The sequence below is a fragment of the Ovis canadensis genome, chromosome 14, assembly GCF_042477335.2.
Source record: "Ovis canadensis isolate MfBH-ARS-UI-01 breed Bighorn chromosome 14, ARS-UI_OviCan_v2, whole genome shotgun sequence".
NCBI lineage: Eukaryota > Metazoa > Chordata > Mammalia > Artiodactyla > Bovidae > Ovis > Ovis canadensis.
In genome coordinates this window covers 63318022-63433057 of record NC_091258.1, presented here as the reverse complement: position 1 = coordinate 63433057, position 115036 = coordinate 63318022, and the positions used below count along the sequence as shown (strand labels likewise).

General features: G+C 49.8%; 3 protein-coding genes and 1 non-coding gene across 8 annotated transcripts; all 4 read right to left on the bottom strand.

Moving 5' to 3' along the window:
- Positions 1-2490: 2490 nt before the first annotated feature.
- On the bottom strand, positions 2491-36741 carry HNRNPUL1 (heterogeneous nuclear ribonucleoprotein U like 1). Of its 4 annotated transcripts, none has more exons than XM_069550814.1 (15): positions 36461-36741; positions 30706-30831; positions 28566-28719; positions 27519-27592; positions 25465-25604; positions 23750-23849; positions 21885-21997; positions 16549-16815; positions 15337-15459; positions 15112-15240; positions 7840-8008; positions 6966-7250; positions 5764-6053; positions 4226-4420; positions 2491-3691 (listed from the first exon to the last, which is right to left on the bottom strand). In XM_069550814.1, exons 2-15 carry the CDS (start codon positions 30824-30826, stop codon positions 3575-3577), a joined length of 2277 nt encoding a protein of 758 aa, XP_069406915.1. In that variant the 5' UTR covers positions 30827-30831; positions 36461-36741; the 3' UTR covers positions 2491-3574. The 4 variants fall into 4 exon arrangements, with proteins under 4 accessions (XP_069406915.1, XP_069406914.1, XP_069406912.1 ...); XM_069550813.1 differs by lacking the exon at positions 36461-36741 and adding an exon at positions 36323-36451; XM_069550811.1 differs by lacking the exon at positions 36461-36741 and adding an exon at positions 34434-35050.
- Positions 36742-37400: 659 nt separating this feature from the next.
- AXL (AXL receptor tyrosine kinase) lies at positions 37401-73641 on the bottom strand. 2 transcript variants are annotated; one of them, XM_069550815.1, is made up of 20 exons: positions 72939-73641; positions 71595-71817; positions 71160-71260; positions 70257-70433; positions 64649-64729; positions 64402-64517; positions 57539-57749; positions 57104-57243; positions 55653-55803; positions 55416-55442; positions 52801-52933; positions 52409-52500; positions 49091-49186; positions 48841-48918; positions 46935-47027; positions 46405-46526; positions 45346-45455; positions 42329-42488; positions 41681-41817; positions 37401-39259 (listed from the first exon to the last, which is right to left on the bottom strand). In XM_069550815.1, exons 1-20 carry the CDS (start codon positions 73000-73002, stop codon positions 38908-38910), a joined length of 2664 nt encoding a protein of 887 aa, XP_069406916.1. In that variant the 5' UTR covers positions 73003-73641; the 3' UTR covers positions 37401-38907. The 2 variants fall into 2 exon arrangements, with proteins under 2 accessions (XP_069406916.1, XP_069406917.1); XM_069550816.1 differs by lacking the exon at positions 55416-55442 and having other exon boundaries at positions 72939-73518.
- Positions 73642-75529: 1888 nt separating this feature from the next.
- Positions 75530-75602, bottom strand: TRNAG-UCC (transfer RNA glycine (anticodon UCC)). The gene has a single exon. It is a non-coding gene; the product is annotated as a tRNA-Gly (tRNA).
- Positions 75603-82694: 7092 nt separating this feature from the next.
- CYP2S1 (cytochrome P450 family 2 subfamily S member 1) lies at positions 82695-96463 on the bottom strand. Its single transcript, XM_069550809.1, has 9 exons — positions 96067-96463; positions 94661-94826; positions 92245-92394; positions 91334-91494; positions 91024-91203; positions 88570-88711; positions 86903-87090; positions 84098-84239; positions 82695-84004 (listed from the first exon to the last, which is right to left on the bottom strand). Exons 1-9 carry the CDS (start codon positions 96238-96240, stop codon positions 83823-83825), a joined length of 1485 nt encoding a protein of 494 aa, XP_069406910.1. The 5' UTR covers positions 96241-96463; the 3' UTR covers positions 82695-83822.
- Between the last annotated feature and the right edge of the window lie 18573 nt (positions 96464-115036).

Sequence of the window (115036 nt, the reverse complement as noted above, 5' to 3'; positions counted from 1 at the left end):
CTGGTTTAGACCTGTCTATTCTCTTCACCACCTCAAAGAATATTTGCTAAGTCTTGTAGCATGCCTGTCATCACACCTAGTCCCTGGTTAGCACGATTGGTGGTGAGATCAGAGACTGAACGTCCCACTTTGTTTCCAGGACCTGAAGAATCTGCAGGTGTGGAAAGAAGACCTTGGTCTTAATTTGCCCTAGGTGGTAGGTAAGGACTGGCATTCAAACCACTGACCAAATGGACAGGGCTGATGGACCCACAGGTTCAGCTAAGGGAGCTGTCCGTCCCAGCCTGGAGGGCCCAAGGAAGGTTTCTTTCTGGGAGTGAAGGATACCCTGAGACCTGAAAGATGAGCAGGAATTAGGGTAAGAGGGAGGCAGAGAAGGGTCTCATGTAGGAAGTGGGCAAGGCAAAGCCCTAGAAGGGAAGGCAGGTATCCATAGTTCTGTTTGCTGCAAGGACTTCAGTATGGTCAAGGAGTGAAATGAAAAGTAAAGTCGCTCAGTCATGTCTGACTTTTTGCGACCCCATGGACTGAGGAGCCTGGTAGGCAAGAGTGCTGGAGTGAGTTGCTATTTCCTTCTCCAGGGGATCTTCCCAACCCAGAGACTGAACCTGGGTCTCCCTCATTGCAGGCAGACGCTTCCATCTGAGCCACCAGAAGTAGGAAAGTTCAAACTTGGCCCTGACCAGACTGCAAGGATCGGAGACTCTCATGATCTATGCAAAGTTCCAAATACACATGCGTTTCCAAGGCAGAAGTTCATGGCATTTAGAGCCTAAAAGGGATCTGTGGCTCTCCCTGAACAGCTCAGTGATCTGAAGTTTGAAAGGGGAGTGGCAAAAGATAAAGCCAGTGAGGTCACCAGGCCCAAGTATGTGGGCCACGTAAGCCGAATTAAGTAGCTTGAGCTCCTTGATCCTGCGGAGAGCTAGAAGAGGGTGAGGGCATCAGGGTAATGGACTGGAGGACAGCGAGATCTGTGAGGAGGCTGATGCAGTAACCCTGATATTATGCCTGAACGCAGAGGAGTAACTTCCTATTTGCCCTCCCATGATAAGGGATCTGGAGCAGAGGCTCAGTTGCTGCTTGGAATAGGTGGGGACTGATCACACTTAGATGTTGCCAAGAGAGGCCAGCAGAGGGCACTCTTGCCCAACACATGGGCTTGCAGCAGGGGGACTTCCCAGGCTAGAGGGCCTCAGGCCCTGAGGCCCTCTCAGCAGGGAGGCCGCTCTAGGATCACTTGTGGCCTTTAGGCATCAACCTTGGCTCCGTCTCATGTCAGATACCTCACATTTGACCTCAAAGGTAGTCAACCTTCCTCCTCCCTTTTTTTGTAGCCCATGTCCCCTTCAGAAGGCTCTGAGATAGTTCTGTGAGGGAAGAGGTAGGGCTGAACTGGCTCCTCCTGCATTCCAGCCTTGTCCCTCACAAGGGGCCAGGAGCACAGCATGCCCAGAAGAAATGACTCAAGTTGCCAGGGAAGGAGGACAGCTGTGGGGATGTAATCCTTTACCCCAGATCATTCCCACTTGAAGAAAATTTTCCTTCTTCAGGAAGCCCTCACCACACCCCGCACCCAACCCATGCACTCACAGCTGATCTTGACGCTGTCACCATTCCATGAGAGGTCTGTGTCACTTCTGGACTGGGAGCCCCTTGAGAGCAGGGTCCAAGACCACCTTTGCTCATGCTGTGGTCTTAACACTGTCCAGAGTGGGTGGATAAGAACACAGCAAAAACTGACACTTACTAGCTGGATACATTAGATCCTGGAACCCCACTAGCCTGGATCCAGGAGCAGTCAGGAACCATCTTAAGTCTAGCACCCAGGCAAGACCTAATGTAGATGGGCAGTCACACCCAGGGGTGACCCCAACAGCCCAGCCCTAGTTCCCAAACACTGGCCCTACCTTGCTCTCTGCTGAGGGACCTGTTACATCCTTTCTATTCACAAATTCTGGGAGGGGCTTGGGTGGATGGACTGAAAGGGGCAGAAACCAGAGAACCACTTTAAAAGTGAACTAGTGGATTTTAAACTGAGGGCCCCAGGTTTAAGGGGGCACACCCAGCACCAAAAATGTGGAAAGGCACACAAATCCCACAGTCCATCCTAAAGGAGATCAGTCCTGGGTGTTCACTGGAGGGACTGATGTTGAAGCTGAAACTCTAATACTTTGGCCACCTGATGCAAAGAGCTGACTCATTTGAAAAGACTCTGATGCTGGGAAAGATTGAGGGCAGGATGAGATGGTTGGATGGCATCACCCACTCAGTGGACATGGGTTTGGGTAGACTCCAGGAGCTGGTGATGGACAGGGAGGCCTGGCATGCTGCGATTCATGGGGTCGCAAAGAGTCGGATACGACTGAGCGACTGAACTGGAACACAAATCCCACAGTAAGTATTTAATGAGTAAATAATGTCCCCTTGTAAAGGCCCCCACCCCAAGTAAAGGCCAACTGCAGTAACACTTCAGCGTTGAAACCCTGCTTCCTTCCTGCTAGGAGGTGCCATGTCATTTATTGAAAACAAAACAAAAACAAAAACAAAACAGGGCAAACACATTTCTTAATAAGTGCAGTTTGTTAAAAGTTCTGTTAAAACATATGGGTCAAGGGGGAGTAAAAATAATCAGAGGATCACTGTAGGAAAAACCTTTAGGTCTGGCACTGGGAGACCTCTGGAGAGGAGCAGTGGGAGAAACTTCATGTTCTGAAGGGTAGGAGCCCCCCAGCTCCCTTCTTCCCTCTTACCCCCTTAATCCCACGAGAAACTACCAAGACGCCCGGAATAAAAGGTTTCAAGTTCAATAGTCACACTCTCTCCAAATACAAAAAGCAGGTACAATTCAACTCAACACAGAAGCTTGTGTGCAAAGTTACGGGAAACTGAGACATTGTATAAAAAGTTAGGTTAAAGATGATTCTGTGGTTTTGTTTTGTGTGTGTTTTGAGGGTGTGGCTCTTCCTCTGTCACCTGAACTCAGCAAAGAAATGGTTATCCTGATGAAATATCAACAGCTGACCCACAGTAAAAACGGACAAGTTCTAAAAATTAAAAAAAAAAAAAAGCATAATTACCAAAAAAATATCTGTCACTGCTTCCTCCCTCTGCATTTTGCTTTTTAAAACTTGTGTTTTTTTAAGTTTTTGATTTTTTTTTTAAATCCTGAAAAGTAGACAGTAAAACAGCTCCTGGAAGAATTTACAACCAACTGCATGAGAGTCTGAGAAGCTGAGGGCCTAGAGCAGGGCTGGGAGGAGAGGACAGGAAGGGGCCCTCCCCTCAGCCCTGTAGCCTCACTGTATGACCAAGGCAAGGGACAGGGGGGTCTTTAGTCAAAAAGGAGGAATGGAGGAAGAGGAGGGTAGGGGGACGAACAGAAAATAAAAGGTCATTGTTGCCTGTTGGAATCCAGAGGAAATGCCCGGCCCTGTGTGGGGGAAGAGCCCCTCAGAGGGGAGGCAGCCTGGGAGGACCCATCCCCCAGCACCACGGGACCGGGAGGGATGGATGAGGAGGACTGAGGCGGGCGCTGGTGGAGGAAGCCGGCAGGGGCCTCCAGGGCACGTGGCTACTGTGCGCTTGTGCCCCCCTGTGTGTTCCCGGAGTAGCTCCCGTAGTCATAGTTCCCGTAGTACGGCGGCCACTGGCCCTGGTTCTGATAGTACTGGTTCCACTGCTGGGCGTACTGGGGAGAGAGAAACCAAGAACGCCACATGTTCATTCAGACCCACATCTGGCTCCTCCCGACCACCCCCCGACCATGGTACAGTGATGACAGTCAACACATAGGTCTCTTGACAGAGAAACCAAGGTACCTTGGGAGGACACGTGAATGACCCGAGATGGTATGGGTGGGCAGTTCGAGACTGAAGCCCAGGTCTCCTGGCTTGCCAACCTACTGCCCTTTCAAGTGTAGCTAGATGTGGGTGTTACACCACAACCAAAATACTCAAAAATAGGTACAGGGGCCTAGCAACAACCAATCAGAATGGACACTGGCCATGGTGCTGAAGCAGGGTTTGCGGCCCCCTCTGCTTGCTGCACTGGGGAGAGGAACTAGAATGGCAGTTCCTACACTCAGCAGCCAGTGTGCCAGTGGTCACCAAATGGAATGGCTATACTAGATGGATACCATCTTTTAGGGATAAGCAAGGACATGAGTCTGGGAATACACATCCGTGTGGGGCCCCATTTTACCTTCCCTGTTTCTGGCACTTACCTGTTGATACTGGTTATAGCTGGGCTGAGGGTAGGTCTGTGCTGCGGGGGGCGGTGGTGGGGTGTAAGGGGCTGGATTGTAGCCGCCGTAGCTCCCATAGTTGTAGGCAGGTGGTGGCGGAGGCGGAGGTGGTGGGGCTGTGTAGCCCTGGCTGTACCCTCCCTGGTTGTAGGGAGGTGGCTGGCTATAACTCGGCTGGAAAGTGGAAGGGAAAGAAAAACCAGGTCTCTGTGAAATAGCCAGCTCAGCTGGGATGGAGGAAGGGCCTTTGTAAGCAGTGGGCCCACAAAGGAATGTCACCAGGGGAGGTTGTTCGTGGGCTAAGAAGGGGGTGGGTCAGCTCTGTGACCTGGCAGGACAGGGGAGGATGCAGAGCTCTATCCTGGACTCTAATCCCAGGCCTGAGACCCTCGGGAACAAGGCACACAGCATCTCTTGAAAACCTAGGTGTTTCCCCACCCCCTGCCCCTGTAAAATGAGAATTACAACAGGACTACCCCTTTGGACTGCATTACGTATTCAGTAAGCTTATGTGCACACTCCATTGAGCACAATAAACAGGGGCATTTGTTACAGCAAGACCAGCTAAGGAAAACAGCAGTGGCAATTTCTAAATGCTCCCCATGTCCAGGCTGTATCCTTAACTCATCTGACCCCTGATCAACTCTCTGAGGTAGGTTCCACTGGCTTTGTTTTATAGAGAAAGAAGGGGAGGCCAGGGAGGTGAAATCAACAGGGCCAAAGTCACACGGGCAGAAAGTCGTGACTTGCCTCTAGGTCCGCCTATCTCCAGAGCCTTGCCTGCAAAGCTATAACGTTATCTTTCCCTCACAGCAAACCTTTGAAGTGAGTTCTACTAACAATTCTAGGCCTTTATGAGGAAAACAAGGTTCTGAGAGGTAAAGCTGTTTGTCCAAGGTCACAAAACCAGAAGGTTGTAAGGCTGGGGTTTGAATTTGCATCTGCCCAGCTCCTGTTCTAGGAAATATTCTGGTTAGACTGGGACTAGACCATGCACCTGTATCCCCTGGCAGCTGCCTCCAGGCCTGGCGAGTGGAAGGCTCACAGTAAACAGGGACCGCTGGTTACAGGGCCCGTGCACACCAGAGCTGAGAACTTGAGCTGAGCCTGGAAACTGCTTAGCAGTGAAGCTCTGAGGGCAGAGGTCCAATCCTCACCAACCTCAGGGTCTGTCTCCACATCCTAAAGACGAAGGGGTCACCCCTTCTAGTTTGGGCAAGAGGTAACTCCAATGCAGTGCTCTCTTGGGAATTCAGTGAGGCCAATGACAATACAGCCAAGAGAAATGCACTTGCTCATGACAACAGTCAGCCCTGAGGGTGACAGAACAGGTAGGTTCCCCATTTACTCTGAGTCTGGAAGGATCTGGGAGTATCTGGGGTCTGTTCCAGCTGAAAGCACGGGCGACAAAGGGAGAAAGGGCAGGGCTGGCGCCAAGAGTGAGGACCCGTGGCCCCACCTCCTCTCACCTGTATACACACACACACACACACACACACACACGCTCATCCTCTCACCTGTGGAGGGCTGTAGCTGCTGACAGGAGGGGTGCTGGTATTGGCGCTCGTGCCGGGGATGTTGCTGTTCTTGTTGTAGCCGCTGGCCCCTGGGGGGTTCCTAGCAGGGCTGTAGGTGGGTGGCGGTGGAGGCTGCTGTGGCGGCGGCTGTGGTGGCGGTGGCTGCTGTGGCGGAGGCTGTTGCTGGGGAGCCCGGTTGTAGCTGCCTCGGTTGTTGGAGTTGTTGTTGTCCCGGTTGTTGTTACCCCAGCGGTTCTGGTTGTAGCCACCACCTCCACTGCGGTTGAAACCTGCATTGGAGAAGCAGGTAAGAGGCCCCACTGTTCTGACTGGTTAAGACCCTCAGGCATCGGGCTGTCTTGGGGACTGCTGTGGCTCCAGCGTGACCATGCACAGAGCAGGTCCAGTGAACAAGTCAAGCACCCCCTCTGGCCTTCCCCAGAGCCCTGGGAGAGCCCAGTCATCAAGGCCTGCTGACAGGTTTGTCCTGCCCATTGGACTGTGGGCCTGGAACCAGAGCCGTCTTGGTTTCTACTGTGTCTCCAACATCTAAGTGCTTGGCCTAATGAGCCAGCCTCTCCCCAAGTCTCTGGCCCGGAATCCTTTCCCCAGCCCACTCCTGGTGGCTTCAGAACCTTAGCTTAGGCATTAGCACTTCTGGGGGTCTTTCCTGAGCCCTGCTCCTCTGCAGGCTGAATCACTGGAGCTCACTGTACCCCGGGGGTTTCCCATTCAACCCAGCATCCTTCTGGACTGACACTTGGGCTTTGGATCCGTCACTTAATACCAACCATGGATTCACCTGGGTGAATTGAGCAAATTAATCTGTCCAAGCCTGTTTCTCCATTTGTTTTAGAAGCAAAAACAGTCCTAATATTTGCCTTGTGCCAGGTCCTGAGGTGGGACCCAGGACTGGCCCTTCTTCTCAAGGAGCTCATGGTCAGATGAGGGGTAGGAAAGACTCACAAAAATAATAGCAATGTGGCACACAAATGGGCAAGGCCTTCAGGGGTAATGTTGGTGGGGGGTGGGGAGGGAAGAGATGACAGTGGGAGTTTCCCTGAGGCCCCAGACTTTATCTCAGTTCTCTACCAGGGCTCAGCCAACAGCTGGTGCCAAGGAAATGTCATCTGCTGACTGAGGAAACAGTCAACCCTGACCCCGGAACCACAAGCAGGAGAGTTCAGTGTGAGATGTCTCACCTCCTCGGTAGTTGCCTCCTCCACCGCTGCCTCCTCCTCGATTTTGGAAGCCTCCTCGGTTGCCCCCTGGGGGACCTCGGTTGTCATAGCGCTGGAAACCACCGCCACCCCCGCGGCCCCGGAAGCCACCCCCGCCGCGGTTGTCAAAGCGCTTTTCAGGTGGTGGTCCAGCCCTGCGGCCCTCCTCGTTGTACTGCCTCACCAGCTTGTCTGCTTCCTCTCGCTGCAGCTCAATGAACAGCACCTCGTCCAGGAAGTCCCCAACGTCAGGCAACGTGAAGTTGGCTAGGAGGAAGGGAGGGTGCCAGAGGGAGAGGAAAGGCGGTCAGCACCTTCCGAGGGTTAGTCTCCTTCACCCTCAGGACACTGGTCTGCCAGAAGGGAGGAGGAGTAGGGGACCGCAGTGTGAGCAACAGAGGAGAGAGGGTCCCAAGCTCTGCCTACAATCAACAATCAGGGGCTAACAATGACCCTCTTCTCCTTTTTCTGAAGAGGTGACTAAATTCTACCAAACTGATGTTTGATACCCCAGGAACAAGCCAGTCAAGGAGAATCACCATCCTTGTTTATTATGGAGATGCCTCACTGAGGCTTGCTCAGCCAGCCCACCCAGTGGGTGCCAGGGGCAGAAGGCCACGCAGGTCTCCCACACCCTGCCCCAGCCCCATCTAATCTGAAAAGCCTGCCCCACCGGGGTATGGGCGGCTCTTTCAGTCACAGCGGTACTACACAGGCAAGGAACAAAGCAGAAGCAAAGAAAGAACAAATTCAAAAAAAGAATACTCAAGCAGCTGGGTCGGGAAAAACGGGATAAGACACTTTTCCCCTTAAGGGCCTTGCCATGATGCCCCCCTGGGAATCGCTCATCTCCTACCTTTCATTTCTAAGACCGCGTGATCTGGGACATCCTTCCCTTCTTCGTCAGTTCGCTTTATTGTTCGGTCTTTCAGGTCCTCATCAGTGGGACAAATTACAATGGCTTTGCGCTGGAAGCCTTCAAATGGTCTCATTTTTCGTCTCTGGGCTGACCCATAAACATTTGTCTAGGGGTAGGTATCAGAAGAGGCAAGAGGTGGCACATTACAAGTCGGTTTTTCCTCTGCAGGGTATTATGTGGGCCAAGGAGTGAGAAAAGGATACCAGTTCTCCTAAGCAGAGAAACTCAGGAAACTGCTCCTTCTTCACTTCTAAGATTCTTGAATCTACCCTCAGAAAACGAAGTGACTTGGGAAAGTGGCTGCTGACAGTCACAGGACAGGAGATTCCTAATGTCTGAGCTTTGCTTTTTAATCCTATTTGTTCTTGGTATTGTACATTACAGCTCTCTTGGCCCCTATTCTAAAAGTAGCATATGCTTACTGTAAAAAAAATCCAGAGTACAAGGTGTAAAGTATAGAGTAGGAAGCCCTTCATCCACCTACTGCTGCTGTTCCTACTTCCCAGAGATAAAACCTGTATTGAATTTCTTATGTATTTTTAGAAATATCTGTGTGAGTCTTAAAACCAATGGAATCAAACAACACACACTCTTTGGAAGCCTTTTTTTCACTCAACATTTATCATTTTTCTGTGCTGGTGCTCTCCCTTTTTTTGGCCACGCTGTGCAGCTTGCATGATCTTAGTTCTCCAACCAGGGATTGAACCCTGGCCCTAGGAACCAAAAATGCCAAGTCCTAACCATCGACCGCCAGGGAATTCCCTGGTGTTCTCCTTTATTATTTGTAGAACAGATGCCATGATTAACCAGCCCCTTTGACAGCTGTGTAGATCATTTTCATCAACACTGTTTATTCTATCCCCTTAGTCCTGCTCTGAAACACCAGCTGCACCCACAGGCTTCTAAATTAGGGTGCTTGGCAAGCCAACAGCTTGTGCTGTTTGGAAGTGCAGTTTTGCTAGTAACTTCCTCTTTGCTTCTTCTAGATGGTTAGGTGCGTCCTGGCCTGGTGCTGGCAGAGTGTGATACTCTAGGACACACCTGACGGAGAGCACAACAGCTTCCATTCACTGCGTACCTCCCGCGTGCTGGGCCCTTTGGGACTGGGGCCCAGATCTATCAAACCCCAGTGGTCCAAGGACTCAGCCTATGCACCTGAATCACTTGGACACGACTGAAAAAGACAGCAGCTGGAACCCCCCTACAGGGGTCTTCCTCAACCCCCGTCTCTGAAGTGGGGCCCAGACACACATACGGGTGTCCTTTTCACATTCTGACACACAAAAGAACTGGAGTGATAAGGAATGCTGCATTTAAACAACTTTCAGTGGCCCTGAAAGGTAATCAGGGGAGAAGCCACAGCGGGGAACAAATCTGTAAAGAGGCCTGCATGTACCAACAGACAAACAAATATTATGTCTTGAAGATGCAGCCTAGTGGGGTGGAAAAAGCCCAGCATTGAGTTCCAGTGTGGCTACTCGCTCACCACAGCCAGTCCGTGTTGTTGCTTCATCCATGAAATGCGGGAGAAAAGCCTCTCTCCTGGACTTGGTGAAGACTGACCGGAAAAAGGACCACAAAGCAACTGACCATGTGTGAGGGATCCCTGGAGTAGGGGCTCTGTTGTGGCCTCCAGGATGGAAGCTGCCCAGAGAGAGACCAGTGGTGCAGGGCAGAGGCTTCGCACACCCCGGATCTAAGGTGACCTGGTTAAGTCACACCACAGGGCCCGGAGTGAGTGACTTCCTCTCAGAGCCTCAGTCTATCTACTAAGTCTCAAACCCTGAAAGGGGGAAATAAGAGGAAAATCATATGGTCACTACTAAGACTGAAGGAGCTCAGGCGAGTAAAGCTCTTGCTTAGTCCAGGGTCTGGCTCACAGCCGACACTCAGCAAACAGAGGTCATGGTTGGTGAGATGGCTGATGGCTGGTGGCCATCACTGGATGGCTGCACTGGCTCTTCTCATGGTATGGTTGAGTTCAAGCAACCTGGACCAGGTGAAAGTCCAGCTACGGTGATTCCCATCAGGAGGACAAAGTCAGCGTAGAAATCTAGACTCTGGGGAAGAGGCTCGAGGTTGAAATCGCAGCTGTGCCCTCTATTTGTGAGGATGTAGACAAGCCACCTAATTAGTCTGAGTCTCAAATTTCTGCATCTGAAAGACGGAGATCCTACCACCCTCCCCCTGGCTCTGGTGGGGATTTGCAGATGTGGAAATGTCTGGCAGGGAAAGAAGTCTGAAATTGGGGCCAGCAGGACTGACGGTGTCCTGGGAGAGGCTTCCCAGTAGGGAGCATCAGGGAAAGTTAAGTTTGAGGAGAAGATGAAACACAAGAGAGCCTATTCCAAAAACACGAGGAACAGAAGCTGGGATGTGGGTCAGCCAGAGGCCAGGGACCGCAGTGCACACCTGTTGGGAGATCTGGTCAGTGGGTATTCTCTAAACCAACTCGACCCCGTGGCTCTGACACACACAGCAGTTAGAGGGTCTTCCTTGTTTCCCAGGGAAAATGTCTCAACCTTCACTGGGGGTGGAGGTGAAGGCATACACATGCAGTTATCTGTGCCTTTAGCCACACAAACGGTGAAAAAGTACACTGGTTACAAAGGAAAAGTCAAGTCCTTCTCCTCGCTGCTCTTCCCAGGCTCCATTCCTAGAAGCGAATCAGGTGGCATCTGGTCATAGGAAGATAGAATTTGATTTCCAGCTAAATAATGAAGCTTCCTCCTGGCACACAACCCAGATGAGCCAGGAGTGAGTGTGGCCCCAGACATTCTGTGGACAACTGATGAACAGTGGACAACTCATTCCACTGTTTGCTTGCCCATAAGAAATGATCAGTGATCCTATCTGATTCCTCTGAACCTCAAGGACGTGGATAAATGCCTCTTGGGGGTTTTCTATGAAGCAGACCCGCCCTGTCCATGTCCTGATGAGGAGACAGAGAGGAGAAGCATTGCTGTCCAGAGGGACCAGTCCCCATAGCTTCTTGATGGGAAGTATGGGGAAGAGCAGACGGAACTCCTCAACAGCTGGCCTCTATCCTGGGAAGTGGCTAGACACTAAGGGATGGCTCCTCAGATACTTCAGAGCTGAGGTGCTGAGAACCCTCGTGGTGACGATTTAGAGACTGCACCTCCCTCCCCTCACTCCTTGGCTTGGGGAAAGGAAGAATAGCATCTAAGCCACACCAGCAAAAATGCAAATACTTGGCTTTCCTAGAGGGAAGGGAGTTAGCTGTTGGTGGCTGTTGCCACAGCAAACACAGTGAGGTCAGAGCCCCTGGGCTGGCCCAGCACTGCTGTGGTCACTGGGGGCTGCTGGTGGCTGTTGCTAGGAGACCAACACAACAGCTAGGTCAGCTTTTCCAGCTGTGTGGGCTCCTGCTGCCTCATTCCTGCTCCTCTCAGTCCCACCCTGCTTGAAGATGCTGACTCGAAGGAGGTCTGGGGCTGTCTGTGTTCCCTGCCTCCTGGCTACTCCCCTTCCTCTGTGATATGGGCCAAAGGACAGGGGTTGGGTTTCTCCGAGCAGCTGCCGCGGTAGTTGTGGTGTGTGGCAGTCTGGGGCAGGCAGGAGGGGACACAGCAAGCTGCTCACAGCCTGAAATCTCTAAGAGACACTGCTTCCTGTCAACTGTCCCTCTTCCATAACTCAACAAGGTCAGGCTGGCAGCAGGAGAAACATGCGTGAATCCCACAGAAGCAAGGTTAAAGCTATTGACCGAAGAGTTCACTCTGGGCTCAGCATGAGGTAAACCCAGTAGAATGAACCACATGTGCAGACACAGAACTGGCAAGAGTGTCAACAATGGAATGGGCTGAGGTTCTCGGGCTGGGGAGGACAGAAGAAACACCCTCTTCTCCAATGCCTGTCCACAAGAGGCAGTTTACTCTGGGTCCCCACAGTAGCCCTGGGTCTGTTTCAGGCAAAGGCATGGCACGTGCCCACATGGATGCCAAGCAGGAGTACAACCACCTCGAGCTGAGGCAAGGTTAATGATGCTGTCATATCGTAGCCTCTGGTCATTTGCCTGGCCTGGCTCTGGGCTGCTGGATTCCTAAGAAAACTCCTAGCCTCAGACCTCCACTCTGGGAGTGGCCTGGGCCCTCACTTATGGCCCTGAGGGGCCTTCTCAGAAGCCTCCAGGAGGGCAGGTCTGCTGCTTCACTGAGGCCAGCTCCTGCTCTGCATCTGGTAGGCCAGGGACAGTCCAGGCAGTCTCCCATTCCAGAGGATTCCCACTGGCACCTAAAAGAGCCATTTGAAGCAATGTGGCCTACCGCTGCTTTTTCTCCTCAGCTGTTCCACAGCTCTAACACTCACAGGATCTGAAGGGGACACTCAGGTCACCACGGAACGAAGGCAAAAGACACCCCCCACCTTGAAACCTGGCCTTTCCTGGCTTCTGCAGGCACACTCCCCTCTTAAGAAGGGGCATTTCTGGGGTCAAACTAGGTAACAGGAAACCCAGAAAAGCCAAATGTGGGGAGGTCAGACCACTCAGGAAAAACCAGAGAAGGAAAAAGACAGTGCTGGGCTGAGATCCAGGAGCTGCAGGGACTCTGCCTACAGCTCCAATCCTGGCTCTGGGAACCCCATCTAACTGAGGAGTCAGCTGCACACTGACCTACCCCTCACTGCCAAGGCTGGTGGGGGAGGAAATGCCAGGGTCTGGCCTAGGGCCTGCTCTGAATCTTCTACACACACATCTACCCACATAGGCTTTTCTGGTACACCCTTTTTGATGTTTAAGCCAAAACAGGTCAAACCACTGGCTTCAGACCTCTTTTCAGGCCTCAGTAACCTCTGGTTTGGGGCCCCAAGTCAATCCTCCAATCTGCGGTTAGCCAAAGAACCCTCCTCCCCATCCCACCCCACCTTCAGAGTTTGCGTTCCGTTGCCTTGCTGTTGGCCTGGAGCACTTGGCCTGACCTGCATGTTCCTTCACCAGGAAGCCAGCAGCCCTGGAGACCACAGGGGCACCTGGAAAAGCCCTGGACCCTGTCCTGAGCAAGTTGACACAAGCTGAGAGGGCCAACAGTGAGTCTTTACAGTGCTCAGCAGTTCTGTGCCTGGCTGAGGGGCTGGGGGCCTGACCTTCAGAGAAAGCCCATTTTGCAATGTTGGACGGAGATGTTAAGACAATTTACCCCTAGGATTATAAACATTCTCCACCAGGCCCTATATGTGAAATGGGTTTCACAGCTGATTTAACTAGCAAACTGAGAAAAAGGGAGGCGGGGAATACTTGTGGTATCCAAAAAAATAATTCTCAAGGTATGGACTACAATTCCAAAATGCCCTGACAAGAAATGGGGCAAGGTGAGGCCAGGGTTAATTTATACAAAGTCTTCAAAGGAGAAGAAGGCTGGCTGTACACATTATTGATGGGGCTGGGCTAGGACAGCAACCCTGAGTGGCTCTTGGACTACCCTGTGCCCAACCACCCCTCCCCCATAAATGCAGTCTAAATATCAGCCCCATTAGTTGTTGTATCAAAATTTAGTATTATGGGATCATATCTGTCTTCCCAAATGTCAGTCTTTAGGGCTTAATCCCAGGGTTGCAGCATCGGTCACTAGACAAAAGTACACCTTTCCAGGGAACTCCTTGGTGGTCCAATGGTTGAGACTCCACATTTCCACTGTGTGTGTGTGTTCCCCTGCTCGGGGAACTAAGACCCCCCGCCCCCGCCCATGATGCACAGTGTGGCCAAAAAAGAACTCAAGAAAAAAAAAAAACACACCCACCTTACAAGAAAATTAAAAAGTAGGCCTTTTACATGTCCACCTCCCAGAAAAGCAGAGCCCAGTATAAATCTTGTACCCCTCCCCACGACAGAAGAGTGGCAACAGTCCTGCAGGCCTGGCCGACTTTCAGTTTCCTAGCATAACTGTTTCATCAGCAACCCAGGTTCCACTCTCAGTATCTAACGGGCAAGACTGTTTATCTGTCATGAAGAACCATCACCAACTAGTAGTCTTTTATTTTTGTCTTCAGTTCTGTGTATTCCTTTCAAAGGTTGGATATTAAGGAATCAATGTTTCAACTTTGAACACTAGATTACCAGCGTATTATAAAAGGATATAATGCAGGAACAACATGATGGAAAAGACGCAAAGGGCAAGCTATGTGGAACGTGCCACCCTCCCCGAATCTCCACTATTCACCAACCCAGAAGCTCTGGCTTGTTTTCTGTAAGATGCTCTCTCCTGTGCAGAAGTACTTTGATCCCTTGAAGTTTCCAACCACCTTTCTTTCTTTTCTTTCTAAAAGGTTGTGAGTTAGTTGGGTGAATAATGGATCCATCTATCTATTGCTGCTCCACATGGCTTGTGGGATCTTAGTTCCTCTATCAGGAATTGAACCCAGGGGCCTCCTGCAGTGGGAGTGCAGAGTCCTAATCACTGGACCACTAGGAACTCTTTTCAACCACTTTCTGATCAGGGCTGGGACAGGGCCACACTCATGGAAGGCACTCTAGTTAAGGCTGCCGGATCAGCGCTGCTACTTAGTTTATATATCTGCACACGTATACAAAACCTGCTACTTGAGAAAGCCTTCAGGACAAACGACAAGGATGATGTCTCATGGGGTACTAACAAGGAACTTTAACCGTTTGGGTCGGTCATACTTTTAATGTGAAGAACCCTGGTCTTCACTGAAATGCAGGCAGAGAACACATGACATATACATGTACCTGACGGTCATAAAAACATGCTGAGAGAGGCTGGGACAGACCCATTCTGTAGATTAACAACCTCCAGCTACCACACACCGGTCTCCATGTTAGCTGTGTGGGCACCATTTTGAGCTGTTTTCCAGATCAGGAGACTTAATAGTCAAAGGATAAAGGCCGCTGCCCACAGGCATGCAGCTAGCGAGTGGCAGAGCTGGGACTCAAGCCCAGGTCTGTTTGGCTCAGAAATCTAAGCCTTTCCATTTCACACAATTGCTCTCACCTGACGATGTTCTTTTGGGCTGCTGTGGGCTTGAGCCAGGTCTGGATTGCTGCCCACTGACCCCCCGGCAGACTGGACTCAGAAAGTTAAGAGTCTGGGACTGTGCTATCATGTATAGCTGACCTCTGACCAATACTGTAGGCCAAGAGTATTAAGGGGAAAAAAAAGAACCAGAGAGGACTTTCCAGGTACCCAAAAGGCCCGTTCCCTCTCCTAGGGGACGATGGTCACCAGGAAGTACCTGATCTAGGATATAGTTGCGCTTCTTGCGGGCAGCAATCTGGATGAGACGGTTGAGGCACTGAGTGGCCTGCTGGATCAGGACGTCCCAGCGGCCGGCGTAGTTTCGCTGCCGGCGTAGGCCCATTACCTGCGGGCAGAGAGTGGAGAGGGGTGGGTGGGGGTCCTGTTTGCTAGGCAGCAGGCAGTTGGGGGGGGGGCGGGGGTAAAGAGGGGCTGCGCTTACCCGCATCTTATCCATGATGGCATTGGTACCCAGGATGTTGTACTTCTTGGAGGGGTTGGAGGCTGCGTGTTTGATGGCCCACGTGGTTTTGCCAGCAGCGGGCAGGCCCACCATCATTAGAATCTACGAGAATAGGACCAAGAGGGGCACTGTGAACAGTGTGTGCAGCCTGGCATCACCACTCGCTGAGGCCCATGAGGGTGACCCTAAACCTCAAAGCCACCTCTGGGAAATGGAAGCAGTAACAATGTCTACCTCACAGTATTGCTGTTGCGAGTGAAAGAAATGAGGGTTGTGAGACTTTCAGCAGAGGGCCTGCTGTTATCATGAATATTAACATTTCTGTTTACGCAAGATCCAGGGGCGTCTGACAGGGAAAGGCCCATGGAATAGGCACAAGTAATGGTACAACATTCCTGGAGTCTCAGATGGGGACAGATTGTATGTGCAAGGGCAAGCACCATTTCTAGTTAGTACCTTTAAAATTTGGCAAACATTGGATGCAAGTAAAATGCATAAGAGGAGGAAAATAATTTGAGGCTACTAACAACAAATTTCAAAGAGGTGTTCATGTGGTTAAGATAAAAGCTCACCAAAAACTGTTAAGGGTAGGGTATCAAAATGCTTACTTATACTGTAAGATCTCAACAATAAAATGTGTGTATAACTGGTACCTAATATAGAAAAAAAGCATAGGATAAACTTCAAAACTCTTAAAAGGAAACATTTGTAGATGGTGGAATTACAGGAAACTCTCCTTTATATTTCTTAATTTTCTAGAATAAACTCAAAATCACTTATGCACCAGAAAAACAAAAATTGAGAATCAAGACCAGAGTACAGCTTTTGCAGCCAAATCAGCTCCAAGCCCAGGTACCATTTTTGTTCTCAGACAGGCTTGGGCAGGAGCGTGGAGCCACACAACCTCCTCTAAGAACCTTGTCACCAAAGTGCCTTTGCACCTTTTTTCTGCTAGAAGGCCTCCTTTCTCAAGATTCTGACCTCACTCAAGAAACAGTGTGGCAACTTCTGGGATCTTTCTGGTATTTAGTTATGACAGTCCAGCCCTCTTTGGCCTAAGCCACGCCCATACCCCTCACTCTCCCCGAAACTAGGACGCTCCTCCACACTCAGCTGCAGGCAGGCCTCCTGTCTAGGCAGCAGTGTGGCTCTGCAGAGGTGGCCACCCAGGCAGGCTTCCAGGCCCCTCACCTCACACTCTGCCTTGCTCTTTGGTCCGACTGTACCCCGGATGCGCTCACTCAGGGGAAGGTGCTGGATGAAGGTGAAGCCTGGGAGGACAGAACAGTAGGGCTCTGCCCGCTGCCCGAAGTTGAACTCCACCGCACAGTTCTTCACCAGGACGTGAGGATAGAGGGCCTGACCCCCTAAGGCTTCCTTCTGGATTCGGAAGGCAATGCCCATCCACTTCCCATTTTTGGTGAAGGAAAGTTCCACGTCATTTCCACATTCAAAGTCCTACGGGAAAAAAGTCAAAGAAAGCTAAGTTCCAATGCTCTGTGTAAGGTACGAGGAACCAGAAGTCAGGGAGCAGATGTAAGGGATGGAAATAGCTTGCGCCCCAGATTCAAGTGCAGCCCTCCTCAACATATAGACGTGCTCGCCAGCCCCAAGGAATGGCTCAGACCATATACAGCCCAAGGCCCTCTTTGGCCATAACCCAGAAGTGGATGTGAAGTGTGTAATTTTAGGAAGTTCCAAGTATTTGAGTCTTGTGCCTAGCCTGAGATGGAGAGGAAGCTGTCCTGTCCATTCTCAACTCCCACAAGATAATGGATGGAAAGAAATTCACAGCAGGGCCTGTTAAGTCAAGCCTGGCTCCACAAGTGCATCCATTTATATGTTCAACACACGTTCCCTGAGTTCCTGCTCTTCTTGATGCATATTCTAGTCATCTGAGCCTGACAAGAGTTCAGAGCCTAGTGGGAAACCAGACAAGGACATTATTCTAATTCATTGAGAACACCCACGCAGAATCAAGATTCTCTGAGGAGGACCCTGTAAGCCAAGTCCTGAACAATAAATGGGAACAAGCCAAGTTTGGGGTGAGAGAAGACAGTCCTTAAGAGAAGTGCTTATGTACAAATCTGGCAGTGAGAGGACACAAGGTCAGACTGGCTGAAGCATAAAGAACTGGGAGGTGGTTAACTTCAGGTACAGCCGGCAGCTGGAAGGGAGCATATTCATTAATTCAACGATTCACTGAGTCCTTACTGATCAGCTGAGGTGTAGTGTCAAGATCCTGTTTTGGAAGGTAGATGGCTTCAGTTCTATCATTTACTACATCCTATTTCCTTATCAAAAAAGATTCCGCAATATAGCAGAGTTGTGCTAAGGACTAAACAGGTTAATGTATTTCCTACGGTGAGAGCACGAGTGGGTGGTCTCACTCCCAGATGCCAGACACTGCTCTGGACTGAAGCGTGGGGGCGGGGAAGGAGTTTAGATTCCTGCTGATGGCAGCAGAGCAGAGCCCCTGACTTGTTCCTAAGAGCAGAATTGCCTGGTCAAAACTGTGTTTCACAAAGATCACTTCAGCTGCAGGGCAAAGGTTAATAATTAAGGAAGACTCAAAATTTGTGGTCGTAAGTAGGCAGGAGCAAAGGCTGAGTGGTATTCCTTCCCCTCCTACATGCAGAGACCACCTTGGGACTTGCCTTTGAGCAGCTGTGAAAGCCCCCTTCCCCCAAGGAGCCTCCTCGCCACCCTCCTCAGTGGTCACAGGGCATAGTTCCACATGGTCCTTTGTGTCTCTAAGCGCCCATAAAGGTAGAGATCATGCAGGGCAGACACGCAGACATCTGCTGGACTAAATCCTGCCTCAACTCCTGCAGTATGATCCCTCCCGTATCTTCTCACCTGAGCAAGAATCGCCCAGGTCACTTTTGCTCTGTTGTGGAACTGAACATAGCAGGGGCTAACCTTTCTTATGTCCACCAGCTTCAACTACAGGAACTTACCTCCCTGTACGGAAACCAGTATCCTCAACTGACAAATCCGGCTCAACAGAGCCAACAGTCAACGAGGCAAGCGTAACGGTGTCACTTCTGCTGAAACGTCTCCAGGTGCCACTCTAGGGCCTAAGGACCCAAAGTCCTAGCTTGGCACTGTTCAAAGTCTGTGTTTTCACAGCCTCACCTCTCACACCTCTCTGTGCTGTCCCCGAGGCACCAAGTATTTCACTCCTTATGGTTTGCTGAAGTGAGCTATATTGTTCTTTCCACCTGGAAGGTCATCTTGTCCTGTTTTGTGAATACTGAGAACTCAAGCTCTGACACCAATGTCCTCCCTACTAGTTCCCCTACAGGTCACTGATTTTTCACACCCCTTCTTAACCCTTCGCTCTGAATCTTTTAAAGTGATGCCATCACTTCATGGGAAACAGATGAGGAAACAGTGACAAACTTTATTTTGGGGAGCTCCAAAATCACTGACTGCAGCCATGAAATTAAAAGACGCTTGCTCCTTGGAAGAAAAGTTATGACCAACCTAGACAGCATATTAAAAAGCAGAGACATTACTTTGCCAACAAAGGTCCATTTAGTCAAGGCTATGGTTTTTCCAGTAGTCATGTATGGATGTGAGAGTTGGACTATAAAGAAAGCTGAGGGCTGAACAACTGATGCTTTTAAACTGTGGTGTTGGAGAAGACTCTTGAGAGTCCCTTGGACTGCAACTGGAGATCCAACCAGTCCATCCTAAAGGAAATCAGTCCTGACTATTCATTTGAAGGACTAATGCTAAAGCTAAAACTCCAATACTTTGGCCACCTGATGTGAAGAACTGACTCATGTGAGTAAACTCTGGGAGTTGGTGATGGACAGGGAGGCCTGGCGTGCTACAATCCATGGGGTCGCAGAGTCAGACGTGACTGAGCAACTAAACTGAACTGAACTGATCCTTTAAACAAAGGAAACTGAACACGAAATCTTAAAAAACAGAAGTAAAGATGAACTGGTTGAAGCAGGAGTCAAAGCCCAAAGTTCCCAAGTGTCACACACTCAGAATGTCACACCCGGATGAGAGCGTGGGGAACACAGTCACAATGATGACACATTAAACTGCTACAACCTCTCTGGAGTTGGACTACAGTCTTGACAGTAGTCCAAATTAAATTAATTAAAACTATACCTCTGACTCAGAATTCATGCTTTCAGTAGCATATATCCTACAACTGTATGCCCACAATAACTCAAGAATGTGCAAACTGTTCACTCCAACACCGCTAAATGTCCTCCAACGGGGAAGTGGGAGACTAAATCACACAGGACGTCCATGAATGGGAACATGAAAAGCCCTCCAAGATACTCTGGTAAGTGGGAAATGATAAGCTATCACTGTAGCATCAACTGTTCCAAGAAATAACTTTCAGGTCCACCAGGGGAAACTGACACCTACATTAGAATACTAGGAAGCCACTAAGTAAAATGATGAGAAAATTAATCAAATGTCTACTAAGAGAGGACTGATTATATAAATACGGTAGATCAACACAATGACTGCAGATTATATAAAAAACAAAGAAGTCCTCTAGGTAATGATATTAAAAAAAACCTCTAAGATATACAGTTAAACAAAGACAGATACAGAATAACATGTGTAATATGCTACCTTTTGTGTAGAAAAGAAAAATAACAACCACCTTTCCTGTATTTTGATAAAGAAATGCTGAGTACCAGCGGGCTCATGTGTAGGGGAGGGCATATGTGAACCAGGGGAAGGGTCTGAAGAAGACTTTATACTGTATACCTTTCTGTATGTCCGGATATTTTTGAAATCCATAAGAATTTATTAACTATCCAACAGTGTTTTAAATTGAGCTAGATTTATACTTTCTGTGCAGACGGGAAAGATAGCTGAGATTTACTGTTAAATTGAAAAAAAATGCGAGGTTTGGAACAGTATGTAGAATATAGACATGGTTAATTTTTATTCAAGAAAACATGCTTTTTATTAAAAAGATAATGAGGTCATGACTGACAAAAGACTGAAAAATTGTTTTAGACTAAAAAGACATGACAAGAAAATGCAATCAGTGATCCTGAACTACAGACCAAATTGCTCTAAAGAATACTGTTGGGACAGCTGACAAAACTTAACCATGGACAGTGGAGTAGATAATAGCATTAAATCAACATTAAATTTGATTACTGTGGTAAGAGAATAGCTTTATTCTTAAGAAATGCATACTAAAATATTAAGGAATAAAGACAGAAAATAGGCATCTTACTCTCAAATAGGTCAGATAAAAATCATATACATACACATACATATTTGAGAAAAATGGTAAAGCAAACATTAGAATCTGGACAAGATTCTATGAGAATTCTATGGCTTTTCTGTAAGTTGGAAATTCTTTCAAAGAGGGGAGAAATAAAGATGGACAAAAAGAAAAAAGAGTACCGTGTATATAAATATGAGGGAGAGAAGGAAGAAGGGAGCGGGAACAAGGCCAAGAGGAAGCATCCACCTGGTTAACCACTCTCCCTGGGGCTTCATGGCATATTTTTACAAACATTTAACTTCCAATGATCATAGTGTTAAAGAGTATTTCCTGAGCATTCATTCTCTGCCAGACACTGTTGTAAGTGTTTCTCATGGTTTACTTTAATGACACAACATGAAATTCTGAGGTAGGTGTGAGAATTCCCACAGAAAGGAAACTGAAACACAGGAAAGGCAGGGCTGTGAGTTGAAAAGCAGGGACTGGGTCTGGGCCTAGGGATTCTGGCCCCAGAACCATCAGTCATACTCTATACCTCTGTGAGTGCTGGCTACTGCTCTTGGGAACTAAAGTTCAGCAGCAGTTCAGGTTTCTTCTACCTTGTTCTGTTTTGCATCCACCCCATCCTCCTAAAAGGCAATGCACTACTGGAAGCCTGGCTAAACCAATGAGATGAAGGGAGAAGTTCTGGGATGAGATGATGCTAAAGTGGGGGCAAGAGCCAACACCACTGCCCTTGAGAACAGACTGGCTATTTCATGGGCTTCCCAGGTGGTGCTGGTGGTGAAGAATCTGACTGTCAATGCAGGAGACACAAGAGACAAGGGTTTGATCCCTGGATCAGGAAGATCCCCTGGAGAAGGAAATGGCAACCCGCTCTAGTATTCTTGGAGAAAATTCCACGGATAGAGGAGCCTGGCAGGCTACAGTCCATGGGCTTGAAGAGATTTGGACAATTGAGCACCTGCGCATGCTGATTACTCCACAGCAAAGAGAAGAAATTCCTTAGTTTGCTTAGGAAATGTCACTCTGGTATCTAGAAGTTGTGCATGTCTGACATCCCCAAACATCTTCAGGATGCCATCTGAAAACTTTGCACAAAAGACCAGAGGGGGAAGAATGGCAGAATTTTGCACAAAATGACCACAAACATTTCAGTGTGTCACAGAGAAACAGAGGTATGGTGAGAGCAGCTGGACAAAGGGCAGACAATGGACAAAGGTATTCTGAAAAAGATGTTGCAGGTTGACCTCACAGGACCAACATTTGGCTCTGCCAACTCCCACGGGCTGCCAGCACTCACCGCAAAGCAGCCAATTACATCATTCTCTGCAAACTTGTCTCCATAGTTTTCAAAGCGGCTATTGGTGGACTTCTTCCCAGTGCCTCCGTAGCCATAGGAGAAAGGCTCTTCGCCTGAGGGAAGAAACAGGCAAAGGCAGGTTAGACCTGAGATGGTCACAATGGCCTTTACGGCAGTTACAAAGTTTTAAATTAAAACAAATAAAAGAAACATTTTCTTTGCCAGTTCTAGAATCAGGTGCTTTTGGGGGAGGAGGTAAGAAAGCTTCCATTGAAAGGAAGCCCTTCATCATGCAGAGATTCTGAGGGTTTGATGGCTTTAGGTGTTAAGTCTGAGAGTTGGAGCTGACCTGAACAGCTTTGAACAGAAAGGGAGAACTGGGGGAAAAAGGGAGGAGGGAAGAGAGAAGCTGGGATGGAGGAAGGCTGTACACTAAGGCACATTTTTTCCCTGTGACATTCAACATTCAGTTTAAGTCTCCTAACGGTGTCTGGTGTCTGTTTTTGGTGTCAATGAATTTTGGTCAGAAATCAGTAAAGAGGTTTTGCTTCTGCAGACCACAAGGTCTAACCCATAGGAAAGGTACCGATTTCCTCAGGCTACACAACTGGGTTCCGAAGAAAGATGACTGAGACCCCCTGGGCCCTGAGTTACAGAGATATTAGGCCAGAAACTAAGTTCTGGCAGTAAAGCAGGCACCAACAAGCATAAATTCCAGGCCCAGCTCTAGCCTGAATCAGCTGTGTAACCTGGACATCTGCTTGACTGTTCTGGGCTTTGTATCTTTATCTGCATCAACTATTCTCCATTTACATCTCAAAACTGAAACAAAGATAAAAGGAGATGACATATGAATCTTAAATAAAACTACTAATACATGTCAAAATGAAAACTGTACATTGCTTTTAACCTACCATTTCTACTCTTAAGGCTCAGACTAATTACATACAAGGAGAGCTCAAGTGTTTTACTATAAAAATTTGTAATCAATGTAAATGACCTACAAAACATTTATGAATAGGAAATATAATTATAAAATGAAAAATTATGCAGTGGTCAAGAAATCTATACTTATTTACAAAAATATAACCATCAACATTAAGTGGGGAAAAGCAGTCAGTCTACAACAAAGTTCTGTAACATATCCCATTTGAGATTCACAAAGGACAAAGAAACTGTCTCGAAGAATGCAGATGAAAACGCTAACACTAGTCGTTATCTCACAGGTTTAGAAGGATTTTCATTTCCCCTCTCTGTAACGGCCTGAATTTTCACACGGAGCAGACATTATTTTCACAGTCAGAATGTTTACATGATCAAGAAAGAAAGTCTCACCATCGGTCACTGAAATCAGTCACCTGGGGCCAGAAGGTCATTAGGGCCTCGGGAATCTGTGAAAATTCAAAACCTCTCAAGACAGCCCCTCCCTGCCTCTCTCCACCAGCCAGCCCTGGCCTCACTGGTCTTTCTCTTTCACTCTGGGTTAGGTTCTGGACAGAACATTCCAGACAGAACTCAGTGGAACTTGAGGACCTCATTACTCTCACCATGGTTTGAGAACAGGAGACAACCGGTCTTTTTTTTTTTTTTTAAGGGAACAGTTTTCTGAAGAGAACTTTGGACCCTGTTCTTAAAGATGAAGGATAAATTTTTTGTAGAAAAGTTGTTTTATGACTGTGGTCCTTCCAGTTAAATCCTATAAGTCTGAAGCTAGGCAGCACCACAAACCTAATCCCTGTGTCTATTCCACCCCAGGGTAGTTCTGTTCTGGGTCCAATGCGGGAGAGAGAAGCTGAGGAAGCTTGAGAATCCAGGCATCAAGGCACCCGCGCTACTCTCTGGATTGCTTGGCTGACCTCCCTCACCTAGCTGAGTGCTGCAAGAGTCCAGGGACCAACCAATGCGGACCACGTGGGGGTCGGGCTCTGTAGACGGAAGGTGCTTCACAGAGATTTCTTCATTGATCTGGGGACAGAGAAAAAGGCGGCTCAGAATTGATTCTCTGGAGGCTGACAATTTAGGAGGCAATACAGGTGGGAAGTGTTAAAAAACACTTTTTAACAGATGTTAAAAAAACAGGAATGGCTTCTGTGGCTGGGGAACACGTATCTGAGCTGTCTGAAGGGCCAGCTATACCGAAACCAGGGCCTCCAGAGGGCTCAGGAGAGTTCAGGGCCACAGAGATGGGAATTTAAAAATAGTTATTTTTTTAGCTTTAATACTTGGTACAAGGCAAACAGGGACTCTCACAACATTTGGTGTGGACACATAAATTGGTGTAATGTCTTTGGAGGGCAGCGTAACAGTCTTACTATTAACAGCAAATGCACATGCTCTGTAACCAAGCAGTTCAACTTTCAGTCTGTCCTAGAGACACACACACACACACAAAGTGCAGTGCGGCGGTCTTTACGTTGAAAAGGAAGGAAGGAAGAGAGGGGAAGAGGAAGGAAGAAAAAACCGCCTGTAAAGTACCAGTCACATTAAGGCACATCCATGCCACAGAATGATACAGCAGTTAAAATGAACGAAGCAGGGCTAATACACTGGTACGGAAAAACGTTCGAGATACATAGTATTAAGTAACAAGAGCAGAAAAAATAAAAGGCACCTTCTGACTTAACTTTTAATTAGCAGTTAATTATCTAATAATCAACATTTATCTTATTAGTTTGTGGCTTTTGGAAAGTTACTCTAGTAATTGACTTTTGGACACACAATTTTCACACTTTAACATCTCCAGAGTCAGTATATGTCTTACAACTGATGTCCGAAAGCACTGTTAGTTTAATTGGCAGTTTCTCTATGCACACAAAACAATGTGCAACTTGGAATCAAGAGTCTTAGTCAAATATGATAACCCTTGGTCTCAGTTTCCACCTCTGAAAAATGGGGGACAACAGTACATATTTTGTGAAGAGATGGTGAAGATTAATGGAGATATCCATGGAAAGAACTTGGCACTGTACCTAGCACATGCAAGGTATTCTATAGATATTAGTTATCACAAATAAGTTTGGATATACGAAGGATATACAAGAAACTGTTAACACATAAAGTATCTCTAGAGGGTAGGATGGGGCTGGGCGGATGAGTATAACTCTGGTTTTTACTCTTCTGTGCTCTCCGACCTTTTACTAAACATGACCAGGTATTATTTTCATAAATACACTTTGACGTGGAACTGTGGAGAGATAATGGTAGAGGATATCCGGATAGCAGAACCCTACTTTGCCCTACTCTCACCTGGCCTCCCTTTAACTGGCCAGGGCCAATTCTTTCCAGCTCACTGTTTTTCCAAATAACTCCTCTCCCCAGCTCTACAAACATATCACCCTCGAATGGCTGGCTATATAGCACCTAGGTCAAACTCCATCAAGGAAAAAATCCACTTGATGAAGCAACGTATGGTCGCCTTGCTTTCCCCATATATTTAGCAATGACCATTCTCACGAATTCATTTTACTCTTTCTTTGGCCTGAACATAAAATTCATGTTCAATCAAATTTCTTTTGCAATCATGGCTCTGACCAAGGATGGATCTGCTTTCTGTCCCCATCCCTCTGTTGCTCCCACTTACCTTCATCTCAAAGCACACACGGCCCCTTCTGACCCCGTAGCTGGCACGGGCTCCTGACCACAGGTATGCAAAGCCTTCGATCGTGAGCGGGTAGCCACTACTCCGGTCTCGGGCCACCTTGAAGTGGAGGTCACAGTTATCTGTGGAGGGAAAAGCCTGTAGTTGGCTGATGTTTTAATGCTCCCCAGAGGGACAGGCCAGAGAAGGCAATGGCACCCCATTCTAGTACTCTTGCCTGGAGAATCTCAGGGACGGGGAGAGCCTAGTGGGCTGCCGTCTATGGGGTCGCACAGAGTCGGACACGACTGAAGCAACTTAGCAGCAACAGCAGCAGAGGGACAGGCAGAGGTAAGTTTCCTAAGAGTGTTAACCAAAAGTACACAAGCTGACATGGTGTGGGGATAGGTTCACAAGAAACCAGCCACACCACCTAACCATTCTCTCTTTTAGCACAAAGGCCCTGCAATACTGCAAACTGTACTGCGCAGGATGAAAGCTGCCACTCCACAGAGGAACTAGGGTTCTTCACTGGGTTGGGGTCCAAGGATGGCTGTCAAGGGGGCTCCTGCAAATAATACACACATGCCTCTCTAATGGGGATAGTGGTGAAGAACCTGCCTGCCAGTGCAGGAGACATAAGAGAGGTGGGTTTGATCTCTGGGTCTAGAAGATCCCCTGGAAGAGGGCATGGCAGCCCACTGCAGTATTCTAGCTTGGAGAATCCTATGGACAGAGGAGCCTGGTGGGCTACAGTCCATAGGGTCACAAAGAACTGGACACAAGTGAAGTGACTCAGCATGCACACTTGCTAGGGAGAGGGTCAATATCCTTTCAAGTGATTCTAGAATTTAAAAGGTTAGAGTCTCAGGTGATTTTAGAATTTAGAAAAGATTAATTCCCAACACCATAAACTTCAACCATCTCCCATGCTAACTCTATCAGTGTGGAATATCAGTCATGCTCCCGCTGCCAAGAGCGGCACCAACAGCTGACCCTGATCCACACCCGCCACCCAGGACCACGGTCAGGTGCGCCACAGGTTCCCAGCTCCTTGCGTGGGCCCAGGACTCTGCTGCTCAGACTCCCCACTCTGCCAGGGGCCACCCACGTCTCTAGGAAAGTCTTTCCTGTCTGTCTCGTCCAGTAGGCTCTCTCCTTTCTCTAAAGGCTGAGTGCCATCGTCTGTACATTTGGCATTTAATCAGATGCTGCTTCATGAACCACTGCCACCCAATACTTAAAAAATTAACACTCCGTTTTACTCTGAATCCTTTAGCTCCTGTGATAAAAGGGACTGTATACGAGATGTCTTTACCTCTTTTAAAGCATGTAGCCATTGGTTTATAAACACGAGCTACATAAACAAGTACACGAATGAACTGCTATTAATTTTCTGCTCTGTTGAAAAGTGCAGTCCTCAGACTTGACTGGGCTTCTGGGTGTGTTCAACAATTCAGATTCACAGGCTCTACCACTTAAGAGTCTATCTGAGGAGGCCTGAGAAGGGACAGGACCTCTATATTCGTTCCCCCAAGTATTTAGATGCACGGTCAAGGGGGAAGTCACTTATCTAGAGGAAACAAAACGGAACTGGGGGACAGAGAGCAGGGCAGGCCAGGTTAATGCCTGAGGAGACAAGGCAGCATTGGTTTCACCAGGAACGTGAGCAGCGGATGGAAACTGGGGAAACGGCTGTCAATGAGTTAAGTTTCCCCAGCAGCACTCAGGTTCCCTTCTTGATTAGATGACAACTTTACAGGGTGTTCAGGGTTTTCCAACTTGCTCTCTGATGAATGTCACTGAAAGTCCCCTGAGGTATAAGAGCAGGATTCTTCCTCTCTGAAGAGAAGCTTGGAGAAGTAGAATAACTTGACCGAATCTCACAGATAGAGCTGAAGTAAATCTTCTATCTCCAAACCAACACCCTGACTCCAGGGCTCTGCTGGTTCTCACATCTGAACTAACACTGCTCTGGACGGTGGATTTTGTGAAGGTAAAGGCAGTCTCCTTGCACTGACTGAAGACAGTATCGAACAGGCACTCCAAGGACTCACATGTGTCAATGGCCACAAGGGTGTCGTCAAAGTCATCTTCATCCTCTTCAGCCGGAGGCTGAGGAGATCGCCCCCTGCGTCATAAAGAGGTATCAGTCACAGGAGAACAGACGGACAAGGGAAGAAGGGACCTCAAGTTTCTGCAGGAATTTATAAGTGGCCTACAAGCTGCTTCCTGGATTTCAAGTTCCTCCCAGATGTTAGCAAAAGAACTCTGGAACCCTACATTCTTGCAATGAGAGCAATGACTATTAACTACCAGGGCGGGGTCAGAGACTGGAGAGGGTGTGCTCTGCTGAAGACGGCCATGAGAATTATTTGGAGAACTTTTTGAAAAATACCACTCTCTCACACCCTCAGATTCTGATCCACCCCTCTACATGCTGAGCACCGCCTTCACACTGAACTCTGCTACTGATGGGAGGCTACAGTAGCCCAGAGGGTACTGGGCCAGGAACAGCAATCTGTGAAAATTTAGATAAATCTGTTATTATAATCTGTCCGTATTCCAGGCTTCCTAAAACTCCACATCTGAAAGGATTTGAAATGACCCATTTTTGTCTTCTTCTCTTTTAAAAGTGTCCTAAATTATGAACGAAATTTATTCCAACCAAAATACTAAAACGGACTATGTGAAAATACTGGTGGTTTCCAACATACGGGAATAAGGGGAAGGGGTAGAAGTGTGGAGTCTAATGCTAGGGTCCTCCCTGGGACAGTCTGGACGAGCTTAGTCTACCATATGCTCAGGTCAGGTCATATGCAGGGCAGTGGGGCAAAGGACAAAAAGGCAGGCTGGCATCTCACATGTGAACGGCAAGGTGTTTGAACTTCATCCTTCAAGTAATGGGAAAGGAGAAACTGAGGGAAGGATCAGAAGTTTAGCAGAGCTGAATCTGTAGTGGGTATAGGAAGAAATGGGGGAGAGTGAGAGGGCAGGGAGACCTCAGCTCTGCCCTCCTGGCTAGTAAAAAGACCCCAGTGGGCATTGGGCTACAGACATTGAGACCTATTGGAAAAAGGATGACCACTGCCTCAGAGACCCACCTCCTATCCTCTCGGTGCTCAAAGTACCCCCGTCCCCGGTTTTCTTCATAAGGCCTCTTGCGACTCTGGAATTGCTGTCTGTCTGGTTTGTGTTGAGATGCTTCGGGTGGGAGAAAGCTGGTGGGTGCTTCTTGCTTCATCTCTGTCTTCACTTCTACAGTCAGGACAAATCCAGACGGTTAAGACACTCAGAAACTCTTCAGTTATCACTTTTCTGGTCCCCTCTACTTCAGGAGATACTGGCAGGATCCTGACTATGGTGATGAGGTCTGGGCAAAGGCTCTTGCTAGGTTCAGTGGAAGCCTGCTCAGGGAACCCAAAAGGCTGTACTGGAGGACAGGGCTACAATAAAGTGAGGCTGGGGATGGCCATCCAGGCCCAGCAGCACCAGTAGTTGATAGGATGAGAGATGTCAGTCAGAAAATTCTCAGGCTTCGTGGGAAGGAGAGGGGAACTTTAGCACTAAACAAGGAGAAGCTCTCTAAGGGCCTACTCAAAGGCGAATGACTGCCTGGGCCACTTTGCCAAAGGCACGGGAAAGTTGGGAAAGCTGGGAGCTACCATCGCATGCACCAAGTAGGAGGGAGCCCTAAAGACTTCCACCATTTCACAATTCTGCATTCTATAATTTCTTCTCCCAGAGAATCTCTTCACTTCAATTCTTACCGAGCTTCTTCAGTCTAGCAATGGAGGGGAAAGTCAGTTCAGCAGTGCTGTGGTCCCCCACGTAACTCCATGGGCTTTAATCACTATTAGCCCAGAAGCACTCCAGAAGGGAGGGTATGCATGTAAGTCAGCCCACAGGTGGGATGGCCTTATTAAATCACCCCACAAATAGGAAGTCAGGATGGGATAACACACTGTGGACCACAAGAATGTCCCAGGCTCAGGCAGATCCCAAGAATCCATGCCTACTGAGAGCAAACTGTGGATTCAGACTCACCTCATCTATGGATGCTGTGGATCACTCACATCACATCTACACACTTCAGCATTCAACTCAACACCACCTTGGAGCACTCCCTGGCTCTGGCACACAGACAAAATCTCAGAGAAGGCTCCTCGTTCACTAGGGCAGAGATGGTGCTCACCCACACGGACAGAGCTTCCTTGGTTCCCATCACAGCACTGGGCTCATGGGAGGCCCTGATAAATGTCTGCACAGAAAACAGTCTCCTTGGGCCACATGATCCCACAAGTCTCACAGAGCCTGACACAAATCTACAGTTTGTAACCTACATTCATTAAAACCCTGAGCCAATCACAAGAAATGTCCGGGGATTTTACTTTGTGGGTGGACCAGAATGGAATCAGACAGAACCGACTAGACTGACCACGAAAAGGCACTGGGGCCACAGCACAGTGGAAGGAGCACAAGACCGGGAGTCAGCCCTGGCTCGGTCGGTATCCGACAGGAGGACCCGCTCCCCAAACACTAGGTAAGGAGTGCTGCTGATCAGCCAAGAGCAGTGGCCCAGAAGCCAGTTCAACGTCCTGGATCTAACCCTAGCCCTTGACCTCCCCCATCTGTAAAATGGGGAGAGGTCTACATTATAATTTTGCTTTCCAAGCTTGTACTGTAGAAAACTGTTCTACAAAGACACATTTACATATTTGGGAAACGCTGGGTTTAAACAATGTGACGCAGTTTTTCCCAATCCAGGACTTCTCAGCATCTTTCATGAACACAGTGACTCTCCCAGAGGTGGCAAGGTATATGCCGCATTTTTCAGATGCATTTGGCCAAGGAACTCTTCTCTGAGAAGTCCTTAGCAATATCTCCTGGAACAATATTCTTCAGAACATGGCAAATACTAGATTTCGAAGGTCCTTTCTAACTTCAGCATTCTAAGATTCTAAGCAGGACTCAGATGTTGGCCTCCAGGTCTAAGCTCGCCAAGATGTTGGTACTAACATCTGATGACAGATACTTTGAAGACTCCCCTATCCTAACACTTGCGAATGAGAGAGACTAAGTTCTTCCCTTCAAAAAGATCTTGCCAGAGTGACCAAGCCCAAAGTATTGCCTGAAAGGAAGATACAAAGTTTCTGGGAAGACAGGCAGTAGGCAGAAGGTAGAGGCCACCCACACATAGATTACATTTCCTTCAAAAGAGATGTATCACATGCGCTTTCCTACCTGGGCGATAGGCCTGCTGCTGCTGGTCCATTTCCAGTGGTCTCCTCTCGTAGCCTGACTCGTTCTCTTGCTTGATGACCTGCGTCTCATAGAATTGGTTCTGCATGGTAATATTGTCCATGACATCTTAAAACAAAAAATGGCCAGTTAGAAGGGTATTTCTTGGGACTAGAGGTAGCTTTTTAATACAAAACGATGCCATCCCCACAGTGGACAATCAGTCTTCCAGAGGCTAAAAGATGTGAAAACACCTTCAGATGGAAACCCACCTGGGCAGTCAGGGGCCCCAGCTGCCTGAAGACAGGCCCTCTTGCCCCTCAAAAGTTAAGAGATCTATCTGTGACTAGGTTCTACAGAATGCTAACACATAAAACCAACTGAAGCACAAATGCTTTGGTTGGAGCAAGGAGATGGGAAAGTTGGAGAAGGGGTCCAACTTGACCTCCCCTCTAAGTCCCCACTGGGGTGGGGGGCAACTCCATGAACACAGTTTAAAAATTACCAGCCCAGCTGTTCTCTGACACAGTATAAAGCTTAGGGAGTTGCCTTTAGGGTACAACCTTAAAAATTGTTCAGAACACAAACCAGTCCTCTGTCCAACCCAATACACTATTCCCACCTGCATAGCCAACTCTCTTTATGAATTTCTTCCACCCTGCAATAGCTGTAAAGATAAGGGAAAACCATCTCAGTTGAAGGGGAAATGGGGGAGGAAGGAAAGGAACTGTTAAGAAAACAGGAGTCATGATAATAGTGGCCTTCAGACTCATTAGGGATAAGCCCTAAAATATTTGGAGTTAGGCAGGAAGTGTTTCAGGAAGGTGTTTTTGTGGGTCCAGGAGGAACTCAACTGAAGGGTGGCAAGAATAATAACATCAGGGAATTTCCTGTGGTTACGATTTAGTGCTTTCACTGCTGGGGCCAGGGTTTAATCCCTGGTTGGGGAACTAAGATTCCGCAAGTTGTGCAATGCAGCCAAAAAAGAAGGAAAAACAATATCAACCATTCATGGAGTGGAGTACATACTATACACCACATGCTAGGATATAACTAAGAACAAGTTCCAGCTTAGTCAGACATACACACATTAAACAAATCTGAAAGTACAAAAATTGTATTGTGTTAAGGGCTATGAAGAAGTACCAGGGGCTGAGATCAGGGACCCAGAAAGTAACAGATAAGCCTGGACTCAAAGGATACATAAGTGACGATAACCCAGTGATGAGAATGGAGAAAACATTCCTGGGGTTGGGGTGACACATGAGAGAGCTCAGAGATAGGACTAAAACCTGAAACTTCTTCAAGGAGAACCCTGTAGCCAAACCCAGAGAGAACTTTGGAAACCTAGGTTGAGTAGCAAGCAGGTTCTCCACCCCAGGGGCAGGCTCTGCAAGGCGCCTCCAGGGCCCTACTAGTGGCTGTGCCAGGACCAGTGAGGCAGAACCATGGGGAAGGAGAGACTATTCTGCTGCTTGCTAACTGACTGGATCCTTTCTCAGAGGACAAATGTATCTGGGCACAAACCAGGTGCGGCCCAAAGGGAGGAAACTCACACAGATCACGTGGTTCGCTACAGGTCTGTTTACCAGGGCTGAAGGCAGGGTTGGAAGGGGGCATAAAAGGGGCTCAAAGGATTTTGCTGTAATGGGTAGGAGAGAAAGGAAGACACAGAATAACTCCTTAATTAGAACACAGGGGGCCCTTTCATACCATCCTGTTTCTTCCAGGTCCTAAGCACAGTGTTGTTCTTGCCACAAAAGACTCATATCTTTTTTTCCGAGAATCTCTCCTGTGTTCACAGAGGAAGCCTCGCCCAGAGCAGCTTATGATTCTGGGGCCCTTCTCTGTCCTCTAAAACATTTACCTCCTAATAACAGGCAGAACCAGTGCTAAGCCCCTTACACACGTAATCTCATTCATCCCCAAGTGGGGAGGGGGGCACTATTATTACATCCCAATTTTACACACAAGGAAGCCAGAGCTCAGAGGTGAAGTGACTTGCCCAAGACAAAAATCTGAGTCTAGAGCTGTGCCGTACAGCATATCACTTTTCTTTGGAGAAATTTCCAGCCATCAGCATTCCTGCCAGGGTCTTGCCTGCCCCAGGCAGGTACACTGGGCTACTGCTCCTTCCTTGACAGGTCTCTGCAATGGGAAGTACTCCTCCCAGCATCTGAATCCTAGACAACCACCCTCCACCCCAAATCTACCCTCAGATTGCCCTGCTCTAAGAAAGCACGTAAATACCCTGTGCCAACTCCAAATCTAGTCTCTTCCCTGATCCTCTGGCTTTCCTCATTTCTTTAGTCCCACAGCACAGGGTACCCTCTTTTTCAGGTAAATAATACAAACTCTGGATGCCAGAGTCCTTTCTACTTACTCAACTTTTCCAATCACCATGTCCTGTCCTGCTAGAAAGCCATCCGCTTTTAACTTGATTTACTTCCTCCCATACCAGGGTCTCTTCCCTTCAGAAAGTCACAGATCTACTCCATCTCCTCTCCTTCAGAGTGTCTGATGTAGAGGTTCTCAACCACCCCTTGAGGCCTCTCCAATCCCTAGGCACACACACACAAAAACTCTGCTTCTGGGGACCGAGGAGCCCTCTCATGGAGATGCTCAGCCCCAGAAACACCACCCCCTTCACCCTGCGGCACCCTGCCAAGTCAACAAGTTTGCTTTCACCCTCCACATCATACACTCTTCCCTTCTCTATATTTGACACACCAGCTACACACTCTTTTCTTGTGCATGATCCTCTACCCCCCAGATAATCCCTCAACTTCAAACTCCACTGTTATCTACCCCACCCACCCCCAGCTACTCTTTTTCTCCAAACACCCCATACTGTTAATCTAAGACCATTCAGCAGGAGCCACTGCGTTATCTGTCCCCAATGGTTTCCTAGCTCCAGACCTCCAGGTACTTCACCCAGTGAAGTAGCCTTCTCTCCCCCACCAGCTTCTGGACATCGATGTTCCATATACCGTCTCTAGAAGTCAGCCAAAAAGGGCCCCAGATGGCCAGCATCAAATGCCCAGGTTGCCCATGCCTCAAGGCTGGCCTTTCAGCCCTGGATCTGAGACACCCCCCCAATCCAGGCCGTCCTCAGACAGATAGGGGTTCCCCATGATAGTCTCTCGCATCCCCTAAAAGCTCCCCAGTCAACCACTAGAACGCACAGTCCGTCAGACCCTCCCTGGCCAGACACCGGAACTCCATCTTACCAACCCATCCCAATAACAAAACATGAGAATTCCCCGGTACCCCATCCAGCAGCAAACTCCAGGATACTCCATCCTCAAAACGGTCCCTGCCCTGAAAACACGGCTCCCAAGCCTACCCAGCTCCAAATCTTAAGATCACCATCTTTAAGATCTCAGTCTACTAAAAGAGATCTCCTTGTTCTTCCGACTGTCTTCGGTTCCAAAAACCACGGTTTCCGGTTTCTGAGCCGTAGGCTCGGGAATCCTCTACACCCCCACCCCGGACCTTCCTCATCTCCGAAAACGAGAGCCCCCACTCCAGTATCTTCCCTGCGCCGAATGCCAGGATCCACCCTCCGGTCGTCCCGCGGGCCTTGTCCCCTGATCCTTTTCAGCGGCGGGGAGAAGTATCCCCCGATCCTCAGACCGTCTCCCCGACCTCAGGCGCCGGACTCCCGCGTCCCACAGCCCTTCCTCGGCCCGGAGTCCGGGCTCCCCGGCCCCCGCCCCGCGCACTCTCACAATGTCCGTCCGGCCCCGAGTAGCCGCCGGGCTCCGGGTGCGGCTGCAGCCCGGGCGGCGGTGGCTGCGCGGTCCCCTCCAGCTCGGAGCCCCCCTCGGTCTCGACCTCCTCGTTGCTGCGCCCGGGTCGCCCCGGTTCGTCGTCGGCCTCGAGCTCCCGCTCGTCGTCGGGCTCCTCGGCCTCCAGCGCCGCCTGCAGCCGCTCAGCAAGCTCGGCCTTGAGGCCGCGAGTGTCCAGGCCGCGGCGCTGCAGCTCCTCGCGAAGTTCGTTCACCTTCAGACGGCGCACATCCATGGCCCGGGCCCCCGGGGCGGCCCCCGAGCCCGGCCCGGCCTCCCAGGGCTCTGTCCCCCTTAAACCTTTCCTGTCAGCAGGCGAAGGGGGAAAGGGGGGGGGCCCCCACTCCAATGGCGGCGGCGGCTCAAAATGGCCGCCGCCGCCACCTCCCCCCTCCTCCGTGGCCCAGGGCGATGTAACACAGTTGCCAATTGGCCACCTCATAGGGACAACGGGCGCGGGCCCAAGGGCTCAACCAATCAGAGCGCGTCTTTCAAAAGAACAGCAATGAAAGGGCTTAGGAGCTGCCGGGGAGGAAGCGTTGGACTACGTCGATGCCGGGATCGAAACGGGAGGGCGGGAAAAGGAGGGAGGAGGGGCGCGCGGTGATTGGGTAGTGCTAGCGCGCCCGCTCCCGTAGGGTCAAATGAGGGAACGAGAGTAAAGATTTGGGCCAATCAGTGATGTGGTCTCAGAATGAGCACCGCACGGCCTTCCCTGCGCGGTCCTTTCATCAAACTAGTGTCTCTGTAACACATATCTTGATTGGTCTAAATCTCCCGCCCCTAGAGGAGTCCAAGCGGGTAAAACCACCAGAACCAATCAAATGGAGAGTCGGCAGACCGCCCCGCCCCCCCTTCACGATTGCCTTTAAGAAACCGGAAAGAGATGAATTCACTAAGGACCTGCCCCTTGCCGTTAGGGCGGTTTCAAAACAATCTGTCCACCAATCTCAGTTACTGACTTATCTCACTAAAGCTAGTATAGTTGCATCGTTTTAGGAAAACCTAAACAGATTGGCCATTCTGGTTGCAGACGGCCTTACAAATTTCGCTGTCGAGGAAGTATGTGAAGTCGAGATTAAGTAGATAAATTATTCTTAATCTGGAAGAAACTCAGTTGCCTGTAAGAAAAGCAACCCTTTGACTTCAGAGTCCTGAAGATTTGAAAATAAAAGCTAGACTAACAGCGGGAGAAAAGTTATAACGGGGAATCGCACCCTCTCCCCTTTGATAGTACATTTCATCGAGCGCCTCCTTCCACAATCGTAGCTGAGCTGTCTTTATGGTTGGTATCTTAAGTGAATGGACGCTCAGCACGCGATCATAGAGCCTTTCCCTCCGGAAAGACCTCAAATTCAGGGGTCTCTACCCAAATCCTCTATAAATTACTGTTCAGTAGATCCGCCTGTTTGGCGTCAGTATGCTAAGCTCAAACACACAGGTCCGTAGTTAAGGCTGTTAAACGCCACAGTTTCACAATGTCTAGCCCTGTCGCCTAACTCAAAAGACACAAAACTGGAAGGTACACTATCGGGATACGCAATGCAAATGCCCGCTGCCCACGGAGCCGTATCTAAAACCCACGAAAGCCATACACAACCTCTACTTAGACAAAGGCGCACACACAACATGGATAAACAAATGGCGTGTGTAGGATCAGATGCATCCATTCAGGGGATAGTACACCAAACTGCGATGTAGATGTGCCCATTAAGGTTGGCACAAGCAGGCAGCATCAAATGATATAGACACAGGACAGTTACACTACAAGCTTACACCACGGCAACCTAGACACACAGCACCCACTCAGAAGCGGGACAGACACTCACGTGGGCCCGTAGGTTCCAGTCCAGACACCCCGCCCCTCGCCCACGTCCGACTTCCTCTCTCCTCCCAGCTTCCCACAATGATTTGTTCTAAAAAAGTTTGTGGCCCGGATTGAACTGTTTTTCATTCTCAGGACCTACCACTGGGGGGCGTCCGGGCGCTGCCAAGGGTTCCTCCGTCTGCTGCTAGACACACCCAGGAACTTATGCCTGCGATTCTTGTAAAACACAGTGGTCTTGTTTTGGCAGGAATCCCTTTGTGGGCCCGTGGTTATCGGAGGTACTCTGTGCTTGTGTTTCTATGTGACTCTGAATGTTTGGGTCTGTGAGTCCCCTTTAAGTACTGTGTGTGTGTGTGTGTGTGTGTGTGTGTGTGTGTGCGCGCGCGCGCGCGCTCGGTCATGTCCGACTCTTTGCCACCCCCGTGGACTGTAGCCTCCCACTCTCCCTCTGTAGATGGAACTCTTCAGGCAAGAATACTGGACTAGGTTGCGTTTCCTTATCCAAGAGATCTTTCTGACCGGGGGATCGAACTCACATCTCTTGCTCCTCCTGCATTGGCAGGCAATTCTTTACCACTGTGCCACCTGGGAAGCCCCCTAGGTACTCTATATGTCTGAGTATTTGTGTCTGTATCTGTTTTCCTCTAGTTACTCAAGTTTCTTCTTATTCTTGGTTGACCGCCTGCCAGTGCATATTTGTAAACATGTTTGTGTAATTTTGTGTTTCTCTGTCTGAATTTGTGTCTCTGTATTTGTGACCAAGAGTGCTTGAGTTTGTCCATTAATTAAGGAGTCTGTAAAAAATAAAAAAAAAGAGTCTGTTACTTTGGGAAATAGGGAGGATCTCTGTGTGACCTTGTGAGTATCTATGTGCTTATTTCTCACTAGGGGTTTCGTCGAGTCTGGCAAGTCCGCTTTTCTTTGTTTGCCTGTCCTTGTTGTCTTTGAATCTGTTCACATCTACCCTCTTTAGTGAGGGGAGAACTCCAAGACCCCACGAAACCCTCCTTTTTACACAAGCTGAGTTGCCTGGGAAAAGGGCCATATGACAGCCAAGTGGAGACAAGAGGAGACAGAAGCATGGTTACAAAGTTTTATGTGATCTGAGCCCCACTGGAGGTGCCAGGGTTCACACTCTGTTCAAGGGGCATAAAGGACTGGCTCGGGGATGGGGGGCAATATGGCCCCCAAAAGAGGGATATTGTCCTTTGGGGAAAGGAGGCATCTTTATTGCATTGCACAGGTTTGAGGGGGCACACCCCCACGTGAAAGGAAGAGGAAGCAGAGGTGGCTAAGAAGGGAAGGGTCACACAGGATAAAACTATAAGGTAAGAACCTCAGAATTTTACTTTAGAATTCTAGACCTTTAGAATCTTATAACATGCGAATCTTGGAACTCAGAATCGTAAGACTTAGAACCATGAATTCCTAGACCCTTAACTAAAATCCTAGAAAGAGAAGATGCAGCATAGAACTTAAAGGTGTCCAAAATTAAAAATGATTAGAACTTTGGCATCCAGTTTGTCACCACTAACTGTGGAATATCTATACCATAGATGCTGAGGATCCAGAATCTTGGACCAACAGGATCTAGAGTGCCTTGGAACACAGAACAGAACAACATTAGAATCTTAGAGTTTAATAATCTAGAATCTTGAAGCATATGATCTAGAATCTTAGACACAGAGACTCTAGGTTCTTAGACTAAGCCTTAGAACATCACATCTTAGAACATTAGACCTTAGAAGAACCTCCATCTTTAGACTATTAGAACTTTTGAATTGCAGATGCTAGCATTTTAGATCTTTAAGATCCACAGTCTCATAACAAGGGTTTCGAGGATCATAAAGCCTTAGACTCTGTCACTGACCATCATTAGAATCTTAGAACTTGAGAAGATCAAATCTTGTGGCTTATGATCTGGAGTCTTAAAACCAGAAAAGTTATACTCTAAGAGGCTCAGAACTTCAAATTTTAGAACATATGACCTTAGAACCTCCATGTCTAGAACTGTAGGATTTTTAGAATTGTAGGATCTAGTATCTTACACCCTCAGGACTTAGAACCCTAGAAAAATAAAATCTAAAATCACAGAGCCTTAGATTCTAGAAATAGAATCTTAGAGCTTTGTAACCTAAAATTTCATGGGCTTTATGAAGAATCTCAGAACCAGAAAAATCTAGGGCCACAGCATCTCAGAGCCTTAGAATGTAGGCCTTAGAACTTCTGTGTCTAGAACCTTAGCACTTTAGAATTAGAGACTGGAATTCCAAGTCTTTAGAATCAAAGACTCAGCTCTGAAACTCTGAAACCTCTGAATCTAGACTCTTTAAACCTTAGAATCTAGAATCTTGGAATGTTAGACCTGGGAGGGCCCTCAGGGATTTCAGTCCAATCCCCTTCTTTTACTCATGGGGACACTGAGGTGTGGAAAAGGAAGAGGATCTGTCTGGGATGGAAGTGGAACAGGTGGGAAGAGAGGGCTCTGATTGGGGTTAAGGTCTGGAGTGGGAAAGTAGGGGGCGGGTCCCCCAGTGGCAGTGCCTAGCTTGGGTCCTGAGAGGAAGTCCCAGGTGGAGGGTGGTATCAGGCGCCGTCCTCCTGCCCTGGGGCTGCTGGGGAGCTCCTTTCAGCAGGCAGGGTGGGGCCAGGGGCTGTAGAAGGGCAGAGGACATAGCGGCCAGCAGGATGGACTTCGGCGGCGGTGAGGCAGCTGCAGGAATCCTTAGGGTCAGGCTGAGTTGGGGGGTCCGCTCCTCCAGCAGCTCCAAGTGGTTCAGAATGACCTCCACCCTCATCCATGTTGACGTAGAGGATTTCCTCCGGCTCCTGAGCAGGGGGCAGGGCCTTCAGCGTATTCTCCAGGTCTTCCCGCAGCTCTGCAAAACTTGGCCGGTCCCGGGGGTTTAGCTCCCAGCACCGGGACATCAGGGCATACCTAGGGCAGCAGAATGAGGGGTGGGACACTGAGCAGGGGCTCAGACAGGGAGCCTCCTGGGAGCTTGGCATTTTAGGACACTCGGGACTGAGGGCATTTCATGGGAGTGGAGGGAACTGTAGCAGTTTCGAGGGGGGCACCTATGGGGATTTGGGAATTTGCACAAGTTTCTAAGGGGAGTCCTGGAACAGACACTCAGGAGCTGGAAGATGTCTTGGGAAATCTTTCTAGGTGTGGGGTGATGTTCTAGTGAGGTTTTGCTAGAGCAAAGCTTCCCAATATGGCTTCTCAGGACAGACTCTAGCATCAAAGCTTTGCAAGCTGTGTTGGTTTAAAATACGAACTCAGGACTTCCCTGGTGATCCAGTGGTTAAGAATCTGCCTGCCAATGGAGGAGACACAAGTTCTATCTCTAGCCCAGGAAGATTCCACATGCCGCGGGGCAACTAAGCCCACGTGCCACAACCACTGAAGCCCGCATGACCTAGAGCCCATGCTATGCAGCCGCAGCTAGAGAATAGCGCCTGCTCTCTGCAACTAGAGAAAGCCCTCACACAGCAGTAGAGACCCAGTGCAGCCAAGAAATAAATTATATATATATATATGTACTCAAATTCGTTGACATTCCTCCCTTCAAAAGATAGAGCACTGCTTTCTGACTTGGTACCAATGATAGTGTGTGTGAGACTTTTTTTTTGCCATACCACGTCGCATAGGAAACCACTGAACACATGCCTCCTGGAAGTGCAGAGTCGTAACCCCTGGACTGTTAGGGAAGTTCTATGGTGTGTGTGACTTCTGAGACTAGGTTGAAAAGGTATTGTGGATTCCTCCTTGTTCTTTTTCTTGGGATGCTCATCTGGGGGAAGCCAGCCACCATGTCACGAGGAAACTCAAGCAGCACTGTGGAGGGTTCCACGTGGCGAGGAACTGAGGCCTCCTGCCACAGCTGTGTCAGTGAGCCAGCTTCCAGTCCCAACCTTCAGACTGTAGCCCCCCTGATATCTTGACTGTAACCTCACTGAAACCCTGATTCAGAATCAGCCTGCCAAGCTGTTCCCAGACCCCAGACATTCAGAAACCATGTGAAGTAATAAAAGGCCTGTTGTTTTAAGCTACTGGATTTTGGGGATATAGATAACTAAAACACCAGCTGTGCAGCCTTTGGCAAATGATCTTCCCTTGATGTGGGTCTCTGTTACATCATTTACTCAGGGGAATACTAATGGTGCCTTGAGTGCCTGCGTGCTCAGTTGCTCAGCTGGGTCTGACTCTTCAACCTGATGCACTGTGGCTGGCCAGGCTCCTCTGTCCATGGAATTTTCCAGGCGAGAATACTGGAAAGGGCTGCTATTTCCTTCTCCAAGGGATCTTCCTGACCCAAGGATCGAACCCGTGTCTCCTGCATTGGCAGGAGTGGTATTCTTTACCACTGTGCTAACTGGGAAGCCCTACTAATGGTGACAACCCACCTCAAATGGCTGTAGTAAGGATCAAATGACTTAGTTTCATGCAAAGCACCTGAAACCGTGCCTTCTAGTAAGTTCTATGGAAATTTTCACTCTTCTTACTCCCTTCAGCTCTTGGAACACCCAAGGAGGACTTGGGGAGTCTGAAGCCCCAGGCTGTCCCCTCCTGACCCAAGCAACATCTTCTCTTTATCCCCCAAGTTCTCTTCTCTACGTATTTCATGGGATGGCAAAGTGTGATAAGCACCACCCTAAAAGATTCTGAGAACATCTCAGGGGAGCCCTGAGAGTTTGGAGAAGTTCATTATAAGGGTTTGGAAGAGGGTTCTGGGTGTTGAAGAGCACGTAGGGGAAGCATGGGTGCTCAGGAGTCTGGATGGAATTAGAATTCTTTGGGAATGGGCACTACAGCCCACAGATAACCTGGCAGGATACTGATCCAGCCTGAATCTGGCACAGAGCAAAGGAAGAAAGGGCACCTTTTGTTCATTCATACCTCTCGGGCTTCCCATGTGGCATGAGTGGTAAAGAACCCGCCTGCCAACACAAGATACAGTGAGAGATGCGGGTTTGATCCCTGGGTGGGTTGGAAAGATCCCCTGGAGGAAGACATGGCAACCCACTCATGCCTGGAGAGTCCCATGGACAGAGGAGCCTGGCAGGCTACAGTCCATGGGGTCGCCAAGCATCGGACACGACTGAAGCGACTTAGCACACCTCTCGAGCTAATAGTGGAGCCGTGCCAGGTGGCACATGGGATCCTAGTTCCCAGACCATGGGATCAAACCTGCGCCCGCTTCAGGGGGAAGCTTGGAGTCCCAACCACTGGACCACCAGGGAAGTCCCTGTGCAGGTTTTAGAGGGTCTTGGATATGTCAGGGCCAGGTGGGGAGCTCAGGGTTTGGGGATGGAATCCCATGAGGTAGGGGAGGGGAATCCTGAGGGTCCTCACAGTCCATCCAGACAGTCCACAGGCTGCTTCAGGCGGTTTCCCTGGCACAGGTAGTCATAAATCTCGCTGTTCTCCACTCCCGGATATGGGGTTTGCCCTCGCGTGGCAATCTCCCACATTGTCACCCCAAAGGACCACTGTCGGGGGACAGAAGGGAGAAAATTAGAGGGTCTCTCCTGCACAAAGACGCCCTCACCCAACACACAGATACACCCACACTTACATGTACACAGATGGCTTTGTGGGTGCATCAGAGCTAGTCACGAAACACTCTGGTGCAGGTACACACTTATGGAGGCAATTCGTGTGCACACCTAGACCTGCTCACCCGTGCACACACTTACACACTGCATGGACACATGGTCTAGGGTCACCCTCCACACCCTAGCTATACACGTGCATACACTTGCCACTGCCTCTCCCAACCTAAGCTGTCTGCACAGTCCATGAAGCAACCTGTCACCATGCACACATAGCCATGTGCACATACCCCCCAAGCATGTCCACACCACTGCTCACAGACACCCACCACACACGGTCCACGTGGACAGGCCCCTGCTCAGGGAAGCCCTCGTGTCCCCAGGAGCCTGGGTCGGTGTGGGATGATCAGGCCATGCCCTTCCCCTAGTCCTGCTGGGACACACGTACCACATCGCTCTTGCTGGTATAGACACGGTCCGCCAGGCTCTCGATGGCGATCCACTTGACCGGCATCTTGGCGATGCGTCCCTGACGGTAGTAGTCCCCGTTGTAGATCTTCTTGGAGAGCCCAAAGTCAGCCACACACACCGACATGTTCTCGTTCAGCCTGCCCAGATTGGGGGAGAGGAATGGGGTCACAGAATTGCCCCCTCCACCAGGAAGCCTGCCCTCACTCTCAGACGTGTCTCTGTCTCCTGCCCTGGCTGTCCTGCTTCGGGGTGGGGATCGGTCAGCCTCCAAACCTGGGAGGGAACTACGTTACTTCTTATACCCTCTGTGAAAGGTGGGTCTGAAAAGGGCTGCTAGGGGGCCTTCCCAGCTCTGGCTTTTTGCCAGATTCTAAGGTCCTTCCCAGGCTCCTTGGGTTGGATTCTCTGATATTTTAAAAAAAAATTTAAATAGTTATTTGACTGCACTGGGCCTTAGTTGCTGCACTCAAGATCTTCACTGCGGCATGCGGGATCTAGTTCCCTGACCAGGGATTAAACCCAGTGCCCCTGTGTTGGGAGAATGGAATCTTAGCTACTGCACCAGCAGGGGAGTCCATTTAAAAAATTTTTTTTGATGTACACAATACATATACAAAAACATGCACAAATCTTAAGTGGAAAGCTCACTGGATTTTCACAAACACACCTATGTAACTAGAACCCAGATTAAGAAAGAGGTTATCATGGGGCAGCTGTGCAATGGAATACCATACAGCAAAGAACAAGAACTACAGATACGTACAGGAACACGGACTGATCTCAAAAACTTCACGCTGAGCAAGAGATGCCAGACACAGAGGAGTCAAAATTGCAATTCCATTTACATGACGTTTAAGAACAGGTGACAGAAGTACAGAATAGTTGTTATCCCTTGAGGGCAGTGGCTGGGAAGGGCAGGACACAGCCTGCTAAGGGCCAAGTAATGTTCTTTATCTTGATTCAGTGGTGGTGGTTTCCGTGGGTCTATGTGCATGCTCACGCAGTTGTGTCCAACTCTTTGCAACCCCATGGACTGTAGCCGACCAGGCTCCTCTGTCCATGGGATTTCCCAGGCAAGAATCCTGGGTTGCTATTTCCTCCTCCAGGGGAACTTCCCAACCCGGGGATCAAACCTGAGTCTCCTGCATTGGCAGGTAGATTCTTTACCACTGGGTCACCTGAGAAGCCCTTCCATGTGTCTATAAATATGTAAACATTCATTGAACTACATGCATAAAATATGTATATTTTAGTGTATGTAGAATAAACATCAATTACTTTTTTTAACAAGAAAGAAAGATTACCAGACCTTCCTTCCTGGGGTATAATTACCCCTTGTAGGGTGACTGAGATCTTCACTTCTAACAGTGTGGATTACTTGTGTTTGTTTTTGCGCCTTATATATGTAAAATTTGAATATGGATTGGATATGAGACTGTTACGGAATTATTGTTAATCTTCTTAGGTCTGAAAACAGAATTGCGATTGTTTAGACTTAAGTCCTTATTCTAGGAGACACCTCTTGAAGAGTTAGGAGTGGAGTGTCACCATCTTGGCAACTTACTTTCAAATGGTTGAGGGGAGGGAGAGACGGAGAAGAGAGGAAAAACGTGGCAAAATCTCAACAAGGAGGAGATATGGGTGTTCACGGCACAATGTTTTCAACTTTTCTGTAGATTTGGAATTTTTTCAAAATAAAAATTGGGAGTGGGGTATTCCCTGGCCCAGTCGTTAAGACTGCATGTCTGCTTCAGGGGGCACTGGTGCAATCCCTGGTTGGGGAACCAGTATCCTGCATGCTGTGTAGTGGGGCAGGAAAAAAAGAAAACTATACAGTTTTGCTGAAAGAAGCTGGATAATACCTAAATAAATTGGAAAGCTATGCCATAATCATGGATGAGAAGACCCCAAATGTATAAAAGGCAATTCTCCTCAAACTGACATGTGCATTCCATGGAAGGTAATCAAAACCATTTGTGAACATTTGCACGTCTTATTGAAGATTCTCTGATTCTCCAATTCCAACTTCTTTTTTAATATTTTTAAAAATACTTATTCTTTGGTAGTTCTGGGTCTCAGTTGTGGCATGCAGGATCTTTTAGTTGGGGCATGTGAACTCTTAGTGGGTCAAGCCCAGGCCCCCTGTATTGGGAGTGTGAAGTCCTAGCCACTGGACCACCAGGAAAGTCCTCTCCAGCTCCAATTTCTGAGTCCATCATTATAATGAGACTAATATTCTAAGCTTATATGTCACACACACACACACATAGCCCTTAGACCAGGTTCTGGGTTATTTTTTGCTTGTCCCTTGGAAAGGAAATCAACCCTGAATATTCATTGGGAGGAATGATGCTAAAGCTGAAACTCCAATACTTTGGTCACCTGATGCGAAGAGCTGACTCATTGGAAGACTCTGATGCTGGGAAAGATTGAAAGCAAGAGGAGAAGGAGGCGACAGAGGATGAGATGGTTGGATGGTATCACTGACTCAAAGGACACGAGTTCAAACAAACTCTGGGAGATAGTGAAGGACAGGGAAGCCTGGAGTGCTGCAGTCGGGGTTTCAAAGAGTGGGACACGCCTGAGTGAGCGACTGAGCAGCAACAACTTAGCAGGGGGTGTGGTCTCTTTATCCAGTGTGGCCACTGCCCAAGTGTACCCCCAGGCAAGACACTCAGCTTGGAGGGGGACAAAGATGAAGCTTAAATGTCACCACCCTCTTGGGTTTCCTCTGCCCTTTTGCTCACATCCTGCTACCCACTGAGCATGCCCCATCTCCTTTTCTCTGCACATTCCAGCACGTGCGGGATCTCAGTTCAGAAAGCTGGCCCCAACCTCCCTGCTCATCTCTCTCTTCCACTGCTGAGTTCTGACTTGCCTGAAGGGTGTGTGTGTGTTGCGGGGGGGGGACACCTTCTTCCATCCTGGGAAGGAGGGTTGGGGGTACGGGTGGGTCCCTGAAGAAGGGGGATTCCTGGAAGGCTGGGCACTCACATGCAATTCCTGGCAGCCAGGTCCCGGTGTATGAATCTCTTGGTACTCAGATACTCCATGCCACTGGCAATATCTGCCATGAACTTCACCAGCATCTGGGTGGGCAGGAACTGGGGAGGGCGGGCAAGACAGGATGAGGTAGAGATCAGCGGAGTCCCAGAAATCCATCCCTCCACCCTACTAGCTCTGCCCTGTGATGCTTTCCCATGCCTCTGAGACTTAAACTCCACCCCTTTCCATATCAGCCCTTTGTTATCCCCTCCTACCTTCCTCTCCTGTCTTGAGCTCCCATTGTGCTTGTCCTTGACAAACGCTCCAGCAGGGAACCCCCTTTCTGGTCTTTCAACAAGCCATGCTTGTTCCCACCTCTGAGCTTTTGTACATTCTGTGCCCTCTGCCAGGACCACTTCCTCCCAGATCTCCCACTTCCCACCAGTTAGCTCCTCCTTCGATCTCCTCCATAAGACTGTCCCTGTTCACTCAAACGAACTGCCTGCCCTCCCTGTCACTCATCCTGCTCTGTTTCCTTCCTGGCACTTAAAAATTATCATGCTTATTCATTTGTTAACTTGTTTATTGTCTGGTCCCCCCACCTCTGGCAGACAGCTCCTCCACGAAAACAAGCTCTTGGTCTCCATCACCTTCCTAGTGGCTGAGCAGCACTAGGTACCTAATGCGTGCGTGGGTACTTAGTCACTCAGTCATGCCTGACTCTTTGCGACCCCATAGACTGTAGCCCACCAGGCTCCTCTGGCCATAGATTGCACAGGCAAGAATACTGGAGTTGGGTTGCCATTTTCTTCTCCAGGGAATCTTCCCAACCCAGGGATGGAACCCACGTCTCCTGCACTGGCAGGCGGATTCTCTACCACTGAACCACGTGGGCAGCCCTTCCATGGGTCTATACACAAGAAAACATTCACTGAGCTGCATGCAACAAATGTGCACATTTCAGTGTACGCAGAATAGACATCCATTTTTTCAAATAAGAGAGAGATTACCGGGTACCCAGTAGGTGCTCAGTTAACACTTGCGGTCCAGATAATAAAATGCCCTCACCACTGGCTGGTCCCCAAGCCGGGAATAGAGAAGGAAACTGTGAAGGTCTCCGTGTTTCATGAAAGGTAAGATGACCACGGGCGCCGGGAAGCCCTCTCGTTCAGAACCCTGGAAACAGACGCCTGAGTCCCGCCCCCCCCCCCCCAGGCAGTCTTGTCACTGGAGGTGGGCAGAAGGGGATGCCACCCCCACTCCCACCTCTGTTTCTCCCTGCTCCCTCTCAGATCTGGCCTCCAAACTGTTGGGGGGCGGGGGTGGTGGTGGCAGGGACCAAGCGTCAGAGAAGCCATGTCCAGCACTGGTTCCCAGGGATGTTTCTCCAGCCCTCCTGGGGACCTCAGCTATTTCTGGGAAAGGTCAGAGGTCACATTCCTCGCTGAGGGAGAGAGGAAGGGGGGAGCCTGCTCACTCTGGGGTGGTGGGGGGAGGAAGCCTGGAGGTTTGATCTTCCCAGTGCCTGAGGGAGGGTTCTTCCCTCTGGTGCAGCCTGCATGGGGCCTGCTGGCCCACTAAATCTGCCCCTCCCTCACCAATGAGCCTCATGACGTTGGGGTGGTCGAATTCCTTCATGCAGACAGCTTCACTCAGGAAATCCTCCAGCTCCGACCTTGTGCAGATGGCAACTGGGAGGAGAGAGGAAGGTGGAGGAGGCTGAGGGAGGACTCTTTTCCTCCTCCTCCTTATTACCATCATCATCTTCTCCTTCTTCATCAAGCATGACTACTAAGTACCAGGGGCTGTACTCAGTGCTTGACAATGAACCCATTTAACCCTCTGAGGCGCTTCTATTTCCCCATTTTAAAGATGGAGAAGGGGGCTACAGAAGGATGGGATGGTTGCATGGCATCACTGACTCGACATGAGTTTGAGCAAACTCAGAGAGAGAATGAAGGACAGGGAAGCCTGGCGTGCTGCAGTTCACGAGTTCACAAAGAGTCTGACACAATTTAGCGACTGAACAACAAGAAGGATGGAGAGACAAGGCACAGAATGTTTAAGAAACTTGCCACAGCTTGCAAGAGGAACAGGCAGAGTTCAAACCCAGGCAGTCTGGCTCAGGGGTCCATGTGTGGGCTCTGTGCTAGGCTGCTTCCTCGCACACTCCCAGCAGCCCTAGGATGCAGACGATTGTGCCTGTTTTACAAATCAGGACACTGGCTCAGAGAGGCAAAGTGACTTGCCCAGCGTCACACAGCTGGGATTCAAACCCAGGTCAGGAACATAACCCAGGATTCAGAAGGCAGTCAAGAATGAATGAATGAATGAATGGGTGATGACTCCATAACCCAAGTTTTTTACCCCTTGTGATTCTGAAACGATCGTTCCTCCCTCCAGCATGACCCTCTAAGCTTTATCCGTATGTGGAAAAGCTTGACCCTGACCTTTCTGTGCTGCATGAGCTTGGACGGGACTGGCTCTCACCCTCTCTGTTGATGTAGATAACATGGTTTTAGTCCACATTAACTGTGTGTACTATGTGCCAAACCCAGCATTAAGTGCTTTGACATAATACCCTAGGAGGTAGAAACACGATGATACTTTTTTCCGGGTGAGGAATGGTAGGCTCAGAGAGGGGTAGTCACTTACCTGAGATCATAGTGAAAGTGTTAGTCACTCAGTCGTATTCGACTCTTTGCGACCCCATGGACTATGGTCCACCACGCTCCTCTGTCCATGGGATTCTCGAGGCAAGAATACTGGAGTGGGTTGCCATTCCCTGCTCCAGGGGATTTTCTCAACCCAGGGATTGAACCTGGGTCTCCTGCATTGCAGGCGGATTCTTTATCATTTGAGTCACCAGGGAAGCATACAGCTAGTAAATGATGAAGCCAGGTGTGCCTCATTCTGGACCATCTCATGCTTGCTCTGTATCACATGCGGCTGGCCCCAGAAAACTACATTGCCCAGGTTCCCTTTCCTGCTGTTTCCTGTTGGAATCCGCCAATGGGAAGCGCTGATGGGAGACTGGCAGGTGGGCGAGAGGAGAAATCAGGGCATTTCACCCTCTCTCTTTCTGCTTCCAGTATTGCCTTGGTGGTGGCTGTGTCTCCTTTTGTGTTTCAAGCTCCCACAAGGAAGCCCCTAACTCTGTGATGCCTCAATCCCATCAGCGGGCCCTGGCTGTGGGCTCTGGTAACTCCGCCCCTTCCGGCCTGGGAGGCGGAAGTGACACACTTGGCTGCTGCTAACCTCTAGGTTGCTAACCCTGCTGTTCCTTCAGTTTTCCCTACACCTTTGTAGTGATCTCCCCGTATTGAGTTCCTTCTGTTGAAGGACCTGGCAGGGACTTAATCTCTCGTCTGGAACCACTGAAGTTCTAGGGTTGGGCTAAATTGCTGTCACCTTTCCTGTTCTACCTCCTTAGGGGCACAGGGGAGGGGCCAGAGGTTAAGGGATGGGGATCCCACATGTGTGCACATGTATGTACATACTCACTCTTCATGGTCTTCACAGCCACCTTGAGGACGGAGTCGTCCTGGTTGAGCTGGCCTTCCATCACAGCTCCGAACTCTCCTGTGGGGGACCAGAGAGAGACTTTGACATGCATGGGGGGGCACCCCCCATTGACTTCAGGGGGGGATGCTGTAGGAACTGCATTTCCTGTGGTTGGGTAGGGGTGGGGAGATGAAGGACTGCATGGCTCAGGGAGATATGTGTGTGTGTGCGTGAGGTGGGGGACACTCACCCTCTCCCAGGGTCTTCCCCAGAGCCACCTTATGCCGGTCCACCATCACGTCCCGCAGTTTCTCCTTCAGCTCTTCGCTGATGCCCAGGCTGTTCACTGCATGGGGGGTGGGAGCAGACAGAGCCGTGGAGCAGAGCTGACATCCAGGCAGCGCCTCCAATAAGGATACAGGCGTGCCTCATTTTACCGCACTTCGCAGATATTGTGTTCTTTACATATTGAAGGTCTGTGGCAATCTTGTGTCAAGCAAATCTATCTGGACTGCCAGGGAAGTCCTAAACATAACTTTTATATGCACTGAGAAACCCCAAAACGCATGTGACTCACTTTATTGCATTACACACTTTATCGTGTTGGTCTGGAATCAAATGTGCAGTGTCTCCCAGGTACACCTGTGTATTGTTGTTTATCATTGTTTAGTCACTAAAGTTGTGTCCAACTCTTTGCAGTCCAAAGGACTGTAGCCTGCCAGACTCCTCTGTCCATGGGATTCTCCAGGCAAGAATACTGGAGTGGGTTGTCACTTCCTTCTCTAGGGGATCTTCCCAACCCAGGGATCCAACCCACATCTCCTGCATTGGCAGGAGGGTTCTTTACTGTGAGCCGCCAGGGAAGCCCCATGCCTGTATACCCATTGTTAAAATACTGAAATAATTCTGCATTCATTCAGGATGAGCTGAGCACTCCCAACTCCCACTTTTCCTGTAGACTCCCCATATCTTCCCCCAGAGCAGTAACTAAAGGGTTAGAGCCTGGCACATAATCTTGCAGTAGTGGCACCTTGATTGGTTAACATCCTGCTGTACCAGTTGTTCAAAAATTTTCTTAACTTTTCATTAAAGGATAACCTGCAAAAATCATAAGTGAGCAGCTCAATGGATTTTCATGAACCAAACACAACAGTGTGTGTCACCAACACCCACGTCAAGAATAGACTATGACCTGTCCTTTCAGGGGTGGCCACTTTCCTGACTTTTCTTACCCCAGATTAGTCTTTTCTGTTTGGGGATGTTATAAACATGGAATCACATACTATGTTCTCTTTAGTGTCCGGTTCTTTCACTTAGCACGATATCTCTTAAATAATTGTAATGCAGCTGTGTATTGTTGTTGTTTAGTTGTTAAGTGGTGTCCAACTCTTTGCGACCCCTGGGCTGTAGGCTGCCAGGCTTCTCTGTCCATGGGATTTCCCAGGCAAGAATACTAGAGTGGGTTGCCATTTCCTCCTCCAGGGGATCTTTCTGACCCAGGGATGGAACTCATGTCTCCTGCATTGGCAGGCAGGTTCTTTACCACTGAGCCACCAGGGAAGCCCAGCTGCTGTGTGTAGTTGGGTTTATTCATTTTCACTGCTGTGTAGCAATTGTTCTCCAACTTATTGGCCCCAGGATCCTTTTACATTCTTAAAATTATTGAGACTTGAAAAAAGCTTTCTTTTACGTGGGTTGTCTACACAGCAATATTTACCGTGTTCATGATGAAAACTGATATGATTGCTTTTTTTCATTTTTGGCCATACCACGAAGGATCTTATTAATGATTCCCCAACCAGGAATTGAACCCGAGCCCCCTGCAGTGGAATCTCAGGGTCTTCACCACTGGATCACCAGGGAAGTTCCCCAGACAAATTTTCAAAACACAAGAATATACAAGCACATCAGTCAACAGAAGGATGATATCATCACATATTTGGAAGCCTTTGGAAAACTCTGCGGAGCACTTGCAAGAGAAGGAGGGTGTGAAAGGGCAAATGACGTTTTGGTATTATTTTGAAAATAGTTTTGACCTCATGGACCCCCTGCAAAGGTCTTGGGGATCCCCGGGGACTTGGATCACACTTGGAAAACTGCTGCTGCATGTTATTCCCATTAGATTGCTGTGACCTCCTCACTTCCTCTTCCTTCTCCTTTGCAATAAATGTCTTTCCCAGCTCTTCGGGTATCTCCCTGGGGCCCCCAGCAGTCTTCTCCCTGGGTGCTAACTCCAAAAGAGGCCTAACTCTGTCCCCCCACCTTTTTTTTCTGGATCTGTTTTCCCAACTGGAGAGAAGAAGAAATTTGACTAAGTGGCTGCTGAAGTCCCTTCTTAGCTGGGACCCTCCATAAATGCTACAATCCTCTAACACAGGGTCTATTATAGTGCTAAGATTCTATGATTTTTAAGATCCTAAGAGTCTATCAAGTGTTAGTTGCTCAATCATGTCTGACTCTTTGCGACCCTAAGGCCTGTAACCCTCCAGGCTCCTCTGCCCATGGGATTCTCCCGGCAAGAGTACTGGAGTGGGTTGCCATTCCTTCTCCAGGGGATCTTCCTGACCCAGGGATTGAACCCGGGTCTCCTGCATTGCAGGCAGATTCTTTACCATCTGGGCCACCAGGGGAGCCTTAAGAGTCTATAGCACTGGATTATAATTTTTTAGGCCAATTATAATTGGACATCCTCTCGCACATCCTCTACTTCCAAGAGGCAGTTCAGAGGATGAACTTGAGAGTGGAACCGCCTGGGTGTGAACCCCAGCTCTCCAGCTTACAAACTGTGTGGCCTCCAGTAAGTTACTTAGCCACTCTGTGCCACTGGTAGTGGGGAGGATAACGTGCCTACCTCACTGGGTTGTCATGGGGATTAAATTAAGTGACATGTGTTGAAGCTTAGAACAGCACCTGTGGGACTTCCCTGGTGGCCCAGTGGTTAAGAATTCACCTTCCACTTCAGGGGACGCAGGTTCGACCCCTGCTTCAGGAAGATCTCACATGCCTCAGGGCAGCTAAGGCCATGTGCCGCCACTACTGATGCCTGTGCTCCCTAGAGTCTGTGCTCTGCAACAAGAGAAGCCACTGCAACGAGAAGCCCTCAGACCACAACTAGAGAGTAGCCCGCACTCACCGCAACTAGAGAAAGCCCGTGAGCAGCAATGGAGACCCAGTATAGCCAATAAGTAAATAAATACTTAATTTTTAATAAGGAACAGTAGTAGTCACAGAGGAAGTGCTAAGCTGTTATCCTCAGCATTGTAAGCACCTCATCATGGGCATTTTCTTCATTGCCATGGTCATTGTGTTTATCGTCTTTATCATCATCATCACGTGGTTCTAAGAGCCTATGACTCAGAGTTTGGCCTTTCTAAAATTTATTGTGTCTAAGATTCAATTATTCTAAAGTCGTGTGTGGTCCCACAGTTCTGTTGTTCTTAGGGTCCGTGGTGCTAATATTCCAAGGCCTTCAGAAACTTTTGGTTCACGCATCTGCTGAAGCCCAGCATGCCCAACACTTGATACTTCTTATCCCAAATCCAGGCAGGGAGGCATGGGGCTCACTTACAGGTGGCTTCAGTGGTCCTCCGACTGTAGGACTTGCGAACACGGTACCTGACCACCAGCTCACCCCTCTCCATGGTTGGTTCAAACACCTCTCTAGGGAGGGAACAGAGAGGAGGTGAGGGCAGGGCAGAGTGACGTGGAACCCCCTCCACTTCCACCAGCAGTGGAAGCAAGCACCATCCCAACCCCCAGACCTGCCAGCCCTCTCCTCCAATGTCTGCTGAGAGCCTCTTGGGCTGCTGCCTTCTGCCTTCCATTCACTCCCCAGATGCTTGTTCTCGTTCTGATTCTTGGTACTCTCTCCTCCTGTGCCAGCCTCCTCACGGTCTCCCCACCTCCAGCCTCTCTACCCCAGTCCAGGCCAGCCTCCCGACCCGCATGGTCCCAACTTACCCATAACGGGTCTCCTTCTTCCGCCGATGGAAGAGGAACAGGGCCAGGATGAGGGCACAGGCAGCGGCCACCACTGCTCCCAGCAGTACGTACCACCAGGGCCACGAGAAGGCGGGGGCTGGGGGTTCACTCACTGTCAGGGGGCACGCGGGACAGGTCATGGTGGAGGTCTTGGTTCCTTGGGTCCCCAGGGGTGTGGTGTTGAAGGGAGGCAGGTTTAGGTACATTGGGTGATGGACAGGGCTGGACGGGGCATGCAATGGATACAAAAGGAGTGGATGTTGGAGGAGGAGTGTGAGGGGCCGTCCTTGGTGGTCCAGTGGTTAAGAATCCACCTTGCAATGCAGGGGATTTGGGTTTGATCCCTGATCGGGGAACTAAGGGGCTTTTCTGATAGCTCAGTGGTAAAAACAGTCCACCTGCAATGCAGGAGGTGCAGGAGACGTGGGTTGGATCTCTGGGGTCAGGAAGATTCCCTGGAGGAGGGCATGTCAACCCACTCCAGTATTCCTGCCGGAAGAATCCTCTGGACAGAGGGTTCTGGTGGGCTATGGTCCATAGTGTCGCGAAGAGTTGGACATGACTGACACGAGTGAGCACACACGCGGGCATAGGAAACTAAGATCCCACGTGCCTAGGAGCAACTAAGCCCCCGTGCCACAACTACTGAGCCTAGGTGCTCTGGAGCCCATGTGTTGCAACTAGAGAATCCACGAGCCACAAGGACAGATCCTGCATGATGCAACTAAGATGTGATGCAGCCAAATAAATTATTTTGTTTTTTCAATGAGGAGTGTGAAACTCCTAGGATGAGTGTGGAGAGTGCAAAGTGGGATGGATACTTGGGGCGTGTGCAATGAGTGTGGAAGGAGTGTGGGATGAGAGTGAGAGATTGTGTGGGATGGGCTGTGAGAATGGAAAGAGGGCTGGAGGAGCATGGGAGGGCTGTAAGTAAATCTCAAGTGGGGTACCTGTGTGTGATACATGTGATGATTATGCAAGGAGCGGGCATTTGGGTGTGGAAAACTGTTGAGCAGGGAGAGAATGTGTGTAGTGTGTACAAAGCATGTGCAATGGATATGCAAGGAGTTGGAGGCTCCAGGGACCAATGGCCAAGGGACATTTTGGGGGAGTATATGATGACTATGAAAGCGTGTTTGTTTTTTTTTTTTGGCCACTCCTTGAAGCTTGTGGAATTTTAGTTCCCTGACTAAGGGTCGAACACATGCCCTCAGCAGTGAAAGCGCTGACTCCTTACCACTGGACTTCCAGGGAATTCCCTAGAAGGGCTTTCATAAAGCAAGGGATGAGAGTGAAATAAATGTGCAAAGGGGCATGGTGTGCAAAGGAGTGTGTAAACAGTGCCAGATGAGTATTTGAGGAATTGCGAGTATGTGAGGATTCAAGGAGTATTCAAGGAGTTTTAGATACAAGGTAGGGGCAGTGATTTGTAAGGATGTAACTTTGGTGTGAGAGGAGTGTGCAATGAGTGTGCAAAGGACGTGGGAGGGGAAGATGAGCATGAGATGAATGAAAAGGATATGCAAAATAGTGGGAGTGACTGTGTAAGGAGTGGAGGATGAGTGTACCAAGAGTTTGGTGCGGTATGTGCAGAAAGTGGGCATGGGTTAGGCTTAGCTCAAGGTGAGGGAATATTGTGTAAGGAGTGTCAAGTGAGTGTGCAAGGAGAGTTGCAGAATGTGAGATCGTGTGGATTGAAAGTCTTTCAGTGCCTGCAATGTGGGATGCATGGTGAGTGTGCAAAAAGTATCAGTTTGTGAATGAGAAGTGTGCGTGTGTATTGGGTTTGGGAAGCCCGTGAGAAGAATGAGGGGTTATAATGGGATGGATGTGAAAGGAGGGTGGGGTTAGTGTGGAAAGGGTATGCAAAGAAATGCGAGAAAACACATAAGGAATATTTAAGGATAGTGGGTTGAGTTAGAAGAGGTGGGGTGTAATAGTGCCAGGAGGGTACAATGGGTGTAGGAGGAATATTTGAAGAAATATTTGAAGAAGATGAATATGAGGGGGATAACTCATCTCTCTGTCCCTCTACCTATCTATTCATCTACCCACCCACCTATTCATTCACCCACTCATCTACCCATTCAGTCATCCATCCATCACCCACCCATTCATTCATCCGTCCATCACCCACCCATTCATTCATCCGTCCGCCATCCACCCATTCATTCACCCGTCCACCATCCACCCATTCATTCACCCGTCCACCATCCACCCATTCATTCACCCGTCCACCATCCACCCATTCATTCATCCGTCCACCATCCACCCATTCATTCATCCGTCCACCATCCACCCATTCATTCATCTGTCCACCACTCAGCCACGCATTCATTCATTGGTCCATCGACACATCCATTCATTCGTCAGTCCATCCATCCACCTATCCATCCACCATTCACCAAGTACCCACAATGCTCTGGGCCACTCCAGGCACTTCCATCAAGGACCACACAAAACCAAGAAGCAGAGGGTTAGAGTGATGAGTTTGAAGAACAAGAAAGGGATGTGTAAAGAGAATGTGCAGCGATGGGGCCCTCACTGGGCCTTGGGGGAAGGGAGAGCAGGAGAGGGGGTGTGGAAGCCCTTACCCAGCTGGTGGATTGGCTGTCCTTGTCCTGCAAGGAGAAAGGATGGAGGGAGGATATGCTCAGAGAGAGTGGTAAGACATGGGAGAGAGGGAGTAAGGCTCTCAGGAAGCTTCCAGGTAGGAATGGAGCCTACACTGGGGTAACGCCAAAAGGTACAAGGAGCAAGTCACGGGCATCTGGAATAGACATGGCCCCTGTGGGTAGGCTGAGGGAGGCTGAGCATGGCTTTGCAGCTACCTGGGCGCCAGGGCTCCAGGGGCACAGGGAGGCTCCAGGGTCCATCCCCAGCGGCGGTGTAGGCTGCCACGCACACCGTCAGGTTGGGCACAGACCCCTCCCCTCGCAGTTCCAGGGTCACCTCTCGCTTTAGCCCTATGTCCATCAGCACCTAGGACATGCAAATAAGGCATCAGAGTAGAGCTCCAGCCCCAGCGCTTAAGCCCTCACCCTCAGCCTCAACTCCCCATCTTTCTCAAAGCCCACTCCTCATCTCCAGCCCCTCATCCCCTACCTCTTCCTATCCTTCATCTCTCATCCCCCATCCTGTCCTCTCCTTTCCATTCTCTATCCCTACACTCGTTAAAATATCAGCTTCACCGGGTCCAGGACTTTGTCTTCTTCACTGCCATATACATCCTCAGGTCCTAGCACAAGGAGGCGTGGAACACAGTACCGTTGTTGAAAGGACTGAATTCTCATCTTTGCCCCCTCATCCCTCCATCCCCTTCTAATTCCTCACTCTTTCTCCCATCTATCTCTCCATCCCAGGGTGCTGCTTGCTTAGATAGTACCTTCATGTTAATTAGAAAGAGACACCCCTTCCTTGATGTGCTATGCAACTCTCTGCTGTAAAATTGTCCTAGTAAATATGTCTACTGAAATGTTTTGTACATGATTCATAAATTGTTGTTGTTCAGTTGCTCAGTTGTGTCCAACTCTTTGTGATCCCATGGACTGCGGCACGCCAGGCTTCCATATCCTTCACTATCTCCTGTAGCTTGCTCAAACTCATGTCCATTGAGTTGGTGATGCCATCCAACCATCTCATCCTCTGTCATCCCCTTCTCCGCCTGCCTTTCATCTTTCCCAGCATCAGGGTCTTTTCTAATGAGTCGGCTGTTTGCATCAGGTGGCCAAAGTATTGGAGCTTCAGCTTCAGCATCAGTTCTTCCAATGAATATTCAGGGTTGATTTCCTTTAGGATTGACTGGTTTGATCTCCTTGCAGTCTAAGGAACTCTCAAGAGTCTTCAACACCACAGTTCACAGATTCATAAATAGCCATCCCCTAAACTCTCTCCTGGGGACTTCCCAGGTAGCTCAATGGTAAAGAATCGCCTACCAATGCAGGAGATGGAGGTTTGATCCCTGGGTTGGGAAGATCCCCTGGAGAAGGAAATGACACCCCACCCCAGTATTCTTGTCTGGAGAATCCCATGGACAGGGCGCCTGGCAGGTCCCTGGCTACCGTCCACAGGGTCTCAAAGAGTCAGACATGACTGAGAAACTGAGCATGCACACACGCAACCCTCTCGTGGTCCCCTTTAACCGCCCCAGAACGTGCTCTGCAGCACAGGGTGACTGCATTCTATGCAACCTGCCCAACTGTCCTTGTCTGCCTTGTCACCTTCTCCTCCCCAGTCGCCTCCTCCACAGCCACTCCGCCCCAGCCCAGCCAGCAGCACCCACCTCGGGCGTATCCTGACCTCGATAGGCCAGTCGGTACCCTAACAGGGTGCCCTGCAGCGGTGCCCTTGGCTCCTGCCAATGCACAAGGGCTTGGCTCCCATTCCGCATGGCGCTAACATTCTCAGGAGGGCCCAGGGGCACTGGAGGACAGGGAGAAGGGGAAGCTGGCATCCCCACCTCTTCCTGACCCCTCCCCTCTTCCCAAGGAGTAGGAGCAGGGTGCAAAGGACAAGCACGCGGGCAGCTGGCACAGGTCTCCCATGAGCAGGGGCACAGAGATGAGGTCCAGGAGAGATGCCAGTTGGGGATGGGACAGGAAGGAGAGTGAAGCCACGTAGGGTATACAGGTGAGAGGAGATGCTGGGGGTCATGCTGATGTATGCAAGGGTCAGCGGGGCAGTGAATGATGTCTCCCTGCCACCAGCCCCTTCTTACCTCCTTCTGGTGTCTCCACAGGAAGCCAGTGGGTCCAGGGTGAGGGGCCCTGGCTACTGACACAGGCCACCCGGAGGTGGTAAGGGGTGTGAGGATGGAGGTTGCCCAGCCGCAGTTGATGAGGGGGAACGGACGCTTGGAAGGTGAGGGGCTCCTCTGGGGGGTCTGGCTCTCCCAGCCAGGCGCCCACCCTGTCGTCTGACAGCACAGCCTGGGAAGAGGGAGGGGGTGTGAGGTCAGGGTGGCCACACTCAAGGTCAAACAATTCTCAGTGGTAGTGACCCTGGTGTGATGACACACCTTCTCCAGGATGTGTGTGTGTATGACGATTCCATGTTTGATTCCATGTTTGTGCAACATGGGAACCTGGGTTTGCAAAGCGAGGAGGCCACCCAGCTCCACAACGTGGCTCTGCCATCGATTGCAAAAGCCACTTCAAACAAGACTTTCTCTCTCTGAGCCTCAGTTTCCTCATCTGGAAAATGGCAGCTTAGAGGAGCAAATACATGGAAGAACTGTACAAAAAAGATCTTCACGACCCAGATAGTCATGATGATGTGATCACTAATCTAGAACCAGACATCTTGGAATGTGAAGTCAAGTGGGCCTTAGAAAGCATCACTACGAACAAAGCTAGTGGAGGTGATGGCATTCCAGTGGAGCTGTTTCAAATCCTGAAAAATGATGCTGTGAAAGTGCTGCACTCAATATGCCAGCAAATTTGGAAAACTCAGCAGTGGCCACAGGACTGGAAAAGGTCAGTTTTCATTCCAATCCCAAAGAAAGGCAATGCCAAAGAATGCTCAAACTACCACACAATTGCACTCATCCCACATGCTAGTAAAGTAATGCTCAAAATTCTCCAAGCCAGACTTCAGCAATACGTGAACCGTGAACTCCCTGACGTTCAAGCTGGTTTTAGAAAAGGCAGAGGAACCAGAGATCAAATTGCCAACATCCGCTGGATCATGGAAAAAGCAAGAGTTCCAGAAAAACATCTATTTCTGCTTTATTGACTACGCCATAGCCTTTGACTGTGTGGATCACAACAAACTGTGGAAATTCTTCAAGAGATGGGAATACTAGACCACCTGACCTGCCTCTTGAGAAATCTGTATGCAGGTCAGGAAGGAACAGTTAGAACTGGACATGGAACAACAGACTGGCTCCAAATAGGAAAAGGAGTACGTCAAGGCTGTATATTGTCACCCTGCTTATTTAACTTCTGTGCAGAGTTCATCATGAGAAATGCTGGACTGGAAGAAACACAAGCTGGAATCAAGATTGCCGGAAGAAGTATCAATAACCTCAGATATGCAGATGACACCACCCTTATGGCAGAAAGTGAAGAGGAGCTAAAAACCCTCTTGATGAAAGTGAAAGAGGAGAGTGAAAAAGTTGGCCTAAAGCTCAACATTCAGAAAACGAAGATCATGGCATCCGGTCCCATCACTTCATGGGAAATAGATGGGGAAACAGTGGAAACGGTGTCAGACTTTATTTTTTTGGGCTCCAGAATCACTGCAGATGGTGACTGCAGCCATGAAATTAAAAGATGCTTACTCCTTGGAAGAAAAGTTATGACCAACCTAGATAGTATATTCAAAAGCAGAGACATTACTTTGCTGACTAAGGTCCATCTAGTCAAGGCTATGGTTTTTCCTGTGGTCATGTATGGATGTGAGAGTTGAACTGTGAAGAAGGCTGAGCGCTGAAGAATTGATGCTTTTGAACTGTGGTGTTGGAGAAGACTCTTGAGAGTCCCTTGGACTGCAAGGAGATCCAACCAGTCCATTCTGAAGGAAATCAACCCTGGGATTTCTTCGGAAGGAATGATGCTAAAGCTGAAACTCCAGTACTTTGGCCACCTTATGGGAAGAGTTGACTCATTGGAAAAGACTCTGATGCTTGGAGGGACTGGGGGCAGGAGGAGAAGGGGACGACCGAGGATGTGATGGCTGGATGGCATCACGGACTCGATGGACGTGAGTCTGAGTGAACTCCAGGAGATGGTGATGAACAGGGAGGCCTGGCATGCTGTGATTCATGGGGTCGCAAAGAGTCGGACAACACGACTGAGCGACTGAACTGAGAGGAGCAAATGCCTTCCAGGGCTGCTTAAAGGTTCAATGTAAGGGACTTCCTGGCAGTCCAGTGGTTATGACTTTATGCTTCCACTGCAGGCACAGGTTTGATCCCTGGTCAGGGAGCTAAGATCTCGAATGCCATGTGGCATGGCCATACAAAAAAGTTAAGTGTAGGATGGCTGGACGGTGCATGGCAGGTGGTCAGCATCAATAATAATGACATTCAACCTCAGGCAAAAGCAATTGCCCACAATAGAAGTCAGAGGAGGGAATTCCCTGGTGGCCCAGTGGTTAGGACTCCATGCTTTCACTGCTGAGGGCCCAGGTTCAATCCCTGGCTGGGGAACTAAGATCTCGCAAGCCTCTCTTAGCTAAAAAATAAGTCAGAAAAGTGGGCATCTCTGGGGAGTGAGGGAACCTTCAACAGCTGGGAAGAGTCTGTATCATGATTTAGAGAGTGGTCACACTGGTTAAACAATCTAGGTGTACACCAAAGATTATGAACATTATATATTTTAATTTAAAAAAATAAAAAAGGACTTCCAAGGTGCTCCAGTGGCTAAGACTCTGTGCCCCCAATGCAGGGGGCCCAGGTTCGATCCCTGGTCAGGGAACTAGATCCCACACGCTGCAACTAAGACCCAATGCAGCCAGAGAAATAATTTTTTTTTAAAAGCAAAATTTTTTACAAACCTAAACTCATTTGACCCTCACTTTAGCTGTGCATTGTAAGTATGTGCTATGTTTCTGCCCATATACAGATGAAGGCACTGAGGCTTGGAGAGATGGAATCACTGATCCGAGGACACTAGCTTGTCACTGATGAAGCTGGGACCTGAACCCATCCTATCTTCAAAACCTTTGCCCTACTGACAATAAGAATGTCCTTTTAAGAACATCAGTAATGGTAATAATACTCTTCTGTACAGAGATGCAATGCATCTTAGTGCTGAAGAGCACAGATACTGGATCTGGGATTCAAATCCAGCCTCTCCTACTCCCTAGTCCTGTGCCTCAGTTTCTTCATCTGAAAAACGGGATGACAACAGTGTTTCCCTTCTTCACAGGATTAACTGAAGTGATACCCTGTAAGCATGTAGAAAAGTGTCTGTGCAGGGCTTCTCTGGTAGTCCAGTGGCTAGTGGCTAGAATCCACCTTGTGATGATGGGGACATGGGTTCAATCCTGGGTCTGGGAATATCCCACATGCCACGGGGATGTGCGCCACAACTGTCGCGCCTGCACTATGCAGCCCCCAAGTTGTGACTACTGAAACTCGCGTGCCCTAGAGCCCATGCTCCACGGCAAGAGAAGCCACCACGATGAGAAGCCCGCACACTGCAACTCGAGTGGAGCCCCCAAGTAAGGCTGTGCACAGCAACAAGGACCCAGCGCAGCCGAAAATAAATATTTAAAAAAGCAAAAAGAAACAAAAAAAGAGTGTCTGTGCAGATTGAGCGTTTGTCATTATTTTGTGTGTGTGAGATTGTCTGGCCACCAGTGTCAAACCCAGCACATCCTGCACAGCGGTAAAGGCTTCTCCACCCACTTGGTCCCCAGGACTGGCAAGATCAGGATGGGAGGGACCACAGCTGGGGAGGACGTCCGTACAGCTCTTCCCCACAGAACCACAAACCCGTCACAGCCGCAGGGGTGCTGCCTTCACCCTGGGGAGCATCCAGGCAATATAACCACGACACACACTGTGCTGGGAAAGAGTTACTGCTTACAACCAGACTCCATCGGGTCCAAATCTTGGCTTGGATATTATTTGCTGTCTTTTTTTTTTTGGTCATGCCACGTGGTGGCTTACGGGATCTTAGTTCCCCGACTAGGGATCAAACCCTTGCCCCCTGCAGTGAAAGCGTAAAATCTTAACCACTGAACCACCAGGGACGTCCCTGCTATGTGATTTAGAGTGAGTGTTTCTACCTCCCCGGGCCTCAGTTCCTGCCTCTGGAAAATGGGCCTCCGAGAGTCTCTACCTGTCAAGGTGAGAGGTTTACTGACATAATGCCCATGAACTGGCTTGCCTAGCCTGTCAACAGCTAACTTATTTTGAGTGCCAGCTGTGTCCCAAACACCCTGCCAAGCACATTAGTCTGGAATGAGCACCCATGGGGGTCAATTCCTTTTTTTATTCCCATTTTACAGATGCGGAAACAGAGGCCCAGAGAGATCCAGCAGCTTGCCCATACAGTCCCTGAGTGGGGAAACCACAGCAAGGCCTGGGGAGGAGATAGCAGGAGTGGGGGAGGTGGTCTCCTTGCCTGCTCTCTGACCCACACTAACTGACCAGAAGGGGAACCTCGGCCGGGACAAAGGGGACATGGGCGCAGACTGTCAGCCTTCCCCTGCCCACCCCCACTTCTCTTTTCCCTCGCATGGCTGTGACCCTCCAACTTGAACCCTGAGCTCATGCACAGCAGGAAGTGAGACCTGGAGAGGGAAGAGGGCACACTTCTGCTTTTCTTGGGGGACACTGGATGGATGTGGGTTGGGGGTACAGCTGGTGTCTGACCTGGCATTTGAGGTCTTCCCAAATCAGCCCAGCTTCTGGGACTGAATCAGTTTTAACCTTTTTAGCCACTGGAGAAGGCAGGTCACTTCCCCTCTCTGGGTCTCAATTTCTTATCTTGAAAATGGGAAGATGAACAGTCATTACTGTCTGGGGTTAAAATATCAACTGAATGTGAGGTTGTCCCCAGGCCCAGGGTCTTATAAGAAAGGTAGCTCCTGTTTAATCAAGCACTGGCTCTAAATGGCTTTTCAGAAGTGCCCTTTGGGTTTGGCAAGACAAGGGTTTGGATCCCACCTCTGCCACTTCCTGGCTTTGTCCTTGGGCAAGTTGCTTAATTACTCTGAAACTTGGTTTCTTTTTGAACTTTTTGGCCGCACCATATGGCATGTGGGATCTTAGTTCCCTGCTGCTGCTGCTGCTAAGTCGCTTCAGTCTTGTCCGACGCTGTGCAATGCCATAGACGGCAGCCCACCAGGCTCCCCCGTCCCTGGGATTTTCCAGCAAGAACACTGGAGTGGGTTGCCATTTCCTTCTCCAATGCATGAAAATGAAAAGTGAAAGTGAGATCAAATCCATCCCCCATGTGGTGGAAGAGCAAGTCTTAACCACTGGACCACCAAGGAAGTCCCTGAGCCTTAGTTTCTTCATCTGGAAAATGAGTGTATCCATAGACTCTACTTCACAAAACACTCAAACAAGAATGTGTTAAGCTGTAACACAAGGCCCAGCATATAGTGGTTGTGTTATTGTTTTTGTTCTTTAGTTGCGTCTGACTCTTTGTGACCCCATGGACTGTAGCCCGCCAGGCTCCTCTGTCCATGGGATTTCCCAGGCAAGAATACCAGAGTGGGTTGCCATTTCCTTCTCCAGGGGATCTTCCTGGCCCAGGGATCGAACCTGTGTCTCCTGCATTGGCAGGCCGATTCTTTACCACTGAGCCACCAGGGAAACCTAAGCACATAACGGACATGCAATAAAAACTGGTCATTGGGAGTTTCCTGGTGGCCTAATAGTTAGGATTCTGGGCTTTCAATGCCGTGGCCCAGGTTCAGTCCCTGGTCAGGGAACTGAGATCCTAAAAGCCATGTGACATGACTGAAAAAAAAAAAAAATAGCTGGTCACTATTCAATATTGTCATTTCCCATCATGGGCATTGTCTCATCCCCACTTAAACTCTCAAATCTCAGACAACTTCAGGCCAGAACTGGATCTCGTATTTGGTTTGTTGGTTGTTTTTCTTATTCTAGAGCAGGAGCAACTTCAGTGCAGAAGGCTGGGTCCAGTTCACCTCAATTATCAGGTAATTTTCCACTAAACATTTCCTACTCAGTGTCTGGCCCTGCACTGGGCAGTAATGGGAACCCAGAGATTTCCCTGGTGGTCCACTGGTTAAGACTCCATGCTTCCACTGCAGGAAGGGGAACTAAGGTTCCATCCCGGGTCAGGGAACTAAGCTCCCACATGCTGCGCAGCAGCCAAAAAATAAAAATAATTATAATTTTTAAACATAAAGAAATAAAATTATGAGGACCCAGTGGTGGTTGAGCCAGCTCAGCCCTGGCCATCCCAGAGCTCACAGTCCAGTGGAGAGATAGACCCACCCCCAGACAGTGAAAAGCCAGAGTGGTCAGAGATGGGATAGGAGAAGCCCAAGGGTTGTGAGCACCCAATGGTGAATGATGGCTCTGGTCCCTGTTGTTTCAGGGTTTCTATTCTGGCTAGAATCAATATCACCAACACTAAAAAAATGAAAACGGCCAATAGCTTTTTGTTTGTTTGTCTTTTGCCACGCTGCTCGACTTGCAGGATCTTAGTTCCCCAAACAGGGATTGAACCCATGCCCCCGGCAGCAAAAGCATGGAGTCCTAACCACTGGATGGCTAGGGAATTTCCAAAAGCAGTCAACAGTTTATTGCATGCTTTCCAAGTTCCAGATACTATTTTAAGTTTGTTAAATGCAGTCACTCACTGAATTCCTACAGCCAGTCTACCAGGTTTGGACTATCGTTATGCCCATTTTACAGATGAGAGAACTGAGACCCAGGGACGTTGAGTCACCCACCCAAGCTCATGCAGCCAGCAGCTTGTTGGAGCTAGGATTTAAACCCAGGACATCTGGCTTATCCCAAGGTTCTACTGCCTCTCAAACGAATGGCTGGGAAAGGCTGGTTTCCCAGGGAGAGGATGAGGGCTTGCAGCTCTGGGTGGAAGGAGGGCTGAGATGGAGGCGAGGAAAGGCTGAAGTCTCACCTACCTGCAGAATGCAGTGGGTGAGGGGGTAGATGCCGCTCAGGCCTGGGGTCCAAGCCACCTCCAGTTCCGTCGGCTGAGTTGAAACCAAGCGGAGGTCATGGGGCCGCTGGGGGAGCACTGTGGACAGATGAGGGGAGGGACTGATCCTGTGCCTGAAGCTCCTTGCCCGGCCCTCTACTCCAGCTCTGACCTCTGACCCCAAGCCCATACCCTCTGACACCTAGCTCCCCGGCTCCCTCTCCTGTCACCTGTGATGGTGGCCGTGCGGGATGTGGTGATCCCCTTGGCGTTGTGGGCTTCACAGGAGAAAGAAGCAGTCTTGTTCAGGCCTGAGGAGTCATGTGAGGGGGGGCCCGGTCAGAGAGGGGAAGGAGGGTGTTGGGGCCAGGCTGAGCATGCCCCACCACACTCCATCCCCAGGATCAGTCCAGCCCCCAGTGGTGCCTGCTTGAAGGGAGTGTCAAAAAGGGAGGTGATGTATGGGGAATGCAGACCTCCACCCCCAAAGACAGGCCAGCTAACACCACCCCTACACAGACCCAACCCCCACCCAGATAGACACATGTACAAGTACACACACACAGACACACACTCACACACAGACACCACAAACATATGCACCAGCATACAGTTATACACACAAATGTACACACTTACATATAGAAATACACATACTCATACCTAGACACAGGCAAACACACAGACATATACACACAAGCACAGACACAATCACACTGAGCCACGCAGACACCCGTAGAGGTGTACACACCTATTAGACACACACTTAAGAAGCAGGCCTTCATGGGGTTGTGTAAACATACGAGTGTTTGTTCATTTACATGCTCAGTTGCAACCAACTGCTCTCCCCCAAACCCAGTTGCTCTAGCCCCACCGGCCTCCTGGTGTTTCTAGAAGGTACCAAACATATTTCCACCTCGGGAATTTTGCACTTCCATTCCCTCCGCTTGGAAAAGCATCCCCACAGACATCCACCCTCCTTCACACTCTTTACTCAGATCCCACCTTCCAGCCACTCTGTCCCTCCCCAAGCACCTTGTCGAAAACTGACATTCCCTGGTGGCTCAGCTGGTAAGTAATCTGCCTGCTATGCGGGAAAACTGGATTCGATCCCTGCGTTGGGAAGATCCCCTGGAGAAGGAAAAGGCTCCTCACTCCAATATTCGGGCCTGGAGAATCCCATGGACTATCCATGGGGTCATAAAGAGTCAGACATGACTGAGTGACTTTCACCTCCACAGCCAGCCTTCTCCTTGCTTTACTTTCTCTCTTTGGTTCTCATCACAGTATCCTTCACACGGTCCTGTGTCTCCTGTTCACTGAGTGTTGACTCAGGGGTTCGGGGTTTCAGCCCTGCTGTATTCCCACCCCGTCCCCCTCCCCGGGGCCCAATATGGCCTGGTACACAGTAGGTGCTCCATAAATGTTTGTTGAATGAGTGGCTGGATTGGTGTGGATACATTTGTGTACTTATGAGCATTTTAGGGTGTGTACGTAGCAATGTGAGCTTGTGTAAATCCATGGGTGAGTTCGTGGAGGAGTCTTGAGTAACTGTTTTTGGGTGTCAGCGGGATTGCCTTCCCTTCCCCAGTGTGGTGGTGGTGGGAACACAGGCAGACACACACATACACACATACGCACACACACAAAGGCACATACAAGTACACAGGCAAACCCAAGAGACGCAGACACACAAACACAGAGAGACACAACACAGAGCTATACAACGTCCACAGATTCACACACACACACAAAGGCATATAGAAGTAAACAAGCAAACACAAGAGACACAGACACACAAACGCAAAGACACACAACACACAGAGCTATCGAAAGTCCAGATTCACACTCACAAAGGCACATACAAGCACACAGGCAAACACAAGAGACGCAGACACACACAGAGACACACAACACACAGAGCTATACAACGTCCACAGATTCACACACACACACAGCGTCTGGGTGACAGCATGTAAGGAGGACCACGTCTTAAATCTGTGCGTGACTGCAGGTCTGAATCCATCTGTGTTTGTGTCTGAGTGTCTGTTGGCCTCGCGGCGTCTCCCGCCTTCGCTCTGCGCCGTGCTTGTTCCCACCACCATCAGCAGCTACCCGCAGACACAAAGTTTCCTTTCCTCAGGCGGCAGAGGGAGTGGACGCAGGCAAAGGCGGCGAGGCCGGAAGGGGGTGGGCAGGGAAGCTCCGCGGCTCCGCTGCCCGGGCCGCGGTTCCCAGCCAAGGTCAGGTGCCCGCAGCCCCCGCGGGCCCAGCCGAGGGACAGGACGGCCCCGGGCGGGCTGCCCGGGGAGGTGGGGGTGGGGCGCGGCGGGAAGCCTGGGTGCCCTCCAGGCACCTGGCACGTGGGGGCCCCCCGCCAGGGTCACGGCGCGCGAGCCCGCGCGGCCCGCCGCCCGTAAAGGAGCCCGCGGGCGGGAGGGGGTCTGGAGCCGGGTCCCGTTCTGACCGCAGCATTCCTGCCCCCGCGTGAGTCACCCCAGCGGCCCCCCCGCACTTCCGGCCGGCCGAGATCCCCCTAGCCAGGCCCCAGCGGCCCGCACCTTGAGGGAGGGAGGGAGCCGGGGCGAAGGGGCCTGGGACCCCCTCCCTCGCGGCGCGCTCTCGGGCCAGATGTGCTTTCCAGATGTCCCGGCCCTCCCCCACCCCGGAGCGCAGTCCGCTTTTTCCGAGGGAACGGGAGAGATGGAAGCAGAGAGAGAGGGGGCACGCCCTGAGTCAGATCCAGGGACAGACACGCACAAACGGACGGAATTCCTAACGCGGCACCACCGCGAATTCCTGCATACACGCACAGTGAATCACACTTAACATACAGGGGCAGTTGCTGGTCCTAAAACGGAAAACAGCAACACTGGTCAACTGCCGCGGAGGGTACTGTCACAAACAAGCAGTGACTCAAAAACATACTGGTTGACCTGTATGTAGACACAGGGGGCTGACATTGACATGTACGCAGACACACACATGCCCACATTCGCATCAGCTCGCAGTCAAACAAGCCCACGCGGATGCAGACAGCTGTGTGTGTTTAGTCTCTCAGTCCTCTCCAACTCTGCGACCCCGTGAACTGTATGTAGCTCCCCAGGCTCTTCTGTCCCTGGAATTCTCCAGGCAAGAATACAGGAGTGAGTTGCCATTCCCATCTCCAGAGGATCTGCCCCACTTGGGGACTGAACCTGGGTCTCCCTCGTTGTGCTGTGCTTAGTCACTCAGTCGTGTCCGACTCTTTGTGACCCCATGGACTGTAGTCTGCCAGGCTCCTCTGTCCATGGGGATTCTCCGGCCAAGAATACTGGAATGGGTTGCCATGCCCTTCTCCAGGAGATCTTCCCAACCCAGGGATAGAACCCAGGTCTCCTGCATTGCAGGCAGATTATTTACCATCTGAGCCACCAAAGAAGCCCTACAAACACTCAGTAACGCAACATACACCTAGGCTGAAGCTGACAAACACACCAGCCTCCCTGCAGATTGCGACCGACAAATGCACACTGAGGTTGAAGTGGACAAACACACACAACAGGGCGCAGACCAGGCTGATGTGGATGCGCTCGCACACAAACACAGCCAAGCCTTCCAAACACAGCTGGACACACTCAGCTCGCTTCAGACGCATTCATCAAGATGCAGAGTGACACAGAAACACACAGGGCTGCTGCAGGCACGCAAGCGTGGAGGCGCTGCCCAGTGCATGGAGGTGACGCAGACACATATACACATGGGCTGGTGAGGACCTCAGGTTCATGCACCGGGAGGTAGTCAGGGCTGGGACTGACACACCCGAACAAATAGAAGCTGAAGGGTATTGTTATTGCCTGCTGTGAATCACACACAGACACGTACACTTCTATAGGGATCCATGGGACAAAGCTGTACACCAACATTCTCACCCTGCGACATACATACAGATATCACAGAGATATCCATACACAGACAGCCACACCAAGTTGTCCAATGACCCATCCTGACTCCGCAAAGAAACAAAATCCCCACCAAGACACACTCACACCTAGAGGAACACACCTGTAAGCTGACATGGTCACCTCTATACAGTGAGGTGTACAAAACAGCCTTCAGACACACTGTGGCTGTGGTCCAGCACTCTGCCATCTCTCCTCACACACACACACACACACTAATCCACCCTCACACAGTGAGTCACAGCTATGGACATACAAAGAGGCCAACACTGAGATTCTTAGTCACACACACAGACACACACTTCCACTGACAGCCCCTGAGAAACTTACAGAAATATGCCATAAAGACCCAAACACGGGCTTCCCTGGTGGGGCAGTGGATGGGGATCCCCCTGCCAATAAAGGGGACATGGGTTCCATCCCTGGTCTGGGAAGGTCCCACATGCCACGGGGTAACTAAGCCTGTGGACCGCAACTACTGAGCCCTCAAGCTGCAGAGTCCCATACTCCTCAACAAGAGAAGCCACCGCAACGAGAAGCCCGTGCACCGCAACGAAGAGTCGCCCCTGCTCGCCGCAACTAGAGAAAGCCAAAGCAATGAAGACTCAGCACAGGCAAAAAAAAAAAAAAAAGAGAGAGACCCATACAGTGGGACAGATGGCTAAACTGACAAAACATACCTAGTAGTGCGCGCACACACACACACTCACACACACCCCCGAGACATTCTCTGCAGCTGGCCCTCACTAAGGCACACCCTCATCCAGAGAGGTTGATGCTGACAGAAGCACTGAGACACAGATCCAGAGGGCCAGAGACACACCCAGAGCCTCCCACCACGCCCTCCACACTGGGACACACACAGAGACCCCGCCTAGCAGCTCCCATACTGATAAGCACATAGATCCTCTCACACCTTCGCCCTCCCGTTTCTCCCTCTTCCTGGGATGGGCTCCAGGATCCATACCCCCCCTCCCCCTGTCCGGGGTCCTGCCAGGCTGACTCAGGCCTGGAGTGAGCCCTGGGCCTGAGTCACTCCTCTGGAGCCCAGCATGCTCACCGCTGCTTCCTCGAACACTCAGGGCCCCCGGAATGCTGGAATGTGAGCCCCTCCTTCCACCCTAAGAGACCCTCCATCCGGAGCACCCTCCCAGTGCCAGCAGATGAAGGTAGCGGGTTGGGGCTGCTGGAAGCCGATGCCTTCCAAGGTCCAGCCACCTCCCTCTGACTGACTCAGCCTCCCCCATCTGTGTTCCTTTGTCTCTCTTTCCTCAGTGAGGGGAACTCCCTGGGCCCAGGGTCCCCTAACTCTGCCTGACCACTGCGTGACCCCCCAAGCTAGATTCTGCCCCGTGTGTGAGGTGTGGAAAGAGTTGGTCACCCTGAGACGGGGAGGGTGTCATCTGTCACTCAGCCCTGTCCCGTCTCTCTCCTTCTTGGCTTACATCTGCAAGGAGGAGGAGAAGAGGAGGACTCAGTTGATTCCGGTGCCCTGCTTGGGGTCAGGGGCTGACAAAGGGGCATCGGGCCCACACACACTTGGCCATGGAACAGCTCAGAGGAAACCCAGGACAAAGGACGCTATTCAGAGAGGCTGGCGCGAATGGAGGGAGAAAGAGCAGAGAGACGACAGAGAGACAGGGAGACAGACACAGAGAGAGATGGAGAACAGAGAGACGGAAAGAAAGTACGCAGAGAGAAATGAGATTGATGGGGACAGAAATGCAGAGACAGAGATACTCAGAGACAAAGAGGAAAAACTAGAGACAAACTCAAAGACAGAGAGAGACAGACAAGGACAGAAGGATGAGGAGAGCCTCAGATGGAGGCATGAAGGGCCCCCCACTTCCATCCCACCTGGCCCTCTGTCCTGAGCTGATCACATCCCTGGACTCACCTGGAACGCGGAGTATGTGCTGGGGGCTGTGGTCCATGGCTGAAGCCAGGGAGACAACATCCTGGAACCACAGGAGGTCCACAGGCTCTGGGGGTCCCTGCGCCCAGCAGCTCAGGTTGAAGGGAGTGTTGGCAGCCACAGTCCTGTCCTCAGGCTCCTCCAGGAAGTAAGGCAGGCCTGGGGGAGCAGTGGTAAAGGCTGGGGTCCCTCTGATCCCCCTAGGGGTCTGACTTGCCGCAAGGATGATGTAGGCTGCTGGGTCTTTGACGCCTATGTCTGAGCCCTCAGGATACCTCTATTCCTAGGACACAAGGTCCCATATATCCAACTCCTCTCATCAATGTCTGACCCCCTTTCATGTTTCTTTTCCAGAATGTCGTTAAGTCATATCTGACTCTTTTGTGATCCCAGGGACTGTAGCCTGCCAGGCTCCTCTGTCTACCAGATTTCCCAGGCAAGAATACTGGAATGGGATGCCATTTCCTTCCTTCTCCAGGAGATCTTCCCGACCCAGGGAGCGAACCCACATCTCCTGCATTGCAGGCAGCCTCTTTGACCACCGAGCCACCTCATCCCACTTTATCTATGAGGAAAGTGAGCCATCCCCCAATCCCCAGCAATGGGGGATGATAGGGTTAAGTCTCCCGGGGTGGGGGAGAGTGGTAAGTTGCCTTGAATCTCTTATCTGACAACCCCCAAGATAGCTTTTTCCCAAAAAGGACATAATCTGCCCCCCCAGGCTTGTCCTCAATAATTTATAGACCCCCTTGCCTGACCCTCCCAAGATGTCTGATGTTCCTAGGCCGCATGTTCCTAGGCCTAAGACACCCTGAATCCACCAGCACTCTCTGACCCCTCCCTTAGGATTCTTGCCCTCCCAGGACCTCGGAGCCCAGGGCTCACCCTCCAGCCCCACGTAGCCAGGCTGGGACACAAAGGTCTTTCCTCCCAGGACCACGGCGCACTGGTACCATCCCGTATCTGAGAGCTGCAGAGACAAGATTCTGACAGGGCAAGAAGAGGGACAGAGAGATTCAGGGTCAGAGCTGGACCTGACGAGGGGGGTCCTCAGAACTGAAAGCGGGGAAGGGGGTCTGGCCCAGAAACTTGTAAGAGCTAGGAAGTGGGTGCTATTATTAACTCATTTTACAGAAGAGGAAAGCGAAAGCCAGAGTGAGTTACATCACTTGGTCAGAGCCACACAGCTCGAGAGTGACCACATTGCCATCCAGCCCAGGTGGGGCTCCTGCGAGTGAGTGCCCGCTTGGCCTCAGGTGGTGGAGGTGTGGGGACAGGAGGGACGTGGGTCACGGCTGGTCGGAAGGGGAGGCTGGGCACCTGAGTTGGCTGACTACTTTCCAGTCATCCTGCCCGTCTTCGCCCAGGGGCACCTGGGTCTGGGTGCTGTCTGCCAGCTCTAGGGCCTGTCCATCCCGAAGCCAGGTCACCTCGGGGGGCTCCCCCTGAACCTGGAGCTCACACCGAAGGGTGCCCATGAGTCCTCGGGTACCGGTGATGTTCCCCGGACTCCCCACGAAGGGGGACACTTCAGTCTGTGGGCCTGCAGGGAGATGGAAGAACGTTAGCTCGGGAACCCCTGCTTCCCTGGACTCCTCGGTTCCACCCCTGCCGGCCTGCCTACGGCTGCCAGGACCCCGCCAGGCCCTTAGGCCCACATAGTTGTTGAGTGACCTCAGCTGGGGGGGCAGAGGGTGGAGGCTTCGTGGGGAGGATGGGAGCCTTCCCAGGGGACTGGGGTCCGGCCTCCATCCCGTTGGGAAGTAGGCCCAGCATCTGGCAGCCTCCCACGCCCTGACTGCCCGGCTGGCCTGCCCCTGCTTAGGGTCTCTAGAGACTTCACAGACTGGGCTGGTGGATGGTGGGGAAGAAAACGGGATGGGAGAGAGCTGGGAGAGAGAGAGAGAGAGAAATGGGGAAAGAGAGACAGAGAGTGGAACCAGAGACAGTCAGGCAGACAGAGAGGAGCAGAGACTCAAGAGGGACCGAGGATGAGAAACGGAGAGACCCACCTAGAGGGGAAAAAGTTGGGGGAGAGACACGAAGAGGGAGAGAGAAAGACGCAGACAGAGACGTTGATAAGAGACACTTAGGGAACAGGGAGAGGGAAAGACAGAGACATGGAGACGCACAGAGATGGCGGGCGAAGGCAGAGCCCCCGGCCCGGAGGTGGGGCACACGGACAAGCAGCCCTGGGGTGAGGAGAAGTGGGGTGGCAGGGGTGAGGGTCTTCCCCTAGGGCTCCGGAGCCTCCTCACCCTGCGGCCTGACTTCGGGTCCCTTCTGGAAGGCTCCTTTCCGGGCAGCACTTGCTCAGCCCCTCTCTGCGAGGCCCCCAGGTCCAGCCCAGCCCCTACCCCTCCCGTCTCCTGTCTGTCTGTCCCATTGTGCTGTGTCCATCTCTTCCCCATCTCTGGGGCTCCCAGTTTCTGTTTCTTGTCGTCTGTTCCTCTCTCAAGGGTCCCCTTTTTTTTCTTTCCCGGCCTCTCTTGGTTTGTCTCTGTGTCCCCCCTTGTCCCCCTCTCTGTCGTCCCAAGGAAACTCCCCGAGCGGGCTCAGGACTCAGCGCCATCCCCCTCAAACACCTGCCATCCGTCCCCCTCCTCTCCCCCCACAGCCCCTCTACGAGAGGTCCCTCCCCATAGGCCCCCCATCATCACTCACCCTTGGGAGCCACGCGCCCCCAGCAGCACAACGCCCAGCACCAAGCCAACAGGACCTTGCCCATCCTCGGGGCACCAGGCAGTCAGTGCCAAACTTTCCTCAGAAGTTGCTGGGCACCCCGCGAGGGAGGGGGCAGGGCCGGGCTGTCCCCGACCCTCCCCCCAGCTCCCGGCTCCCGCCGCCCTGATTTGGCACTGCCTGCCTGGCACAGCGTGGTGGTTGGGGGGTGTCCCTCGCGGGCTCGGCTCAGCGGGCCGCCTTCCCAGCTCCTCTGCCTCCTTCTCTCCCTCCCAGACTTCGGGCAACACTTTCTCCGCCCCTGGCTCCCCGTCGCTTCTGCCTCCGCCCACCAGCTTGGAGCCCAAGAGGCCACCTAGACTTTGAGGGGTTAACACGGAGAGAAGAGGACCAGTTCGGTCTTAAAGGGGCCCTGGAGGGAGGCTGAGGAGGGGGCAGGGGCCCCTGGCGGCTGCGTCCCCGCTCCCGCTCCGGGCCGGCAGGGCAGGGAAGCTGAGCGGCTCTGTACCCCGGCTCTGGGCGCTGTCCCTCTGGGCTCTCTCTCCGTGCTCGTCTGGTAAACATTCCTCCAGAACTCCACTCCCCTCTGTGACGCCCCCCTCCCCTGCCTCCACCCCCAGCCCAGCCCAGCCAGGCACTCCCCCTTTGCACTCGCAGCTCCTCAGACCAGGACACACACACACACACACTCAGATGTCATCCACACACACAGACACACACGAGAGGCTGGGACAGGAGGAGACACGCAGGGACACGCCGCCCGCCCACACTCAGACAAGCCGGGTCAGGAGCGCCTCCATTCCTGGAAAAAAGTCTCAGAAACCAGAAAAGGGAGGACACTGCTGTATGGGCATCCCCGGGGTGCACTGATTGGGGGGGGGTGCGGGGAGGGGAACATCGCCCCTAGTACCAAATAAAGACCAACGTGGGCACAGAAACAGGATGCCAGTGGATGGGCACTCACGGGGGTGGGGGTGGGAGTAGCCTGAAGACCTGGATGGGAATCCTGCCTCTGCCACTAACCCCATGACCTTACAAGGGACTGGCCTCCCTAAGCCTCAGTTTTTCCATCTGTAAGCTGGGAATAAGAACAGAACCTGCTTGGCAGGCTCTGGGGACAGGGCACATGCAGTTCCCGTTGCACGTGGTAACGACAGCTGACTAGGTGTCCTCGGTTTTTCTGCATCTCCTGGGTCTGTCTCTGGGCGCTTGCATTGCTGTCTCCCTCTGGTGGTTTGGTATCCTGATCCTGCAGATCCGGTGCAGGTGTGCTGGTTTCTCCTGCTTGTCCATTTCCCTCCCCCATGTGTTTTGCACGTGTGTGTGTGTGTGTGTGTGTGTGTGTGTGGTCTCTCTGAGCCTGTGTGTTTGTGCAGAACAGACTGAACTCCCAACTCTCTGCTCTTGGCTGTTCTGCTTCTGTACTGGTATCCCCACAGCTCTTCCCAAATTCCTTTCAGCCTCTCAAGGTCTCAGCCACCCGCCCCCTTTCCTCAGTCCTTTCCCACCAGGACCTTGCCTTGGCCTCCTCCCGGGCCTCCATACCTCCTCCAACCCATCTCCCATTTGTAACCAGAGGGATGTTTCTGAAACTCAAATCTGACCCCGTTCCCTCCCTGCTTAACCCTGGCTCCTCACTGCCCTCAGGATGAGCCCTGGCCTCCTCAACTTGGCATCCAGGGCTGAGGCTTGGCCCCCTCCTTGAGCTGTCTTCCATTTCAATGGAGACCTCAGCATCTATCCTGCCTCCTGAGCCTGACCCTCAGGGTCTTCTCAAATACCTCCTACCCTCAGTAAGTTTCCAGCTGCCATGGAGGATTAGACTCAGCTAATTAACCTCTCTCCTGCCTGGCCCTGCTCTCTTCTCCATGACCTCACCCTGGTCCAGACCTGTCTTCTCTGACCTGGACTCCTGCTCTGGCCTCCTCCCTGGTCTCCTGGCCTCCACTCACCCTCCCTCTAACCAGTCAAGAGCAAGAAGAATGTCTTTTGGGATTTCCCTGGCAGTTCAGTGGCTGAGACTCTGAGCTCCCACTGCAGAGAGCCCGGATTCCATCCCTGCCCAGGGAACTAGATCCCACATGCCTCAACTAAGACTCGGAGCAGCCAAATAAATAGATATTGAAAAAAACAAAGAGAGATAAAAAGACTGTCTCTCAATCCCAAATCAAACCATTTCCTCCTTTGTCCCAAATCTTCCATGAAAAACCCCTAAACTGCTTGCCTCGTGCCCTCTGATGTCCACCACTTGGCTCCTTTCTCTTGCTCATAGGTCTCCGGCCTCCTCCTGTAGCCCTTTGTCCCCAACCCCTCAGCCCCATCTCAATTGCCCCCTTTCCATGGCATCACTGCCTGGTACTTCCCAGTCAACTCTAGGTCCCCATGTTATTCACTCCCAACACTTTGTCCTTTTCTTTTCTTTTTTTTTTTCTCTCTCTCTCTCTATATATACTTATTTAATATTTTTCTTTTTTTAACAAATATATTTATTTGCTTATTTGGCTGCACCAGATCTTTATGTGGTATCTTTAGTTGTGGCATGAGAACTCTCAGCTGTGGCACGTGGGATCTAGTTCCCAGAGCAGGGATCGAACCTGGGCCCCCTGCATTGGAAGAGCAGAGTCTTGGCCACTGGACCACCAGGGAAGCCCTTGTCCTTTTCTCTGGTGATGCTGCTTGAGTTTTCAGGCCTATTTATTGCAGCAACTGTGTGTCTTGTATCTTCCTTCTCCTGCTGGTCTGTGGGCTCTAAGGGAGCAGGCATTGGGTATGTCTTAGTCATCACTCTGTCCCCACCACCCTGTAAAAAACCTTTCATAAAGGGGTCAATTAATTATTGTGGCATTGTGGGGGGGATGCAAATATTTGCAACGATCTGCCCGCTTGCTTGAACATGTTGGGGGTCCGTACGCACCTAATGGGCCTGCTGTGTGCATGGCCAAGTCGAATCTGTATTCGTTCTCTCAAAAACTATTTGCTCGGGATTTCCCTCGTGGTCCCGAGTGGTTAAGAATCTGCCTTTCAATGCGGGGGATCAATGGGTTTGATCCCTGGTAGAGAAACGAAGGTTCCCACGTGCTGTGGGGCAACTAAGCCTGAGTGCTACAACTACTGAGCCTCCCAGAGAGACATTTATCAGGATGCGTCATGGGCAGTGACGACAAATACATCAAGGGGAGGGAGATCAAGGGGGTGGAGAGTGCTGTTTTAGGGAAGGTGGTCAGGGAAGGCCTCTCTGACGTTGCCATCAAGGTCGAAGTAAATTAGCAAGTGAGTGAGTCATGTAAGGAAGGGCATTCTAGGCAGAGGGAACAGCCCCTGCACAGGCCTGGAGGCCGGCTTGTGGAGAACTCCAAGGAGGAGACCTGTGTGGCAGGAATGGATGGGGGTCATGGAGGCGGTGAGGTCATTGTCAGCCTGGCAAGGAAGACTTTGGGCTTTTGTTCTAAATATGATAGACTGCACTAGGGGGCTATTTTCTCTACCCAGCTTTATCAATGTATAATGGACAAATGTATAAAAGACTTCCCTGTAGCTCAAGTGGTAAAGAATCTGCCTGCGATACAGGAGACCAGGGTTCAATCCCTGGGTCGGGAAGCTCCTCTGGAGAAGGGAATGGCAATCCACTCCAGTATTGTAGCCTGGAGAATTCCATGGACAGAGAAGCCTCGCGGGCTACAGTTCATGGGGTCGCAAAGAGTCGGACACGACTAAGTGACTAACACACACAATGGACAAAAGTGTGTAAACTAGTTAAGGGGTACGACATGGTTCACTACATGTATATATTGTGGAGTGGTTACCACAATATATTTAGTTAACCCATCCATTGCCTCACATAGTTACCATTTTTTTTTGGTGTGGATGGTGAGGATATTTACGATCTACTTTCTTCGTAAATTTCAAGTATACAATACAGGGGCTTCCTTGGTGGAGCAGTGGTTAGGTATCTGCCTTGCAATGCACGGGACACTGGTTCGATCCCTGGTCCTAGAAGATTCCACATGCCTCGGAGCTAGTAGTCTTTGCACCACAACTACTGAGCCCATGTGCCCTAGAGTCCGCGCTCGGCAACCAAAGAAGCCACAACAATGAGAAGTCAGAGCTTCTAGGGAGTAGCTCCCGATATATGCAACTAGAGAAAGCCCAGGTGCAGCAACAGAAACCCAGCACAGCCAATCAATCAATAAACATGCAACACAGTATTAGCTATGTTCCCCAGGTTGTACATTAGATCCCAGAGTTTATTTATTTTGTAAATGGAACTCTGTACCCTTGACCAAAATCTCCCCATTTCTCACCCAGTCCCTGGCAACCACCATTCTTTTACTTTTTCATTTAATTAATTAATTATAGGTGGTGGTTCAGTCTCTAAATTGTTCCAATTCTCGTGACCCCATGGACTGTAGCCCACCAGGCTCCTCTGTTTCTAGGATTTTCCAGGCAAGAATCCTGGAGTGGGTTGCTATTTCCTTCACCAGGGGATCTTCCTGACCCAGGGATCAAACCTGGGTCTTCTGCACTGCAGGCAGTGTCTTTACTGATTGAGCTACCAGGGAAGCCCCCATTAATTATTAATTGAGAGATAATTGATATACAACATTACGTTAGTTTCTGATGTACACAGACATTCAGTATTTGTATATATTGTGAAATGATCACCATCGTAAGTCTCGTTTAACCTCCATCACTACACAGTGACAGTTTTTTGTTGGTGTTGTTAACAGAATGTTTAGGATCTACTTTCAGGGGTCTTTCCTGGTGGTCCAGTGGTTAAGACTCTGCTTCCACCGCAGGGGGACTAGGTTCAATTCCTGGTCAGGGAACTAAGATCTTGCACGCTGAGTTGCATGGCAGATTAAAAAAAAAAAAAAAGAAATCTCTTTTTGGAACTTCCCTGGTGGTTCAGTAGCTAGGACTCCATGTTGCCAATTATGGGGGGAGGGGGCGGGCAGGGGAGGGGGTTTCAGTCCCTGGTCAGGGAACTAGATCCCATATGCTGTATCTAAAGATCCCACATGCCCCAGTTTAAATAAATACATAATTTTAAAATAATCTACTCTCTTAGCAACCTTCATATGTATAGTACAGTATCATTAACCATGATTACCAGGCACCTACTACGTTATATCCCTCTCTGTTTCGTGATTTTTCAGTTTTTTTTAGCTTCCCCATATAAGCGATCATACTACAGTTTGTCTGACTTAATTGCACTCAGATAATGTCTACAAGGTCCATCCATGTTTGTCAGAAATGGCAGAATTTCCGTCTTTCTTACAGCTGAACAGTATTCTGCTACTTATCTATGTCACTTTCCCTTTCCCTTTCTTTTCTTTTTTTTTTTTTTGGCTGCATCACCGTGTGTGAAACTTCCTTGACTAGGGATTGAACCCTTGCTCCCTGCAGTGGAAGCGCAGAGTTGTAACCACTGGACCACAAGGGATGTTCCTATGTTTCTTTATCCACTCATCTGCTGACACAGATTTGTTTCTGCGCCTTGGCTATGGTGAATAATGCTGCCGTGGACACAGGGGTGCAGGTATCTCTTGAGACGCTGATTTTGTTTCCTTTAGATATATACCAAGAAGTGGGATGGGGCTGTAACAATTTCATTTTTAAGTTTTTGAGGAGCCTCCAAGCTGTTCTCCATGGTGGCTGCACTAATTTACATTCCCACCAACAGCGCACAAGTGTTTGATTAGGGGAGTGAGCTGATTTGATTTGGTTTTCAAAGATCTCAGGCTTCCCGGGGGCTCAGTGGTAAAGAATCCGCCTGCCAGTGCAGGGGACACAGGTGTGACCTCTGGTCTGGGAAGATCCCACACGCTGCAGAGCTACTCAGCCTGTGGGCACCACAACTATCAAGCCCATGTTCTAGAGCCCAGCAACCACAGTAAGAGAAGCCACTCCGATGAGAGGCCCATGCACAGCGACTGGAAAGTAGCCTTTGCAGGAGTGAAGACCCAGGACGGCTGTAAGTACATAAATATGGCTCTACTGAGACCAGTAAGTGAAAGGGTGATGGGAGACTTTCTAACAGGGGCATCAAGACCTGGACACACTACATGGGACAGTTTATTATTGATGCTGGCAAGGGACCCAGCACTCCCTAGCGAGGAGCTCTTGCCAGAACAAGCCCGCATCTGGTCTAACTCCCAGTTTACAGGGAATTCCTGGCAATGGAAAGACATCTTCTTGAGTAGACATCTTCACCCCCAAGAAGCCATCAGCCAAATGAGGGATGTGACCCAGTTTCTTCAAGAAATTAGTGGCATTACCAGAGGAGAAAAGGGGGAGGGATAAATTAACAGTCTGGGATTAAAATATATAGCTGGCTATATATAAAATAGATAACAAGCATCTACCATATAGCACAGGGAACTATACTCAATACATTATAATAACCTATAATAGAAGGGAATATAAGAAAGAATTATATAATTATGTAGATGTATAAGTGAATCACTGTGTTGTACATCTGAAATTAATACAACATTGTAAATCAACTATATTTCAATAAGAATTTAAAAAAATAGGTAGGATTCAAAAGATTGGGGAACGATTACAGCTTAGAAGATTTCCCTGCTGGAGCAGAGGTAAAGAATCCACCTGCCAATGCAGGAGATGTGGGTTCAATCCCTGGGTTGGGAAGATCCCCTGGAGAAGGAAATGGTAACTCACTCCAGTGTTCTTGCCTGGGAAATCCCATGGACAGAGGAGCCTGGTGGACTACTGTCCACGGGGTTGCAGAGTTAGACATGACTGAGTGACTGAGTACAGCATCCCAGTGAAGGCACTGTGTGGTGAGCCTTTGAGTGCTGATTTGAGTAAATACGATCACAAAGTACATTTCTGGAAACTTGGGGGAAAGATGAACACTAACTGCGAAAGAGCTAACTGTGATAGGTGTGAAGATGTGGATGTGGTTGTGACTTTTTAAAAATCATTTTGTTTGTTTTTGGCTGTGCTGGGTCTTTGTTGCTATGCAGCCTTTTCTCTAGTTTCAGTGAGCAGAGGCTATACTCTCGAGTTGCAGGCCGTGGGCTTCTGATGGCAGCGGCCTCTCCTGTTGTGGAGCACAGGCTCTGGGGCACTCAGGTCCGGGAGTTGTGGCTCCCGAGCTCTAGAGCACAGGCTCAGCAGTTGTGGGGCACGGCTCAGCTCCTCTGTGGCATGTGGGATCCTCCTGGATCAGGGATCCAACCCGTGCTTCTTACTTTGGCAGGCGGATTCTTTACCACTGAGCCACCAGGGAAACCCCAGAGTTGTGACTTCTAAAAAGTGGCTTTTAGGGAATTCCCTGACAGTCGAGTTGTTAGGACTCCAAGCTTTCAGTGCTGAGGGCATGGGTTCAGCTGGGGAACTAAGATCCCGAGAGACACATGGCAAAAAAAAAAAAAAAAAAGAATAGATTTTAAAGGTGGAGTTGTTTTAATAAGTTAGGAGCCTTTGCTGGGGATAATGAAAGTTTTGTGTATAGATAGTGTGATGGTTATACATTGTGAAAGTATTTAATACACTTACAAGTGGTGAAAATGATAAATGGATATATTTTACCCACTCCCCCCAAAAAAAACTGAAGACCACACTAATTGTAAATACTTTTACTTTGGGATCCGATAATTACTGTTGAGCCATTCTGAGTTTATGTTCTTCTTTGCTTGCTACTGCAATCATTCTAATATGTCAACTTTCATATTAATGTAGAACAAGGTCCATCCTTCCATAAATAAATGACTTTGCAGGTATTTCTGATTCCAAATTTTCCTGAATGTGAACTAGCAAAGGAAAGCTAGTTGGTGCCTTAATTAATTAATTAGGTGGCACCTTACGGCATGTGGGAACTTAGTCCCCTGAGTAGAGACCGAACCCAGGCCCCTTGCATTGGGAGCACGGAGTCTTAGTCACTAGACCACCAAGGACATCCCCACTGCCTTAATTTAAATAAAAAGAGCAAACCTCAAACCTCATTCATTCCTTTTCGTATCCTCCTGACATAAAAATCGAGTATTCAGTCGATAAGTCGTGTCTAAATGTTGGGACTCTGTGGACTGTGGCCCACCAGGCTCTTCTGTCCAGGACATAAAAAGTAGCAATAATAATAAATCCAAGAATGTAACATATATTCTGGTGCCTGTGAAGTTCCAGAATTTTTCACATCCCTTCTCTTAAATTAAGTAAATATTTTATTGTTTTCTTTTTAAATTATTTCTTTGGCCATGCCATGCGCCATGTGAGATCTTAGCTCCCTGGCCGGGGATCAAACTGACGCCCCCTACTCTGGGAGCATGTTAAATTGCGTGTCTTTTAGATGCTCAACCCTCAGTGAAGGCATCATTAACTAGAAAGTGGCAAAGTTAAGATGTGACCCAGTCTTGTCTTTCTATTTTGTATCATATCACTGTTCTGTGCTACCTTTGTAGAACTTAAGCCAAAAGATAGTGACGACATCATGGAAAATTAAAAAAAAACAAAAACCAAACACCTTCAGCCAACAATCTGTGCACTGCTGAAGCTTTCAGAGGCCAATATCTGCAATCTTTTGTTTGTTTTGGCTGTGCCGAATGGCATGTGGAATCTTAGTATCCTAACCAGGGACTGAACCTGTTCCCTCCACCTCACCGTCAGCAGTGGAAAGGTGGAGTCCTAACCACTGGACTGCCAGGGAAGTCTTTGAAATTTGTTTTAAAATGCCTTAACAAAAAATAAAGAGTTGGATGGGCAGGTGGATAGAAATGTACTGATGAAGCAGAGCAACCAAGGTGGGAGAATGTAGGTGGTGTCCCATGGATGTTCCCGAATAATCCCTTCAACTTTGCTGCATTTTTGAAAATTGTCATAACAAAATGTTGCAGGAGAAGGGGGACTTCCCTGGTGGGCCCAGTGGTTAAGAATTTGACTTGCAATACAGGGCACTCGGGTTCGATCCCTGGTCGGGGAAATAAGATCCTACATGCCACAGGGCAACTAGGCTCAACTACTGAGCCTGTGAGCCACAACTACAGAGAAGCCCGCATGCTGCAGTGAAGATCTGGAGGGCCGGAATTAAGACCCAACACAGCCATAAATATATAAATAAACGAATATTTTAAAAGAAAAAAAATCGTCAGGTCCAACATATTGACTTTATAAAAGAAAATAAGAAAGGGAAAAAAAATGTTGGCGGGGGGAATGTCTGTTCCTATTAGGAATGTGTATTCAATTATTTTCTGAGACTGGCTTTAAAATCATCGCAAGAGAACGACTGATGAAATAAAATCAGCAGAAAGCTGATGGCTTATCGAATGAGGCCGGGTCATGGGCCCACTGCCCTATTCTCTCTACTACCGTATATTTGAAAACTTCCTTACTAGATAGTTGACAAATAAAAAGGTGCTTCTGGCTTCCTTGTGAAGAGAAGGGAGGGAAAGTGTGGCAGGAGAGGCCAGAGTGAAGGTTTGTGTTTCAGCATCTGCTTTCAGTTTGGGAGGGTGCCCAGGGTGCTGGGCGGTCACCTTCAGGCTGTCCCAAACTGAGGTCCCCCCACCGCCCCAAGCCCCCGCCCCCTAGTCCTGCCCCTCCCCCAACCAGCCTCACCGGAAGTGAGGCCTAGGACAGCTCCCCTCCCCCCCACACATCTGCTACTGATGTCAACAGCCAGGGTAGGCGGGGGCCATGTTTTTCAGTTCCCGCCTAGCCTCGAGGGAGGGGTGGACCACCGTCCCCACCCCTTACTCACAATGATGGACACTGTCACACTCAGAGTAGGCCCAGCCTCGGGGCCAGAAACAAACTTTTATTGCAAAATGGGGACCTTCCAAGTGGCAAGGACGTCAGAACTGGCCTCTTCCCTGACACAGTGAACTGGAATCTGGCTCCTTCCATGGGGTCTAGCTGGGGCTGTGACACAGTCAGGGCGGTGGGTCAGTGCATGTGCTGGGGGGCGGCGAGGGGCGAGCCTGAGAGGCTAGGGCTTCCCTGGAGGCTCAGTGGCAAAGAACCTACCTGCCCATGCAAGAGACGTAAGAGACATGGGTTCAATCCCTGATATAAGCTGGTGTGTGTGTGTGTGTGTGTGTGTGTGTGCGGGCGCACGCTACCCTGGCCTGGGGGTCCACGTGTGTCCAACTTTACCTGGTTCCCAGGCTTGTGTGCACAATTGTCCACTGGGGTGTGTCTGTATTTGGGGGCATCTGAGGATCAGGGTACCTGCAAAGGGAATGCCCTTGGCTGAAGGTGGCCCTCGAGGCTGTGTTGTGTCTTAGCAGGGAGATATCCAGCAGTCAGGTGGTGCCACACACACGTGGGCTGGCTGTGTCCTTTGACAGCTGGGGGCCTGTGGATGGCAACAGTCTTATACCTGGATCGCAGTAGGGTCACCAAGGGACATACCTCTCTGAGGACATGTGTGTGGTGATATGACCCAGCCTGGGGTCTCTGCTCCAGGTTCCCAGAGACGGTGGCACCAGTAAATTTGATGCACTCAGAGGGCATGTGGGCCATAAACACTGTGGCCATCTCCGTGAATTGTAACAGCAGCAGCTGAATGCCCATGTGTGGGCTGGGAGTCCAGGGTGGTTGTGCTGTGTGTTGAGTTGGTGGGTTATCTGGGTATGTGGTTGTGATTTCAGATGGGCTGAATTTCTGTCTTTAGAAAGCAGTGTGGCGCAGTTACCTTATGGTTCTCGTGGGTGTGTCCGGGTGCTGATAACCCTGCGGATGTGGAGGCTGAACACACATGTGTGAATATTCACCTACACAGGTGTGAATGAGGCTGCCCTAGACGCATGGCTCTGGAGACACAGCCATGTCCATGCCCACCGTTGAGGCTGCCACCCTTCCAAGGCTGTCATCCAGTCCACACAGCAGGTGGCGGTGGGATGGAGGTCAGCGGGGCCGGAATCGCAGCTGGAAGGCTCGGGGGATGTTGAAAAGGCCACTGATGGCCGGCTGGAGGCTCAGGGCGCCTGGCGGGCATGGGCCCTCCAGCGAGAAGGCCTGCAGGATGGCGGTGAACAGGAGGAAGAGTTCGGTCCGAGCCAGGCCCTCCCCGAGGCAGACGCGCTTACCTGGAGGGAAGAGAGAGGTGGCACTGGGTCAGCCGCCCTCCCCGCCAGGCACAGGGGGACCGGTGAGTGGGCAGGGGCGGCCCCAGAAGATACCTAAGGAGAAGGGCAGGAATGCCTCGTGCTTCTTGAACTTCCCATCCGCATCCAGGAATCGGCCTGGGTTGAACTCCTCGGGTTCTTTGAAGACCGCGGGGTCATGCAGGATGGAGCCGAGAAGGGGGAAGACCTCTGTGCCCTGTGGTGGTGGTAGTCACTCAGCCACGTCCGACTCTTTGCGAACCCATAGACTGTAGCCCGCCAGGTTCTGCCGTCCATGGCATTCTCCAGGCAAGAATACTGGAGTGGGTTGCCGTTTCCTACTCCAAGGGAATCTTCCTGACCCAGGGATTTCCCGCACTGCAGGCAGATTCTTTACCATCTGAGCCACCAGGGGAGGTCATAACAAAGCTACAAATATCCAGACTCCCCTGGTGGCCCAGTGGCTAAGAATCTGCTTTCCAACTCAGGGAACACTTGGGGAATGAAGACCCTGCATGCCGAGGGGCAACTAGAGAAGTCTATACGCGGTAACGAAGACCCAGCACAGCGCCCCCCAACCCCGCCCTCCCTCCAAAATTCTGGCCCCTAAGCTCTTGGAAAACAGTGGGGACATAAAAAAATATAAAAAACACCCCAAACTACAAATATCCCTCACCCCCAAGGTTTTCAGTTCCTGAGGGCAGAGCACAGCAGTCTGGAGTCTGGGGAAACTGACTCACAAAACATAGCGGCATCATGTTTACTGAGTACTTTTACGGATCAGGCATCTTATTAAGTATTACATATATTACCTCATATATACTATATACACATATTATACTTACAAAGACACACAAACTCACTAAATCTTTTTAACAAGTCTGCAGGTATGTATGAGTGCTCAGGCGTATCTGACTCTTTGCGACCCCATGGACTATAGCCGGCCAGGCTCCTCTGTCCATGGGATTTTCCCAGCAAGAGTACTGGAGTGGGTTGCCGTTTCCTTCTTCATTTAACAAGTCCAGGGAACAGTTACTAATATGATCCCTATTTTAGAGATGGGGGACTTCCCTGGCAGTCCAATGGCTAAGACTCTGTGCTTCAACTGCAGGGGACATGGGTTCCATCCTTGGTCAGGGAACTATTAATAGTTGCAAGTTGCGTAACCAAAAAAAAAAAGATGGGAAAACAAAGGCTCAGAGATCTTAAGCAACTTGCTTGAGGCAACATCTGGACATGGCTAGGCAGAGCTTATTATTTTTACATTTGTTATTATACCTTGAGGGTATGCTGTGATTAAGCTGTGGCTATCCTAAGCCTCTTAGCTCAGAGTCCAGCTTTCTGCCACTATGGTCTTCTGAAGGTGAAGGGTGGGTGGGTGAGGGCTGTCCGTGAAGGCATCCCCCTGCTCGGGTTTGGGGAGAGGGGCAGCCCCTTCAGCTGAGATCATAGTCTCCATGTTCCCAAGACTATGGTGGAGGGTGAACGAAGGTCGGGAATCTGAGGAGGAAGTGAGGGACCTCCTTTACTGAAGACACTGGCTACTGGGGCTCTGAATTGGGAAGGTTGAGTGAGCACTGAGGAGAAGGTCATACTGTCGCTGTTCAGAAAAGAGATTAAAAAAAAGAGAAAGACAGATAGCAATGGTTAAAGCATAGGCTCTGGGCTTAAATCCTACCCCTATTGCTCGCAGGCTGGGTGAGCTTGGCAAATCTAACCTCTCAAGGCTCAGTTTCCTCATCTGTAAAGTGGGCATGATAAAGCTATAGTGTTGCTCTGAAGGTTAAATAAGGTAATACGTGCAAAGCATTTAGAATAATATCTGGCACAGAGCAGGCCCTTGATCACTGATGCCTGTAACTGCTGTTGCCATTATCGTATGGTTATTGTAGCTGCAATGGTCGTTGCTTTACCAATAGTTGCTGCTGTGGGGTACTTAGGAGCCCCACTTCCTGCACAGCTCATTTGGTGTTCTGGGGTTTTTCTTTTTGGCCATGCCGCATGGCATGTGGGACCTTACTTCCCCGACCAGGGATTGAGCCTGTGCCCCCTGCATTGGAAGTTTGGGGGTCTTAACCACTGAACCACTGGGGAAGTCTCTCATTTGGTATTTCACAAGCCTCATTTCACAGATTCCTTACAATCTCAAATTGATAATATTATTGTTTCCGATTTAGTAGAGAAGTAGATGGAGGGCGAAGTGATTAGCTCCAGGTCTCAGCTAGAAAACAGCAGGACTGGATTCTAACTGCTTTGAGTTGGATTCTACAACAAACTCAAGGAGCAGCTTGCCGGAAAGGCACTTGCGGTTTCCAGGGAGATGTCGCCCCCTGGTGGTGCTAGCTGTGAGTTGCTCTCGAATGAAGGGGCAGGAACTGAGTGTGTAGGTGTGGAGGGAAGGAGAGCCTGATAGCCTTTGCAGCGAGGAGGGGAATGGGGAGAGTGGAGGGGAGAGGTCTCCGTTGGCCCTCAGTTCTCAACTTGCTTCCCTGCCTGTCACCTTATCTGATTGTCTCAGCCACAACTGGAAGGAGGCAGAATAGTGGGGCACAGAGGAGCCTTGTGGGCTGCAGTTTGTGGGGTCGCAAAGAGTCAGACTCCACTTAGCGGCTCAACAACAAAGAATTAGGATCCGTTGGACACACGGGCAAACAGGCTCAGAGACAGCGTCAAAATGCAAGAGAAAATGTACACAGAAGGAAACAGAGGTGCAGAGACAAGGACAGAAAGAGAGGGAGATGTCATCCAGAGACGAGAGAGAGAAGAGGAAGACGAAGACACAGAAAACAGACCAAGAACCAGAAACAAAGACAGCAAGGGACTCGGAGACAAGGCTCGGGGGAGAGAGAGCCACTGGATCTGGCTGACCGGAAAACCTACCTGAGGCAGGGTGTACCCCCGGAAGCGGGTGGTCTTGGTGAGGGCACGGGGTATTCCCATGGGTACCAGTGCCAGCAGCCGCTGCGCCTCGTGCAAAACTGCATCCGTGTAGGGGAGGCGGGCTCGGTCCTCCAGGCTTGGCCCCTGGCCAGCCCCCAGCTCTCGCATCAGCTCCTCCTGCACACGCTCTGCATGCAAGAAGAGGAGAATTGGAGGTCAAAGTCTGGGCGGGGTCCTTTGATCTCCCCTTGGACATCTCACCTTCTTCTTCTTCTTAAAACATTTATTTATTTATTTAGCTGTGCTGCCCAAATCTTAGTTTCCTGACCAGGGATTGAACCCAAGCCCCTGGCAGTGAAAGTGTGGCATCCTAACCACTGGACCACCAGGGAACTCCCATCTTCTTGATCGGCTATGGTTAGGGGTGAGGCTGGCAGGCAGGAAGGGAGAGTCCTCTGGCCTTCCACAGCCCGGACATCCTGTGTGCTGGGCATCACGTCTCTCTTCTTCCAATTCCCGCAACAATCCTGCGGTGGCGGGGGAGTAGCCATTATGTAGCCCCATTTCCCAGATAAGGACACTGAGGCCTGGTGAGCTGAAATCGCAGCTGACTCCATTCCACCAAGGCCACCAGGTCCCAGCTTCCCTGTCATCCCATCCCACTGGCTCGATGGCATTTGATGGAGTGGCCTGCCCCTGAAATGCTGCAGTGCCTTGGGGCACATTCCCAGCCTTCCCTCACCAACACAGCTTCAGGTCTTGCCTGTGCTCTGATAACCCCAGTTTGTTTTTTATCTTCAGTTCTGACCCGGGTTGGATGCCTCCCCCTGGTGGTCCCAGGCTCCTCACACTCAAACTGTCTCCAAATGGGGCTTCCCCAGTGGCTCGGTGGCAAAGAACCCGCCTGTCAATGTAGGAGGCTCAAGTTCGACCCCTGTGTTGGGAAGATCCCCTGGAAGAAGAAATGGCAACCTGTTCCAGTATTCTTGCCTGGAAAATTCCATGGACAGAGGAGCCTGGCGGGCTACAGTCTGCAAAGAGTTGGGCACGACTGAGCAATTGAGCATGAACTCACGGCCTCAGTGTCTCCCCTGAAATAGCTCCTCATCCCTCTGCCCCCATCTCAGAGTGGCCTCATGGCTCGCCCATCCCCTGGCCAGAGTCCTGGGCCTGTCCCTGGACGCCTCCCTCCCTTGTCATCCTCTACCACCTGCCTACCAGGCCCCCTCTTCCCTCCTCACAGCCTGGCGCAGCCCTGTTCTCTCCCACCCAGGTCCCTGCCCTGGCTCCACCCTGACTTCCTGGCGTCCTCTTTCACACTCTACAACCTACTTCTTCATGACAGACCAAAACATTTTTCTAAAATGCTAATTTGACCTTGCCCTCCCCTGCTCAACAGCTCTCCATGGCTCCCCACTGCTCAGGGTGAGGCGTACAATGTACCACCAAGGCAGCAAGGCCGGAGACATCTCCTGCCTCCTTTCTCATTTCACTGTGCCTCAAGCTGCAGCCGGCAGTCCCCAAACTTCCCGCTCCTCAGACACCCTGGATGTCTGGGCCCATTCTCATCTCCATGCTCTGGCTCAGACTGCCCACTCTCCTGAACATTCTTCTTCTCGAGCCCTCCCTCCTGTTCCCAGGGCCCGGCTGGTGGAGAAGGCTCCTACCTTGGACCTGAGGGTATTTCAGCAGGAGCAGCAGGGTGTAGCGGATCGTGGTGCTGACGGTCACCGTCCCGGCGAACAGCAGATACACGACCGTCATCAGCAGGTTCTTGGCGGTGAATTCTGTGTTTGGGTCTTGCTTCTCCTGGGAGAAACCAAGCAGAGGGACTCAGACAACGCAGCCTGTGGGCATTAGAGATCCAGCACAGCCACGTTTAGGGTATAGGGCAGCAAGTGAAAAGCTTTGTCAGGGAGTTTAAATAAAATGCATGGGCAAGTCGGGTCTTGACATTACTTCTGTTGGCTTGAAATGGTTTAAAAATGAAAGAGTGGCTGCGATTAAGAAAACGCAAACAGAAAATGACAAGTGTTGATGAGGATGTGGAGAAACCGGAACCCCTATCACCAAGGGGACACAGAAAGGGTGCAGCAGGGACTTCCCTGGTGGCCCGGTGGTTAAGAATCTGACTGCCAACTCGGTAAACATGGGTTTGATCCCCGGTCCGGGAAGATTCCACATGCTGCAGGGCAACGAAGTCTGTGCGCCACAACCACTGAGCCCACACTCCTAAAGCCCGTGCTCCACAACAAGAGAAGCCACCGCAGTGAGAAGCCCGTGTTCCACAAAGAAAAGTAGCCCCTGCTCACCGCAACTAGAGAAAGCTCAAGCGCAGCAATGAAGGCCCAGTGCAGCCACACACAAAAAGGGCAGGGTGCAGCTATTATGGTAAATGGTATAGACTGCTGTACCTCCAAAACTACAAACAGGATTACCATGTGATCCAGCAATTCCACTTCTGGGGATTTATTCAAAAGAGTAGAAAGCAAGAAAAATAATAGAAAGCAGGATGTTCATGTTCATCGCAGCATTATTCACACACTGGCCAAAAGGTGGAAGTAATCCAAGTGTCCACTGATGGATGAATGGATAAAGAAAATGTGCTATATTTATACAATTCAGCCTTAATAAGGAGGGAAATCTTGTCACGAGGTAGAGCGATAATGAATCCTGAGGACGTTATGCTAAATGAGATAAGCCACAAAAGGACAAACACTGGTGGCTCAGACGGTAAATCATCCGCCTGCAATGTAGGAGACCTGGGTCTGATCCCTGGGTCAGGAAGCTCCCCTGGAGAAGGGAATGGCTACCCACTCCAGTATTTTTGTCTGGAGAACTGCATGGACAAAGGAGCCCTGCAGGCTATAGTCCATGGGGTCACAAAGATTCGGACACAATTTAGCTACTAACACACACACATGAGGTGCCTAGAGTAGTCAAATTCATAGAGACAAAATGTAGAAGGGGGTGGCTGGGGGCTGGAGGAGGGAAGAAGGGGGAGCTGTCTTTTAACGAGTACAGAATTTCAGTTTTGCGGTTGAAAAGAGTGATGGGTGGTGATGATGTAATTAATATCTAACACTACTAAACTGTATATTTCTTTTTTTTTTTTGACCATGCCACAGTTTGTGGGCTCCTAGTTCCCTGACCAGGAATCGAACTCAGTCCCTTGGCAGCAAAAGCGTGGAGTCCCAACAACTGGACCATCAGAGAACTTCCGAATTTTTTACATTTTAATTTTTTACGGAAGTCTGGTTGATTTATGATGTTTCCAAGATACAGCAGAGTTATACAGATGGTATACAGAATGTATAGAGATTCAGTTATACACACATAACTGAATTATACTACATATATTCTTTTTCAAACTCTTCCATTATGGGTTATTATAAGACATTAAATATACTTCCCTGTACTATACAGTAGGTCCTTGTTTATCTATTTTATATACAGTAATATCTGTTCATCTCAAATATAATTAAATCTTTTTAATTCAAAAAATGAAAGGAAATGGGAATTCCCTGGCAGTTCAGTGGTTAGGGCTCCATACTTTCACTGCTGAGGGCCTGGGTTCAATTCCCAGTCAGAGAACTAAGATCCCACAAACTGAGTGGCATGGCCAAAAAATAAAAAAGTAGGGCCACAGAGTTAAGAAAAAAATTCCTCTCTCTCCATGAACAGGGTGGCTGCATGTATTCAAAGACTGTGGCCCTGAATATCTCCCTTAATTGCAAAGTGTGTACAATTAAAAACTAGTTATTTCCACAGGGGTCATCATAATGTGAAATTTCCCATATGCTGGTTGTTCTCACTTAATTAATAAAAAGGACTTTCTTAGTGTGATTTGCAATCGCAAGGTTTCGTAAGTAAACCATTGTAATTAATAGGAACTGTGCTGTGTGGGCGGGGGGAAGTGACAGTGAGGGTTGACAGCAGCGAGTCAAGGGGCTTGAGGCCTGGGCAGGGGGCTGAGGTTGGAGGGAGGACAAGATGCAAGGGACTCAGCCCTGCATTCACAGAGGGACGTGCAGAGAGAAAGAGGGAGGCTGACAGAGCGTCCCAGCTACACCACCCGGGTGGGGGCCGGCCAGGAGGCCCCCAACCCCAACCTTACCCACCTTTGCCATCTTCAGCAGGAAGGCGTCCATGAGGTCGCGTGCAGGGCCTGCGGCGCCCAGGCTGCCCTCGTGCTGCCCCACCTGCTGGGCAGCGAAGGCGGCCACGGTGCCCAAGTGGCCAAGGAGCTGCGTGTGGGGGCCTGGGAGGCACTGTAGGAACCGGGAGAACATCTCGTAGGTCTGCAGGGAGAACGACAGCTGTTTTCCCGGGGGCCCTGCACCAGGGCAGAGGGGCAGGTGGACAGGGCGCTCTGGGGTTACCTGGAAGACCTTTGGGGAAGGTGGCCGGAGAGGGGTCCCAGCCACTCACCTGGCCCCACGGGGAGCTGACAGCCACAGCAATGCCGCCAGCCGCCCGGACCACGGCCTGGAACTCCTCACTGTCGTAGGGGAGGCGGAGGTCGAAGACGAGGGAGCAGATGATGTTGCAGGTGGCCTGGGCCAGCAGCAGGGAGGGGTCAAACAGCTGTCCTGGGGAGGGGGCACAGTGGGGAGGCCGTGATGGAGACAGGCAGAGTGGAACTGGCTTGGGCAGAGCTGGTCCGCAGATGGAAGAGGGGCCCGACACCACCAGAAATAGGCACAGAGGGAGACAGAGACAGCCGACTGAGACAGAGAGAGATAGGGAGGCAGAGTCAGCGAAAGAGAGATGCTGAGAGTCAGACTGGGGAAGAGAGTCAGACATGGGACTTCCCTGGGGGGCCAGGGGCTAAGAGTCTGCACTCTCACTGCAGGGGGCGAGGGTTCAACCCCTAATCAGAGAACTAGATCCCACGTGCCACTTGGCTTGGCTTGGCCAAGGGGAAAAAGAGAGAGAGAGTTAGAGAGAGAGAGACTTACAGGAGAGAATAACAGAAAAATAGAGAAAGGTGGCCCAGTGGTAAAGAATCCACCTTCCAGGTCGGGAGATGAAGGAGATGTGGGTTTGATCCCTGGGTCCGGAAGATCTATTAGAGGAGGCTGTGGCAACCTGCTCCAGTATTCTTGCCTGGAGGATCCCATGGACGGAGGAGTCTGGCGGGCTACAGTCCATGGGGTCGCAAAGAGTCTGACACGACTGAGCAACTGAGCACACAGAGAAAAAGAAGAGGCAGAAAGAGTGAAGTGACAGCTCTCAGGGAGATAGCAGGGTGGACGGAGGCGGAGGAAGACAGAGGTGGAGTAAACAGAGCCCCCAGCCTGGCCCCGAAGTTCCTGCCATAGTCTGGTGGCCCTGCTGACCTTTTGTCCCCTGGAGAGCCTCCACCAGACATCGGGCCTCCGCCTGGATCAGCTCCTCGCCTTCTCGCTTCCCCATGCCCAGGTCCCGCAGGGCCAGTGTGGTGAACTTCCTCAGCTGCCTCCATCGCTCCCCGTTGGAGAAGAACACCCCTGCAGAGACAGCTAGGCTCAAGGAGGGACCGGCCCTCCCCCTGATCCCCAGGACTCCTCCCTTCCTCCCAGGGAGGTGCCCTGTCCTGGGTCCATATGAGCCTAGTCCAGGGAGGAGGACTCAGGAGGTGCTCCATCAGTGCCAAACCCTGCGTCAGAGGCTGACCTCCTGGAGAGTCATTAACGGGAATTATCCAGACTCGTGTCTGGATAGTTCACCGAGGTGAATGAAGATGACTTCCTTTCTTCTCTCTATCCACCTTTTTATTCCTCTATTCACCCACCCATCCATTTATCCTTCCTTCCTCTTCCTCTTTCTCCCTCCCTCCCACCCTTCTATCCATCTATCTTAACATTTATACAGGTCTTCTCAGCTGGCCCTAGCGGTAAAGAACCTGTCTGCCAATCCAGGACATAAAAGAGAGGCGGGTTGGGGTTGGGAAGATCCCCTGGAGAAGGAAATGGCAATCCACTCCAGTATTCTTTCCTGGAGAATCCCATGGCCAGAGGACAGAGGAGCCTGGCGGGCTACAGTCTATAGGGTTCCAAAGAGTCGGACATGACTGAAGCGACTTAGCACGCATGCGCGGGCACTGGGTCCAGGGAGGCAGGAGGGAGGAATTGCACTGTTTTCCTCTTTATCCAGGAGACTTGCTCTGGACACACACTTCCCTGCTCTGAGCTGTTTCCACTTGTAGAATGTCAGCCCACAGTGGCCTCCTGGATGCCTCCTTCTGGATGTCCCCTGCCCACCCATCCCTCCACTGGGCCCCACACTGACCTCAGCATCTCTCCTTGGCTCAGCCACGGAGCATCCCATTCCCTGCCCAGAGTCCTGTGTTCCTCTCCCGACCACCTCCCCTCCCCACTCCACGGCCCCAGCTCTGGTCCAGCCCTGGTCCAGGCCAAGCCCCTCTCTGGACTCCCACACAGGAACCAGAGGACCTTTTTAACTCTGACTCTGTTCTTTTCCAGGAAAACCCAAAGTCTGGCTTGACTCAGGCTCTGCATGATCAGGCTCCGCAGACGTCTCCAGCTTTGTTCCGCATGCACTCACACTGGCCTTTTCTCACTTCCTCAAAGGTGTCAGCATGTCCCCTCTGCCTCTGCCCCTGCTGTTCCCTCTGTCTGGACCACTCACCTCTTCCTCCTCACTGAACTAACTCCACTCAGCCTGGAGGTCTCAGCTTAAATGTCACCCTCTCTAGGAAGCCTTCCCTGACTCCTTCTATTCTCCCCTCAACTCTCTCTGCTCCTGTGGCCAGTAAAGGTCCCCTCTGTCCTGCTTTCAGGACAGTGCATGCATGATCAGTCATGTTTGACCCTTTGCAACCCCATGGACTGTAGCCCTTCAGGCTCTTCTGTCCAGGAAATTATTTTCCAGGCAAGAATACTGGGTTGCCATTTCCTCCGCCAGGGGATCTTCCCAACCCAGGAATCGAACCCGAGTCTCTGGCAGCTCCTGTATTGGCAGGGGGGTTCTTTACCACTAGCGCCACCTGGCTTTGGAAGTCTAGTCTCTCCCTCCATCTCACACAGCTCATCACTTCCACAGTAAAACATGTCATTACATTTGCTACTGCTGTGTTCCCAGTACCCAGCCAGGTGTAATGAAAAGGTGTCAGTCGATGAACGCATGCTTACCTCACCTCCGTGCTTTTGTAGGTGCTGGGCTCTCTGCCTGGAGCACTGTTCCCCTAATCCTATGAGTCTCAGCTCAGACTCTCCCCATCTTTCGGGAAGGCCTCCTGGACAGGCTGGGCCAGGCGCCTCCTCCGATTCCATCAGTCCCAGGGCTTCCCGCAGGCCAGCCCTGACCTCTCTGGCCTGTCACTATCAGGCGACAGGTCTGTCTGCTCCTGACCTGTGCGGTCCGGGAGAGCAGGGCTGAGGCTGTTTACTCACGGCTGTGTTCCCTGGAGCACCCAGCACTGGCCTCCTGCTTTCAATCTTAACACAGAGGCTCGTTTGTACATTTGAGAGTTTGCCCACTAATTCCCAGTGTCTCAAATGCTCTCCGTTTTCCTCCCAACCCTGTGGCTTCCCCTGGAGCAGTAATAACTACTACAACCAGATAACTAATGAGTGCTGACTTTGAGCAAACTTCAGTACCATTAGGTAATAGGCACTGTTATCATCCCATTTTACAAATGAGGAATCAGAGGCCCAGAGACCCTGAACCACGCACAGATGACCACAGGCCAATAAATGGTGGCAGGCTCTGAGTGAAGGGACCCAGCAGCCTCCAGCTCCCCTGGTGACTCACCGTGGCTATCGAAGGTCCTGTCCAGCGTTGCCACCATCCCCCGCCCGCTGAACTCCTCGGCCTGACCTCCCAGGGCCTCCTGCACAGCCTCATGCCCAACCAGGACCACCACGCGCCGCCAGGGTCCCAGGTACACGGTGAACACCGGTCCGTACTTCTTACTCAGCTGGGAGCAGGGAGGAGAAGCGTGAGTGATGTGGGGCAGGCTGCTGCCTCTCAAAGTCTATGTGTCTCCATTGCGACCCCTTGTCTCTGGATGAACCACCTAAGAGGAACCCCTTCTGCTTCTGCCTCACCCCAAACGGAAATAGTCCCTTTGGGAGATTCAGTTCTTGTTTTGTACCAGGCTCCCAGCCTCCCGCCCCCAAAAGCTCTCCTTCCCCAAACTCCATCACCCAACACACTCTCTTGTCCCCATCCCCTTACTCTGCAGAGCCCTAACTTCTGACGCCAGGAAGACCCAAGACCCACCATTACTTCCACAACTCAGACACATAGCGGCAAAAATGGGCACGGATGATAACAGTGGGCTTTCTTAATCCCCGCACCCCCAAAAAACTAACCACTCCTTTGAGTCACTGCTAAATCCTCAAATTCTGGGAGCAGATATCACCAAGCACCAGCACTCTCTCTCTCCAAACAAGACGGATACTGGCCTTGCAGGTATGGAGGACCCCAGAATGGGGAACCTCTGGCCTTTCCTCACTTCCCCCCCACCCTGAAAAGGTTGGGGCCACCCCAGCCTTCTTTCTCTCCCCCCCTTTCTCCTTCCCAGGAGCTTCTGGCTCCCTCCTAGCTGAGTTCCATGTATTCCCCTCCCCTCCCCCCCACCCGTCTCCAGCCCGTATCCCCATCAGTCCCGGCAGACAGATTCCTGGAATCCTCCAGCCTCCAACTCCCCCGCGTGAGGGGCGGGGGGTGGGGTGGGGTGGAACACCTTCTTTTCACTCTCTGCTCCCTCCTCAGGAGACTCACCTGTGATTCCCCGCTACCTCTCCCAGTGGGACAAGCCACCACGGTCTCTTCTGCTTGAGATCTCTTGTCTCAGCTCCGGTTCCCTGCACCCCGCTGCAACCTTCCTAGGATTCTCCCAGTCTCTCTAACCCGGGACCCCTGCCACTCTGGATCTTGCTTCCGACCCCTCACACCCTCTCCAGGATTCTCTGCCTCTCCTAGCGCCATCCCCACCCTAGCCTCCTTTCTCACCGTCACTCCCCCAACTATCTCAGCCCGGGACCCTTACTCCCACCCCATCCCGGGGAATCCGTAGCCCCTTCGCCTGCATCCTCTAGGATACTCAAGGGCCTCTCTGCGTGGTCTCCCGGTTTGGGGTCCCCTCGCGTCTCTTGGCTCTGGCACCCCTCTCACCCCCTCTCCTCTAGCCGGGACGTCACGCGGCCGCTCACCCGCAGGAGCCCCAGGTAGAGCGCCCCCGGCCGGAGTTGCAGCAGGTTGCCCAGCAGCGGCAGAGGCGTGGGCCCCGGGGGCAGGTGGCCTCGGGCCCAGGTCGCAGGCAGCACCAGCGTCACCACCAGGAGGAGAAGCAGCAGCAGCAGCGCCCAGGTGCCTGCCGCCTCCATCTCTGCAGGTCTGCGGCTTCTCCGGTTCTCAGAAGCCCCACGCGGCCCGGCCCGTCGGGGGCGGGTGCGGGGCGGCTCCCTCCCTCCCCGCCGGAATCCGCCCGAGGGAGGCGGGGCCGGAGCCTCTCCCGTTGCGTGCGGGCGGGATTCTCTCCCCGCCGCCGGATTTCTTTCTCCCAGACGCCTGCCTCCGCCTGGTGTCGGGGAGACACTCCTCAACGGTCCTAGGTCCCCCAGGTTCGAGGGGGCGGAGACCGCTCCCCGCCCCCCAGGTAGGGCGTGGACCCACGGGAGGAACCTGCAAGCCGGAGACTTTGGCCGCCTCCTGGAGGCCACACCCCAGTGCCTGGCGGCGACCCCGGGCCGACCTCCCCAGCTCCTGCCTCCTTCCTCACTGTTATCTGAGTGTCTGTGCTCGCGTGCTGGCTTGTGTGGTGGGTCTGAGCCGGTTTCCTCCAGCATCTTACATCTTCACCATGAACTAAGACGGGGAACGGGACCTTTAACAATATATAAAATACATAATCAACAAGGACCCACTGTATAGCACAGGGAACTATGCTCAGTATCTTTTAATAACCTGTAATGGATGGCAGCACCCACTCGATGGACGTGAGTTTGAGTGAACTCCGGGAGTTGGTGATGGACAGGGAGGCCTGGCGCGCTGCAGTTCATGGGGTAGCAGAGTCGGACATGACTGAGCGACTGAACTAAACTGAACTGAACTGAATGGAAAGGAAGCTGAAAAAGGAAAAAAAAAGTATATATATATATATATATATATATATATATATATACACACACACACACACACACATGTACATATATATTTGGGCTTCCCTGGTGGCTCAGACAGTAAATAATCCGACTGCAAGGAGAGCTCAGGGAGACCTGGGTTCGATCCCTGGGTCGGGAAGATCCCCTGGAGGAGGGTATGGCAACCCGCTCCAGTATTCTTGCCTGAGAAATCCCATGGACAGAGGAGCCTGACGGGCTACAGTCCACGGGGTTGCAAAGAGTCAGACACAACTGAGCGACTAAGACAGCACAGCGCAAGTGCGCGCGTGTGCGCACACACACACACAATATACTTATATATATGTTGCTGTTCAGTCGCTAAGTCGGGTCCAACTCTTTGTGACCTCAAGGACTGCAGCACGCCTGGAGTTTGCTCAAACCCATGTCCATTGAGTTGCTGATACTATCTAACCATCTCATCCCCTGCCCCAGCTTCTCTTCCTGCCTTCAATCTTTACCAGCATCAGGGTCTTTTCTAATGAATTGGCTCTCTGCATCAGATGGCCAAAGTTTTGGAGCTTCAGCTTCAGCATCAGTCCTTCCAATGAATATTCAGGGTTGGTTTCCTTTAGGATTGACTGGTTCGATCTCCTTGCTGTTCAAGGGACTCGAAGGAGTCTTCTCCAACACCACAGTTTGAAGGCATCAATTCTTCGGCTCTCTGCCTTCTTTACAGTCCAGCTCTCACAACCACACGTGACCACTGGGAAGATCATAGCCTTGACTACATGGACCTTTGTTGGCAGAGTAAAGTCTCTGATTTTCAACACACTGTCTAGGTTTGTCGTAGCTTTCCTACCAAGAAGCAAGTCACATACACACACATATATATAAAATATGTAACCAACAGGGACCTACTGTATATCACCTAGAACTGTGCTCAATATCTTGTAATAAACTGTAATGGAGAAGAATCTGAAAAAGAAAATACATATACATGTGTACCTATATATATATTATATATTTATACATACATATGTAATGTATGTATAAATATGTATGTGTATATATAGACACATGTATATCTACATATATTAATTATACACATATATATGTATGTAAATGGGCATGTGTAACTGAATCTCTGCTGTATACCTGAAATTAACATGACACTGTAAATCAACCATACTTCTATAAAAATTAATTAGTTAACAAAACAAACAAAAAAATAAATAATCTAGGTTCAGAGAGCCTTAGGCCACACAGCTAACAAAGGGGCTCAACTAGAATTTGAACTCAGGCCAGTCTGAATGATTGACTAAACCATTCATTCACTTCGCAGTATAGCACAGTGGTTAGAACCATGGTGTCTAAAGCCATACTACTTGAGTTCACAGCCTAATTTCTCTGTGACTCTGTTAACTCATCTGTAAAATGGGGATCTGTTTTAGAATTAAATAGGTAAGTGTGGGAATTCCCTGGTGGTCCAGTGGTGAGGACTCTGGGCTCTCACTCCTAAGGGCCCCCTGTTCAATCCCTATTCGGGGAAATAAAATCTCACAAATAAGAGGCCAAACATAAAAGAATATAAAAAGATAGGTATGTGTGTGAGAAAGTGAAAGTGAAGTCGCTCAGTTGTGTCCAACTCTTTTTGACCCCATGGACTGTAGCCTGCAAGGCTCCTCTGTTCATGGGATTTTCCAGGCAAGAATACTGGAGTGGGTTGCCATTTCCTTCTCCAGGGGATCCTCCTAACCCAGGGATGGAACCCAGTGTCCCGCACTCTTTACCATCTGAGCCACCAGTAATGTGTGCACATAGTTTAAAACAGGGCCAGGTGCCTATATAACGAACATTAAACAAGTGCTGACTAATTGTTACTGCAGTCTGATTGTAAATAAGACTTTGCCAGTGCAGCTATGAGTAATAGAGAGAACCTTGCCCTCTCAGAGCACCTACGCCTGTGTAAAGAAACTTGCAAATTAAGACAATTTAAGGAATCTCAGAGGCCGGCCAAGGGAAAGGGCTCCTCCAGGCAGAACACAGTTACAGCGTCAGATTCATGATGTACCCCAGCACCTGGGGCAGCGCCTGGCGTACAGTAGATGCTCAATACATGTCTGTTGCATTACAGATTGAATGTAGGGGATGAGGATGTTGAGGTTGACAGGGACGTCACAGAAAAGATTTTGTGTTTTATTTCTAATGAAAGGGGAAGCAATGGAAGGGTTTCTAGCAGGAAGTTACCCTGTTTGCTTTGCATTTTCATCTAGCATTTTATTAGGAAAACTTTAAAACATACAGTAGACACCAGTATATTCACCACCTAGCTTCCACTGATAACATTTCAACTGTCTTTCCTTTGTTATGGATCTATTCATCATGTCTCATCAATTCATCTTTTTTAATGCATTTCAAAGACAGTTGCAGACACCAGTATCCTTCACTTCTAAACACATCCGCATGCATATCATAACTAGCATGCATCTAGCATGCTAGAGTTAATATTGGTTTACAGGTCATTCCTTGCCACTTCCCAGGTAAATCTACACACAATGAAATGCACACATTTCCACACATGAGTACATCCTCCGTGTGACCCCAAAATCCTATGGGGATACAGAGAGTTACCATCATCCTAGAAACTACCAGGCCTCTTCCCATCACCCCTTCAAACATTCATTTTCTCTTTGCATTTTTTTCTTATTTCTTAAAAAAAGATTTATGTATTTGTTTTACTTTTTGGCTGTGGCGGGTCTTTGTTATTGTTCTCTAGCTTCCCCCTAGTTGCAGGGAAGCGGTGCTACTCTCTAGTGGTGGTGTGTGGGCTTCTTATGGCTTCTTTTATTGCAGAGCAAGGGCTCCAGGGTGCACGGGACTCAGTAGTTGCAGCACAAGTGTTCGGTATTTGAGGCTCGTGGGCTCTAGGGTGCTGGCTCTGTAGTTTGGCACACGGGCTTAGTTGCTCTGCGGTAAGTGGGCTCTTCCCTGATCAGGGATCAAATCGGTGTCCCTTGCATTGCAAGGCCACTCGCAGTGAAAAGTGCAGAATAGTAACCACCAAGGAATTCCCCTCTTTTTGCATTTCAAAAGATCTTTCTGTCTGCCTTTAGAAGAAGGGACTGTTGGGGAGTGGGGAGCAGGGGAAGAAAAAGCTGGGAGTCCAGTGCAATCAAGGTCCAGGCAAGCGATGCTAATGGCAGGGAGCAGAGTGGCTACCAGTGAGAAGAGAAAGAAATGGATTTATTTTGAATGTATTAATACTTGGAGGTAGAGTCTGCAGGGTTTCCTGACACAGTTGGTTTGAAGGCAAAGGAATTCAGGTTGATTCTGTCATGTACTAACAATTCTAGAGAGTAAGGAGAGACTTTTTATTCCAAAAGACTGTTGCAGTAGAGGGGACAGAGTCTATTGCAAAGACAGTGAGCAACCTCAGAATGTGACAACCCAGAAAAATGTATTTTCTAGTGAAACCAATGTGTTCCCTAATGCTTTGTTTTTGTCCTCAGCAAGTGGAAACATGATGCTTTCCTTTTATAGAGGTGAGGAAGGAGACAAATAGAAGGGACAAAGAGGTGGAAAACTGGTGAAGCAAGTTTTACTGGAGGGAGGGGAAATCAGGAATTCTCTTTTGTTCCCGAGAAGTTTAAGATAGCTGTTAGCTATCCCAGAAGACGAGCCAAGTGGACAGGCAGGTCAGACGTTGGACTTGGGACCTCCCAGGACCCTCTGGAACAGGGCAAAGGAAAAACTTAAGGACTCACACCCGCTTCATTGTAACGAAGTGTAGGCCAGCCTCTTTCCATCTCTCTCTGATTTCAGGAGACACCTTTGGGTGTCAGAGGCTAGAATCGAGACTGTAGAGAACATTTTGGCCTTTTTTTTTTTTTTTTTTGCTGCACCTTGGCATGTGGAACTTTCCCAGAACCAGGGACCAAACCCAGAGTGGAAGCGTGGGTTCTTAACAATTGGACCACCAGGGAAGTCCTAGCCATGTTTTGAGAGAAAGGGCTCTGGCCTAGAATAGAAATTTCAAGATTGCAGAGGCCTAAGAGTCTAATCACGTTTTAAGATGAACTTGACTGCAAATTCCTATAGTTCATAAGATTCTAAAGATTCTCAAGATTTCAAGACAAGACTTTCCACCACCGTGGTAGTTAAATTCAAGTCCCTCGTGATGGCCAATGGGGCCCTTTTGGGGGATCTGTCCACTGGCTGCTGTTTGACATCATCTGGGCCCACTCTGTTCTATGCTCAGAATGGTCCACTCATCCTGAGCACTGGCCTTCTTTCAGTGTTTTAAACAGCAAGCTGGCCTCAGGGTCTTTGCACTAGCTCTCTGCCTGAAATGCTTGGCCTAGAGATTGAGACTGGCTCATCTTCTGTTCTCAGCTTAAATGCCAGCCCCCTCTGGAAGAGACTGTCATAGATGACACAAGCAGAATTCCCTTCATCTCCAACCCACCCCAGACCTTGCTATAATTTATAAAGTAAGGTAATTAATAAATATGAAATGAATTAATGTTTTCTAAGCCTCTACAATGGGCTTTCCTGGTGGCTCAGACAATAAAGAATCCACTAGGAGTAGGGGAGACCGGGGTTCGATCTCTGGGTCAGAAGATCCCCTGGAGGAGGGCATGGCAACCCACTCCAGTATTCTTGCCTGGAGAATTCCCGCATGGACAGAGGAGCCTGGCGGGCTGTAGTCCACAGGGTCACAAAGAGTCAGACACGACTGAGAGATTAAGCACCTACAATAACAATGTCTGGCATAGAGGCAGTTTTGAATGTGTTTATTAAATATACACAAAATTGTCTTCATAGCTTTTTATCACTACCTGGAAGCATCTTTTGTTTCAAAAAAATAGTATTTATTTATTTGGCTGTACCAGGTCTCCTGACCACCTGACCTGCCTCTTGAGAAATCTGTATGCAGGTCAGGAAGCAACAGTTAGAACTGGACATGGAACAACAGACTGATTCCAAACAGGAAAAGGAGTACCTCAAGGCTGCATATTGTCACCCTGCTTATTTAACTTCTATGCAGAGTACATCACGAGAAAGGCTGGGCTGGAAGAAGCACAAGCTGGAATCAAGATTGCTGGGAGAAATATCAATAACCTCAGATATGCAGATAACACCACCCTTATGGCAGAAAATGAAGAACTAAACAGCCTCTTGATGCAAGTGAAAGAGGAGAGTGAAAAAGTTGGCTTAAAGCTCAACATTCAGAAAACAAAGATCATGGCATGGGATCTCAGTGCAGCTCCAGAGTATGAAGTCTTAGCCGCTGGACGACCAGGGAAGTCTCCTGAAGTATCTTATATGTTGATTCACATTTTCATTCTGCCTTCCCTCTCCAGAATATGCTCTCCATGAAGGCAGGAACTTCTGTCTGGTTCACTGATGTGTCCCCAGTGTCTGGCACACAGTAGGTACTCAATAATTATTTTGTTGAATGAGTGATTTGAATGAGAGATTTGCTAGTCTCTCAAATTCCTCTAAAGAGCAATCAAGTTTTCCAAAATCTCAGTCTACAGAGCAAAGATTCCGAGGTTCCCAGGGTAGATTCTTCAGTAACTGAGTAATCTCTGGTAGATCCTATCTCTCTTTCCCTGGACCAGGAGATGCTCACGTATCTTATTCAGTGACTGACAGCTGACCCTGTGCTCCCCCATATCAGCTACTTCCCACCAGACACCCTACGGGTGACTTAATTTTGTATTTTTATTTTTTGGCAGTGCTGCGTGGCTTGCAAGATCTTAGTTCCTTGACCAGGGATCAAATCCAGGAGCCCTGGGCAGTGAAAGCATCAAGGTGTAATCACTAGACCACCAGAGAATTTCTCACTGGGTGACTTTTAATTTAGTCTACTATGATGGATTTTAAGAGACTGCTCTAGGGGTTGTCAACCCCAGGGTTCCAGCAGGCTGTGTGGTGGGTGCGTTCTATAAGTTGCTGGGGCTTTATTTTGCTTGGATCCTCCAAGCCTTACAGTTGTAGAACCTGATTTGCTATCTGGTGGTGAGCCATGGCCCATCTGCTCTCTGGCTTATTCCTTGTCCCAAATATTCTTTCCCCAGCTCTGCTTAGTTTCTTTGCCTTCCCTTCTGCAAAGCTACCCCACCCAGCACCCAGAACTAGGCAAAGGGGAAGTTTAAGATGAGTCTTGCTTCCTTCCTACTATACTGGGCCTAGGGTTTCCCTGGATTCTAAGAGCATCCTTGGCTGTGAGTAATTGAGGAAAGGAAGGAAAGTGAAGTCGCTCAGTCGTGTCCAACTCTTTGCAACCCCATGGACTGTAGCCCACCAGGCTCCTCTGTCCATGGGATTTTCCAGGCAAGAATACTGGAGTGGGTTGCCATTTCCTTCTCCAGGAGATCTTCCCAACCCAGGGATCGGACCCGGATCTCCTGCATTGCAGGCAGATGCTTTACTGTCTGAGCCACCAGGGAAGCCCGAGTAACATGAGGGACTTGGCTATGTCACAGTCCACAGGCAGCAATGTTCTTTGGCTTTCTATTGCTGTCTCCTGTCTCATCCCTCATCCATCCGCTCATTTACTCTCTCATCCACCACTTCATCCCATGCTCTTGAAACCAAGTCCCCCTAAAACCACATTCCTCTGCTGAGTTTATGATTATTCAAAACTGTACTCCGTTTGTTGTCTGGCTCCTGTTCCTGTCAGGATTGAGGAATATAGAAGAAAGGGGGACTTGAAACTGAGCAGCACACTGTAGGGCTGTCCTAGGCACAAAAAACCTTCTATGTCCCCCATTTCTTGTTTGTTAGAAAAAAGCTTTAGTCTCTTAGGCCTTCTTGGCGTTCCAAAGAACAGACTTCAGCAGTTGCTAATTAGGGAAGTGAGGGGATGCAGAGACAAGGGAGGAGCGGCTAAGCAGGAAAAGCAATGATGTCTTAAACAATGGTTTGTTGGTTCTGTGCATAAAACAGAGCCCTGGTTCCTCCTCAGTGGATACACACAACGATCTGTGCACATCTTTGAGTTTTCGGCAGACACTAAGAACCCCCGACCCCTACTTCATAGGTGGAGGATGGTGACTACCTGGACCACAAACAAAGTAGACACTAGACTGCCTGGTACCAGAAGGTTGATGATTAAGATTCCAGAAACATCACCCTGTTACCTGACCATCAGCCAATCAGAAGAAAGTCCATACACTGCAACCCTCACCCCAAATGTTGCCTTTAAAAATCCTCCCCTGAAAGCCATCCGGGAGTCTGGGTCTTTTGAGCACGAGCTGCCCAGTTTCCTTGATTGGATCCCAGCAATTGGCTACCTGCTGTACTTTTTCTTCAAACAGCCTGGTATCAGTAGATTGGTTTTGCTTCATGGTAGGTGAGTGGACCCAAGTTGGCTTCAGTAATGCTCTTACCCCATCCTCTCTCTTCCTGAGACCCTCAATGTATCATACCCTGTAGTGGGGCGGGTGGTGGGCGGGGCAGGTAAAAGTAAGGCACTGCCCTATACGTTCTGGAAGGCAGCCAAGGGCTGAGATAAAATTGTAGGTCTTTCCTGCCACAGCTCTTGCTCCCTTCCCTCTATCTACAACTGCATCTGATTATTATCTGGCTCCATCGCTCCTCTGTTCTGTTTTGGTTTTGTTTTGCCCTAACTTTCACATAAGGTTAACATCCCTCCTCCTCTGAGCCTTTCTCAAAATTTTTATGTATCTGCTTGCACTGGGTCTTCATTGCTGGGTGAGGGTTTTCTGTTTGTTGTGGTGCATGGATTTCTCACTGCAGTGGCTTCTATTGCTAAAAAGCACGGGCTCTGGGCATATGGGCTTCAACAGTTGCAACACACCGCCTCAGTAGTTGTCGCGCACAGACTCAATTGCTCCGACGCGTGTGGAATCCTCCTGCACCAGGGATTGAACCCATGTCCCTGTACTGGCAGATGGACTGCCATCCACTGTACCACCAGGGAAGTCCCCCTTTTCTGTTTTAGAAAGAATTATTTCAAATACACAGACGGGAGAGGTGTTTTTTCTTAAGCAATTTATTTTATTATTTTCTGGCTGTGCCACAGGCATTTGGGATCTTCGGTACCTGATCAGGGATTGAACCTGGGCCTCCTGCAGTGAAAGTATGGAGCCCTAACCACGGGACCACCAGGGAATTCCCAAGACAGGACAGATTTTGAAGAACCGTCATGATTCAGTGTGTCTACACATTTTATTATATGTTACCATTTTTTACCATTTATTTATTTAGGGAAAGAAAAAAATTTCTAACTCAGTGTGTGGGGGTCTCCTGCATCCTCTCCTGTACCACCAGGGAAGTCCCCCTTTTCTGTTTTAGAAATAATTATTTCAAATACAGAGATGGGAGAGTTTTTTTTGTTTTCTTTTCTTTTTTTAAAGCAATTTATTTTATATCCCAGATGTCATATTTCTACCCGCCCTCCCCCAGGAAAACCACTCTCTTACAGTTTCTATTCTGACATAACTTTTCATTCTTTTACCACATATGTGTGCATCCAACACAATATTTAGAAGTCTTTTGCAGGTTTAAGACCTGGATATGCAGGACAGCACATACCACACACATATCTGTCTGCAACTGGCCTCTCTTTCTTTTATTTTTGGGGTCACTCATATCCAGTCAAGGCAGCTTTGCTGCATTTGTTTCAGCTCCAGGCAGGCAGTTCATGGAACGGCTTTGACAGTTTCTCTAGCACTGAATCTTTCTCTTGGTTAAGAATTTCCTCATTTCAAGTGCCTGAGTCACGAGGGTTTGGTTCCTTCTGCTTGCAGCATTTGGTTTCAATCTCTCCCCTCCTATCTTTCCTTTGGATCCAACCTAATCTCCTCTAAGCTCCTGGCATCCAGGCCTCCATGCTCCCATCTACCTTGCATTTGAAGCCAGAGAGGGTCTTTATTTATTTTATTTTTTTAAAAATTATGATTTTTTGGTCTTGCCGCATCGAGTATGGGATCTTCTCTGACCAGTGATCATACCTTCACCTCCCTGCAGTGGAAACACAGAGTCTTAACCACTGGAAAGCCAGGGAAATCCCAGAGAGTCTTTAAATTACCCATCTTTGATCATTGATCTGAAGCTGGTTGTGTTCCAAGCCCAGAGCCAGACAGGGTCCAGGGCAGGGGCAGGGTTCATCTTCGCCACCCAGCAGCACCCGACTAGGAAGACACAGACATAAGTGGGATGAAAGTGTACAGTCTCAGCAGCTGGCTTTGGAATTCTCTGAAGGAAATGGCAACCCACTCCAGTATTCTTGCCTGGAGAATCCCATGGACAGAGGAGCCTGGCGGGCTCCAGTTCGTGGGATCACAAGGGTTGGACACGACTTAGCGCTGTCTTTCTTTCTTAGGGGAAGAACTGGCTTGGTTGATGAAAGTATGTGGTTTGGCCAGTTGGTCAAGTTGGGGTGGGGTTGGGGGGTGGAAGTGGGGAGTGGGGGGGGGCGGGCTAGGATGGTGTGGACTAGTTTTGCATTCAAAAGGAACAGGAAGAGTCTGGGGAGATGGGCTGGAGGCTGGAGTGTGAGCTTTGAAGGGCTGGAACCTCCAGTTTGGAAACTTTTGAGAACAGGAATTACCTGAATTCAAGTCTCTGTCTTGCCACTGCCACAGCTCTCTGAGTGATTCTAGTGTCACGATTCTTTGTCTTGTCACAACAAAGATTTGGAGTGACGGACATTAAAGCCCCCTCAGCGAGTCACAGCTCTCAGGTCTGGGATAGACTGTGTTATAGCTCTCAGGTCTCAAATGGACCGTGTTATAGCTCTTAGACAAATCAGTGTTACAGCTCAGTGTTACAGCTCTATTTTATTTAGAAGATAGCAGGAAAATCCATCTTTGAGGTGTGAGGGCACGTCGATCTAAAGAGGCGAGGAGAAGAGCGGCCCAGCACGCGGGACAGAGAGAGAGAGAGAGAGATAGAGCTGACTCTGGCTCCTCTATTTATATGTTTATCTCTCCCTGGGCCTGTCCTATGTAAACTGGGCCAGCCAGGAGTGGTGTTTGTTTCACCTGAGGTCCTCACTCCGGTCCTCGGACCTTCTTTTGTTTCATTTTCGTGGGCTTTTCCCTTCCTTGTCTGTGGCCACGGCCATTTTGGACTCCTCTTCCCTGTTCTACCTACCTAACACTAGCAAGTTATTTTAGCTTTGCAGTTTTCCCCATCTGTAAATGGGGCTCATAATTATACCTGTCTGCCAGGGATTTGGGGCTTCCCTGGTGGCTCAGCTGGTAAAGAATCTGCCTGCAATGTGGGAGACCTGGGTTTGATCCCTGGGTTGGAAAGATCCCTTGGAGAAGGGAACAGCTACCCACTCCAGTATTCTGGCCTGGAGAATTCCATGGATTCTATAGTCCATGGGATTGCAAAGAGTGGCCAGGACTGGGCAACTATCAGTTTCACTTTCTTTCACTGGTGGCTCAGCAGTGGGATCCCTGGGTGGGGAAGATCCCCTGGAGAAGGAAATGGCAATCCACTGCAATATTCTTGCCTGAAAAATTCCATGGACAGAGGAGCCTGGAGGGCTACAGTCCATGGGGTCACAAAAGGGTCGGATGTGACTTAGCGACTAAGCAAGCAAGCAAATGGTAAACCCAGACCCCTTACCCCCCACCCCAGCCTGGGTTAAGGAATCTCCTTTGGGCTCCTCCTAGAAAAGGCATGAATCTTATTATCACTCCTTAATACATTAAAAGAGGTGTCATGATATCAGATGAAGAAACTGGGGCAGAAGAAAGTCAAGGTGACCTGCTCAAGGTCACGTAGCTCTCTGTTGTTTGGGGCTGTTCCTTCCCTATTCCTCCATCCTTACTCCACAACCTGCCTGGTACAGACTGGTTGCCCTGGACTATGATGAAATGAAGGAGTGAGCCCAACGCTGATGCCCACCCTTCCCTATCAGGTACGACCCCGCACTGCGACACCCCCCATCCACTCCCACTAGCTTCTTCTGCCGCTCACACAGGACTTCCACCAGGGGGCGCCCTCCTCTCTACCAGTCACTGGACGTGAGCCTTGTGAGCTGGAGAAGGGAGGTGGCCAGAGATCCGGGAGAGAACCCGAGACTTGAGGGGGCGGGAACCTGCGAGGGATATTCGTACCTGCTGCCAGGTGAGGGTTCCTGGGTTCAAATCCCGGCACCGAGCCTGAGAAGCTGTGTGACCTCGGGCAGGCCAGCTGAACACCTCCCTCTAGTTCAGTTTCTCATCTGGAGAATGACTGAGGCCGATCCCGGCAGGCAGCATGCGTGCTACACTGCTCACTGCTGTGTCGTTCTGGGTGTGCGTCCGTGTCAGGCGTGGCCCTCGGATCTCACAACAGCCCAAAGCAGTCTCCACCACCGTTTTCTACAGAAACTCAGTTACACAAGTAGCAGATGATTATAAACTCAAGAATCTCAAAACACTGGGAGTTCCCTGACGGTCTCGTGAACCGTGTACCGTGGCCAAAAGAGAAAAAAAAAAAAAAATTCTCGAAGACTGCGGGGAAAGAATCCCTTCAACTCCTCATTCCCTGGCCCTGACTATTTCAGCCCCCAGGGTGAGCCTTCAAGCCCGGGAAACACCTAAGGGGTTACTCATGTTCTCAGATTCGTTGCCCTAACCGGTGTGGACTGGTTCTATTTCTATCTTTCTACCAAAGGAGACTCACCCTTAGATAGCTGACAGAAGACCCTGCCCAGGGTCAGGAGATCACTGGCTCCCAGTGTTACTTTGGAAATGTCACATTCCACTTTGTCTCCAAATTTCAAGTAAATTCCACCTGCATTTAGGGCTACGAGTTATTTCAATATGCCCCAGCTTCCAGAGGAGAAGGAAATGGCAACCCACTCGAGTATTCTTGCCTGGGAAATCCCATGGACAGAGGAGCCTGGTGGGCTATAGACCATGGGGTTGCAAAGAGTTGGACGTGGCTTAGTGGCTAAACACACACACGTGCACAGCTTCCAGAATAATTGGCTGGAGGAGAGCCAAAGGGCCAGGATGCAGAAGGGCATTCTGTCTGTGCCTAAGGCTAGAGGCCCCAGTGAACCCTGGTTTCCCCCTCTTAACTCCAAAGTGGATGCCAGCTAGCTCTGTGCTCAGGCCTGGCTGGTCCATGATGGGGTCACAGTGGTAACATAGACAGCTTTGCCCTCTAGTGGGGTAGTCAGATCAGTCACGCTGACTGCCCAGTGAGGTCTGGGCTGGCATGGGGGTGGCATAAGCAGAGGGGTCAGACCCCGTATGCGGAAGGTACAGGGGACTGTGGGAGTCCACAAAATGTGCCTGCCCCAGCCTGGGAGTAGTGGGGATCAGGGAGGGCTTCCTAGGAGGCAGCATCTCAAGTAACCCTGAGAGAACTACTCTAAGGAGGTGAGGAAAGGACCCAGATTATATCAAAGTTTTGCAACAAAGAGCAGGTAGTCTGAACATTAAAAGATTATCGTTGATTAAAGAAAACCAGATATCCTAAGTAAAGTGATTTAGCACTTTTCTATGTATGGGAAGGTGCCAGAGTCCAGGCTCACTGAAACTGTTCCTTTCATATGCACCTCAGCTATCATAGGGCCAGTGTCCCGTGTTTCACATCTTGAGCTCTCCTGGGGCTCACCGTAGAGGGTGGCTGCAGTCTGATGGCTGCTCAGTTCAGTTGCTCAGTCGTTTCTGACTCTTTGCAGCCCCATGGATTGCAGCACGCCAGGCTTCCCTGTTCATCACCAACTCCTGCAGCTTGCTCAAACTCTTGTCCATCAAGTTGCTGATGCCATCCAACCATCTCATCCTCTGTCGCCCCCTTCTCCTCCTGCCTTGAATCTTTCCCAGCATCAGGGTCTTTTCCAATGAGTCAGTTCTTTGCCTCAGGTGGCCAAAGTATTGGAGTTTCAGCTTCAGCATCAGTCCTTCCAATGGATATTCAGGACTGATTTCCTTTAGGATGGACTGGTTGGATCTCCTTGCAGTCCGAGGGTTTCTCGAGTCTTTTCCAACACCACAGTTCAAAAGCACTAATCCTTTGGCACTCAGCTTTCTTTATGGTCCAACTCTCACATCCATACCTGACCACTGGAAAAACTAGCAGTTTTTGGCTGCTAGATGGCAGGTATTCTTCTCCTTCCTGCATGCCCTTAGGGCTTGCTGGTTCCTATTGGAGGGCTGAAATCGCTGATGACTGTGACATCCTTGTTTGCTGATACAGTACTGATATGGTAGGAGATACTCCATTTCTCACTATAAAAGAATAAAAAAGAAAAAATCTGATAGATTAAAGAAAAAAAGAATGAGGATAATGACAGTGCTTTAAAAAATATGAAGTGAGTCTCAGGGGTTTAAAATCAAACTGTCCACTAAGTTGCTTCTCTCTGGCAGCTCTAGGGGAGAATCTGTCCCCTGCCTCTTCCAGAACCTAGAGGCTGCCCACAGTCCTTGGCTCATGGCTGCATCTGATGATATGTGATGGCTGCTTCTGTTGTTGCAATCTCCATCTCTGACTCTGACCCTTCTGTCACCCCTTATAAGGACCACTGTGATTACAATGGGCCACCTGAAGAATCCAGAATAATCTACCCATCTCAAGATCCTTAATTTAATCACACCTGCAAAGTCTTTTTTAGCAGGTAAGGGGAGCACATTTTGAGTATGAGGGCAGGGGCATCTTTTGGGGAAAGTGAAAGTTGCTCAGTCATGTCCAACTCTTTGCGACCCCATGGACTGTAGCCCACCAGGCTTCTCTGTCTGTGGAATTCTCCAGGCAAGAATATTGCAGTGGGTTGCCATTTCCTCCTCCAGGGTATTTTCCCAAGCCAGGGATCTAACCCAGGTCTCTTGCATTGCAGGCAAATTCTTTACCTTTTGAGCTACCCTGGGAAGCCCTTCTTTTGGGGAGGGGGCTGTTATTCAGCCTTCTGCTCGGAGACAGATCAGATCCAGAGACCTCAGTCTCTTAGAGAATTCCTTCAGGAATCAAATCATGGGGAGCTAGAACTTCCCTCTGCACTCACTCTCTTTCTCCCTTCAGTTCCTCTGTTGAGTTTATCACTGTTTCTTCTTAAATCAACATCGGGTGTTTACATTTTTATGACTGTGTAATAGAGTTCACAGCTGGGCCATGTAATGACCTACAGCTACATGTTCTTTCTCCTGCAGGTGTTTTTCTTAATATTGATAACAGCTTTGTCTTTTGTTTGTTTACTTTTCTAAGCACTGGCCAGTATCTGATCCCCAGATTTTGACATAACCAGGAAACTTTCACTGTGATCAAGCATATCAGTGAATCGTCATGAGACTAAAAACCTCATGGGCCACTTTGGATGGATACTGAAGAATAAATTCACTTTTGGGGAAAGTTGATATATGTAAAGGGAAGACGGAGAAGGCAATGGCACCCCACTCTAGTACTCTTGCCTGGAAAATCCCATGGATGGAGGAGCCTGGTAGGCTGCAGTCCATGGGGTTGCTAACAGTTGGACACGACTGAACGACTTCACTTTCACTTTTTACTTCATGCATTGGAGAAGGAAATGGCAACCCACTCCAGTGTTCTTGCCTGGAGAATCCCAGGGACAGGGGAGCCTGGTGGGCTGCCGTCTATGGGGTCTCACAGAGTTGGACACGACTGAAGTGACTTAGTAGTAGTAGTAGTATAAAGGGAAGAATCAAACATTTCTTTTGCTTTTTAAAAATAAAACTGTACTTTGGGGGTTCTCCTTCTTTTAAGCTGAAGATCTTGATTCTTATTTATTTGCTTTATCTTCAGTGTATCATCTATATCTACTTAAGCATCAGAATCATATGGCTGTATCATATTTCATACATGCTTGTACTATGATTCGTTTTAAGTTAATTTTGGGTGTGGTGTGAAAGAAAACTAAGATCATGGCATCCAGTCCCGTCACTTCATGGCAAATAGATGGGGAAACAATGGAAACAGTGACAGACCTTATTTTCTTGGACTCCAAAATCACGGCAACTACAGCCATGAAATTAAAAGATGCCTGCACCTTGGAAGAAAAGTTATGACAAACATAGACAGCATATTAAAAAGCAGAGACATTACATTGCCGACAAAGGTCTGTCTAGTCAAGGCTATGGTTTTTCCGGGGGTCATGTATGGATGTTAGAGTTGGACTGTGAAGAAAGCAGAGCACGGAAGAATTGATGCTTTTGAACCGTGGTGTTGGGGAAAACTCTTGAGAGTCCCTTGGACTGCAAGGAGATCCAACCAGTCCATCCTGAAGGAAATCAGTCCTGAATATTCATTGGAAGGACTGATGCTGAAGCTGAATCTCCAATACTTTGGTCACCTGATGCAAAGTACTGACTCATTGGAAAAGACCCTGATGCTGGGAAAGATTAAATGCAGGAGGAGAAGCGGATGACAGAGGACGAGATAGTGACTCAGTGGCATCAGCAAGTCAATGGGTATGAGTTTGAGCAAATTCCAGGAAACAGTGAAGGACAGGGAAGCCTGGTGTGCTGCAGTCCATGGGGTCGCAGAGTTGGACACAACTCAGCAACTGAACAACAACAACAAATGGCATCCAGTCCCATCATTTCATGGCAAATTGAAGGGGAAAAAGTGGAAGCAGTTATATATTTTCTTTTCTTTGTGACCCTATGGACTGTAGCCCCACCATGCTCCTCCATCCATGGGATTCTCCAGGCAAGAATACTGGAGTGAGTTGCATTCCCTTCTCCAGGGGATCTTCCTGACCAAGGAAATGAACTTGCATCTCCTGCATTGCAGGCAGATTCTTTACCACTGAGCCACCAGGGAAGGGCTTGAATGGATAGTCTGTGGGAAAACAAATTGTCAAAAAGACGTTTTCATCTCAGCTTGACAAAAGTATTAACTATTTGACAAAAAATAAAGCTTGATGGGATGTTGATTGTGTTCAGAATTCTTTATTCTGCAGCTCATTGGAGCACTGATGCTTCAGCAATCTTGACTCCTCTGATTCTTGAACATGACATATCTCTCATTTATTCAGTCTTACTCAGTTACCCTAGTAATATCAGGTGGTTTTCAGTGTACAGGTCTTACACATACTTTATCAGATTTATGCCTTAGTCGCTCATGGTTTAGATGTGATGGAAAATTATGTATATTTTGTTTCAATACATATGAAAAAGTAGCCACAACAAATGAGTATCTGCCCAATGAATTGTTAAAAAGTGAAAACCCAGGTTAAGAGACAGAATGTAGCCTGCATCCCTGACGCCCCTCTACTGCCCCTCCCCATGACTCCTGCCTCTCTCTTCTCAAAGAAAAGCATTTTCCTGACTTTCATAGAGTTTTAGTGTGTTTGGCCTTTTACCTCCTAAGCAGGGTTTACTTACCTGCCTGTTTTTGTGGGACTTCGCATAAATAAAACATTCAGTACAACAGTTTTGTGTCTATTTTCTTTGCTTAAAGTTTTTTTTCTTTTAACTTTAAAGAAATATGATAACAAATTTACAGTTTAGTTCAGTTCAGTTCAGTCGTTCAGTTGTGTCTGACCATTTGCAACCCCATGAATCGCAGCACGCCAGGACTCCCTGTCCATCACCAACTCCCAGAGTTCCCTCAGACTCACGCCCATCGAGTCAGTGATGCCATCCAGCCATCTCATCCTCGGTCGTCCCCTTCTCCTCCTGCCCCCAATCCCTCCCAGCATCAGAATCTTTTCCAATGAGTCAACTCTTAGCATGAGGTGGCCAAAGTACTGGAGTTTCAACTTCAGCATCATTCCTTCCAAAGAACACCCAGGACTGATCTCCTTTAGAATGGACTGGTTGGATCTCCTTGCAGTCCAAGGGACTCTCAAGAGTCTTCTCCAACACCACAGTTCAAAAGCATCCATTCTTCTGTGCTCTGCTTTCTTCACAGTCCAACTCTCACATCCATGCATGACCACAGGAAAAACCATAGCCTTGACTAGACAGACCATTGCTGGCAAAGTAACGTCTCTGCTTTTCAATATGCTGTCTAGGTTGGTCATAACTCTCCTTCCAAGGAGTAAGCGTCTTTTAATTTCATGGCTACAGTCACCATCTGCAGTGATTTTGGAGCCCAGAAAAATAAAGTCTGACACTGTTTCCCCATCTATTTCCCATGAAGTGATGGGACCAGATGCCATGATGTTTGTTTTCTGAATGTTGAGCTTTAAGCCAACTTTTTCACACTCCTCTTTCACTTTCATCAAGAGGCTTTTTAGTTCCTCTTCACTTTCTGCCATAAGGGTGATGTCATCTGCATATCTGAGGTTATTGATATTTCTCCTGGCAATCTTGATTCCAGCTTGTGCTTCTTCCAGCCCAGTGTTTTTCATGATATACTCTGCACAGAAGTTAAATAAGCAAGTGACAATATACAGCCTTGATGTACTCCTTTTCCTATTTGGAGCCAGTCTGTTGTTCCATGTCCAGTTCTAACTGTTGCTTCCTGACCTGCATATAGGTTTCTCAAGAGGCAGGTCAGGTGGTCTGGTATTCCCATCTCTCTCAGAATTTTCCACAGTTTGTTGTGATCCACACAGTCAAAGGCTTTGGCATAGTCAATAAAGCAGAAATAGGTGTTTTTCTGGAACTCTCTTGCTTTTTCCATGATCTAGCGGATGTTGGCAATTTGATCTCTGGTTCCTCTGCCTTTTCTAAAACCAGCTTGAACATCTGGAAGTTCATGGTTCACGTATTGCTGAACCCTGGCTTGGAGAATCTTGACCATTATTTCACTAGCGTGTGAGATGAGTGCAATTGTGCAGTAGTTTGAGCATTCTTTGGCATTGCCTTTCTTTGGGATTGGAATGAAAACTGACCTTTTCCAGTCCTGTGGCCACTGCTGAGTTTTCCAAATTTGCTGGCAGATTGAGTGCAGCACTTTCACAGCATCATTTTTCAGGATTTGAAATATCTCCACTGGAATGCCATCACCTCCACTAGCTTTGTTCGTAGTGATGCTTTCTAAGGCCCACTTGATTTCACATTCCAGGATGTCTGGCTCTAGGTGAGTGATCATACCATCGTGATTATCTTGGTCGTGAAGATCTTTTTTGTACAGTTCTTCTGTGTATTCTTGCCACCTCTTCTTAATAGCT

What these genes read in the sequence shown, in the direction of transcription:
- CYP2S1 (XM_069550809.1), bottom strand. Translation starts at nt 96,240, where the DNA reads ATGGAGGCGGCAGGCACCTGGGCGCTGCTGCTGCTGCTTCTCCTCCTG. An exon ending in TCTACCTGGGGCTCCTGCGG is followed by an intron (nt 94,827 to 96,066) that starts GTGAGCGGCCGC and finishes CCCTGCTCCCAG; the next exon opens with CTGAGTAAGAAGTACGGACC. An exon ending in TCAGCTCCCCGTGGGGCCAG is followed by an intron (nt 91,204 to 91,333) that starts GTGAGTGGCTGG and finishes TTCTCCCTGCAG; the next exon opens with ACCTACGAGATGTTCTCCCG.
- AXL (XM_069550815.1), bottom strand. Translation starts at nt 73,002, where the DNA reads ATGGGCAAGGTCCTGTTGGCTTGGTGCTGGGCGTTGTGCTGCTGGGGG. An exon ending in AAGAAGGAGACCCGTTATGG is followed by an intron (nt 52,501 to 52,800) that starts GTAAGTTGGGAC and finishes TTCCCTCCCTAG; the next exon opens with AGAGGTGTTTGAACCAACCA. An exon ending in CAACGTCATGAGGCTCATTG is followed by an intron (nt 46,527 to 46,934) that starts GTGAGGGAGGGG and finishes GGCGGGACTCAG; the next exon opens with GCGTCTGTTTCCAGGGTTCT.
- HNRNPUL1 (XM_069550811.1), bottom strand. Translation starts at nt 34,935, where the DNA reads ATGAGGTGGCCAATTGGCAACTGTGTTACATCGCCCTGGGCCACGGAG. An exon ending in CCTTGTGGCCATTGACACAT is followed by an intron (nt 25,605 to 27,518) that starts GTGAGTCCTTGG and finishes TTCCCTCCACAG; the next exon opens with ATAACTGTGACCTCCACTTC. An exon ending in GCAACTATATCCTAGATCAG is followed by an intron (nt 8,009 to 15,111) that starts GTACTTCCTGGT and finishes ACCTACCCCTAG; the next exon opens with ACAAATGTTTATGGGTCAGC.